This window comes from Pseudopipra pipra, chromosome 7 (assembly GCF_036250125.1).
Source record: "Pseudopipra pipra isolate bDixPip1 chromosome 7, bDixPip1.hap1, whole genome shotgun sequence".
NCBI classification, from domain to species: domain Eukaryota; kingdom Metazoa; phylum Chordata; class Aves; order Passeriformes; family Pipridae; genus Pseudopipra; species Pseudopipra pipra.
This window is the reverse complement of record NC_087555.1, coordinates 24,682,484-24,824,456: the sequence shown is the minus strand read 5'-3', so window position 1 is coordinate 24,824,456 and position 141,973 is coordinate 24,682,484. Positions and strand designations below refer to the sequence as shown.

Here is a 141,973-nt window from a genome sequence, read left to right as displayed (position 1 = left end):
ATCCAAGGCATTAGAAATGGTGGTAGAGCTTCCAGTTGTGTTACTTTTTTGCATCCAATGGGTAGAGATCGGCGATCAGAGTTGGTAGAGTGTAGGGATCAGGCTACTTCATTTGTCCTGTGTACTGTCCTGCCCATTCCCACTACTTCCTGTTTTCCTTTGGCATGTTCTTACCTTGCATGGACCCTCCTCGATGATATGAGGCCCCTCAGACATGGAATATCTTCTTGTTTTGCCCACTGGGGAGAGCTGAGCACAGAGGATCCTGCATGCTGCCTTTTACCTCTGTTGTTCATCTGCAGGATGGAGATCACCCAGGCCTTTGAGAATACATTTCAGGAGCATTCCCTGCCATCACTGCAGGAAGATGGTACCTTTGTCAAAGGCAAAACTTTCCATCACTTGTAGAAAAAGGGGTTGCATGGAAGTGAGAGAGACTCTGACTTGTGGTTTTGCTCTAAATCAGCTGCATTTTTAACATTCAGAAGCCAACAAAGATGAAAGACTCCTGGTAAACCTCTTAGTCCCTTGGGAAAAAAAGTAAAAAGACTTGATAAATATTTTGCATTAATAAATTCCATTTGTCTTATAAAACAAAGTTTGCCAGCTACCAAAGCAGGAAAAATATTTTACATAACTCCGAGTGCGACGTCTAAAAGGTTGCTATGAGCCTGGTTTGAACAACTCTTTCCACAACCCAGAATGTGAAGGAATGCTAAACTTCACCCAAGCTAGGACCGGGCTTTCTGCATGTGTCTGTGTGTTGGTCTGACCCTGGCTGGATGCCATGTCCCCACCAAAGCTGCTCAACTCATCTTGGGGAAATTAGTTTAATTTATTGCAATCAAATCAGTGAGGGGTTATGAGAAAATGAAAACCAAGTCCCAAAACATCTTTCCACCACCCCTCCCTTCTTCCAGGGACACAGCTTCACTCCTGATTTTCTCTCCCTCCTCCATGGCCTCAGGGATACCGCTGCCTCACCGTGGTCTTTACTGTGGGCTGCAGGGGAACCTCAGCTCTGGCGCCTGGAGCACCTCCTCCCCTCCTGCACTGACCTGGATGTCTGCACCATTGCTTCCCTCACATGTTCTCATTCTTCACCCTGGCTGCAATTGCTGTTTGCAGTAACTTCTTTCTCCTTCTTAAATCTGTTATCCCAGAGGTGCTACCACTGTCACTGATGGGCTTGGCCTTGGCCAGGGGTGGGTCCATCTTGGAGCCGGATGACATTGGCTCTGTTGGACACAGGGGAAGCTTCTGGCAGCTTCTCACAGAAGCCACCCCTGTAGCTCCCCTGCTACTGAAACCTTGCCATGCAAACCCAGTACTGTCTGTGTACTTTTCTGCCAGATGGTTGGTTTATAGTAGTGGAAATGGGAGGCTGGTTGCCTTCTTGCGAGTGGGGTCCAGCAGGTAAGAGGTGAGCCATGGAAAAAGAGATAAAGGCATGAACATGTCCCAGAAGCTGTTTGTGAACCCAAAACAATGTCCCTCACTCTGCTGTTGGGAATGTTGCTATAAAAGGCAGGAAAAACACATCTGTCTACTATTATTGTTTTGTTATTTGATTTTAAGTGCAATGTTGATTAATCAGTGGAGCAGATTCCCCAGGGATATTTCTTGGTCTGGACTACTGACACTTTCTGATTCTCAGGGCAGGGACGAGCACTGGCTGTTCCTGCTAACCCTGACAGGGTCTATGTGATGGTTTGCATCACCCTGCTCTGGTTTCGTGTCAGGCTGTGGAGTGTCAGAGATCAGCCACAGCATCCAGGGGAGCTGCAGGAGGCTGTTCCTGCCTTTTGCAAACCCACACCCTGGATCTTGGTTAGCACTTCCCGGCATACAGAAATATGAATTGTTATGAATAACAGAAGGAGGGGACACCCAAGCCTGAGATAAGCAGAGTGCAGCTGAGGTCTGCCTTCAAATGACAGTCTCAAGACCACTTCAGGCTTTGGCACTCAGAGCATTCCAAGCCAAGCATGCTTTTTTGGTTTTGTAGGATGCATGTCATTGCAGCTGACCAACCTCCCTCCACCCTTCCCATCAGTCTTCTCCTAGGTTGTCAGCTTGGCTTGCAGGAGCTGGGATTTTTTCTCTATGCAGTTGAAGTCCATCTCCTGGTCACCCCTACCTACCACCACAAAGATGAACTGGCCACAGCTTTTTATATGCTTACACTTCCCTTCGAGCCTCCCTTTGCCTTGGGCCATCTGGCACAAGACAATCTTTGGAAGGGAGAATGTGACCAAAGGCTCCCAAGTCTCTCTCAGTTGCAAGGCCAGGAAATGCTGTGAGTTAAAACACAAAGAAAATGAGGGATGCAGCAGCTCTGGGGACATAAGCATCATCTGGAGCTTGGCTCCTACAGGCACTGAAGCCCCCAGCCCTGCTGCATGAAATGCACATGCCAGGAAGATATGCCATGGTGAGCCACATGGGAAGTGACCATTCCCTCTTGAGAAGGTATCTGAAACAGTTGGCTAAGGATTTATCCTGAATTGGGGTGAAAATTTATTTGTGAATCCCAAACAGTGTCTCTTGTGGAGTTGTGGGAATGTTGCTATAAAAGGCACGAAAGGCCCAGCTGTCTACGATTATTGTTTTGTTGTTAATTTTTAACAATGAGGGCAATTACCCATTGGAACAGATCCCCCCTGGGATGTTTGTTGGTCTGGAGTATTTAAACTATGAGGTCCTGTGAGCAGAGACGTGTCTAGGGCAAAGTGTACGTACAGCACTGAAAATCTCAGCGCCTTCAGCCACAGCTTGTGCAAACCTGTTGTGCTGCAGCAGTTTGGGAGGGTGCATGGGGCCAGGCATGCTGTCTCAGCAGAGGGGTGTCCTCTTCTGCTGAGGTGGCAGTAAGTCTTAGGAAAACTGGAGAACTGGGTAGCCCTGAGCACCTGAAATCTTTCTCAGTTTTGTCAGATTGATATTTTACAGCAGAATATCTTTGTTCAGACTATTTGTAGCCAGCCCCTAGCTGAGAACAATTAGTATTTGTTTTAACAGCAACTGAAGCTCTTTGGAAAGAGTTTCAACAGCTAAAGGATCAGTCCTTGGTCACCAAGGGTGGGGTGTTTTTTTGGTTTTCTCCTCCCCCTCTCCCCCCTCCATAGACTCTGCAAGTGCCTTCTCTTTTAGGAATCAATTCTGGAGCAAATGGAGACTCACCACTAAATTATATCTCTGGGCAGAAAAGCAATGCCAAGCCATTCCGTTGATTTTGTAATGTAGGACACAGCCCCCCTTGCCCTGCGTGCAGTCATGCACAGACTCCTTGGCAGCTAATTAATAATTTGCAGTTAAGCAGCGGCTGCTTCCTTGCATCATTTCAACAAGGTTGCCAAGTGGAAAATTGAAAAGCGAGAGAGAGCCAAAGAAAGGACGACGACAACAACAACAACAACAACAACAAAGGTTTAAAGTTCTAGGAAATTTCACTATGTGAGGTCAAAATTCCTTGCGTGTTCAGGGGCTGGGCTGTTGGCTGGCAGGCGCCTCAAGCTAACATGGCAAGGCCCTTTCTTTTCAAAGTCCTGTTCTCCTAAAGCACCTCCTGTTTGACAGGAGTTTCTCAGCCTTAAAATGCCCATGTGTTTGGAGAAGGGGAGGATGTGGGGAGTATGCAGGGCTAGGGCAGGCTGAAGATAAATTGAGTGGGGGTTTTTCTGATGGTTGGGAAGGTGACAAATGCTCTGAGGGATGGGGACGGGCAAGGAAGGATGGTGAAGCAGACCTCCCAGGACAGGACTGGGAAGAGTGGTGGCATGACTAAGGGATTCACAGAGCAGACAATACCCAAGAGTAGGCTTACAGCCAAGAGAAACCTGGTCCTAGCTTTTCTGGATCCTGGGGAAGACATCTTGCCATATGCCTCTCCTCCCAGTCTGCTGGTAAAGAGCTGGACTGTGTTTGGCCTGTTCATGGCACAGAAGGGCTTTCCTCTGGGTGGAGGATTTTTAGCACATTCCAGTTCAAAAACAATAACAGTATTGTCTCGTGAGTTAGGTTTTCCACTCTTTTATGCTGCTAGCCCTGGGGAGAAGCTAGGGCACGCACAGCAAGTACAACAGCTGAACTGAGCTCTTGGGGGTTTTATACATCTTCATGCTTGAGGTTGTTGGAGATGTGAGGAGAAGAGGCCCAAGGGAAGGCTTTCTTCTGTCTTCTCCTCTCCATGGAGGAAGCCATGGAGGCATGTTCTTCTGACTCTTCCTATTTACAGTCACAGTAGTCTTCATGAGTTTGGCAGCTCCAGGATCTGTCTGGCTGGAGACTAGCAATTGTCTGTGGAAGGCAGACATAAAAGTTCATCAGTCTCAAAAACCTAACCTATGAGGAAAGGCTGAAGGATCTGAAGAAGGAAAACCTTTTTGAAAACATTTTTTTAAATACACAAAAGGTTTTGCTCCTCCACTTCTGCTTGGAGGAGACTGAGGCTTACAGATACCTGACATGAGAAAAGATGAGGGAATGTGGGAGGCTGAATGGTTTCATTAAAAAAAGTTTTTTTCCCATGTTCACCCTCCTGGTTTGGGGGTTTTCTGGAGAAGGAAGGAACCAATGGTGTGGATGACTCATGGCTCTTTTCTAAGAAGCCCAGTAATGGTGGGTTGAATCACTGGGTGAAAATGGGCAGAGCTGTAAATACCCAGAAGTCTTGGCCTCATTCTGCTGCTCACATTTCATGATTTTATGACTAGACCTAAACCTGGGGCTCACAGTCCTTTCCAGGGAGGTAAATTTAACAGCACACGTGTATCATCAGCCACATCTCTTCCTCTTTGCCCTGAGCCTTTGTACACAAAGCAATGATGGGGGGCTTGTAGCTTCTTGCAGTTTCTTGATCCTGTGGGATTCACGCGGGCTAAGCGTGACTGAATGGCTGCGGTCCTGTGGATGAGAAATGCCTCACACCCTGCTGGCATCCAGAAAGGATTACTGTTCCCCTGCTTAATGTGTTTGTTTAATGCCCATTCCATGAGGCTGTTTCTCAGGCTGTTTTCCTTGCAAGATATGTCTCTGTGTGTGCAATTAGCTAAGAGACATTAGTTTAATGACTTGTGTGTGTCTGAGTTAGGCCCGGCCCTATCTCGGATGGCTGCCTTTCTCCTGTCTGGAGACTTAATTCTCTGCAGCACAAACTGCTCTGTCATGCTCATCCCAGGCACTGGATGCAGACAGTGTCTCTTGCCGGTCCCCAGCCACAGGAACCCTGCTATCACACATAATTACCTCCTTGACTCATCACGACTTTTATTGCCCCCCCCTTCCTTTTTTTGTTTTGTTTTGTAAGTTTGATTTGTTCTTTCGAAGCTATTGTTTCCATCCCTGTATTCCCAGTGGCTCCAGAGGACTGCAGTGTATTCATGCAGGAATTACTGGGGCGGGCTCTGTGGTCTGTTTTGTGTAAGAGTTCAGACTGAGTGATTGTTTTGGTCTCTTCTGGCTGGTTTCTGAGCTTATGGGTTAGGCAGAGGGAGAGTTATATCTGAACAGCAAGCTGCATTGTTCAGTAGCCTGATGCTGAAGCAGAATCCTTTACCAAAATGTAGATCATCATTTCTTTTAATGAACTGATGAACTAATGAACTGTCTTGGTCATCTCAAGTGGTCCACAGCAGCTCACTGAGCAGTGGCTCAGGTAAGATGAAGGGAACACTGATCATCCAGTCTCCTGAATAGTTCTAGTGCTAGAAATTTTCAGGACCACCCTCCACCTTTTTTTTTCTCAGTCTTTTCTTTCCATGTACTTCAGCCCCAGCTTCAAAACTCAGCCCAACAAATGTGTCGGCAGAGGGCACTGGTAAAAGACAGGCTCTTCTTTTTCCATTCCTGGTTGGATTAAAATTTTGCTGGCTCAGCTGGATGGCTTCTCCTCTAGGCACAAATGGATTAAGTTTCCAGAGCCATCAGTGTGAAAACTATTTTCAGAGATTGGTCCTGCGCAACAACATTTATGGGAAGAAAGGCAAGCAGATATAGGTATCTCGTGGGCTTGATGATAGGTATAAGCATGGTCAGATAGTTTTTTTGAACCAGACATTGTCTGCCTAATGCAACCTCTGGCCCTTTCCTTAAAAGTGAGGGCAGGAGGAGTGCTGTACATTTTGGATAGCAATAAGACAGTTTATCTGCATGTCTGGCCTTGTGGAAAGTTTTATTGGGCCTGCAGAAGTGTCTGTATTCTTTTCAGTTCCTCCCTCCTTGTGCTAATATCCATAGGTAAGGTCTTTGAAGTCATGACCTGCAGCTCTCACTCAGGAGAGGCCTATACTTGCTCCCCTGATGGAAGCTGAGGAAAAAAAGAGGTGTTTGGGTGGACCATGTTGGAAGACTTCCTTCAAGGATTTCTCCTTGGGTACAATGTGTGTGCCACAGAGGCAGCTGTTCTGGAATAGGTTTTTTGAGATACTGTCTGGAGCAACAGGAAAGTAAGTGACAAGTTCATATCTTTCATTGCTTTTCCTCAACAATTTGCACTTCTATAGTAGATTTGGCAAGGCATCAGCTTCAGACTTGGCACCAGGAGGAACAACTGAATTAATTTACCTTATCTCTGCTTTAAAAATTCCAAGACCTATCAGTTTATTGTCATCCAGGAAAGCACTGTGACATTTCTCTTATTGCTGACTACATTGTTCATGTTAAAAAGTGTCATTCATGATGTTTTTTGGATACAGATGGATATAAATCAAATACATTCCTTTCATTGATGCAATTAATGAGCTGAAGGCATGGGGTAATTGTTAAGCTGGTGAATACTGAAAATTAAGGCCTTCAAGAATAACAACAAATCCATGTCTATAATAGAAAGAGCAAAGACATGTCAATCTTGTTTAGTTACCTGGTTATAGGATTCAAGTTCCTTCACTGACAGTTTCAAAAAGAGTGTGATGGGCTAAGAATAGAAGAATACCAGATCCAGTAGCTCCTATTGAACCAAACTCATATGAACTCTCTCATCAGACATGCTTTAATTTTCTTACAGAAATTGTTTTCCTACAATGAAAACCAGTCCTTTTTGTGAAGCTAAGTATTTCAACAGGGAACATCTCTCTCTGAGGATTTTTTTCCTAGATTTTTCATGGGAAACTGACCAAATAATCCCAACTATGAGATTATTGTCTTTTATATAAAATTTATGGGCCTTTGCTGAAAGACTCACAGGTTTTTTTTTCTTCATCCAAAACCTGAGAAACGAAGAGATCAAGGATAATGACATTTTTTAGCATGGAAAAGCAACAACATTTTAACAACCTTTCTTCTGACCAGCTTGGCTAATTGTTCATTCAAAGACTGTTAGAAGACTTGAAGAGGAACAAAACCTCCATGCTTAGGTGGTACCAAACCCAGCTACATGGAAGGCCCCTCTCAAACAGCCTGATAACAGTGACAAAACCTTGCCAGTCCCAGCTGGCCAGCCTGACTCATTTAGTTTCCAACTCCCATGACCCAAGGCTTGGGGTTTTGGCCCCATCAGGTTTCTTTTGCAAAGAGATGAGAACCTCCAGATTGCATATAAGCTCCATTATTTCCACACCTCCAAGGTGATTCCAAGGGAAAGGGGACAAAAGGACATCTGTCCTAGGGGATGAACAGGGAAGCCACCAGGAGTTCATGGTGCAGAGACTGGACTCTGGTCCTTGGCTGCTCTGTGCATCTTCCTCCCACAGAAGACATTAAAGGTCATCATAATGCCCACTTCTCAAGGCTTGGTTTTTGTTAAGCACATAGCTTTGGGTTTGCTATCTCTGGCTCTGTGTGCAGGCTCTTCCTGATCTCTGGACCAAGCTACTCCTGAGAAGAAAAATCCAGAAAAATCCTATGAAAAGGACTCTTGGGTCTTTCCCCATTTAGACCTTGAAGGCAAAGCCCCATTTGGGCCTGTGGCCATCTTTAAATAGAATTGTGTCAAAAGATGAGTTTATCCCTTCATTTATTGGAGAGAACAGCCTAGTCTCCCTGTCATTCAGGTCTTGCTAAAGCTTCACAAGTGTTGGATGTGGCTGGCTGAGCCAGCGTTCTGCCTGGCCTCAGTGCTGTCATGATGTTTTGGGGTGAGAAGTGAGAACCTTGGATACAGATGGATGCACTCATGCACAGGTAATTTCCACTCCCACAGACACCACAGGCCAAGCTCCCCTGCTGCCAACGGGATTTCTCTGTTGGGCTTAGAGGGATGGAAAGGGTAAAAGGGGTGCCCAGGCTGCAGCAAGCCAGGGATGGATGCCAGCTGTCCCATGCATAAGTCTCCAGGGTTTTAACCTCCAGACCACAGTGCTCAGCTTCTTCTGAAAAAGGACAAGGCTGTACAGCAAAACTGTGGAACTGGGAGGCTTTCAGGCTGAAACGAGTCCAAAAGACATATTAACAGGCATGAGGGGCCTGTGATGAAATAGCTAAGGTATTAATGCAGCCAGAGGCTGGTAATGAATACAAGAAATGCCCACATTTACCCAAGAGGTCCCCAAGGTCTCTTGCCCAGAACATTGTGATCCCTAAAGAAATCTCTTTAGAAAGTTAAACCACAGGGTTAGGGCTCCAGAACAAAATCTGGGCTATTGTGGTCTCTCAGCTGTTCTGACCCCTTGTCTGATGAAAATCTATTTAGCAGTTTTGTGGTTTTTAAAGAACATGGATATTATCCTCTGGGAATTGTCATCCAGAGTCCTGTCAGATGACCATACCCTCTTGCCCCTAGGGATGGCCTGAGCCTCCCACTGTGCCCCGTGGCTGTGACGCAGGTAGCAAAGCTTGGTTCTCATTTTTTCAGATGAGATTCTATCCCCTGGTGACAGGGGAAACCCTGAGCTCTCAAGTACTACCTGTGGTGTACAAAATGCTCTTCTAGTACTTTGCTCTCTCTCTCCATCTCTCAGCTGCTGAAGGAAACCTATGAGGCGCAGAGCACAGGTCAGCGAGGCTAAACTGCCATCATCACAATCTGAGCTTCACCTCTTCCTGTTGGCTTGTCCCATTACTTCTTCAATGCATGGAAAGCCTGGAGATGGTCTGTTGGTGCTGAACAGAGCTGAGCTGCAAGGAGAAGATGGGACCTGGAGGCTGATGTGAGCAGACAGTTGGATGGCTGAGCATCTCCAGTGCTGGATATGATACAAACACCATAGAAACAAGGAAACCAAAGCAAGTTTGATGGATCTTCCTCTAAAGTTAATTCCAACTTAGTGCTCATCTGACCTGCTTTTTGGAGGGGTGGACCCACCTTTTAGGACTCATGCACTGCAGTCAGGCACCTTTTTGACCCTTACAAGGGAGACAGTCCCACCGCTGGTGTGGGCAGGTCCTGCCCATCCCCACGGCTGTACCCACACTGCTTAACTGTTTATGTGTCTGTGTGTCCTTTAGCCTCTTTGTCCTTGAGAATTTGTTCTTCTTTTGTGTATGTGGTTTCCCATTCAGGGTGCCCCAATGAGGAAGGGCTGGTGAGTGGAGGTCTTGCTGTATGGTACTAGCATGGCCCTTGGCATGGAAACACAACTGATGCTGCAGTTATTTTGTGCACCTGATGTGAGAGTCCTTACAGCCATTCTTTGCTTCAACCATTTACAAGGCTGATTTTAGTCCAAAACAAGCTTTCTTGAAATAAAATAGTCATTTTCCAGTCTTCCTGTAGAAGCCAAAAGTATTTTAAGTTGGACTGGACTGGCCTAAACACAGGATGGAGAGGGAGTCAGTAGGTTGGGGACATTTTAATAATGAAGAGAAGAATGTGAAAGGAAGGATTAAACATGGTGTTTTATGTGTATTTATTGAGTCAATTTATAAGGTGCCTTTTGCAAAATTTCTTGAGCACTGCATGAAAAACCACAACGCAAAATATTTGAAAAATTTGCACATGAAGCCAGCGTGTCCCAGCATACAGCCAGGCAGCGGAAGAGAACCTGGCACGGGGAGCACCCCTCTAATCACCAGGCTCCAGCAAAAGGAGATCTGTGTCTGTAGGGCGAGGTGAGCTATCCAGGGAAGGATCTGTTCCCTGTGCACAAGCCAGCCACGGGTGTGTCTCTGTGAGCAGCCTGGAGGACAGGGTGGCTCAGCCCATCAGTCTGCAAGCAGAGAGTCCTGGGCCGACAGACCTCAGTGGAGACAGGGTGACCCTGGCTGATCTGGGAGGCCTGAAGGTGACCCATTGCAAGCCCAGCTGGTGAACACACAGTCCACAGGAGCAGGACTGCCTGGATGGGGAGCATGTTGGGGAATGCAACCACTGCTCCTTCTGTACTGCACAGTCCCCAGCACTGCTGCCCCTGGACCATTCTCAGGGAGAGGCCAATTAGCAGCCCACTGCTCAATTTCACCTGTAATTTCACCTGGCCAAGGCAAGAGCACAGATGTTTGTGGCATGGTTTCTGTTATGGGATTTTCTTGCTTGGAACTGAAGGCCAGCAGGATTCTTTACTTCGGCATGCTTCCATGCTGATGGCTTTTTCCTGTGAGATGTCCAGAGCTGCCCCTCCAGCTGTGGGGCTCTGCTCAACCCTGCCGAGGGGCCGTCAAGTCCTGCCACAGTGTGACTGCCTCCCTCAAACCTCTGGGAAGTCCGTGGCACACCCATGTGTTGAGGAATATTATAAAGAAAGCACTTAAAAAGAGTGCTTTGAAGTCACAGATAGCTTGGTAACCTCTTGACTTTTTTTGGACAGGTATGTGGAAAAATATTCTGTTGAGGATTTAACTGAATTAAAGAGCAAGTAGAGACCTCAGGGTAAAATTGCAGCACCTCTATTATACACCTTCCTCAATTGTTTTGAAGGGTGGCAAGGAACTGAAAATGGGTAAAGTAGAAAAATGACCATGATGATTGCTTTGAGCCATACAAAATGTATTTTTTAGCATCTGTAGCACAGTTAATTTCCTGATACAGTATTTTTCCTGAAAATAGGAAATATATATATTTATAATAAAAATGAAGGAACACCATGCCCACAGCACAGGAATTAATCTGTACACAAGGACATTTCTTCAGAGAAGGAAGCATACCTACAAGAGAAAGTTTCATTGCAGGAAATACTGCTCACCAAAATGCCGAATTAGGCATATTTGAAGAGATAACTTTGTCTTGCAAATCTAACTTGTGTGGTTTCTGCTGTGGTTTAGACTGAGGGAGATGAGTGAGGTCAATAAACATTGTGAGTGGGGTGGCCTTCATCAGGTTGACTTCTCTACAGTCAGCCACTTCCTTCTCTTCAAATGAGGAAGGAGGGTGAAACAAGTAACAAAAAACCCAAGAAAACCAGCTCATAAAACTATCTGGTTTTAGCTCTTGCCTTTGTCAACTGACTGAAGCGCAATCCACAAAGTAGATCTTAGGTTGGTTGGGACATTTACTACATATATTAAAGCTTTGGGTGATCTCTGTTGGGAAGGGGGTTGGGTGTCCCTTGAGAGTGGCCCAGGGTCTTTTGAATTGGCTTCCCAGTGGGATGAAGCCATGGTGAAGAGTCAGAAGTATTCTAAACGTGATTCATTTCACTGATATATGAGTTGGTTGTCCACCTCCCTGTCCCAGTTTTGGAAGAGAGGTGATAACAAGAATTATGAAGCCCAAGCCTTCCACTGGGATCCTTCTAGAAGCATGGACCGATACACCTGCATCTTGCTGTGAGAAAGGCAGCATCACCTGGCTTTCTGTCGCAGGGTTTTCAGGTATTATTTGGACACTGTCCTTACTTGGAGGACTTTACCAGCTAGGAACAGAGCTGATTTACAGTCCGATATTTTTCAGAAATAACCATGTGCCTAAAGCATAGAGGTGCTTGTGTGGAAGATCGTAGAATAGGGGCTGATACTTGGAACTGCTGTAAAGCATTGCTGGGGGAGCTGGTTTGCATGCAGAAGGATTTGACCTTGACCTTTCTCCTGCAGTTCAAGCCAACATCCTCTACCCCTAAGTCTGAAAAATGTCCCTCCCCCTTGTTTTAAAAATACATTTGTTATGTCTAATGTTGCTGGCCAGAGCAATGGCACAGACTTTTACCCGCAGAGCTATGTGGGTCAGGGGTGGGAGGTGATGTGACATGTGAGTGGCTTTAGCTTGGCTCACTGAAGTCCTCAGTGTAGTTACAACAGTAGAACTGTTCTCTTATGGGAACAGTTTATTGTCATCCCAGGGGGTGGTGGCTTTATTGTCCCAGTGGGAAGTACAGCCCTGTTACTCTTCCTGGGCTCACACTCAGCTGTGGCAGCCACAAGCTCGCTATGACATCCCTGCTGCACTTCTAGAGTTGGTTTGAAGGCAGATACACAAAGCTCTGACCTGCTCACATTCAAAGGACCTGCCGAAGGGCTCAGGCTCTAGGTATCTTGGAGCAGTGTCTCTGATCATCCACAGCATGTGAGCCAAGTCTTGGATCTTGGCTGCATAGCTCCAGGCCTTACATGGGGCATGTGTTGGTGTGTGAGTAATGTGGCTAGCAGAAGAGTCCCATTTCAGGGATAAGCTCAGGTAGAGTAGTCATGTCCCCTGTGATCCCTTGAGTTAGGTACAGAGCAGGGCATGGACAGAAGCAGCGATGGAACATGTTTGTCTGCCCCAAGCACAGAGGTAACAGCCAAGCTGCATGGTCCCCAGCCAGAGCACCAAAGCACCCAGGCCCAGCTCCAGAGTGGTTCTCCTAGGGATCACACACACAGCTTCCTCTGCCCCAGCTGCTGGGGAGAATGGAGGCCACTGCCATGCTGCCAGGTGCCTGTGTGAGTCACAGAGCACGTGTTCCCCCCTGCCCTCACCCCCAAGTCAGTCTAGACACAGGGAAGTCCAGCTGCCTGCAAACACCTCGTCCCATCAGCTTCCTGGCCAAGCAGCGGTCTCCTGGCTGGCTTGGGTAATTTGGAAGGACTCCAGTGGAGGATTTGGCAGACTTATCTCTCGCAATTCTTCCCAGTTCAGACCAATGTGGTAAACTGGTTTACCAAGCACTTCATACTGTTCACTGTGCTTTTGCCTTCTTCGAGTAATGACTGTGTTTATGGGCAAAATGTCAATGTGCATGAGGTGATACCCCTTGCCCTTATGTGAGAGGTTACTATCATGCTGGGGTGGGAGCATCTATTTGTTTTTACAGGAGAAAAGCAGGTCTAGAGGGCAACACAGTGATTTTACAAGCAGCACTGTTAGGTATAGGAAGCCGCATGGTTGAGTCCCACCTCTGCCACACCGGGGTGGATTTTCTAGAGAATTCCCAGAAGTGGGGGATCTTCAAGATTTCCTAAGACTCTACCTGCCTGGGAGGATGCACGCAATATCATGGTGGCATGTGGATCACACTGAGCTTGCTGTCAAACCTCTCCAGGTGCTTATCACTGCCACTGATTTTTTTGATGTGAATAGTTTGTGTAGAGAAGCTGCTGTTTTCCCACAGACCATGACTTAAAACCTCATGGCAGCTCATGTACAGTCTGCTGGCAGTGTAGGTATACAGGAATCCTGGCTGGCTTCCATGCAGCAACCTGCCCTGCCCTGTCCCTTGAAATTAAGAGATATAGAAGCTATCTCCTAGGAAATCTTCTGTGTTTATGCTCTGCTGGGTCAGACTGGCCCACAAAAGCTATCGGGCTGGGGTTCTTTATGCATCAGCTAAATGGCTGGAGGAGTTTGAAAGCTGGACATCTCCTTATAACCAGCTGTGGCCCCATTGCCTCTCCATGGAGCAGGGTAATCCTGCTTAGACAGAAGGATGGCAGTATACTCCTGACATCCTCTTCTAGGCACATTAATGCAGCACCAGAAAGCAGTGTTAATGTCCTTCAGGGAGACAGATCCACAAATCTTAAGAACCTGAGCTAGAAAAACCTTGTTTTATTGAGACATTGGGTAATTCAAAGAGGCACAAGTGGCCAGAGATATGTCTCCCTGTGATGTTTCCTTTTCTTTTTTTTTTTTTAAACTCACCCTCCTTCACTTTCTGTATCCATTGCAGTTTCTAGCTCTGTGTTCAGCTTTTCCCTGCCCACTCCCCTTGCATTCCCAGTGCATACAGCCCTGCAGAAATGCAGCACTGGGCTGTAAAGAGCTGACTTTTACCAAGGAGCTGGGCTCACCAAGCTCCTGGCATCCGGTAGAGGGCAAGCGAGCTAAAACAGCAATCCTGTCCCTGCAGTCCCTCCTACGCTGCGCACACCTTAGGGAAGATTTTTTGGGATTGTTCTGGGCTCTCTGCAGACAAGATCACATTATCCAACCTCTTTTTTCCCCATTTCACCTGGCTGCATCTTGCCATTTCTCCTGGCCAGCAATGTCATATTTTATTCTTTTCTAAATTAGTGTCCTGATTTGTACAGGCATGATCTTACATTCAAAACTTTTAGCTATTTTTCAGTCTGACTAGATACAGGAAGTTTTTTTGTTTTGGTTTGTGTTGGGTTTTGGGGGGGGAGTTGTATGTTTTTTGTTTCCCCTGCTTATTTCCTGCGGTTTTGGAAGACATCTTCCTCTTTTTTGGTCCACTTTGGAGCACAGGCCCTGGGATCTTGCAAGCTGATTCCCTGGAAGAGCTGCTGTTTCCCCACCCTGCCTGCTATAAGCAAGGAGCAGTTCTGCCCAAGGTGTGCACAAACATTACTCAAATAGTGCCTGCTGCTCTTTACAGCTATAGTACATCCATACATTCATGTTCTAACCTGTTACTGTTCCAGCTGGCAGCTATACAGTCCCATTTTCTTCAGGACAGAATCTTCCTAATCAAGTCCCCTTCCTTCTGGGACTGTGCACTGTTTGCCCTTACACCTGGCTGAGGTTTAAGATTTAATCAGATAATTAAAAAAATTAAAAAAGCAAGTTTGAAGTGAAGCAGATATTTCTGTCCTCTTTTTTTTTGGAATGCTCTGTCTTTGTTCTCAGGACAAATTAATGTGTGTGCATCACCAAAGTGAATTAAAGTGTGGTTCAACTCTCAAAAGACACTGCAGAAAACCAGCACCACTTGCTGTGCATTTGCTTCCTGTAAAATGTCAGCACTGGGCTGTACTTGCTGAAAGCTGGGAGAGTTAAAAATGCTGAGGGAAATCATGTACTCATTTCCCTTTGAATGCTTGGAGAGCACAGGCTCCTGGTTCTCTTAGCCTCCTCTGGAAAATCCCATCGATGAAGACAAGTAGGCTTTACTTCAGCTCACAGCTGTTCTGGAAGGTAAAAAAAGTGAGTAACTAGTTTATTGCCTTTTATAAGGGTGCATTTGCTCTTGCCTGCTCTCCATTCCCCCCTGCAGTCACACCAGCAGTGTCCAACAGGACAGAGTGACAGGAGGGAGAGGTGGATGCTGGAGAAGGATGGATCCAGCATGGAGCAAGAAAGCAGATTAGCAGGGTCTGGTTGGGTATATATCCCAAAAGCCAGGGTGTTGCACAGGATTTGGGGAGGTAGGTTTGGACCCTCTTTTTAGAGCTGGTAGGTGAGGGAGGAGAACCTTTGCTTGCAGAAGACTCATTAAAGAACAGCTCACTCTGGTGGGGTAGGTTTCATCTGGAGTCTGAAAGAGACAATAAACAGGATGTCCCATAATGACATTTTTATAGAGCTGCTTTTCAGAGTGGGGCTGCACTTAAAATCCAAATTTAGTTTATTTGAGTGGGAGCATCCTCAGCTTTAATGTCTGCTTGCTTTCAAAGCAACATGATAGAGCTTGGCTCATGCAGCTCTTCTGTCCAGGCAAATCTGTGATCTGGATCCCTCCTGCTGTCCCTGGACTTCCATTGGGCTATGCTGATGCTCATGCTTTGAGATCTTAGATGTAATGATTTTGTGAAGGGTTAATTAGCAAGCTGTGCTCTGCAACAGAGATTACTTCATTTTAAGGTTTAAGCATCTTTGTACATCAGGCCAGTAAAATATTCTTGGAAATAGACACAGAGCTATAAACCTAAAATCATGCTCTACTGCTGAGTGAGATACCAGAATCTTTAATAAAAGGTCTGGTTAATTACTAGCATGTGATGGCAAGTGATGAGGAGAGGCTGCGGGCTGTGTTTGTTCAACCTGGAGAAGAGAGGGCAAGAGCTAATTGCTGTATTTGACTTTCCAAAGGCAGAGTTCAGAGAGGATGAAGCAGGTCTCTTCTAAGAGAGGCACCACAAAAGGACAAGAAGCAACAGCGACAAGTTGCTATGAGGGAAGTTCTGTTTAGCCCAGAGAGGCTCCATCCCTGGAGATATTCAAAACTGGATCAGAACAAACCCTGAGCAACATTTTCCAACTCTGAAAGGGAACTCTGGAGATCTCTAGCTGAACCCTCTGCTTTGCACAGCATCTCTTTGCTTGAAGTGGGGGGCTCCAGGAGGTATTAGTTTGTGGGGTCACCAGGGGATCTTTTCTTTGGGTGAAAGGAATATACAGCCTTGGGCAGTGGTGCCTCATCCTTCTTACTTTTGTCATGCCTTTTCTTTGGCAGGGTGTCCATGTTAGCAAGGAAGAAAAGAGCCTGTTAGTCCAGCTCCTTCTCTGTCACAGTGAGGGTCCAGAGAAGCAAGCAAGAAACCAGCAGCAATGTGCTTGGACAGAAGGTCGCAGAAGGGATCTTGCTTGTGGGCTGCATGTCACTGCTTGTGTTCACAGGCTGGTACATATAAACATACTGAAGAAATGGAAAGACTCGCTGCTGTAGGAGTGTCCTGCAAGGGGAAACTCACCTGCCAGGGTGCCTGGCTGTCTCAGAAGGGCTACACCAGTGCAGGAAGGCTCACTGTATTACCTTGGAGTGAGATTATCCAAATCACCCCCTCCCACGCATGTCTTGACGGGTCATGTGCTTTAAAGCATATGATTAAACATTGTGAGTTGAGGCCCTGTGATTTTCTGTTGGCTCCTTGGTTAAGGACTGTTATTGGTTGAACAGCCATGATGCTTGTCAGAAATGTTCCTCTGTAGCTGAGAGCAGGAAAACACACTTTTATACAGAGTTGGTTCCTCAGTCTTTCTCCCGTGCTGTTGCTGAGAAGGGCAAGGGGTTTTGGCTGGAGGCAGAAGGGCAGAGTTGGTGTTGCTTCAAAGTGGCCTACAAGGGGTCTCTGCCTTTGCTACTGGGCAGGGTCAGAGGTGGGACAGAGCTTATCTGAGGCCAGGGGAGCTGTAGGATGAGGATCTGTTTCTGCAAGATGCTCTGTCCCCTCAGCTCTTGGCTCCATCTCCCTCTGCCTTGGCTGCATCTCCAGAAATGAGTCAGACCCAAGAGGGGTGCAGATACAAGGCCAGGGAAATGGTACTGGAAAAATTCTTGTTTTAGGAGTCAGTAGGGGGTCAAAGGGAGCACAGCCCTGCGTGCTCCCTAGTCCTGGACCATCTTCTGTTCATCAACAGCCAGGAGATTGTGAGAGTCTGGGGTTTCCTTTGTGCTAGAGGTAAATGTACCTTCAAATACTTCTCTTGCCCTAGGAGAGCTCTGTGCTCTGAGTTAAGATCTGAATGGCCTGTCTTGCCCCAGCCAAAACAAGACTGTTCCCTGTATTTCTTCCAGCACTTGTTTTATATTGTCCCATGAGACAAATAAAGTTACCTCCCTGAGGAGGCTTTGACATAGACATCTAGAGACCAGCAGTTGGATTCTTTTCATAATATGTAGTCACACCAAACTTTCCTTTTCTTCATCCTGTTCCATCCAAGCACTTTCCGTGGACTCGTGTAAGCAATCCCTGCTCCCCCTGGGGCTGCAGCCCCTTTCCACTCCATTCCCGCATGCAATGTTGTTACTCAAAGCAGTATCCCAGCATGGTGCCTTGAAAAGAACTGTTTTTTCTCCTGAGTAGATTCTCCAAAGCTGTTATTACTTTTCCAACAGCAAATACAAAGCAAGTGTAAATGTTGGCTGATGCTGCTAACAAAATTCTTAAGCATCTATGTGTGCTTTGAAATGCTTTCATCCCGCTGCCTTGCTCAAAGGGTACCAGGCACCGAGGGAATGCCTGTCAATGTAAATGTCAAAGGGATCTTTGGGTTCTCATATCTGTTAGGGGAATCCTGCCCAGTTGCTATTCCAGAGGCTGGGAGGCTGTCCCAGCCCTCTCCAAGAAGCTGGACCCACTAGCATCTGGACTCACTGAAACAAAGGGATTTTTAATCTAATTTTTACCTAGGGATCTAAATCCCCACAGAAACCAAGGAGCATATTGGAAGACTCAGTAGGTGTATGCAATGTGGTGGCTCTTATGCCACCATGAATTTGTGGGAGCACTCCTACCACTGAAGGGAAATCATTGTTGAGTGGCCTGGAGATGGAAGGTCTCTGAGGCCAAAAGAACAGGTCCTCAGGTAAGAAGCGTGGGCTGTTAGCCACCAAATATGGACAGTATTAATCCCCATTCCCTATAGGTTAGGGCTGGGATTTTGTGATGTCTGTAAAGCTTCTGAGGTTTTAGGGTCTTTGCAAACAAACCACCTTCTGCTGATATCCTGAGGATTGCAACTGGGAAACAGTAATAAAGAAGCTGTGGATACTACCAGGTCCTTAAGCCACCCAAGGCCCACTTCAAATAGAGATTTGTTTAAAGTAGGAATTTCTCTGCAAAGATGCGCTGCTACCTTGGCCTGAGATAAAGGTTCTCTGTTCCCCCCCCTCAGATACATCTCCTACATCTCCTTGCCAGGTCCTTTTTCGATAGAAATTAACCCTAGTACCTGCTGAAATCAAGGACAGTCTTCACAAAAATTCTCTCTGCTCTTGTTTTATCATCCCTATAACCAAGTCACTTTGCCTGACCAGCCTAGGTCAATATTGAAACCTTTTTTCATCGTCTCCTCCTTGTCAGCTGCTTGGTTTCAAACTGCTTTGTACACCTAAGACTAATGAAGGCATCTTTGAGGGATGCTTCAGAATGAGTGAGGAGTTTGACTACTGGGGTGTCCAAATCCACAAGCCTCTGCTATGTATGGCAACTGTAGACCAGACAAACTTGTGACATCCTGTCTCCCCTGCCCCTACCCCTTCCCCCTCCACTGGAAGGCAGCAGTGCCTGGGAGATGGGCAAATACGGAGCGCCTCGCCCCTGAGTCTGAGAACCACCACTGCTTTATGCCTTCCAGCTAATGGGTGGTTTTAGCTCTGCTAATCTCTAATCAGTGCTGGAGAAACCTAAACAAACCAGCCTGAACCACTCCAAAGCATTCGTAATTACTGGATCAGGCTCATAGATAATGCATTTAGGGCTGCTCTAAAAACATCTCAGATAGGGTAAATGTAAATAAAGTGGCCTATAATTGACCCTTCTGCTGACATCTGAACTCTGGCTGGGCTGATGCACCTGGGGAAAACAATATGAGAATGGAAAGGGGTGCCTGGGGCATCAGGCAGGTTCAGACCTACCTCTGAGTGTGACCTGTGGAGCAGCAGAGCTAAGGGTGCAGACCAGAGCTGCAGGAGCTTGCAGAGTATCTGTGCTCCTTGCACAGGAGCCAACCAAGCTCCAGAGAACAAGAGCTGTTGGAAGTGTGACACATGCTGACGAGTTTTGAGTGGGGGTAAGTGCAGGAGGCTGAGGTGTAACCACAGGTGTAACCCTGGCAGTGCAGGTAAGGTTTGCAGTGAACCTCTGGGCACCTAACCCTGAGGAAGAAGAAGACATGATGCTGGCAACTCATTTCTGGGCCGTTCTTTTATTTCCTGAAAAGCTTGCTGTTTTCAGTTTGATTGCCTTGATAAGCAGCTAGCACTTTGGGCAGGATGGAACAAGTAGACCTTGCAGTGCTTCCCTCCTCCCTGCAGTGCTCTGCTCAGCTCACTCCCACCATGCCAATTTGGTGGGCAAAGCTACTGAACTGGGGTGTCTGAAGTCAGGTTAAGTTTCATGGGGCAAGGCAGCATGGGGCTGGAGCATCGGGGACCTAAAGTCCTGAGGAGTATGCGGGGAGGGCCAGAGAACCAATTCCCTGGCATCCAATAGCCCGGATTTCAAGGCTATTTTGTTCCTTTTGGGGGGGAGTAGGGGTTCCTTGTTCAGAGGACAGGGATCAGGTCAGAGCTTCTTCTGCCCCTGATGCTGGCTCACCCTGGCCTTGGGCATGTCCCCTGCCGCCCCCTGGGAAGGGATGGGGGCAAGGGAGGGAAGACCATTTGTCATCCGACTCTGATGTGCTTCGCTGTGAATCAATGGCAATTCACAGGATCCAGCACCTTGACAAACCTTCTATTCATGGAAAAAGTTTGCTGAATCTCCAGGCAGAAAGTAGGATGCTGGCCACCAAGTACATCAGTCCCAGCCTTCCTCCTTGCAGCCTCCCCTTCCTCATCACCTGCCCCTCACCATGCCAGCTCTAGGACACGGGAGAGTTCCTCCAGCACTCACCATAAAGCACTTTGTGTCAGTTTATCGAAAAGAAGGACTTCAAAAATAATGACTGTTTTAATCTTCTTGACTCTTTTTTTTTCTTTCTTTCTCCTCCCTCCCCCCGTCCCCCATTAGCCCTGAAGCAAAATTAAGGGAAAGAAAAAGGCAGAAGGGCACTTTGTTTTCTCCCTCTACACACTCAGAGCTGTAAAATACTTCTTAATCATTGGGAGCAAGAGGATCTCCGTGCTGGGCCTCCACTTTTTGTTTGTGAGTTTATTTTTCCTAATTCATCCTTGACAAAGGACAGAGCCATAAAGGAATCAACCAGCACGTCTGTGGGAAAAAACTGCCCTGAAAAGGGTCGGAGGAATACTGTAGCATTTCCAAACAATTCCAAGGGCTAAAGCCTCTGTGAGATGCAGCTTCAGCTATAACTTGCCTTTCTAGGAACAAGCCTACATCTGTTTGGCAATGCCATATTTTGTAGGGTAAAATAAACCCTTGAGAACAAACAGGCCAGCTTATCCAGAGGGGTAAATGCCTGGGAACAGAGCTCACTTGTTAATCCTAAAACTGTCAGCAAAGACCCACTGGAGAAATTATAGCTGGCCACGGGCACTCAAGCTGTTTTCCCTCTGCCTCCCCACCTCCCCCCATCCCCACAACAGCTGTAAAATCTTCTTTATTGTTCTGCTGGAGTTGGAGAGCAGCACAGAGAGGTCTCCCAGCTCAAGGCTGCAGCAGCAGTGGCAGGAGGAACATCTGATCCATTGTATCTGCACCGATGGCTGACAAAGAAAATGACGGCGATAAAAGAAGGAGAACAGCCCAAGCACCTACTAAGGAGGCATATGAACAGGAAACCCTGGCTCGTTCCCACATCTGAGCTGCGTACGGTTTCTTTCCCTACAGGATCATTATGTTTAATGTCCTCCTGCAATTCAGGCAGCTGAGCCGACAGAGCCCCTTCCCTCCCCCTCCTCTCTACCTTCCTCTCATCAGATTTCGAGCCCTCCCTGTGGAAAAATGATTTGTGCACAAGCAGCCTACACAATGGTGCTTATAAGGAATTTGCCCCTGCCAGGAGTTATTACTGGCACCCCAGTAAATGCCCCCCAGCAAAATGGGCCACTGCAAGCATCAAGTGCGTGTTGAAAAATCGGGTTTAAATCGCCCCTTGGGGACTGACCTATTGGCCACCTAAAAAATGCAGGATTGGTTTGCTGTATAATTAAGTTCAGGCCATCTCTTGTGCTTACGCACGCAGAAACCCAGATGTCAGCTTGGTACGAGTCAAAGTGCTGGGCTGCTTTTAAAGCACCAGAAGACAGACCGTGAGGGCATAACATTTGTCACTGGAAGAAAACCTACTTCAAATACTTGGAATATTTAACTGACTGCAACAGATAATTAGCCAAACCCTCTTACGCCTCCAAATATAGATTCATTAGTCATATAAAAATATCTCATTGGAACCAAATGTGAGTCATTAGTGAAGTCAACAGCAGATCATAAAAAGGTACTGAGACTCCTTCCCGCTATCCCCGAGAAGTTGTGAGTGTGCACTGAAAACAATTTGCTCCATTATCCACTGAACATCCGCTAGCAAGTCTGTTTTAAAGGGAGGCTTTTGAGGGGCTGCTGGTGTGCAGGCCTGTGCATCCCATTTTCCACTGTGAGATTGCAAATTCTGTACTGAGCTTTTTTCTTTTTTTCTTTCTTATTTATTTATTTATTTATTTATTTATTTATTTTTGTCTTCTTGGAGACTTCCTTGAGTCACTCAGGCTAAAATTTGGGTTCTGTAACATAAAATAGATTTTTTAATGTGAAGGGGAATAAAAACTTCTTTGTTATTTCTTTGTAATTTCAAGGGAACATTTTTGTTGGCTTCGAGCAATGAGTGCCGCTGCCACGGGGACCCCAAAACTAACTGGATTCTTTCCAAAGTGAAATAGGCATGGTTAAAATCAGTGCCCAGCTTAAGCTAGGTGCAGAAAAGCAATACTGTGTTTTAAAAAGTAAAGCAAATGGGTAGCTCCTCTATGGTGATGTATCTGCAGCATGATGGGCAGCCAGAGAAAAGCACCATGCTTGATTAAACTCTTGTAAAACCTGAGTTATTGTTTGGAAGGACCCAGAGACCGGGATGGGACTGCATACTCGGTCCCAGGATGTATCACAGGGATTTCACAGAGCATGCTGAATGCTGCAGTCCGTTATCACATCCTGCACTCATGGATGCCACAAACAAACATGTTGTTGTATAACTCCAAAGCCGTGAGTAATCCTGTGCTGAAAGTTGTGTCGCATGAGGAGTCAACAGCTGCATTTTGCATTTTTCTTAACTTGAAAAAAAACCAAAACCAGAACAACAAAAAATTACAGCAGCAAATTTTAACTTTAATTGCCCCAAAGCTGACATTCCCGTGGCTGAGGGAACTCAGGCTGCTAAGCTCAGTGCCTGACTTTAACCATACACCCCACAAAGAGATTAACCAAATTTTCCAGCTTCATTAACATTCTCTTGGCTTTATTGTTAGTATTTTTTAATTAGGGAAAAAAGCCACCTCTATGTAATATCCCTTGTACTTAAAATCCTCGGCGTAGCTGTGATGGTCAGGCAGCAGGGAGAGGAGTGACAGGGTTTGAAATGGGTGTTCCACACCAAAATCCCAAAGCCTGGAGAGCTCTATCTCTGTGCCTCTGGTTGTACCGAAGCTTTTGGGCATCCTCATGGGGCAGTGCCACAGGAGAGGTGCTGAGTCGGCTGCAGGCAGCTTTGATCAGTGGGTGAAATGCCCTGTGGGCAGCCCTATGGACATGGAGCCCTGGATCTCCAAGGGGTCTTACCCAACCTCAGGGTCCTGCTCCCATGGAGCAGGCTCCTAGGCCCAACGTTTGGTGGGTGACTGGATGTCAGGACTGCCCCTGAGCCCAGGTTTTGGCCCCCATCCCTATGGTGGGACCTGGGCTGAAATGAGGCTGCTCATGCTAGGCCTGGCACTTCTGGGGCAGTGGGGTGAGAGTGGGACCTTGCCTACCCCCTGGTTACCCTCTCATGTCTCTCTGGGGATGTGGAGTTCCCCTCTCCCAGCACTGGGCACGACCCCAGCCCCCTTGTGGAGTGGGATCTCCATCCCCCCATGTACTCGATGTCTCTGTGGGGCATTTTTGATTCCCTCTGTGCTTGGCCCCACTGTATTCAGCGAGGCAGACCCCAACATCATTGCGAGGCAGATCCACACCCCCCGTGGGGAGACCTTGTCTCCACTGCCGCAGGCCCTCGCCTCGTGTTGGTCAGACTCCCCAACTCCCCATTTCCTCTTTGGGTCAACCCCAATCTGCTGTGTGGCAGCTCCCAGCCCACTGTGGGTCTGATCCCCCCTCCCCTCCGGGAGGGGCAGCCCCGACCCCCGCGGGGGAAGGGGGGCGGGCGCGGGGGCGGCTCTAGGACCCGGCGGCGCCGCGGCGCGCTCGGCCCCGTTCAGCCCCGCTCCGCGCCGAGCCGAGTCGAGCAGAGACGTGCCGAGCCGAGCCGAGCCCAGCCCAGCCGAGCCTAGCCGAGTCGAGCCTAGCCGAGCCGAGCCGTGCTGTGCCGTGCCCTGCTGTGCCGGGCCGTGCCGCCCGGTTCCGCTGCTCTCCGCCCCGCGCCGCCCCTCCGGGGGGCCGAGCGGCGCGTCCACCTGCCGGCCCCGCCACCCGTCAGTCCCGCCATGGCGCTCGGCGGGGTCGGTCGCGGCGCGGCGCGGGCCGCCTGGCCCCGGCTGCTGCTGGCGGCGGCGGCGGCGGCGCTGGCGCTGGCGGGGCCGGCGCTGCCCGAGGTGCTGTTCCGCTGCCCGCCCTGCACGGCGGAGCGCCTGGCCGCCTGCCCCCCGGCCGCCCGCCCGCCCTGCCCCGAGCTGGTGCGGGAGCCGGGCTGCGGCTGCTGCCCGGTGTGCGCCCGCCTGGAGGCCGAGGCGTGCGGCGTGTACACGCCGCGCTGCGCCGCCGGCTTGCGCTGCTACCCCGACCCCGGCGCCGAGCTGCCCCTGCAAGCCCTGGTGCAGGGACAGGGCACCTGCGCCCGCCGCCGCGACACGGCCGAGTACGGCGCCAGCGCCGAGCGCCCCGCAGGTGAGCAGTGCCCGGCCCCGGGCACCGCGGGTCCGGCACGGCGCGCCCAGAGCAGCGCACCGGGCACGGGGCACAGAGCGCTCGGCACTGCGCTCCGGCCACCGGGGACCTGGGGCTGGGTGGGGACCACCCTCCGAGCTTCAGGCACTGGGGACAGTGTATCGAGCACCGGGCTCCGGGCACTGGGAACAGTGCATCGGGAACCGGGCTCCGGGTGCTGGGGATAGTGCATCGTGCACCGAGTACCAGGCACTGGAGACAGTACATCGTGCACCGGGCACTGGGGACAGTGCATCGTGCATCGGGCTCCGGACACTGGGGACAGTGCACGGGGTACTGGGTACTGGGGACAGTGCACCGAGCACCGGGTATGGGGCGCTGGGCACCGCGCACTCGGGACCGAGTGCCGGGGGCAGCGCCGGGGCGGCGGGGCGCCGAAAGGTCCGGGGGACAAAGGAATCCTAAAGGGTGACCTAAAGGGGGTCCTCCTGGGGAAGAGAGACCCCGCACGAGGGCAGGGAAGGGGAATCCCTGCAGGAGAGGAGCGAGAGAGCCTAGAGAAGAACAAAGGGGGCAGGAATGAGAAGGGCGCTGAGGGGGGATGAAGCATGAGTGCGTTCCTGGGGGTGTGGGGAAAATGAGCTATTTGGGGGTGCAGTTACCCCGAGGGTTAGAGAGGTTTCCTTGTCAGGGGACCGGAACGCTAGGGGTCAGTTGTAACGGAGTGGGGATGCAGGGACTGCTCTGGGGGGCAGGCTGGATGTTGGGGTCTTCTAGTGAAAAAAAACCATGGGGACAGATAAGGGTGAAATCTGGGGAGATGCAACTGAGGGGCAGAGGAGTCCTTTGGAGAGCAGAGGAAAGTGGACGTTCAGATTTGAGTTTAGTGGAGGACTAAAATCCCCCTGAAGGGTGATGGATGCCCAAAGATGCGAGAAGAGGCAGAGTCGGAGGACCATGTGCTACCTGGTGGGAAGGGGGTGGCTGAGGGACTGCGGGAGCCCTGCTGTGTGAGAAACCCGTTCCTTATGGCTACCCTCCCAGCAGAGCCCACCTTGGAGCTGAGGTGTGCTCTGCCAGCTCCCATGGGGGTCCTGGTGCCCTCAGGCCCTCCCTGGTCCAGGCACTGGGTGCAGGGAGAAGAGAAGCGTCTTCCAAGGACACAGCCCTGGGGACAGGGCACCAACAGGCTCCTGACCTGTTGCTGTGATTGCTGTGGGAGGAAGCGCTCCTGGGGTTGCCGATACAGCAGAGCTTGGTTGTATTAATGCCTACTTCCCTTGCGATCAGCTGCAAGCTCTTTCCCTTTCCGTGAGATGTTGAAAATTGACAAATCAAGGCTGGAAATAGAAACCAGCACTTTCTCCTTTGTAATCACCCCTCTTTGACTTCTGCCTCCTTGCTGGTTTTGCTCCCCTAGCTATGACTGAGGCTCTGACCCTGTTTGCATAACTAGTTCAGCAGCACGACTTTAAATTCCCTCCCTCCCCTCTTGAGGCTTTATTTAAAAGTGCTCTGAACCGGGCTGTACCTCTTAGCTTCCCTTCCTGTGAGGATGGGATTGTAGCCGGGTACCTGTGCACACTACTTCGGGTACTTGCTCACACTGCTCTGCTCAAGGAGGAGAGATGGAGAGAGGCAAGTGAAAACAAACCAGCATCAGGGAAAACTTTGCACGTTGCAACCTGCTGCTTCATGCACCCAGGCTGTGACTGCTTCGGTCCTGACTCCTATCCCTGCTCCTTTGCCCAGCTGTGAAGGGCTGTGGAGAACCAGGAGTCTGGAGAACACGTTGATGTGAAATATTCCTTGACTATGGAATATGAGTGTCAAGGGAATGAATTTTACACTCTCGAAGAAGCCAAGGGCATTTCGATTTAAGGAATCTGGCACTGACTTCCAGGCTTATGCTTTTACAAGAAGTTGGGGGGGGTGGAGGGCATTGCACTGATGGGCTGAGAGGTGATTTTCTGAGTCAATGCTGCCTTTTTTTTTTAATGGACTTCACTGAAGAATTATGTTAACTTCACATGGTATTTTGCTTGATTTTATTATCTTTATTCCTTTACAATTGGTGTGATTTATTTGGCCGTATCTCTGTGTGTAATACACACAGACATAAACAGCACAGTTTAAGAACACTTTAATGTATGCAGTGCTCTGTAATATCCATAGGGGGTGACTAATAAAAATACTGGCACATCCCTAACCAGCGTGATGTGAAACATGCAGCTGGAATATTCACAGTTGAGCATGTCTTGGCAAAGGAGCTTGGACATCCAGAAAAGGTTTTGCTCTCTTCAGATTACAAAACTTTTAACAGGTTGTTGTAGCCATTAGGAAAAAAAAACAACCCAACCAAACCAAAATAACCAAACCCATAACAAAAACAAAATCAGAACCTGCCAGTTTCACTTGATACTCTTCAGACTCACATCGTTGCTCCCATCTGCATTGTGCTTGCTAAATGTATAGGTGGGACTGTGAGTTTGCTTTTCGTTTTAAGCAGTGACAGGGAAAGCACTCTGGCACCCAAAAGAGCAGGGACTGGAACTTGCTTTCAAATGCTGATGTTAAGCCACTTTCAAGAGTGCCCCAAGAGCAGGTTTTTGCCTGCAAAAGGCAGGTGTTGAGGTTTTTTTGGTGTGGTTTGTTTTGTGGTGCCCTTTTTTTTTTTTTTTAATATGCTTAAAGGTATTTACTCTTTTTCCCCTTTCCAGCTTGAAAAGGCTCCTTTGGCTGATTCAGGACTGGAATGCAGAGCTCGTGCTATTCCTAAATTAAGAGGTTGGCAAGTTTTTTTGTCTCTGATGAGAGGCAGAAGGATTGCCCAAATGAAACAAGGAATAAAACTCTGCAAATTCTCCTGCTATGGCTCCAGCATTGTTTAGTCTTCCACTTAGGTCTGTAAAGCCAATCCTGAAATGGTTGTAGGCGGAAAGTAACATAAACCACCATGTAGCTAGGAAGCTGGGGATGTTGTTCATTGCACAAGAGGCTTTGGGTATTTTGGAGATGTTGGGAATGTTGGAACAAAATAGCAGCAGTCTGTGGAAATCAGTCTGAGAACTTCTACCCCCTCCCCTGGGGAGGCGAGTGCATCCACTCCCACTAGTGGTGGGAGTGAGACAGAGGCTCAGCATCTCCTGGGATCAGGGCCTCTCAAATACTCTCATACGCCACTGCACCACACTCCTTCACAGTTTGTTTCAGGTCATGGTGTAACAAATTGACATACTGCTGCTGACTGGAACCGCCTGACCTGGGGACAGAGGGCTGTTACTGTGCACGCAAAGCTCGCAGAGATCGTGCCAGTCTTGAGTGTGTTTATTCTCCAGCACCTCAGCCAGATTATCAGGCTGTTTTGCAGATGAACTAAATGATGTGCCCGAGGTCCTTCAGGACACAGGGAGCAGCGTAACAGCTGTCTTTTCATCGTGTTAGCAGTCTGTGTCCTGACAGGTAACGTCCCAATCGCTATAGCCATCTTCTATTCAAACACGTCTAGGGTGACCTAGGACCAAATGGGTCCTGGAGACACCATGTGCTTTCAGAGTCATTTTAGGTACCATTAGGTCTTTCAGCCTCTCCAGTCTCAGCCGAAGAGTGGGGATGCTGCCTTCTGTTTTATCCATGATGAACTGGAATCAGGAGCTTGTGTGGTGTTTTCCAGCTCTCAGATGCCATGTCCTTCTGCTGGATTCAGCTCTCACCTTCTGTCAGAATAAGCTGGTTCAGAAGCTAGTCCTGCAGCAAGCCAGCTCCAGAAAACATCCAGAAAACATCCAGAAAACTGGCTCAAGGTGCAGCAGGGTGCCCAGCAGGGTGACAAGTGCTGCTCTAACATGGGAACTTATGCTAAGGGGTGAAGCAGGGCAGATCTTAATGATGTCAGCAGATGTCCTAAATATTCTTGCCCAAGTTATGAGAATAGCTGAAGAACATCTATCTTCTCCTAATGGAGAAAAGATCCTAGGAATAAAACTTGTTCCACTCTGAAAAAAAGCTTTTGAGCCACTGTTCAAAGCTGACCAGTTCAGGGAATTTTTTTCCCCTCTGACAGTGCAGTTCAGTTGTGTTTGTAGTACTGTTTATTTTGTTGTTGGGATACTTGTACTAATTCAGTGGGGTCTGCCTCAGAACTCACTGCTAGCTATTGAGTCCTGCTTTGGAATCTCACTTATTTATTGAAACAAATGTGTTTTTTTTAGTCCATGCCAGTGAAAAGTAACCTTTCCAAAGGGAAAGAGAGCTGTGCAAAGAATGTAACTGCAAGCAAACTTGAACTTGGAGGGCTGAGGTTGCCTTATTCACCTGATCAGGGACTCCACTTTGAAATCCCATGATACAAAAACAGTGTCAAAATAGTTAACTGTTAAAAGCACAGCTTCTTTTAGCATCTAACTAAAATCCTTATTTGGGTAGCTCCAAATGCCACACATCCTTCCTTACGGGTCAAATGTCAAAACCTTCATTTCCCCTTGGCATGCAGCTGCTAAAAGACAAGTTTAATGTATTGCTCCAAAACACAGAAGACTCTGAGGTTGAAGGTAGCATAATGTAAGTGGAATTTTAACAGCAACTTGAAAACCATGCCAGTAATGCTATGAATGCGTTTTTCATGTCCACTGAATTGCCAGGAAGACTTCTGCTTTTCTCCTGATTTAATAAAGAAATGAAGCCTCCGTCATGATCTGCATGTGCATGTGTGTATCTGTCCTTCTGCCCCCACAACTTCTGACCCTGTCAATCAAGTTGGTGGATCCAGTGCAGCAGTGGATGGCCCTGAAGGCACTGTGTTGCTAAAAAGTGGGCCAGGGGTAGAGGAGAGCCAGGCTGGGATTGTCCATCCCCCTCATCCTATGCTAGATGCCTTTTGAGACAGAAGCACAGGAGTAAGAGGGAGTTTAGTTACAAGTGCAGCAGCCAGGTGTTCAGTCTGGCTTATGCAAGCTTGGGCATTACCAGACACCAGAGAAGCCAACTGCAAGAACCAAATCCACAGCAGTTTGTTAATATGTCCATAGCCACTATAGTGTCTCTGCCCAGGATAAGCTGAATGCCTGCAGAGCTCCTTGCCTTGGAAGAAATTATTAAAAGTGAAATGCAATTAGTAACAGCTGTGAGGATGATAAGTGAATGAGAAAACCACACAACTCATCTGTCCTTGCTGTCTCTGGGGCTTTGCCAGTAGGTGGACCAGGTCTCCATGCTCCTTTGTGGTAGCTGTGTCTGGTCAAGAGCTAACCTGGTTGGGCCCTATCACCTTTTAAGACAATAAATAACACCTTTGTGAAGCAGCTTCTTGAAAATAATGCTACCCTCTGCCTCAGTCCCACTGGTGTTTGCCATGGTGGGAGTGATGCTGGTGTGAAAATGGTGTTTTGGAGGGAGAGGGAAGCCTGGGAAGATTTCAAGGCTCTGACCCAAAGCAGAAATGTGTTTTCGTGCTGTCCCTTGGCAAATGATCTGTTTCCTTCTTGCCCTTTGCAGTTGTTTCCTTTCCTCTGGATTTCAGGCTCATACTCACTGAGTATGGTATTTGTCAAGGGAACAGCAAGAAGCCCTGTCTGTGAGAAAGTCCATGTCGTTTGTTTTATCCACATCCAGGAATTGAGCCGAGATAAACAATTCAGAAGGCAAAACAGTGAAAACTGGAATGTGAGAGGTGTCTTTGTGTATGGCTCTGTACTAGACCTGGCTGCAGTATCAGCTGGGGCTAATTTATCTGCCCGATGGGCAGCTGTCGCTGTTACCCACAAACACAACTGGATTTGTGAAGGCAGGGTTTCATCCCAGCAGCCAGCAGCACTCCAGTACCTGCTTTTCCTGGTCACATGTTCTTCTCTAAGGAGCTAGGAGGAGGAGTAGTTTCCCTGGTGGATTTTTTGCATTTCTACTTGAATTGGACAATTCCAGCTTTCTGAGCATGGTCAAATCTGCCTTCCCTGCTGGGACTGCGATTCTTTCAGGGAGGATCGTTTGCTTTAGGCAGACAGAGTAAGAGGAAGGCCAAGGTAGAACGTAAAGATACTTTGTAAAGCATTTCTGTTCCAGAAGGAGGGCTGAGCTGGGGGGTGTACTGAGTTTCCAGGCATACATATTCCTGTTTTCTTTCACTGAATCAGGGTGAAATATGTTGCTGTGATCCTGTGACTGCTTAGCAGGCCCTTTCTGTTAGAGAGATGCAAAGCCATTGCCATTGCATATGCTCCCACTATCGCTTCCACCTGTCTTCATCCCAGCTGTCCCTTGGGGATGTGCTGCTTGAATCAGTGCCCATATGAGGGTGTCCTTTAGGAATAGACATTGAACACAGTGGGCTTGGCTTTCCAACTTGTCCTCGCTGTTTCCATCTGCCAAAAGGGGCAGGTTTTCCAGCGTTAGTTCCCCACGTCTTCCCGTGGGAGGGAGCTGTGTTACACATGTGCACCAGTGCACCAATGTGGTGCCTTGTGTGCCTCATATGTTGTGGGATTTGGAGGCTAACCATGGTGCATGGTCCTGGTGTGGACTCGTGAGAGAAGGAAAAATCCTTGCTGGTGGTCTTGACATACTGTGTAGATTATTCTTGGTTGCTGAGCTGATATCATGGCAGTCATGCCCCACTCCCTCCCTGTCCTGGTACACATCCTCATGCTCTGTTGTACAGGTCTTGGATTTTGTTTGGAACCCAGCTGAGCCATGACAGGGAGTTAACCCAACCAAGTCTTCACTTTTCTGGAAGGATGAGTTTTCTGCCAATTTATCAGATTGCAAATGTAGTATTATTATTTCCACAAACTACCTTCAGCAGACTGAGTCTGACTGAAACATCTTTGCCTACTTTCAGAAGTCACTGCCAGCAAGATGGGGGGTGTTTCTCATTCACAAACTGGCCAAGTGTGACCTCATTAAATGGCAAGTTGACACCTAATTACCAGAACAGGTGATGCAGTGGCTATCCTAGGCAAAGGCTTAAGAGATAGGGGTTAGTGCTCAGTTATTGAAACTTTGCTGCAGCCCAGCATTTACAGCTTTTTGTAACTGCATTATTGATTGATTTCTGCTCAGTGTTTTTCTCCACATGTCATTAACCATCATACCAGTGGGAAGATAAAGTCTCCTGCTACATCAGCTTATGGTAGAAATAAATTGTTTAATCACGTACCTTTCTTATGGACTGAAATACTGGGAAACATCAGGTCACTTATAAGCCTTAAACTATTCTTTGACATTGCAGCTTTTATTCTGAAGAAAGCTGCACTGTGCCTCTTGGCTGGTAAGGGAACAAGTTCACTGCCTGGTGCTCTCTGTAGTCAAAGATCCCATTAATTCTGCCGGCTGTGAGGAACGATTTCTTGGTATTTCATTCTGGACTGTAATTGAGAGTGACACAAAGCACTGGTGGGAATTGGGCTGTGTTGAAATCCCTGCTTTTTCTTACAATTTTCTGCAGATAAATCAGCTCAGGTAGGATGGGGGGATTTCTAATGCTCTGCCCTTGAAATTAATAACATTTTCAACACCTTACTGACTGGAGAATATTTTAGAGAGGAGTTTTTGTGCCTCCTTGCAGCTTGTCCTTGTAACTAGGTGATGCAGGATGCCTACAACAGTGACACACAGTGCATTGCAGTCACTTGCATGACAACATCTATGGGAGAGTCCTGTAGTCCTATAATGTCATGGAAATTCATGAAGCTTCACCCAGTATTTTTGATTGAAACTACAGCAAGATTTCCCTATAAGATATTGCTTTTCAGAGCAATCTGTTCTTAGCTCTTCTGACTAGTTGTAGAAGACACAGTCCAAGCTAATGAATTTCTCTTGGCTTGGTGAGGAGATTGTCTGAAACCCTTCCATGTTTTCTTCTTGCTGTTTTCTAAGTAGAAAAGGGTGGGTAGCTGACATCCATCTCTCAGCAGTGCTTGCTGGGATGAGGAGGGAAAGAGCAATGGTTGGCCATTGTTGGGTACCTCTTCCTTTGGCCACAGTGAACGGGACTGCCTCCATGGCTTGTGCCATGCTTGTTAGAAATCCAGGTTGTTATAGATGGTCCATTATAGAGAGCATTTGGGGCAGATCTGTGTTTCTGGCGGTGTTCAGGGAATATTGCCATTCCTGGGACTGGATGCTGGGTCAACAATAGAGATACTATTTAGAGGCTGGCCCACCAATCCATCACTGAATTTAAAGAGCACGCCAGAATTGGGAGAAAAAAGTGAGACTATGGCAAAATGGTGCCTTCTGGCACAACAGGTCATCTCCCTGTGGGAATTCTGAGTCATTTTGTTGTTGATTTTAGTAACTAAAATAAGTTTATTCTCTGCTTTTTTTCCTTGCCAGACCCCACAGACCCTGTCACCCTCAGCTTGCAGGGAGTGAGACAGATTCCATTAATTCTTGTGCATTATTGAGGGATTTGGTTGATTCTTGGTCTAGGGGCACTGGGAGGAATTTGGCATGGAGCCCTCTGAGGTAACTATCTTGTCTAGTAAAACTCGGGCTGTGGGAGTTGGTGTGAGGAAATAATAACATCCACTTTGGTTTCTGCAGCCTCTGTCCTGGGGGCCGGTTGGGTGTTGCAGGAGGCCACAGGAATCCTGCTTGTGACCACAGCCAGATTAATGGCCACATTGGCAGCTTTTCAGAAGTGAGGAATTTGTCCACTTTCACAATAATGGCTAGAAATTCCACATGAATTAATTAGTTTTATTATGGGACTTGTCCTTCCTGCTCCTCCAGGGCTGTCTGAAACACTGAACTCATTACATGAAGAAATGAAAATAGTACTAAAAATAAGAACTGGTATCCCAAGCCTTTGTGAGGAAACACACAGAGTATACCGACATCCTCCACCAGACATGCTTCCCAAGCTGTGGCTTTTGGCTAGATGAGATCGAAACTCAAGTTTTAGATCAATTGCAGCCACTTAAGCACCCCAGCCTGCCCCATGAGGGAGTCCTCTCTCAGCTTGTTGTTCCCTGCTCATCTCAAGCTGTTCATCTAGGCTTCTTAATTACTCCCACAGTTTCAGTTTGATGCAGTGTTCAAATCTGACCCCTGGATGTTGCACAGTGGAGGCTGCAGACCTTTAGTCTCCTCTACCCATTAGAATGGGTTTCTTACCTTGCAGGGACATTTGCTTTTATGGTAGTGAAGTGCTTGGAAATACCCTTGGGAAAAAGTGCTCTGCACTTGAATTTTGGTCAAGGGTATGCCATAAAAATGACAGCATAGGACTTTGGAAAGGTTTGATTGAGTGTACTCAGAGTAATGTTAGATTGAGTAAATATTTTGGGAGCCCAGAGCTGATAACTTTCCCTTGCTTACGTTTGTGGGGAGTCAGCCTGGAGAAATTTACCACCTCTCAGATGGCTTTTAAACAAAGGTTGTCCACGGACTCAGTGGGCTTTTATTTTAATCCCTTTTTAGAAGTGCTGATGTTGTCTTGAGGTTTGCCTGCTGATAAGGGGCAGGTGTGCAAAATGCACACTGCTTGCTGGTAGTTCCAGTGTTTGCTTTATGCGTATTGATTCAGATACTTGTGTTTGGACAGGGATTCTCTTTTTGAGTCTAACCCCTCCTTTCTGCTCAGCCCCACCTTTGTGAACTGGACTTGACTTTTTTTCCCCCCTTGTTTTGGGTTAAATGAGTTCAACCTGAGAAAGATGACCAGTGAGGAGGTAAAGTTCCTGCAGGTCCCATCACACAGAGTGGCTTGGTTGTTGCTCAGCTCTGTTGAGAATTGTGACCCTCGTCTTGCAGGGACTAAGGCCAGCTCAGCTGACAAAGGGCCGAAACACAGAGTTTTCAGCATTAACAAAATGTACCCTATAAAAAGAGTAAGAAATGAAAATGCAGACATAGATTCTTCTAATCTCAGATGGCTGGAAAGCTTTGGTCTTTCTAGTAATGTTTGTTACGGATTTCAGTTGCTGCTGTCCTCCATTTTTCTGTTTATTCTTTTTATCAGGCTGGTTTCAAGGATTTGTTATGTTAACTCCTGGCCATTAAGTTGCTCCTGCACATGCTGAAACTGACCTTTGCAAATTCAGAACACGCTGAAAATGCTTGGGCAGTGGAGATATGACTGGGCAGTAGACCAACCTGGCCAAAGGTCCATGACACCCGTAATCCTGCCTTAGGTGGTAGCCAGCAGTGCACAAATTGGGAATTTTGAAAAGAGTGTGGAATGAGCCTTGTGAGGTGGGAACAGTGCTATGGAAATCCATAATGCTGCCGATACCACTCAGCCCATGATTTAAGGGATTTCCAAAGCACAGCCTGGTTTGCCGGCTGCTGCTTCTATGTTGGGAGAGCTGAATTCCAGCAGTGGGGCTTCAAGTGCTGGGGAAGGCAAGCAAATCATTGCCTGTGTACATCACTGCTGTGTCTTGAGGCTTTGGGATAGGAAGAACTCCATGCACAAGACCAATCTGGGGTTGCTCCTACAAATCCAGTCAGCTACCTGTTCTGATTTCCTGCCACCTTGTGTGTCCTGGAGCAAGAGCCGTGGTGAGAAGGGAGGTCCCATCACTTCGGTTGTGCCCAGTGGAAGCACAGCCCTGCCCAGATGTGGTTTTATCTTGAGTTACATGCTAGGAGAGCTCAGCCTCCAGGTTGTCATTGTTGGAAGTATTGTGTCCCCTGGAGCTGATATGCCCTAGCAGAACTAAACCGTTTCAGCTGACCTCAAAACTGCTTGAGACTGAAATACAGTGGCCCCCATAAACATTTAACTGAGTCTGTGGTTTGTTGTAGTTTTTTTTTTTTTCCCAGTTCTTCTCTTTTGCTTTTCCCTGCCTATGTTCGGAATGCACATTCCTTCCATGGCATCCTGTGATGACATGGCATTTTTGGCAGTTAAATTATGCATCTTGTTTATCTCCTGTCATCATCAGCCATGTTAAAGACTGACATCAAGCTTAGTGTTGAGTGTGTGAATGCTCCTGTGGGAACATTTACACCCCACTATGGGCTGCCCACTGCCATACAAAGCACATTCTGAGAATCTTTGTACAGGCTGCATTAAGCTATTGCAACTCTTCTGTTGAAGCAGTGGACTTTCACTGAATTTATAAAACCTTTTAAATGGGGGAAGTTACCAAAATTTTGTCCAAGAAAGAGCTGTGGATGGGTGGGACTTCAGGCTATGTGGCAGAAAGAGCCTGCAATGCAAGACTGCAGTTAGTGCAGTCACAGAGTGACGAAGGTAACCTCTGTGAGCAGGGGCAGACTGGCTGAGCTTTGGAAATCCCTGAAGTCGCAGTCTGAGCGGTGTCCGCGGAATGTCTGCCGCCAGTACCTGGGGCTTGCTTGTGCGAGGTGCACAACCTGCCTTGTACTGGAGTAGCCTTCAGCTGGGCTGCTCTCCTTTCTCCAGCTGTGGAAGCATGCATGGTGCCTGGAGGGCATGTAGTCAAAGCCTGACAGGGATTAGGAGATTGCAGATCAGATACTGCGCCCGAGGTGGATCTGGGGAGCTCGGCTAGGTGCCAGCTCCGACGCCATCGGGTAGGGTCACCCACCATTGCATCTAAAAGTGGAGCAAATGGGACTTCCCCATCCTGGCGATGCTGAATAGCTGTATTTCAGAGCCAGAGAAGTGGCGTCGGTTCCCCTATGCCCTGAGCCCTGCCGGTGCAGGCCAGTTCTGCCATCCTGTCCTGGCTGCCGTGTCGTGGATAGAGTGGGGCTCTGCTATGTTCAGCTGGGTTGCAGGTTTGCCCTTTTCCCAGATAGAGACATGCATCTGATTTAAGGTAGCCAAGGCACAGAGTGAGCGAGGCTGAATCTCCCCAGTTTCCCCCCAGAGTCTCCCCCCAGTTTCCCAAGGAGCCAAAGCAGGGACCGCAGGAGTGGGTTTAGACACCGAAGTTTGAGCAAACGTGTTACAATGCTGTCTGGAGGTACTTTTGTCCAGGGGCTTTCCTGTGGAGAGACGTACTCGGGAAGAAGAAATAGTAAGTGACTAAATGTCACGGTTACACTCCTGCCATCTGAAAAGAACTCCCTATTTTCTTTTGGCTGTGAAAATTAACTTCCCTTTCTCTTCCCCGAGCGGGCGAGCTGGCTCCCGGTGGCCGTGCCCCCGTGGCGGATGCATAGGACGGTCCAGGTCAGGCTGAAAGGAAAACTCTCCAACTGGGGGCTTTTCACTGTTGTGCTCCTTTCTAAAGAAAATGCGCAGGGCTTTTCCTGGCCCTTGTGAAGGCCAAGATGCAGGTTTGTAGCTGGAATAGGGTAAGCCTGGCCTCATTTGGGAGCTCCTCTGGGTTTTGAGCTGCTCGCTTCCCTTCTCCATTCCCGCTGAGCTGTGTGGGGTGGGGGCTGGCATCCGGCTTTTTGTTATTCATGTAATTAATCCCATCCCTCCCCCCCACTGTGGTTCTGCTGCCCCCAGGCACAGACTGGCTGTTTGGCCTCTGCTGCACTGTAAAAGCTCCACCTGGAAGTCTGGGAAACTGAGGCAGGTTCTCTGGATGTGTTGTTCTTGGGCATGCTTATCTTTTGGTCCTGGAAGACTCAGTAATGGGACTGTGTCTTAGGAAAGTTTCTTAGACTGAATAGCTTGCTATTTCCTCCACTGATGAGCACTAAAAAAAAAACAATGATGCTATGTGTTGCCTAGTTTAAAGATGCCAGGGTGGGGAAAATACTAAAAAGGCTCCAGTGCAAAATTCCCCAGGATTTTTTGATTTTTTAAAAATACTCTTTGCAATAGAAGAAGTCTGGGTTTTTTTAGGATGAGAGCCTGATGGGTAAGGAATGATCCAGCAGCTGCTGCACCTGGGAGAAGTCAAGAGCTTGGTCTTAACTTGCAAAGGCTTTTGTGGGCCTTCTGGTATCTCCTTAGTGCTGAGAAGAAAATATGCATCGTTATACCCTTGCTGATCATGTGCATTCAGACTGGCATGTTCATCCCAGTCCCTCTTGCCTTCTTCCTTTGCTGCTGTTTTTTCCCTAGAGCCCTGTACATTTTTCCCATTGCTTTATTTTTTTGGTCAACAAGTTTATTATTTTCCTGCTATAAAGTTCTGCATTCTCTTTCTTCTTGTATTCTCTTGCTGCATTTCTGCCAGCCTCACCTTCTCTCCCCTTGCCTGCTCTCATATTTACTTTGCATATTTTTAGCAGGGTGCTAGAAGGATCATTTTGACCTGTCTGGCTCAGTGAAGACCTGCTGAAACTTGCCATTGATCCAGAGAGAGGAGCCGTCAGGGGATATCCTGCTGGGGTGGGAGGGTTAGGGCAGAGCTCTGCATGAGCATGTCTGGGAGCTGTGGAGGTGACACACTCTGGGTTTGGAGTATGATGGAGTGCACATGTTGGTTCCTGCTTGGGACTGATAATTTTGGTTTGGCTGCCAAACCACGAAAAAAAAAAAAAAGCCAAATCTAAGGTTTTATTCTGGTAACTTTGAAATACTGGCATTTCTCCATGGGAACACAAAGGAACCTCAGAACAATCTTGCAAAGATATTTAGGGAGACCAGCAGCTAAAAAAGTTCACCACTTGAGCACCTTTGAAGAAAGCAGAGGGAATGAACATCCACACTCTCAAGAGCAGTGCGAAAGAATGTGTCACCAGTTTACCCACTGACCCAGGATGTGTGAAAAGTCACCCCAAACTCTTCCTTTGCCTGACAGATGAACATAAGCTGTCTGGGCTCCTGCACTGTAACTCTTGGGCTCTGCCAAATGCTGACATTTCAGTTGGTGTACGCAGCTGATGGTGTTTGGGGGAGAGCCTGGAGGAGCACAGTGATCCCGCTTGGCTTGATGAACCTCCCGAGCAGCAACTGCAGGAGCTGAGCAGGATCTCTGGCTCAGTGGGTGTGGAAGACTTTAGTCCCAAATGGCCAGGCTCTTGGTGGCTTTCAGTTTTTGCTGAAATTGGACCATAAACATACCTCCTTGGTGGAGCTGCTGGCATGCAGGCTCCCCTCCACCCAACTGGCCCCAGTACTGACCGCAATCTTCTATTTCTTTTCCCTCTAAAAGAACCAAAAAGAACCCTTGGGTTTGAACATAAGCCAGCCTTTCTGACTTGGTTGCTGTTACTGCTGTGATTAAACCCAAACAAAACCAAAACCTGGAATGTTTTCTATATGTCCAGTTTTAGTTCCTTTTTTTCCAGGTCATCAGCCAAACCAAATGGCCCCAAACAGACCCCAGGTGTTTGCACTGTCCTGCTTTTCATGAAAACGCACCGTTGCTTTATAAAAACGTGCAAGACTTTGGAGTTTTCCTACTTTCCTACTTGCTCTCTTTCTCAAGGGAATTTGCAGAGAGATTGCCTTCTCTGTTGCAGCTGTACTGAGGTGTTTTTGTCCTGGCACTCTCCCTCCAAGGTGGGGCAAGGAGAGGCCATCAAGAAGCTGTGGAGAGAGCAGTGTGACTGTGGACCCAAGTGGACTTTGGAGCAAAGCTCTGTAATGAAGTTTTCCGGGGTTTTTGGCCTTCTGGATGGGTTAAATGTCTGCATCTGTAGCCACCCCCTTTCTTCCCTCCTGCAAGCTGATCAGGGCTTTCCTGCGAGCCCATCCCAAACCTGGGGCTGGTGCTTGCTGTCACGTAGCATGATGCAAATCCAGTGCCTGAACTGCACTTGGACCAGTGCCCATCCAGTTTCCAGTGGATGTGGGGCAAAATCCGCAGGAAAGTTTTCCCAAATTTTGGTGAATTGAGTGACCATCATGGCACGCAGGCTGAGACATATGTGGACCTTTCCCTCTTTTTCTCTGGTTACCTGGAGTGCTGTCTTTCTCCTCAGCATGCAAATTCCTCTCTGCTTTGCATTTCTCTTAATTCAGACCGGTGCAAATCGCTCTCCTCCTCTGCTGATATCCGTTTTCTGACTTAGCATTTCTGCTGCCGTTGAGTTCTGGCCTTCATCCTTTGGGGGCTGGCACCCACTGAACCCAGCTGAGAATGTGGCCCTTTGTGCTGGAGCTGCTTGCAGAAGCTGGGGAGCTTTGCCTTCCCTGCTGCGAGCCTTTTTGGCTGGAGAACGCTTGCCCTTTCCTGGTGGGGAGGGATTTAGGGGTGAGGGGGAGGTGAGAGCACTCCTTGTGCTGGAAGAAAAATGATGAATGACTCTCTTGTGCTTCTGAACAAAACCAGGAAATGGGGGGGGGGGAGCAAAAAAAGAGGAAATGAGAAACAGTAAAGAGGCCTCCCCCGCCTTCATATAAGCAATCACTCCACAGCATCTGGAGCCCAGTAAAAGGGCTGTTCCCAGGAGACCTCACACTTGCCAGCCACACAAATCTCCTTTATTGCAGGCTCCTGGGGCTTGCACCCCCACATACCTCCTTGTGCTGGCCCTGCACCCAAAACCAGCCTAGCAGGGTCAAAGTGAAGCTCGGTTTCCATGGCCATTGACACCAGGGATGTGCGTGTGGCTTGGTTGGCAGATCACAGTCTGGATCCATCCCGAGGATACGGCTGTGATGCTGTCAAAGCAGCTGGAGCACCTGCACGCTGTTTGTGCTGGCATGCTGCCTGGCAGCAGCAGGGCACAGACAATGCCATACTCTTATCTGGTGTGAAATCTGCTGCAGTAGAGTCACCTCTCCTACCCTCTCCTCCAAAATTGTTTTGGATGCAGTAGATGTAGCAGGGATGAGCATGGAGTGGGTCACTGGCCATCATGGTTTGCGTCTGATTTTAAGCACCCTCCTTTGCTGTTTGTTAAAAAATGTATCTGCTAGGGACATTAATAGGTTAAGCTCTTTCTTAGAATAACCTTGCTGCTGTTACTTATTTAGTCATTGTCGAGGGGCTTGTTGGCAGTGGGAAAGCTTTTCCTGAGCATAGCTTTAAAATCATAATGCAGGTTTCAGAAACACAGACCCTGTGAAGGGAGTGGTTCTCACCCATTTCCAGCTGAAGGTGATCACAGTTGATCACTGAGCATCTTCATCATCCCACCTAAAACACTGGCTACTAATTTTGTTGTAGTTCTTATTCCTCTATTGTCTTCATCAAGTCCCACCTGTATTAATGTGTTAGGTGAGAGTGGGTTTGCCTGTTCGTTTCTCCTTCCTGAGTTGAGAGGAGCTCTTCTTCCCCTGGATGTAAGTCAGTGTGGCTTTTCCAGCTGTTGTCCTCCAGTCTGGAGATGGTGAGTGTTTCTGATGTGGCATTTAGATCTTTCCTGGGAATTTTCAGTGTTCAGGGCTCTGTAGGAGAATTCTTAGTCACAGAAGTAACGCAGGTACTATGGAACCTCTGTGCTGATGGATGTTTTTGCTTCTTATATTCAGAGATTCTATTTTCATCCAGGCTTTAGCTCAGTGCTTGCTCACCTGCTCGTGACCCTGTTTTCATTCACACAAATCTGGAGGATCGAGTGCATTATCTGAAAAATACATTTGCTCTCCAGTGTGGGCATGGGAAGAGAAAGTGTTCTCTTGTGAAAAGGTAATTCATCACTTTGGATATTTGCAAGTGTTTTTGAAATCCCCTTTTATCCTCTTGTCAGCAGAAGGAAATCCTTATCCTTTTTCACAACTGCAAAATGCAAAGTAGTATCTTCAGGTTTTCCCTAAAGAGTCAGTGCTGGTGATGGTGGTGATGCTGGGGATTTGGGGCAGTCTCCATGTAAGTTGACCAGACAAGAGAGGAAAAGCAATATTGCTCTTGAGTTTAGAGCAGCTCCTGGGATTGCTCAGCATTTAGAGGGGTTTGCAGAGAGGGACAGTATTGTAAAAACCCTCAGTTCTTCTGCTTGCAACCCACAGGGCAGTGCCTTCCTGTCCTTACTCTACCTTTCCCCTTGTGTCGGGTGTTCTGGGTGCTTGAGGAGGCATGTGGGACTCTTTGTACTGCCTGTGTGAACCCTGGGGTTAGCCTTGGAGTGACCCCTGAATTGCACAAATTTGGAGGCACTGGTCAGAAGAGGCATAATAAGCCCTGTCTGCAAGGTCTGAGCTGTGCTGCTGTAGGCTTCTTAGCTGGAGAGCAATGTTGTGCATGGCAGGTAGCAAGGACAGACCTTGTGTTTGGGACACTAAATGGTGAGGGATGGGCTGGGAACTGGTTATTTTTTGCTCAGCAGTTATGTTAAAATATGTACTGGAGATGTAGTTCTTTCTCTTTGTGCCAGCAGTGCCCACGGGAGACTGGTGATGAGTGACCAGTCCCTAAAGCAGGGCAGCTTATGATTCACCCCATGCCTCCTTTTGGTTTTACACCAGTGATGCTTTTCAAGCAGGGTCCTTGATGGCCAGGGACGAGGTGTGCTGAGTCAGCACCTGTTGCTGCTGCTGTATCTGGGCAGGGGTATGAAGTTTTGGGGATGCCTCAGGGCATGACAGTCTCCTCCTCTGGCTGCCCCTGTGTGAGGCAGACCTTGTGCTCTCATTAGCACAAACCCATAGCATTTGACCCTCGTGAATTTAGTTTCTCTGGAAGTCACTTGATCAAAAACCCTGCATTGGTTGACTGGGTGACTGCTACATTTTGGTCCTGAGCCCTTCAAGTTAGAGGGGTCCACTCAAAGGGAGAGAAATCTTTGGACTCTGCTTCCATGGGAAAAACTCCTGAGGGAAGTCTGACTCCTCTGTGGTTTCCATAACACCATGCTGAGGTATCTGCGTGTTCTGATGTCTTACTAATTTGCCAGTGATGATTTTTTTTGAGTTATTTTTAACAGGCACATTGTGCAACTAATGGGCTTTTTATTGGTGGTAAACAAGCCGAGCTAGGCAGGAATGCTGCCGAGGCTGGAGTGGCAGGCTTGCCTCTGGGTGCTGGAGAAATAACTTGTTCACTTTTTTCCTTTACAAAAAAAAAAAAAGAGACAGAGAGAAAACCTGTGGCTCTCCTGCAGCCTGATGCTCCTACCAGCCTCTCCCATGGAAGCAGCGGCAGAGCAGCTGAGGTACATACTCTGCACCTCATGGCCTGATTTTTGGGTCTAAAACTGCTCTCTCCTCTGGTTTAAGGGACTGTAACCTTTGGTGGGAAGGCAATGGCTTTGCCCACCCACCAAGAGCTGGGTTGTGCAGGGCCAAGTCCTGCCTTGGCCCAGAGAGTTGCTTCCCGCCAGGCTGTGGCTGGGATGCTTGGGGCTGAGTGCATGGAGCTGGTGGGTCTTCGTGTAGGGGCTGTGGAAAACCTCCTGTCTCTTATGCTTCTTGTTTGATAAGCTGAGAACTATCTGTACACACACAGAATTTCAAAACACTCCTAGAACGGGAGTGAGGTTGGATAGCAAACCCGTGCAGGTACTGCCACAAAGTGTGTGCCCATTGCCCGGAGCAGGCATGGTGGTGCTCGGTGTGTGAGCCCCAGCCTGTCACTGCAGGGCTGTGCTTGGGCTCTGGGACTCACACCAAGCTCAGAGCTGCCTCTGTCCCTGCAGTGTGTGTGCCACCAATGTCCAGGATAACCTCAAGTGAAAAGTATCAGACTTCAGTGGCCAAGAAAAGAGTGCTGACCTATTTTGGACACTTATTTATATTCAAGTTGCTTCTCTCTGTCTCTGTGAAAAAGCTGTAGTGACTCCAATACTTTAAAAAAATTTTTCCCCTCCCATAGCTTTTGTTTTGAACAGGATATGATCTAGGACTAACATCTGTATTTTCCAGTAGTCAGAATAAATGTCTTATTATCTTTTCTTTTATTTTTCTTGCTGAAACACCATTTTACAGAGCAGAGCCCAGCTCTGTAATACAGCTAAGCATTTTGTTGCATTGTATCTCAATTTATACAGGTTCTCCTTTTATTAAAAGTCCTTGCTACAATTCATAGGTTTCAGACCAAAATGGAAAAAAAGATTGAAAATATGTTACTGCTGGTTTTGATCATGAGCCACAACAAGAAGTCATCTAATTTAGGGTCAGAAAAATTATGGAAAACTGTTTGGTTTTTGTTTTTCTTTGTTTATTTGTTTTTGTGGGGTGTTTGTTTTTTTAAGTACTGAAAAGATCTTACTGGTGAAAATGCTTTTGGGGTTTTTTGTCTTGTTTTGACAGTTAGCTATTCTCTATATGCTGCAGCTCACAGTTAATTTCTGATGTTTTGTAAATTGAAACTGTAGTGTCTCTGACAAAATTGTACCACTGGAATAATCATAAAATTTGAACAGCTCAGTCAGTGCAGCCATGTGCACTAACCCTAGCTGGATATTTGTCATCCTGTAGATTTTAGGACTTGCAATTCTTACTGTCAACAGTAGGAATCTAAGATACTTAATGAGCAAGAAAAACAAAGGCAAATAGGCAAATGCTATGAATATTGTCATCCATATGAGTGATGGTTGTATTAGTCCTCTGTATTCCATAATTTTTCCTACTTTGGGAGGTTTTTTTGTGTGCATCTGTGGTTTTGTTCCTGTTTTTTTTGTTTTGGTCTGTTTTTTTGGTTGGCCTTTTTTTTTTGTGTGTGTGTGTGTGGTTGGTTTTGGTTTTTTTGTTTGTTTTATTTTGTTTGGGGGTTTGGGGAGGTTTTTTTGTGTCTTTAAGACTCGACAGAGCAAGGGTGAAAAAACTGGGAGTGGTTTGCTTTATTGAAATTGGAAACCCTTTGGCTTCACTAGCCAAGCTTGCAAATTCACTGAAGAGCGCCAGCCCTGTGCTTAACTGGCTGTGCCCTGTGTGAGTGCATCTACATGAAGATCATATGCAACTCCCAGAAGGTCAGTGGGAGCCTTTCCCCATCATCCTTGCCTGCAGCTGGATTTGACCCAAAGTGTATCTGAGAAGGATTAGGGAACTTTCTTTGTTACACGGTCATGGTATGTGGGTTTTGTGCTTTTGTATCTGTGCTCCTGTCTTCAGAGTGTCTGATGTGAAATTACAAGTTCACATGCCCAGATAGACACACAGTACCCCCTGTGTGCACTGAAATGTCCCTGTGCATTGATGTGGCTGGATTTGAGACGATCTCATTGCACCATGGCAGAAAGGCTGTGCTCGCCCCAAGGCTGATGGCTCTGTGGTTGACATCAAGTATAGCTGCTCCCTGAGCATGGTCAGACTGCGACTTCCTGCTTGTGAGGACAAGGAGAGCAGGAGCAGAGCACTCATGATACAGCAAGGGAAAAGAGAAACATCAGCTGAAGTCTGAGGTCTCTGATCCAAGACCTTGTGCTGATGCAAAACTGTCCTAAGAAGCTCAGCATCACCCTTAGTAGGAGTGGGATATGGCATGGCCAACTGAATGACTCCATGCTGTATGCTAGGGTTTGAAGTGTAAAATGCTCTTCAACTTTGAGTGGATCATGTCTGTTTAAAGTTGTTTGTGACCCCTGTGTTAAAAACATTTGTAAAGCTCATCTGAAAGGAAGCAGGTCTGAAGGTGAAACTAGTTCCTACTGCTGCTGGGATCAGAGGAATGTAGCAGCTGTGTGTCCTGAGTGGTGGTGTGTGGCTTGGGTTTGGTTGTTCAGATCTGGATATGGAGAGACCAGACTTTGACCCCTGCAATGCAAAAGAAATATTTTTTAATATTTTTGTGATTGTATAAATGGTTTCAATGGACAGCCTTTCTTTGCTTTCAGAAGAGCTGTTCTAGGTGAGCAATCACCCTAACAAAGAACATAACTTAAAGAAATGATGGCCTCCACAACAGATGCTTATTTTGTCTCCTGAATACCCCCCACAGGCTGCTGCAGTGGAGCGATGCTGTTGGCGTTTCCTGATCAGATCTGTTGGGGTGTTTTCACATCGACAAGGAAACCAGAATTTACCAAACTCATCTAGGATTTGCTGGATTAGACACGATGAGAAGCTGCTGAGTCTGGATGCTCAGGGACTCTCAAGAATTAATGATGTGTATGTAGTCTGGATTAGTTTTATCTACAGAAGTTTTAATGGGAGACATTTATTGGGAATTGAAAAGTTACTAGTTCAAAGTGAGCAGCATTCTCCCTGCAAGTAAGAAGGCAAACTAGAAGGAGTGATGGTCTGTATTGAGTTGGCATGTTTAATATGATTTAGCTACTCTACTGTGAAAGTGAATTCAGAGGAAGCTTCCCCTGTCTAAAAAGGCAGGTGAGGGATTTTGTGAATTGATGCAGTAAAGCAGAAGCTGTAAAAGAGTGCCCTGAATACAGGGAATGTCCCTGGAGCTGGCAGTATTGGCAGAGCTGGGAATGGGGAACATTTTGGGCAGTGCATGAGAGTCTCCACTTCAGTGCTCAGCCCTCAAATATCCCCTACATGATATATCAGGTCTGAAACCACAAATTTGCTTTTCTGGAAGCACATGAAGGTGATTATTCCATTTTCCTTGAGTCCTTCAAAATTCAGTCCTTTGTACTTTGACTTAGTTGTCTTCATGATTGCTGGTGGTCTTGTGCACACATGGCTCCATGCCTTACACACCAGAATGTCAGCAGGGTGAATTTTTGATAAAGTTACTGGGAAAAACTTACGGTATTTTGTATTGTCAGTTTCTTGGAGACATTTGGATCCAAATCTGAGGCTTGAGTGTTCTTTTTTCCCTGTGTGGCTGCCTCCATATTTGTCTCTAAGCAGAAAGACTGATTAAATTACAGTGCACCTCTGCTAATGTGCACATATGGCAGCTCTCTAAAGTTTCATATTAATTTTTATTTTTCATGTGGTGAATAATCACCCATCCAGAGGGTTGAGGAAAGAGCAGTGTACAGTAATTGCTGGATATGCATTTCAAAATTCCCTGTGGAAGACTGTCTAATTAGATTTAATGAGCTGCCTGGTGAGCATGCGTGTGCATGTGTGCTTTCACCACCTCTCTTGAGCTAACAGGATCAGAAGTGTTAACGTGTGTCCGAGGTGAATTGGAGGAGTATGTGGGAGAGGTGTTTTTGCACTTGGAGAGCACAGGTTTGAAGCAGACTTTTACCTGTGTTTCTCATGTCTGTGTTGTAATGAGGGACTTCCACTGTGAAGGTGAAGCATTTGGTAATGCAGGTGATAAATTGGAAGTGGTTTTGCTGTGGTTTCAGCTGCTTAAGTAAGGAGGGTGGGAGCAGAATATCTTTGATAGTTGGAATCCCTTCCTCTGTAATGTATTCTGAAGAGCTGCTGGTGCAGGGGCTGTCAGAGCTACAGCAGGTCACAAGATATGTGCCACCAAGCTACCAGGGGAAGTGTTTAACTTAACTGGAAACAAGCTGTCAGAGGGGCTGGGATTTCTGTGAGTGAGGTGGATGACAGCCATCAGGTTTGCACATTGCTTTGTCTCTGATCTGCGACAACCCTGAGTTGGCTGTGTGTAATTTGGCTTTTTTGCAGGGGCATGGCCATGGGTCAGTGCTCTGTTTCCAAGAAGGATGAGTCTGGGTAGAAAGCCATGCTGAGAGGGTGGCCATTTTAATGAAGGGTTTCTCTGTGGTTTTTTTTTTTACTTTTTTTTTTTTTATTTATTAATTGGCCTTTGTTTTCTGTCAAGAAAGTTGTCCTGAAGCGTGACTTAGTGAGCCAAACATGCCTGGACAAAGGGAGTATTAAGCCTGCACAGAGGGAGGGGAGAGGGTTACACCTCTAATTACTTTGTGTGCATGTAATTTTTTTTCCCCTCTGGTGACTGATGGGTCTTGAAAGGACTTGCTGGGGTTAGTGTGTGATTCACCAGGGCAGAGTATGTTCTGGGCTGAGGCTGCAGGCTGTCTGGGCCCTGGATGCCAAGGGCAGGCGCTGCCCTTGTGCTAGTGTTGCTCATGCCTGAGTCAGCACTTGTGCAGAACAGCTGCTCCTCAGCTGGGGGTCAGGCTGTGGGGTCACTGCTCACACCCCAGCCAAGCTGGACAGAAGGATGGAGAGGCTTGGTTTTGCCACGTGAGCACTGTCTTGAGTGGGGTGGTGTGGGAGCATGTAGAGCAGCATCTCCTGGTAGCAGTGTGGGTCCTCAGAGCCATCCCAAGCAGATGTGAAGCACCAAGCAGCCAAAGTACTTCTGCTGACCAAGGGGCTGGAGAACGAGGCAGTCCTGAACCTCTTTCACACATCCCTATCCCCAAATAGGGACACAAGTAGGGAAAAAGGGATCAGTGCTCTCCCACCCTCCCAATAGGCAGCAGCCAACAAACTACCCCACCTGCCACTCTGTCTGGTCTTCCTGCCTGATCCTGGAGACCATGGTACATACCCAGGCTCTCCTGAAAAAATGGGACCTGGGTTTGCCTGGGTGGGGAGTTAGAGCTCATGTTGTTCATGTGGGAAGCAAGAAGAGGGAAGAAGGGGAACTGGGGTGAAGGAGGATAATGGGGAATAAACAGTTGTGGAGATGGTGCTCAGGGAAGAGGAGGAGAAGCTGGGGCTGCCTGGGAGAGAGGAGGAGGAGGAGGAATTTGTGGAGTGGGCTGCAGTCCTGGTCTCAAAGCTGATGGATTAGGAGGGCTTGGCAGGGAGTTGGGGATCTGGTTTTAGGCAAAGTGTAAAATATGTGGAATTCAGGCAGGGAGCTCCAAAGCCAGTGGGCTTGGCTTCTAAAGTTCCCATGGGAGGAATGCATTTTAGTCTGATTTCTATAAAGGCTTTCCCTTTCCCACTAGTTTTGGATCCATTGACCAACTCCTTGCTGATGGGGTGGTGCAGAAGTCTGACCAATGATTTTCTTCTTTAAAGTTTGGTTAAAATCACTGGCCAGATAGAGAGATAAAGGCCCTGTTAGTGCCCATTTGAAGAGGAAGGGTTCAGCATGGGTTCAAGTAGCATCAGGGCATCTAAGTTGGTGCCAGGGGCCAAGATGCTCTCATTGGTAACACTGCTCCTGAGATGGCTGGCTCTCTCTTTGGGAAACAATGCACTTTCTGCACCAAAATAAAGGAATAATTTAGGTTGGAAAAAACCCTTGAGATCATAGAGTTCAACTTTAAACCCAGCACTGCCAAGTCCACCACTAAACCATATCCCTAAGTGCCACATCTACATGTCTTTCAAATACCTCCATGGGTGGTGACTCCACCACTTTCCTGGGCAGTCCTTTCCAGTGCTTGATAACCCTTTCCATGAAGAAATTTTTCCTAATATCCAGTCTAAACCTCCCCTGCTGCAACCTGAGGGCACTTCCGCTTGTTACGAGAAGGGCCAGAAGAGATTATTGCAGAGTTAGATTTTGCATATGGAAAAAGCCTAACCTTGCCATGGGAGGTGGGAGATGCAGGGGAGGGGGCCCTTCCTCATGCTGAGTGGTTCTAGGTTTGCATCCTATAGTCTGAGAGATGGGTTTTCCCTGCTTTTGGGCATGTCTCTCAGTAACTTAAGTAGATCTTACTATTGGGACTTTTTTCTTTCCCTGTTTTTCCAGCCTTCTCTTCTTCATTTCACCAATTTCTTTTTCCTCCTGCTTTAATAAATCTCAGTGGTTGAGAGAAAATATTTATTATATCTTCCCCATCCCCCAAATGGATATTTCTTACACTGTTTTTATTAATGAAAAATTGTCTCTAGCAAAGGGAAATGGGAATCTTTCCCATTTTGAGCAAATTCTTGTCCTGCCAGGGTGTGTAAATCTATCTTCAGTGTCACCTGCTTGGTTGGTTCCACCAGCTCTTCTCTGCTGATGGAAGATCAGTTACATATTGCAACTGAGTTTGGTTTTGGTGTGTTTTATTTAAAAAAAAAAAAAAAAAGAGAGAGAGAAAACAAAACAAAAACAAACCACCAAAAACCAAACAAAAACCAACCAACCAACCAAAACCCCCCAACCGAAACAAATAAAAATACTCCCCCCAAAAAAACCCAACCAAACAAAAAACCCCCACAACCTAAAAACTCCAAACCTACCCAACTTTTTGTCAGTTATTCCATTAAATGGAGCTGAGGGACTGCAGCAAGCTACCTCTTTTGCAGGAATCCCCTTTGGCTTGAAAGGAATTATTAGTTGAATTTTCAATTTGTCACGGTTTACTCCTGCCTCCTTCCTTTTGTCCACTAGCCCAACTAGGCTCCTGCTGAGTCTCTTCATTGACTGACATGCTTTAGCAAGCATTCTAATGTGTAGGTGCAGTCCTGATGAAGCAGCCCTTCATGCTCTGAGATGCTTGGGGCGAGTGGCTGCAGTGCAGAAGGAGGGTCTAGAGTCTCTCGCAGTTTAAGATTACCCCTTCTAGGAGGAAAAGCCATCATTTTTCATCATGAATTCTTTTCTAAGAGCCTGCGGTTGCCTGGTGTCTCAGCTTTCCTCCCTTCATCTGTGGGGGAAAGCCAAGTGGTTCACATTCCTTTCAGGAAGAAATCTTGGAAGAAGAGGACTGCGTGATCCTCTGCAGCCATAACCTGAATGTGGTCCCAGTGCAAAGGTATTGGGAAAAGTTCAGGAGCCTTCACTTCAGGAGTATCTGCTCATATGGGTGATGGGTAGTAGCTGAGCTCAGTGTTTTATTTTTTCTCAAACAATTTCAGATGTGAGATGGAGGTGTTCACTGCTCATCCTGATGTAGGGAGCTCTGCCATCTGCAACAGGAACCTGAGCTGCTGCTGGCAGCTGTTAAATTTCAAATAGAAGCCTGTGGTGGGTTGGCGCTGTCTGGATGCCAGGTGCCCACCAAAGCTGTTCTATCACTCCCCTCCTCAGCTGGACATGAGAGAGAAAATATAACTAAAGGCTCCTGGGTTGAGACAAGGGTGAGAAGAGATCTTGCACTGCTGCTGCTCTCCGGTCAGGGTGATCCCAGGTGGGATGGCAGGGAAGACTCCTCCTGCCCCCTTGTTCTCACTGCAGAGCCCAATGTTTGCAGAGTATCTGCAACAGGAATATGGGGATGGTGTTGTGCTGAAAAAATGGTGACTGTGGCTGCTGATCTCTCACCTTCACTTGCATGAGTGGCCCCCCTCCACTCCCCATGGGAAAGTAGATCAGTCAGGTGGTCTTGTGCTGAAGGAGCTGTGCAGTGGATGATGCCTGGGCAGCACCAGCACATTTGGTGATGCAAATGGCCATGGCATGTGGGTTTTCATTCATTCAATACTCTGTTAGGATCACTGGAAGGGATTACAGCTGATAAAGCTATCTGTTGCTGTAAACAAAAGCATTTTCTTTCAACTCTCTAAATGCTCCAGCAGAGAAGATGATAAAAATTCACTTGCTGTTCATGTTTCCAGGGTGTTCATGCCTCGGAGATGCACCAAGATGGTGGAACAGGAAGACCTAAGGGAGGGTACACATCTCCTGGGACTGTGGTCAGAAGTATTAAGAACAGTTTACAATATTATAAACCAAAGCATAGTGAAGCCAACAAACCCTTCACTAAAACCCACTTTTGCTGCTTTCCCTTGGTGCAGCACAGGCCTTGAACCTGATCCCCACCATGTTTCCCTGTGCTGATTTCTGTTACTAATTTCTCTTGCTGCAACAAGTGTTAAAATCCCAGCTGCCAAGCAGCAGGTCTGGGCTATGTTTCAACAGTTCCCCCCCCCTTTCCCAGGAGCTGTTGACATGCCTGTGCTTGCACCCTTTCTGCTATGTCCTCCATCCTGACCCAGCTTTTTCCTTTCCTCTCCCTCTCTCACTTTTGATGGGTTCAGGCTGGGGATGTGATGTGTGTGGTGGGAGCATGTCTACTCTGACAATATTCCTTGAAAACTGTCCCAACCTGAGTAGAGCAGAAAACTAGTGAGAATATTTGAATTGCTGCCTAGTTCGAAGGCTTCTCAGGTGATATTGCACAGGGGCAAATGCTAGACAGACACTGGAACTGGGAGGTCTCTTCCCTGCAGAAGGTGCTCCTGAATTCCTCAGCTGCGGTGAGGCCAGCCCAGCCAGCCCACAGGGTCCCCTGGACCCCCTGTCTTTCATTTGGGTTCTAAAGGTGGTTTAATTCAAACTTTGTTCCTCCTGCTTGGAGCAGCTCTCTCCCTGGGTTTCCACTAAGTGCGATGTGCTGGAGTCATGGGAACACCTTCAGGCAAGGATGGTGTTTGGAGTAAAACACCCCACTCCTCCGAGTGGGGCTGCCGTGGGTGCTGTCCCGTTGGCACTGGGCACGCAGGGGCCTCGTCCCATGGCCGTGGCGGATGGGGGCAGGTGGTGAGCAAGCCTTGCCCGCAGGCTTTGCCAGGTGAGCAGCAACTGGCTTTCTGCTTCCCTGCAGGCTGCTCCCTAACATGTCTGTCCCTGCCTGTTTGTGCCACCGCCTGAGCCCCAGGGGTGGGGAGGGCGGACAGTATCCCCGGTGCTGCTCCAGGATCCGACTCCGAAGCTCTCGGCATCCCCGCTTAGTGCAGGCGAGTGCATGCATGTGTTTTACGAGGCTCAGTTCACCGTGCCCGCTCTTTGTCTCTCCCCACCCCTTAAAATTTCCAAATCTTACTTTTTTTTTTTTTTTAATCCCCATCATATGAATGCACATATCATGCATCCAGGGCATCTGATTACAGTCAAAGTGCAGATCTTTTCCCTTTAACACATCTACAGTGTGCTATGCCATATTAACTCTGTTGGGAGGTTATCTGGGCAATAAAGTGGAAACATGGTCCTGGATGTTTAGCTCTTGCACTGAGTAAAGACTTCTCTTTCTTGTTTTAAAGCAACGTACCGGCTGTCCCATTTTGAGCCTGGCTTTCTTCCAAATGAGCCTGTGTGTGGGCACGTGTGGATTATCTTTGTCTCTATGGCTACCCTGGAAACTTTTGAACCAGAAAATTCAGTGGAGGGATTGAGCTCTAAGATACTGGTTTCCTACAGCTTCTATGGAAATAGTTGCTGGGTGGTAGGACTGTACCTTGTTCATGTCTCCCGAGGGGCTGAAGCAGAAACTCAGTGTTAAACATCAGAGAACCAACAAAGAGCTCACACTCACAGTCTGAGGAAAGAGATACATAAAAAAATCCCCCATAAAAATTAAGCTTTGTTAGTTCTATCACTCAAGTGTATTAATATTAATTAGGTCATTTTACTAATTACCTGTTCATCTGTATGTAAGGGGCAATTGATAGCTTGCTGATGAGTCCCAGCTGGAAACTACAGAGCATGAGAAACAGACCTTGAGAGTCACGTGTGTGCAAGAAGGGGTTGATTATTATCTCCAGGAGCTCTTGTTTGCTAGGGCTTTAAGTCATTTTGGCAATTCCTGAGGTTTCATGTGGGATGGAGAAGTGCTCTCTCTGATGAGGGTTAAACATGTGCTTTTTAAAAGAATTAGTGCATGTAAGCTATTCACTGGTGTGTGCTTGCTAAGAGCTGCTGTCAACATTTTGAGAATAACAGCAGTTACAATATCATCATCATCATCCTTATTATATTTTGTCTCTTTTCAGGTACCTCCCCAGTTGGGGATTTAAAGATGTTTCTAATTAGCCAGTGTTTCAGGCTCTGGGAGATGACTTGCTGAGACTCTGTTGCAGAGATATCTGTATTCTCTCCCTCTCTGGAGCTTATTCTGGGGTGAGCATCATCTCTGCTCCCCTCATGTAGGTCACACACTCTGTAGTGAGCGTAGGGAGCTAAAGCAAGAGATTGGAAGGGGAACCTTGTGTTTCGCATTTCCTGTGGGCTTTAGGTCTCCTAGAGGGGAGACATTCACTGGAGATGGCTTGTCTTGCACCAGCAGTTGGATGTGCCAAGTCCTTTTTCTTTCTCTGCCCTGTCCAGCTGCAGTGGCACACAGCTACTGTCTGGCACAAGCAGGTTTTCAAGTCTTACCATGTCTCTGGGTATTTCCATGCCAGGCTGGACTCTGGGGTTAGGTAAAGCTTGGGAAGGAAAGATTTGGTGGTAAGCAAATGTATAGTCTGTATAGTCTCTTGACAGTCTCTCTAGACTAAGTATGGGAGTCAGGTCCTATGGGTGATTTTTTCCAGCATGTTTTTAAACGTAAGTGGTGACATTTCCCATGTTTCAGTCATTTCATGCCTGATGCAATAATCTTCGGAGCCACTCAAACTATTTTTTACTCATTTAGTGAAAATTGGCAGAGATTGGCTTTTAATTTTTGTACTTAAAATACTATGAATTTGATGTCAGAGAACTGAATGGAAAGTATTCTTCTGTGTCAGTCCCCTGGACAGACCTCCTTGGTTCTGGTCCCTGCAGAACCCACCAGCTCATTGTCATTTTGGGCAGAAGAGATGCCAAAACTGGCCTCATCCTCCCCCAGCCTAAGAGTATTTTGGCAGAAATTTGGCCATTTTAAGGCAATTGTCTTTTTCTGGCTTGTCAAGTCTTTTCTTTCCTATTATTTGCTTTCTCCTGAAAGCTACTGCTGTTTACACCCCTGCTGATAGCAGGTTGTCTGTCAGACTTTCCTAATTCCTTCCTCAGCTCCCTGAACTCAATTCCCTTTTTCCAAGTGTTTCTTGTTCATGCAGCACAACACAGCCCTCAAGTTCAGACTAAGCTGCCAGAGAAAATGCTGTAGTTCCCAGATGTTCATCAGGTGGGAATTATGATTGTGGAATAGGTCTGAACTAGTGCTCCTTTGGCATCAGAGCAGAAGGAAGGACAAGGTCACAAGCTAATGTCGCTTTCAGAGAAGAGACACTGAAGGCTTGGTCTGAGATGTGGAAACATGGAGGGGAAACAAAGAGGAGAGGGAGAAGTGTCCTTCCCTGAAACAAGAGCTGCTGTTGCTCAAAGCAAGGAGTGAAATAACATTAAATGTAATTGATGATGTGGCAAAAGTGGTGGAGACAAGGCATGGAGGTAGCTGCCTCTGGACATCTGCACATGAACAAACAGCTGTCTCAGGAAGAAATTCATTTGCCCTGGGAAGAAATTACTCTGGATGGGAACGGGTTAGGGCACGTTTACTTCAGCACAAGGCTTCATCATGCAGGATTTTTCCCTCCCCTTAGGCCATCTGGGGATTTCCTGGCTGATCCTGTTCATGCTGCTTTCTCTGGATGCTTGAGAGATCTCTAATAGGTGCTTGTGAGCAGCTGTGATGGAAAAGCATAGAGCTGGCCTAGCTCATTAAGGGAAAATGGGTTCAGACCAACTAAGGTGATCTGGGGGCATTAATTGGTGGAAGATAAGGACTAGGTTTTTTCTTTTCATTGCAGCAGCCTTCTGAATGCATGATGGGATCTGGTGAGATAGGTAAATGGATGCTGTGTTCATGGAAGCAATGAAATAAGATTCTCTCTGCTTTTGGCAAGGGTCCTTTGCCCTGCTGCTTTGCCTCAGCAAGGCGTGTTCATCTTCCAGTCATTACTCATTCACTTGTTATTTCATTTTGTGGAAGAGATTATAACCAGCTGAGGAGATAGGGCAATGTGAGAGCCCAGGCTGCTGTCTTAAACCGCTGTATTGTCCCTTTGTCTTTGCTTTGTCCTCCTTCCAAACCCATGGCTATCCAGACCATACAATGGAGAGCAGGCAAGAGCATTCTTTAGGAGCAGACAGTTTGGATTTGTGTGAGTTGAGTTGCCTAACACTGGAGTTATGTTGTTCATTGTGGAAAAATCAAGGGCTGGAGTCTGGAGCCTGGAACTTTATTCCCAGCTCTGCCACTGATGCCTGCACAATCTTGAGCAGATGACCTTCAGTTGCTCCAGCTGTCTGATGTATGTAAGCATTGTGATGGTGCAGTGTTGATTTCAGAGAACTTATAAACTGTGATGCATTTTAAGGAGAGTGAAGGCTCGGGGCTGCAGGACTTCTTCATCAGGTAGCTGGTTACTGCAACCTTTGAATCAGCCAGGCCCCAGCAGGTGGATTGGAGGGAGCTCAGCATCAAGATCTGAACCTGAAGACTCACAGTAGCTAATTCAGTCATGAAACAATGAGATTAGGGGTGCTCACACTTTCCCTTAGAACCTGACTGTTCTTTGATGAAAAAGTCTTTAGGAGACAAGACTATCTCTAAACGAGTCTGTTCAGCAAATTGTATGCTGGGACTGTTGTCCTGGGGGGACCTCAGATCAACACATTTGTTTTAAGTGATAATAGCATTTGATCAAGTAGCTCAGGTGTAGAGTTAGATTTATCACTTCTGAGAGACAGTCTGACCTTTGCTCCCAGGGTCTTACAGTTTGGGACCAAACCTTGGTTGCCCTGAAGCTGTTCACCTAACTGGGAGAAACATTCTCCCCATGAATAATAGGTTATTACTGCCTGACTTTTCTCAAGGGCAAGTTGGAGACTAATGTTGCCTCTTATGTGCCTAGGCTCATGTGTGTTTTGGCACGTACACCTCTTTGATATGAAAAATCACTGGGTTGAGAAAATGCAAATCACTTCTGCAAAATTGCTGATTCTTGTTGTATGAGGAAAAAAAAAAACCACACCCAAATCTTTCCTGAAAGTCTCAAGTTTGAGGAGTGTACAACCTCTGCCATGCTTGGTAATCACAGTGCCTGCTGCCAAGCAAGAATAGAAGTTTTTCAGCAGGTAAGAAGGTGATGGTGATGTGGATTGTGTTTGGTGCTGTGGGGAAACATCTGTGTTTCCCCCCACGCCACCGGGTGGTTTGTAGTGGGAGCCACGTCAGGGTGAGGAGCATCAAAAGCACCTGTGTCTCCTGGGCTTCTGCATGGGGTCAGTTTTGCTTAATCTGCATAGCCTGAGTTAAAAATCAGGTCAGATGCACAGCTCAGGGTTATTGCCTGGGGTTATCTTAGTTTGGGCAGCTGCAGTGCATGAGGTTTTTTGTGAAGAGGCAATTTTTGAAGCAGGAAATTTTTGAAGCAAGGTAGGTGAGGTAATTACCACAATCGTTTTCTTGGATTTTGCTAAATCCCTCCAGCCTTTGCAGGGCTGAAAAGAGAAAGAAATCAGACTTTCTCCCCACACCCTGCCCCGTCTTACTTTAACTTGTATGTTCAGAGATAATAGCATGCCAAAATAAAGGGGAATTATTTATTTGGTACTAAAAGCACAGTCAGTGTCAGAGCAAGGGACTTGCACCTAAATATCTATTCAGTGTGACTTATATGGCTGTCCTTGCCATAGATACAAGGACTTTCTTCTGTCTGCTGGCTTGATGCTAACAGTCATTCTGTCAAGGATGGGATTTTTATGATCCCTTTTTCATAGATGTGTACTGCTGGACAGAGTGATGAATTTACTTCTTCAAGGTCTCTTAAGGATGGAGAAGCAGGGTAGGAGGGTCTGAATCCAATTCTCTTGAATCCTCGTGCACAAACTTGGCCCTGAGACTGTTTATGGGACCTTCCTGGTGTCAGGATTGACTTTCCTGAAGTCAACTTTATTGTACCAGCACAAATTACTTTAAGCAGATTATGGCCAGGGCCACATTAGCTTCTTTCAAGGACTTTACTGTGAAACAGAGTGTACAAGAATTGGAGTGGGATCAGGAATAAAGAAAGTACCGAAAACAAAGCTCTTTGGCCTCACAGACAGTAAGGTAATAGGCGCTGAGACTTTCTTAGTCTACCAGAATCCATTTTTAGTCTTTGTTTAATTAATCCTCTTTCATTTGCATTTCCCCTTTTTTGGCTAACGCTGTTTTGATGAAGAAACATGCCAGACCCTGTGACTTCCATGACAAGTCCATTCGCAGGCTCTCATGTTGAGCCAACACTACTGACTCTATCTCAGACAGACCAAAGATGAGGACACCAGTAGCAAAGATTTAAAAAGTGAAAATTAAGGAAATTACCTTCTATGGGAAAAAGAGAGAGAGAGGGAATTCGCCATCTTTTGAACATGGGATTAGCTGGGAGGAGGCCAGACAGAACTACAATAGGCAATAAAGTCAATCTCCCTGTTGAAACCAGGATTTCTAGTACCTAGCAGAGTTATAAATTCTTGTTTTCAAGCTTGCCTTTTGAAGATGTTTTATGGGTCTCTTTTGAGAACCAGGGCTGAGAGGTCAGAGGCTGCCCAAATAAAGGTATGTACTCTTTCATAGCATCATCTGAGTTGTGGGACTTTCGAGAGGATGCTGTAAATGCTCAAAATTTCCAAGTGCTCAAGGAGAAACTGGGAAAGTTAGTGGGGGTTAAAATCTCATGGAACAGTCTTTGATCTCCACCCACTTTTGTCTACTGTAGGAGATGAGGCTATGTGGACCTGTGGTCTGAGCTGATACAGCTGCTCCTGTGATGGGCTGCTTGTTTTGAGACATCCCAGTGATAGGGCCACTTGAACGTCTTCATGAAGTGCCTTAGAAGATTGCAGTTCATCCAAGTACCTTTGGATAGATAGAACGGCAAACTGTGAAATGAGGGGTGGCAGGGGTGGGTGGCAGAGGATAAATCTCTCTGTAATGTTATTGGAAAGATAAATGTTTCCAAAATAATATTGTTGTGGGAACTTAGGAATGTATCTTAATATCTAGGAATACACATTGGCAAACATATTGTATTAATAAGGTAAAACAGATATTCCTGGATGTGATAGCCCAGATTTTTTCATTAAATAGAGCACCAGCAAGTGGAGGTGCTATTTTAGGTTTTGTTTTGGTAACTAGTGTTGATATTAAGAAGGCCTGGTTGTACAGAGGAATCTTGGACTTAGTGCTCGTAAAATGGATTCCTTTTAAATTAAATGGAAGCCTAAACAAAAGTAGATCTGGAACTAGGATACTTGTCTTTGAAAGGGCAGACTTTGGAAAATGAAAAAACCTGGTGTGTGAAGTCATCTGGGCAGAGAATCATGAGAACTTGAATGCAGAGCTTCTCTCTAATTCAGAGGTGCAGAAACTATCTGGATCAGGGATCCTAAGCAAAGGAGAAAAACAAGGCAGGAAAGGGCTCCTTGCTGGAGCTGGTGAATAGCCACCTTAAAAAGGATAGTTGGGATTAAACACAGAGTCTGTAAGGAATGGAAAAAAAAGATGAATTGGCAAAAAAGCAATGTCTTAGAGGTCAGGAAGGGTAGGGATAAAATGAGAATTGCCAAAAGTCAAGCTGCGTTAGGCCTGGCAAAAGAAATTAAAACAAATAGCAACAGGTTTCTCAGCTACATAAATAAAAAGAGACTTGAAGCTGCTGTGCAGTGAGAACCAACTGGAAGATCAAAGATGATCTAGGTATGGCTCCAGTATTAACCAAACTTTGCTTCAGTGTTCAGTACAGTTGGAGGGGATGAAGACATGGAAACCTTGGACTCTAGGGAAAAACTAAAAGTCAAATAATTAAATTGATTGAAATCAGTCAGAGGGCAGGAGCACCAGCCCTGGTGGAAACTGTACGTGTGAAGGTGTTGAGTACCTGTGATTGTCCTGAGTTCATTGCTACGAAGAGAAAAAGCCCAGGAAAATTTTAGGATAAATGATGTGGATGGTTGAGAGGGTCTGGCATGGAATAAAAATTAATAGCATAGAGTGCTGGGATGGGCAGTGAAAGATCAGGCTGGAGACTTTGATGAACGGGACTTTTGCTAGAGAAATGTGCCAGTGGACAGCTAAGCCCTGTATGTTTTAATCGATCCCAGAGTGAGGTTGGACTGCCATTCCAGCCTTGCTTTGCAAAAACCACCCAGGCTCACCCTATATCCAGAGAGAAGTGTCCCATGGGGAAGGAAGTGTTAACCCCTCTGAAAGCAGCTGGCAAGCCCTCAGCAGCAATCATGAGCTAGAAAAAAATGGATGTGGGCAGGCACAGGTGCAGGGAAGAGCTCCAGGGGAGTGGGAACATGTGCCACGCGGAGGGCTTGGCAGGAGAGGGCTTGGCTGCTCCCACAAGTTTCAGGAGGAAAACAAAGACAGGGAGGGGAAAGAGCACTGTGAGCTAGAGAAGAGTGCTGGCATGAGGACAGCATACCATAACTCAGCCCTAATAATATCCTGTCTAGAAAATACAGCATCTTCTGCTGGCTGGAGCACTGTCCTTCTAGGACATCTCCAGGTGATACCACAAGGTCAGGGCAGATACTTTCTGCTCCCAATGAGGGTTGTGTGATGTGGTTGATGGCAAGCCTCATGTCCAGTGGCTCATGAGGCCCTTGCATTAATCCCAGGGAGGATTTCATTTTTTCCTTAAACCAAGAATTTTCTAAAATGTTTTAGTTCTCTTCATGAGCCCAGCAGGTTTTGTCAACACACAAGGAAACATAGTGCTGACCCTGCCGTGCTAATGCTCCTTCAGCTTGGCAGAAGGCAAGTTTTGTCATGGGAAGGTGATTGTTAAAGATCAATATTGATCCACCAAATTACAAATAAAATTGTGCTCTCGGAATTTGGGGTCTCAGTCAAATTGGAGTTGGGTTGAGGCTAAAGCAGTATTGCTGCTTCGCAATATGTTTTCCTGAATTTTCAAAGGGAATGAAGATGTGTTTTTTCTGTTGCTGTTAATACTGTTTTCTAGGTATGGATCCTTGGTCTGCCTGTTTTTTTAAAAATTGGTTTGTTTGTTTGTTTGTTTTTAAATTGTAGCAAACCAAGCGGCATGATGTGCTCTGACTTAAAACAAGTTTCCACGTACTTATTTATTTACTGAGATTTTATTGCTCAGCATTTCAGGGTAGCAGAAGTGTCCTATGTGTTTGTTTTCTTTAGGCTCTAGAGTTTGGCCTGCAGCCAAACTAAATTACTCCAGCTTTGGAGGGGGGGAGCTGAAATGAGAAAATCTGTACTTTGTGACCTTAAACTTTCAATGAAAGGGGATTTTGCAAATGGAGAAGTGGGAAGTGATCAGAAGGTGATTATTTGCAATGGGGAAATGGGGGAAGACTTTAAAACAAAGCCCTTATACAATGCCAATAACTAGGTAATGTGGTAAAGTTAGGAACAGAGAGAATCAGTTGCTCAAGAGGAGGTATCAGGTACATTGTCTGAGCCCCAACAGAAACAGGGAGAAGGATTAGCTGGCATCTCTAATACTTTAATTACGAATGAAACAAAAGCTGGCAGGAGAGGAATTGAGAAGTGTCACATGCCTTTAAGGTCTCCAGAAGGCTCTTCCCCATATTACAGTGGGCCTTTCTAGAGTGATTTATTGCTGTCACTCAGTGAGGGTTGGATTTTAAGCATTTGCTTCTCTCCACCTCCAAGCTCCCCCATCATGGCTGTGCTGCCTTTGGGGCAAAAGAGAAAGATGCACTTCGGATTGCTTATGGCTCATTCTACAGTTTCATTCTAGGAACATCCCAGGGAGGCTGATGGCTGTTTTGATGCCAAATATTCATCAGCCTTCTGCCATTTTCCAGTTAATTTGTCTGGATGACTCCTCTGATGACTTCTCACATTTTCTACCATCTGATGCTCTATTAAGAGTTTGTTCCTTTGTCCATCTCTGGGGCTGTTTTACTGTATAGATGCTGCTTCATTTTCTGTCCTGTTTAAGGATTTATGCTAACCCTGTCAGTCATGGCAACTGATCAGGGCCACTTTTGTATGGAATCATCATGTGGAGACCTCCATCCCAGCTCCACCTCAGTAGGTGTGATCTGAGCACTGCCCTTTTCATTGGTGGAGGTTCTTGGTTTAGGAATCAGTGCATACAGTGTCAGCTCTTCTGTGTGCATCCATCTCTGATGCTCCTAGGTTAATTTTTCACAGCGTAAAGTCCAGAAGGACAGTGTCCCATCCTCGAGCCTGCCTCCTCATCCAGTTCAGACCACAGATTTTTGCTGTGTGAACTGCTGTTTTGACTAGGATACTACAAAAACCATTTGGTTTTGACTTTAAAATCACTGAAAACACGAGACACTATCACAACCCTTTTATAAACTATACCAGTGGCTAATTATTTGGATTGTCCATGTTTGTCTAATGCAGCAGTCTTCATCTCAGTAAAAGTTGTGTATTTATAAAAGTCTTATAAAAATTTTGGTCTTTCTAGACTTCACTTTCTAGGTGAATTCAGATTTTCCCCGGTTGCTCTTTTTGCCTTCTAATATCTTATCTGACCAATATGTCCAGCTTTCTTCTGTGGTGCTCCATTATATATTTTAGGAAAGAGAAAGAAGCTTGTGTGGAATTTGCTCTACAGGTTTTATTCACTTTTGGTTTTCATTATTGATAAGCAGTTTCCATTCTCCTCTTTTCTTACACTTCATTAATAGCAAGCATTTATGCTGCCCCACCAAAGGGGCAAAGCCCTGCCCCACCGATTTCTAGTCTTTCCATACATCTCCCATTCTGCTGTGGGGACACTGGGAGCAGAGATGATACATCTTTGTAGGGAAGGATCCAAACACTGCAGACATTGGGTGTATTTTGCTCCTTTGGAGCAAATGGGAATGGAAGACCTTTCTAATTCTCTTTCAAATAGGGGAGGACATACCAGCTGGTGATCTTTTGTGGAGAGAGAGTGGAAGTGCTCTGAAACTGGACATGCCCATTCTGCCTTCTCTGGTGCTATAACAAATCCTATCTTTGAATGCAGAATTTGCATTACCACTCCTGTGAGGTGTTAAATGTATCTGTTAACTCTTCCCTGCTGACTACAAAACCTTCCCTTCTGGGCTACCTGTTTGCTGCTCCTGCAGGCATGCTTTCTAAGTGATGTAGCAGAGAGTCGTAGCGAGATGAGTTGTTAACTCAGCTCTTGCAGCTTCAGAGATGTCTCTGGTCTGGAGGAACTTGATGTGTAGGGATCAGCCCAGGGAAGGTGGTAGAAATGAGATCAGTCCAAGGATTTTCTTACCCTGGTATTCAATAGGAAGAGTCAAATGCAAATATGATGATTGCAAGCATATGTGGCTGTGGCTGTCCATCTTGAGACCTGTTTCAGTGAAAACTGGATTTATCTGTTTGCCAAGAGCAACATGCTTTTCCCTTTAACCCTCAGGAAGCCTTTCAGCTTTAGTCTGGCTGACACCAACATGGTTTATTTAGCAAGGCAAAGCATGGTGAGGCTGAGGGTGTGGTGTGAGAGGCCACAGCTGGGCTTTGTGAAAGGCAAGGAGAAAACAATTAGGAAAAAGCAAGTGTTTTGGTGCAGAGTTTTAGAGTGGGACTTGTAATGTTCAGTGGTAAATAGCTGGTTAATCAATGCCAGATTGTCTCTTGGAAGGTCTCTTAATTACTTCAGCCTATGCCAGACACTGATATCCTTGAAACCTGAAAAATCCCATTAGAAGGTGCTTTCCTTGAGGCTGAGCCAGCATGTTTTGCTGTGTGACAAGAGTGAGTGCCGATGGGCTGGGGCCATCAGGACAGCAACAGGGGTCTCTCCCTGCATCAGGGCATCCTGTGCAGCTTGTCAGGAGCTTAGAGTGAATCCCTCACTCTAGGGTGGTGTCCTGGCTCTTCAGTTAGACAGGCAGTGGTAAGAACTGCTGCTGCTGTTTTCCATGTGCTTTGGCTTTGTTCCTGTGCCCCCAGCCTGTGCCAAAGCCTTCTGTAGTTCTGAAAAGGCCGGGCATTTTTCTTTCTTTTCAAAGAAGAGGTGTCCTGGCTCCCAGCCCCTCACAAGGGCTGCGGTTGATTTTGGAGGCATGATGGAGGTGTGCATGGCACACAGCAGGTGCACATTGCTTTCTGAAGGTCACCTGTTGGCTAAGGGATCTTCAAAACCTGTCTCAATGGGGCATAAAAACCTGCACTATGGTGTTTAGGTCTTTCTGCTGACTTGTTCCTATGGGCTGAGAGGGAGAACTATGAAATTGTGAATAGGGGGAGGAACAAGAAGATCACTATTTTTCAGTTTCATTCAGCATCCCATTAACAGATCAAGCAGGGCAGAGAACTGAACCATGACGATCATAGCTGTAGTAAGTTTGAAATGTCCTTGATATAAATGGCTTCTAAAAGGAAGCATAGAAATTCATAGTGTATGACTGGCTAAGAAACATGTGCAGCCTCTGGCTTGGAAAGTCCCTGTGCCATTGGTTTCCAGAAGCAGAGGAGATGATCAGTCCTAACACTCCTCCTAACATCAGCTGCTGACCATAGCTGTAGCTGCTTGTGGATCACAGAGATCAGTCCAGTGCTTGAAAAGCACACTGGTGCCTTGGCAGGGAGACATAAGGATGTCTTACGTGCTGGGGCCTCAAACAAGTTGCCTGCAGCTGGACAGGTCTGCTCTGCTCATCCTTCAGTCTCTCTATGGATGAGTCTCTGTGTCATGGACTCATGGCTGGTTTAGTGTCTGCATAAGGAACTGCCACAGCTCACTCCCTTCTGCTCCCTGTCTCACTGGGAACTGTTTTCATCTCCAGTGAAACAAGGGTGCCTGAGTAACTATCAAACCCACAGCAACACCCACTAACAGTTTGGGTTAGGAAGTGCAGAGTTTAATTACATTTTGACTCTCTTTCACTTCACTATTCAGATATTTCTTTTCCTGGGCTTGAAGTCTTGTTGGGCTGGGACAGGAAGGACCAGGGGAGCTCATTCGGCTGCTGCTAATATGCCTTGCTTTTTTCTTGCTTCAAGGGTGGCTTTTGTGTTTAGACATCTGAGAAAAGATACCAGGCAGCAGGGACAAAAGATAGTTGGACTCGGCACTGCAGCATGAAATCAAACTGGAACACAGCACTGGGAGAGCTGACAGTGCTTTGAATATCTTATTCTTGTAGGAAGAGGGACAGGCAGGACATTGACGCCTGCTTCCATTGGAAGAGTTGAAACTCAGAGTTTACAAGGTGTGACACTGGCTGAACAGGACTCCCTTGTACGTGGTGGGCAGGAGAACAAGTAGCTGATGGTCAGGGCAGAACAGCTGGGGAGATGACTGGTGAGAGTTCAGGAATGTACCTGATGGGCATGAAAAGCAAGCGGTATAACTGAGGAGCTTGATTCTGAGTGTCTGAAACAGATGGTGGGGATTGCTGCATCACAGCTGTGACGTGTGGTGGTGTGATGAGGCATCACTTGATCTAGCCAGTCTACCCTGAAGCTGCAATAGTCCTGTTTTCAGCAGGTTACCCTGCTTTTAGCAGGTATAGAGCTCCTGGGCTGCACGTGTGAGTTGTATCCTGTGTTAGCATTAAGTAGCATAATGTATTTGTGTGCATTTGGTGCTCCACAAAAGCCAGGCTGCCTGCTGAGCACTCCCACCCTCAGTCTGCAGTGAGAGAAATGTGTCTGGGGCAGTGCCCATGCCATATCATGGCCTGAAAGCTGTGGAAGGATGCTGGGCACGGGACCCTGGGAGGATGCTGCAGACCATCGATTGTGCCCTAACTCCTTCCCCCAGGTGGCACCAGTTCTGTTGTTCCTCCAGAGGCTGGGAAGTACTTGGGGTGACTTAGTGGGAAAACAGCCAACTTCACAGCCAGTGCTCCTCTCTGTTCCCAACTACTTTGTGCCTGGCTTCTCGTTTCACAGGGAAACAGGCGTCTTCCAGCACAGGAGCTTGCAAAGGGGCTTTCAGGTAACCTCTCCTTAGTCTGGGGGCATTAAGGACCTTTGTACTTTCTGGAAGGGATTTCAGGCACACCATGCATCGAATGCAGGCTTCCTGAGCTGGCTTTTCTGTTGTTTAGGCCACCTGGAAGGATGTGCCAGAGGAGTCTCGCAGCGTGATTGTTTGTGAGCAGTAGCTGGCACAGGCTGCACTGGGTGGATGGAGGGGGACACGGGGGCTGTGTTTTGATTCTGCTTTTCCTGTTTGTTGTAACTTGGCAGATGCAAAGTTTCACAGACTGCAGGGGCAGCAAGATTCTTTTTCTTTTCTCTCTTTTTGCCCTGGCATGTACTGCAACATCTTCCACCACTAACTCTGATTTTTAGTTTTTTTAGTTGTTTGGGGGTTTTGTTTGTTTGTTTGTTTGCTTGATTTTTTTGTGGAGGACAGAATGGGACAGGAGGATTGGTGTTGTTGAGGCTCTGCAGCTTTGAAGCACATAAACCAGAATATTTAGAGTGGGTTTATTGTCTAGAGAGGAGACTTTCCTCCAAGCAGCCCCAAAGCATGTGAGTAGCTGTCACAGGGCTTTTGTTCCTGCTTCAGGTGGGATTTCAGTGGAAAAAAAAAATTAAAAAAGGAAGAAGGAAAAAAGAAGCAAATTTCAGCCACACAAAACCCTCTCCTCAAGAACTGTTCAGAAAATGGAGATAAAGCAGCAATAGTCAAGTGCTCAATTAAGCCAGATGTACGTGTTTTAAAGCACTGAGATGTAGCAACAGTGGGTCTAATGAAGTGGAGTTTTATGGACCCAGTGAAATGGAGATGGGTTGGGTGCCTGTTGCTTCCCGATGGGGAATAGCACAGCAGCACTTTTGTTCTGGGGACTGATGAAAGGAGGGTATGTGGCTGCTTGGGGCTGCTGTTTCCCACCGTCTCCTTGGCTTCTGCCCCCTTGCCTCTGGGATGGCTGTGGTTACAGGGCTTTTCAGTTGCGGTGGTCTATCTGAGAGCAGTGTGAGTGGGTTAATTATAGCACTCCAGGGCAATTTATCTAATGACAGCCTCCCACCTTGGTGCTTCTGGGAGGTTGTGGTGGCCCCCTTGATGTGCTCCTTCCCCCAGACCCTATGCCTGGGGAGTAACCTGCCCTCAGATGACTGCTGCATTTTGCTTTGCAAATTTGGGGGTTCAAGAGTACAATAGATAAAGGCCAGGTAAAACCTGTTATTCACATGTTGTACAACACTGGCAGTGTAGTGTGAGTACCACTTGCTGCAGAGCAGCTGGTTGGGCTGTGGCTGGGGAGGCTCACTTGTGCAGGCTCATACCATGTGCAGGGTTGGCTTGGAGAAGGACATAAACATCTCTATACCACAAAACAGCTGCTGTCTGGCATTTTGGGGTGAATTCCATGAGAATGCCAGTCCTTCCTGAAGCTAGGGGATCCCCTGCATTTCCTTGCAGAAGCGCAGTGTTAACTATTTGGCTTGTTTATAAAGGCATGGGTCTCTGACTTGGGGACCATCCCACCACCTTTCAGCAGCTCCCACTTTTCAAGGCCTCTTTGGCACAAGCCTGGGTATCTTCCAAGCCTGTAAATGGTGTCCGGATCCTTCCACCAGGAAAGGGGTGCTGTGTAGATCAGGTGCACAGCAAACACACTAGGGCACTTGATGTTGAGTGTGCTGGTTGGCTGTACATAAAACGCTTCCTGAAGCTGTTTGAGTGGAAAGCTGACTGTTGCACATGCCAGCTTCCCTTCCAGTGGTTCAGCTGGCTTATCACATCTGTCTCCATCACTGTTTTGTGGTGGTCTGTTTTTTAAGCTTTGCAATGCCTCCCTCCTCTTTGGGAATGCAGCTGACTGGTGTTCCCCTTTCTTTTCTTCCTTCCTCTACCACAGTTTTATGGCTCTCTTTTCCTGCCTTTTGCTCAGCAGGAGTCTCCATACTCCTGAGGTTGGAGTTTGGGCAACTTCATGGGTGGCCCAAAATAGACAGTCATTTGCAAACAAAGTGAGATCCAGCCCCTTTTTCTATAAAGTCAAGAGACCAAAGCAATGATATCAGAGCGAAGCAGCAGGCTGCCTGGCACTGTTTCCCTTCCACCTGTGGGAAGAAAACTTCCCCTTCAGAAGGCCAAGTGACATTGATGTGGTCATGCTGTAGGCTCTGGAGGTTGGAAGTCACTGAGGGACTGTAAAGGTAACTTGCATTACTTGCATGTGCATGGCCCTTGTATGCCACAAACTGTTATTACGGATCAGCTTATCTGCAATAAATTGCTGCCTTCTGGTAGTCTGTCCATGAGTCTGAGCCCTTCGTGGTGTTACTGCACATGTGCACGTGCCAGTCAGCAGTGGGATGAATCCACAAAGTCTTAATTTTGGCAAAGCTCTTGTTTATTTCAGTAGCAGTGTTGTATCAATGAAGACTTCATGCTTAGAGAGTGGCAGTTGCCTTTTTTCAGTAAATGAACATACTAAGATAAATAGTAAATGTGCATAATAAATACACATGCAAGACCAGGTTCAGTCCCTTCATGGAGTACTCTAACATGAGGGTTCAAATTCAGTCTCTGCTCCTAGCTGGGAGAAGGATAAAACAAGGCTTAAAGAAATTGAGCAAAGTGACTGCAAAACTGAGTGAAATACTGCCCCAAGAACAAACGAACAAAATGTTTTGACATAACCTGAAGCAATTGCAATGTTACTTAGCTCGAACATTAGATGAAGAAAAAACCTCAAACAATCTGGGAACAGCTCAACTTGTGGCTTAAATGTGGGATATGGCAACTCAGTAGTAGCCCTCATGAGGAGGGAAGGATAATGGCTGTAAGTGCTGGAGGCAGCTGGATGATTCTGGTGGGCAGAAAAAACTCAATTTACAGCAGATACTGCCTCTTTTCACCTACAGTTCAGTGTTCCGGTTTTATTTGGAGGCACTTGTGCTTTGTCCCTGGGAAATGCAGGTTTCGAGAAAAAGCAAACACAGAGTTGGTTTTGAGGGTTGGTGCATGGCTCAGGGGCTGCACGGGGACAGTGGGTCCAGCAGACCTCGAGGTGATACTGGTGGTAATTGCTGTTGGGCTCTGGCAGGGCTTCTGAGAAGATAGGAAGGAATTACCGTAATAATAGTGTGTTTTGAAAAAAGCAGACTTTGAGGAAATGTGCAGTGAGATTTGGGTGGGTGGTTAGGGGAGCCTTGGACTGAGCTGCCGTCTGGAAAATTGACTGTGGAAAAGTGAGATGTTATTTAAAAACTAGTAATATAAATTACTGAAGTTCATTCCATTTGTGTGCATAATAACTGGAGAAGCCAATGTGGCTGAGAAGGGAGTGGAGCAATACCAGAGGTAGATGAGAGATGGCTCTCACTGGCAGAGTGGGGCACTGCTCTGACCTTTTAGGGATTTTAAGTATTTTCTTATTTTATGTTTGTGTTGTTGTGTTATGGTTTGGTTTGGTCTTTTTCTTTCCTTCCTGATTTTGAGGCTTTTTGACCTTTCTGCAGGGTGAAAGGTCAGACTTTTGGCTGTGCTTTGTGCGGCCTTCCCAGGCGGTGCACTACTCTACCACAGGCTCCTCTGGTCATGGTGTGTCCAGAGCCATTTCCCCACCAGCCACTGATCTTGATGGGGGTTGTGAACAGGCATCAAAGGGCACAGCTGGGCTTCCAGAGCCAGAGAACACCTTTTTGGTGAGCTAAACCATCCTTGAGGAGCCAGAACAGACAGAGAGCATTGCCAGAAAAAAACACAGACTATCTCCCTTTACTTCTGATGTGAAAGAACTTACAAAATTTCTCAGCCCAACTCTCCTTGGAGCAAGATGTCTTCTATTTGGCTAAAGCACCCTATCCAAGAGACATGTGGGTCTGAAGACCCAGATGGACAGATGTGAGCACTTCCTCTAGTATCCCATCTTTCCTTTGTGCAGGTTCAAACTGATTTTTGACAGTCTGTCTTCAGCTAACATGGTGTTTGCTTGTTGCTGCCTGCACCTAGAAAAGTAATAATTTTAAAATAGGAGAATAGTCTGAAAAAGTCCTGTATATTCTGATTTTTCCAAAATGTGCTAGAGAGGCAGAAATGTTTAGTGTGAATTTAGAGGAGTGTTTCTTGCTTGTGATTGTGTGTCCATCAGATCATAAGTCCTTCACCAGCCCTTCCTGGCAGGCTGCAGAGCATCATATCTGGGAATCAACCTTGTTGAGATTCACAGCTCCTGTAATTCTGCCAGCCTCTGGCTCTCTTGCAGGAAAGAGAGGTGCAGCAGCTCAATGCCAAACAGAGATCATCTAGATAATAGTTAACATGCAGGCACCTTCATGAAGGCTGTGGTCAGGAAACCTCTTCTGTGATTGCATGGTCTAGACTGTGGGATGCAAAAGCCCCAGTGAATTTGGGCTTGGGGTCAGAGATGAGCCCATGTTTCCACTGGGAAAATAAAGGTAATTCAAATAGCAGTAAAACCTGTAGGAAATGAATGAGGTGGTTTTGTGGCCTGGTTTCATTCTGGAGATTCATAGGAGCTGTGGATTTAGGAGCCGAGCTTATACTAGAAGTTGGTGTAGGCATTTTGGGGTGCTTGGGGCACTGAAGACCACACAAATGCATGTGAGTGACTGGGGAAGAAGAGCAGAGACTTGGCCTGGTAAGATTAATGGTTTATTTCATTCAGGAAGAAGCCCCTAATGACTAAGTAGTAGTTACTCTGGGAAATTTACAGATGGGGTCAATGTCGAACTGGGAAGCTGCAGTGCAATTAATTTAAGCTTTGAAAGTGTTTTCAAGTTAGTTCATTTGGTTCTGCTGGGAAGGTTGCAGCTTTGCAGAGGGCTAATCAGAGGAGTGTGTTGAAAGGGCTGAGATATGGTTCACTAGCAAGGGGGAATGCTTTTATGGTGGCAGGGAGCTTGGAGAGCCTCCCTCAGCAAAACCTTCCAAACATGTTAAGGTATTTCCCCTAAGTAAGCTGCCTTCACATGTGTTGAGGTTAAGCACAGGCACAAAACCACTGTCATCAGCTGTGAGATGAGACCCTTTGGCTCCTCAGCTTCAGCATTTAGGTGAGTCTGGAGAGCCTCTACTGTAGGTGCACACTGGGATGCTCAGCAGCCCCATGCTCAGGAGAAGTGGTGAAAGAAAAGCAGGATTGCAAATGGAAGTTCAGTAAATGAGGGGACTTGAAACATTCCCCCGCATTTTTGAGGGTCCTGAACAGCATTTTCACTTACCATTCTTGGCACACAGTGAACAGCTGGTGCAGGAGGGAGCAGGATGTTGCAAGCAACACGTGCAGGCTTACTGCTGCCAGGAGGAGGACTGGAGCAGACCTTCCCCAGTGGTGGTTTGTGCTTCACCGTGTCTGCACAGAGTGGGCTGATAATGTGCTACACGGCCCATCAGTCAAATTGTTTGGAAAGAAAGCTAACAAAACAAACCCTGCTGTTTTATCTCTCTTCAGCTTGGTTGCACATTTTCATGAAATGGTGGAAACTTACTATTTTTGAGAATTGTGTTCCTCTTTGAGATGCAGTTGGCATTTGCTGACGTGTTTGTAGATATATTGAGAGGTGGAGGGGGAAGAGAACTAATAGGGAGACAGGCAGTCATGCAAACATACGCACATGCAGAAACACATAGAGGCAAGCTGTGTAATTGCACAAGTTCTGTATCCTTGGGAAACCGGTCTACAAATATGGTTTAAAAAAAAAAAAAGGCTGTTTGAAATAAAGCCTGGTGGAAGGGACATTTCAGTTCCTCTCTTTTCCTCATCTGACATCAGCTCCATGTCAATATTGCTTCTGTGGTTGCTCAGTGCCAGAGGAGTTTGTGTGCAGAGGGGCACAGGTGTGCTAAAGGGTACTGGGCAGTGGTAAGAGGTTTTTCTCTGACTTTGGACCTACGTGGATGAAGGAGGGAAAGCTGAGCTCTCCAGCCACCAGGAATAGGCAGAGAAAAGAGAGCAAAGCAGACTGCTGAAAGCTGTGCTGCCCTGAGTCAGTGTCCCTGGCACTTTGGAAGAGCATAAAGCATTTCCTGCAGGATGACTGAGTCAAAGGGAAGCACTGGGTGCCCCTTGGATCACCCCTCCGTGCCAGCTGCTCAGGGCAGGGACAGGAGCTTGCTAAGCAACCCCTGGCCAGAACATGCCGTTCCTCCCCAGTCCTGCCCTCCCTGCTGGTGGAGATGGGCTGAAAAGATCTCATGACAAAAAAAAAGGGTGTTTGCAGAGCCCTAGGGCTCTTGGCCCCAGGGGATCTCAGAGTGCTTTGTGGACAGCTTATCACAGAGGTAAAACAAGCTCTTGGAGACCAATGCAGGAATTTTCTGGCTGTGGTGTGCAATTCCTCGCTGTTACTGAGCAAGTTGGCATGAGGAAATAACCCTGGGAATGCAGGCAGGCAGAGGGTCCCGGGAACTGACCTGAGGAGTGCTTCAGCAGGCAGAGATTCTCTGAGCTGATCTGTGCCTCATGGAAGCCTGTGTTTCAGAGAGATTTGAAACACTAGCCTTCCTGCGAGTCCTCCCGAAAGCTGGATGGCACAGACACCTCTGGGCTACCCAGTAATGCTGGTTGTATGCCTTTGCTACCTAATCAATGGTTTTAAACAGCCACATGTTGCTGGTGCAGAACTGGATGAGACTTATGCAGAACAGACTTCTGGCTGAGGAAAGGGGAGCTGGAGGTAGTATGAGGGCTCCCTGTAGTTGAATCCAGAAGGGATTGTGCATGGGATTTCCCTGTTTAGGACTGTTAATGGCTATTAAACCCAATCTAGATGAAATACCTTTGGTTCCTGAACTGCTGATGGGCAGGAGGAGAGACGGAGAAGAATTTCTCTATAATTGTGTCCTTTCTTCTGGTCCTCCCCTGAGCATCGATGGTTGGCCTCTGTGAGAGATGATGTTCCAGGGTGGAGGTGATTCTTCTCTGTTTTGTGTCCCGTCTCCCACCGCCCCCTCTCTAACAGAGCCCATTACTCATGCTCCCTCTGTGGCATTCCCAGTTACACCTTTGTGCAAAGGGAAGAGTGAAACTTGAGTGGGTGTTTGGTTTCATCTGCCTCTGTAGCTGCATCCAGAGTGGCTTGATTATGCTTGTGGCCAGAGCACCTACCACTTTTTCCCTCTGCCACCAGCTGAGCAGTGATGGATGCTGTGCTATGGCTCAGTGCTTTGCAGTTTGCCAGTGGTTATTGGCAAACCCTGGGTCCTTTTTGGGCTAGAATGGGCCAGAGGGCTTTGGGGGGGACTTTGTTCTTGGCAACTCCTGCTGTGATGAAATTGCAATGCCAGTAAAAAGTTTACTTTTTACTGGTATTTAAAAAATTATTATTATTTATTTTTTATTGTTTATTAGTTTTTATTATTATATTATTATTATTTTTTATATTTTTTAAACAGTAAAGCAAACTTTTTTTGAGGTATCTGAGCTCCAGGCCAACAGCATATATACTAGAGCTGTTGCACAAGAACCTTTGCACAGGGTTCTTCTAGAAGTACTTTGCAGACTGATGAAGCAGAGGTCACCGGGGCTGTGGTCAGGGTTTGTCTGTTCCTTCCCCACCTTTCCTACATATGAAAGGTCAGGTTTAAAGGCTCAGTTTGCTCTCTGGCTGCAGAGGACAAGTGCTGGATTCCTGTCAGCCCGGGACAGGCAGCTCTGCTCCTTATAATAAAAGCAAAGCAAAACCCAGAACAGGCACTTAAATTATCCTGAAATGGTAGAACTCGTGGACGCAAGAAGCTAAAAGTGTTGGGGGGGGGAAGAGACAAAACCAAACCTAGATAACACTGACAGCCCTGCTCAGGGTGAGAAATCTCTCCATGGAGGGATGCTTCATTCCCACAGCCCCAGCTGTGCTCATTCCTGTGTATGGTGCAGTGCCAGTCCAGGACTTGGGCTCCTGGATTTGCCCATTTGCTCCTCACATGGTTTTGGGCAGCACTCTCAAGTTTTTCAGAAGGAAAGTGCTGGCCAGTGGAGGCTGTGGTTGCTGCCAGAGGGAGATGTAAGCCCTGTCCAGCCCAGGACACAGTTGGAACCCTCAGTTAGTGGGGCTTCAGTCAGAGGTGTTGAAGGCCACTTGGTGGGGCTTTTTGTGGGTTTGGGACCTTGATCAGCACTTAAACGCTATGCAAACACCCTGGGCAGATAAGCAAATGCACGTGAAACCCTTCGGGCAAGCTGTCGATAAGGAAAGCAAGTGCAGAGAGAGAGCAGTGTTGGGGAGGGCGCCTGTGGTCCTTGGCATGGTGCGTGCTCCCCGTGATACAGGCTGGCCCTCCCGTGCTAAGTGAGTGCTACTGGCTTGATCCTGTCCCACAGGCCAGATACGCTCCAGGGCCTTTCAAAGGGATAAAGATATATTTTTAACCTGAGGCAGCTGTCGGGTTTCTTTGTATGGTACTTTTTTTTTCTTGGAGCTCTGGAAGTGGCAGGTTGTTTTTCAGCCCTTCTGTTTCTCAGCTGTCTCGTCAGAGGTGTCTGGAGGTCTCAAACCTGATTCCCGAAAATTTCAGAAGTGGAAATTGGTAGCCGCTTTTGAAAATGTTGGCGAGACTGTGCAGCTTCCTACAGACATAAGCTGATGGCCATTTGAACACGCTTTTTCCTCAGCCAAGTCCTCGCCCCATTGAAGCCAATGGGAATTTTCCTTGAAAAAGGCCATAAAGAAATCATTTTCTTGGCAAGGAGAGAGGTGTTTCATGGGCTCAGCATCAGTGTTCAGGAGAACTTCAGCTATCTGCTTAGATTCCTGCCACACTTATCCCACCCTGCACAAAGCTCTCTACCTTTTGATCCAAAATAGCACAGGAGATGTTTTCCACATGCCATAGGAAAATGGAAGAACTATAAAACATAATTGTTTTGGAGTTTGGCACCACTCCCTTACAGATATATTTAGTGTGAACTGAAATGGGTCAGCAAAAAGGCATTAGCCAGGATGACAAACAGATTAGGGTTGTGTATCTTGAGGCAATTGCATACCTGCCCATCCCATGCCGGTAGGATTGGCGGGTGTCTTCATTATTTCATGGGTAGTCATAAGCAAGCATGCATGAGTTGCAGCTTTTGGGCACCATTAAAAGGCATTATCTGGCTGTAAGAGATGTTTGGTTTGCAGCCTGCTCAGTGTTCTCCTGACCTTGAATCTTGATCTCTCTGCTACCTGGCCCATTTGCTCTTTGAAATGTGGTCCATCACACCTGATTCTCAGACTCATCCTGTGCATGCAGTTTGTCCTGAAGGAAATGCTGGTGCTTTGCACATGGGGGCCAACCTCTTCTGTCTCAGCTCCCTTCCCCTGTGATTGAGCCACCCCTGGAAGCCTCAGATCAGGAGAGCTTCTCCTAAGAGCAGCACTGGATTTGGGAGAGGAAAAAGCTGTGATGGGTCTCTGGCATCAGCCCCAGGTGAACCGGTCCAGCTTGGCAGCAGGGGGAGGGCAGGGCTCACCATGGCTGACTTGGAGAGGAGAGCTTGCAGTCAATAGCAGCTAGACCTTCCTGGCCTCTGATCCAGTCTTGCTCCTATGATGGTGCCTGGGGAGCCAAGAGCAATCTCTGCCGTCCCTGGGTGTGTTCATGCACATCGGCTTGCACACTCCACTCCCATCGGTGGTTTTCTTTGGGCTGGTATTTGTTAGCATTGGAAAGTGAGAAAAATGAACAAAAATATTATCAGAAGCAGGTTTTGTGAATGAATCAGCTGACAAGAGGCTTACCAGCTCGCCTGCATTTACTAGCACAGTGCTTATTTGGGCAGATGTCTATATATTTTAGTTGGAGGCAGGAAGGAGCAAGAATCAATGGGGGAAGGCACCACTTCCAGTTTGCTGCTCTTCTGTCAGTTTGTACCATCATTTTTCTGAATGAAGCAGGGGACTTAAATGTGTCTGAGAAGCTGCCCTGCTGCTGTGCTTATTGTGCTGTTGCTGACAACTTGGTGAGACACCAAGAGGAGCACAAAAGATGTCAGAAGGCTAAAACTCGCTTAAGCAGCTCATTGAGGATCAGGGCCTGGCCAGCCTTGCCCATCTCTTCATGGTGCTTTTTTTATTTGATCCTCTCTAAAGGCGGCCTCACGGCCTTCTCTCTTCTCACTATGTGTTTCTAATTAGCAGGGAGACTGGTGTATAAACAGAAGATTCCTGCTCAAAATATTGCCTGTCTGTCTCCTAGGATGATGGCCAGATGGCAATCATCAGGCAGCAGCCTAGACTTTGAGCTCGCCCATCTGGCTATCAAACCTGGTCTCGGTTCTCATCTGGAACCAATACTGAGGAAAGTAATGGGCTTTGCCAGATTGGTTTTGCCCCATGTTTGCTTTTCAGTTGCTACCTAAGCAGCTAAAAACCTGCAGACCAAATATATTTAGTATTTCTGGAAGTGGGATGATCCTAGTATTGGGATATCTGAGGCCAAAATGGTGAAGAAGTTGAAGAAGATATTGGACAAATCCATTGAGGGATGGGTCAGTTGGTGGCTTTTAAATCCTGTGCGTCAGATGCAGTCTCCAACCATGAAAGTGCTTTTACTGCTGGTCTGCAGCACAAATTGGGAATGGTCCTTCTGTTGTGTCCCCTAGCAGCTGCTGATGGTCTCTCATGAATGGCATGCTAGGCTGGAGGGGCTCTTCGATCCAGCTCACTTGGGCCATCTTGCCATCAAGCAGCTGAGTAAGTTCAGACAAAACTCTTCTTGCAGTTTCTCCTTTATGAGCTTGGGGTTGTAATATCTGAAAAGAGCTTAAAAAGCTGTGGCAGAAATAAAACACTTGCTATTATGATTTTTCACTCTCTGTCATGACAGTACAGCTATGCCCTGACAAAACATCCTGATGCAGATTCTGAAAAAAGGAAATGTTAACATCTGTAAATGCTCTGCATGCTTGGTCTTCTGAAAAGCAGAAATCCAGAAATTAAGCATTATTATGTATGCTAAAGCATTGCTTGCCCTGCATCATGCACAGTTTGATGTGATTTCTTTACCTCTATGTGTCTGAGTTCCATAATGCTGGAAAGCTGAAATTGGGGGTGCTGGAAAGAATGCTGATGTTGGGAGGTTGGGTGCTACAGTTCTTGCTTGGAAGATGCTAAAAGACACTTGATGTTTATCATCACCACCAGAACGACCTGGTCTGTCCCCTCGTGTGGTTACCTACGGAGCTGCTGAAGAAGTCTTATATAGAGAGATATGTACAGAGACATATATAGCCTGGGTTAGTGCAGTGACAGGTGATGTACAATGTGTGGGTTGAACGATAACTTGGGTTCAAAAGGACCTCTCGAGGTCTTGGTCCAAGGCCCAGCCTAACATAGGACCAGCTTCAATATCAGATTCAGTTACAGTGTTCGATGTGCTTGCTTAGCCAGATCAAAGCAGGCAACAAGGAGGGATCAGCTGTCACCTTCTGGGCTTTTGGAGCAAGCAGGAGCAATTGAGATCTGTCCTCATTGCCACTGCAAAGTCTAAAGGGACTGTTGTCTGCAGCATTGTGACCATTGTGTCCTGCTTTGCCAAGGTTTGCTCTCAGAAATTCCCAGTGAATTGGGAAAATAAGTAAAGTAGAGAGCAGAGGAGATGGAAAAAGTCCAGTGTTTATCCCCAGATTTCTGCTAACCAATTTTGAAATGGCTGAACTAGCTGGGGATCTTGTGGCTTGCAACAGTGGCAAAGATGGGACTGTTCCACTGTCAGCAGAAATGACCAAATGCAGAAGTAGGTAGAAGCTAAATGAGTAACACTAACTGTATGACACACAGTGGGAAAAATGGTATGGCAAGGACAATCACTGAAATGGCAGGATCTCCAAGGGAAATTAAGGTGGCCATAGAACAGAAGGAAGGTATTTTTGAAAGCAGCGTTGAGAATTTATTTTAGCACTTGAATATTGGGTAAGTATTCCTGGAGATACTCTGGGGGATGATAGATGGACTCAAGGTAATGTTAATAATCACTGTGGTTTTAAGTTTTGGAGCTGAAGTACACTTGGCATCCCTAACCCAACTGGACTTGTGATGGGAAAATTACATTCTCGGGAAGTAATTTAGAAGGTCAAAGAAAAACCAGAAAGAACTTCTACAGCAGCGATTTCCTCTGCTTTCTAAACTGTCTTTTAGAGTGGCAATAACTCCAGAATGAAAGGATCTATTCTCACCTTCCAGATGAAAGGGCTAATGCAATTTAAAAGGTTTGCATGCAAAGGTTTTATGGCTTGGTAACCAGCCACATTTGAAAATGATCCAGGGTGGGATGAACACGTGAGAGAGCACCAGACTGATCTGGACCCTTTCCTTGCCTGCCCTTCTCCTGCAGATAATGGTGATGACCGGTCCGAGAGCATTCTTGCCGAGAACCACGTGGATGGCACTGTGGGGATACTGAGCGGAGCTGGTGGGAGGAAGCCCATGAAGACAGGCATGAAGGAGCTGGCAGTTATGAGGGAGAAGGTGAATGAGCAGCAGCGGCAGATGGGCAAAGTCAGCAAGGCCCATCACAACCATGAAGACTCCAAAAAGTCACGGCTGTCGACGGGCAGGGTGAGAGGGCAGGGGCTGTGGGGGCTGAGGGGTGCAGCTGTGGGCTCACTAGGAAATGCTGAATGCAAAGCCTTAGTGACATCTGCAGTAAACTGTCTTAAAAAGATTAAAAAAAAAATTGAAAGAAAAAAGCGGGGCAAGGAAAATAAGGAAAAGCAAACATTGGTTTTGGCCTGAAGCTGGGGCTGAACACACCATCTGATGAACTTTGATGTGCTGGTGAGGAGGCATTATTTTCATTGCAGCTTTACCTCCTGATGGCAGAGCTGGGAAAGGGGGGCTCCTGCTGGCTCGATACCTATCTCTGCAGGGGTGCGGCATGCCCTTTGCCGGTGGACTGCCTTTCTCACACCCGTTTTCCCCTAAGCAAATGCCAGAGATGGCCCAAGGGGATTTGGGGAGTGGTGGTAAAGGGGTACTGCTTGCCTGCTGCAGAACAGCCCCAGTCCAGGTTAGGGGGGCCACAAGCCCCGAGGATGGGCTGTGCGACTGTCTCATAGCAGTGGGAGTGCTCAAAGTCCGTCCCCTTCTTGCCTTCCCTGTCTCTATGCCCTCCAGTCCTTGGCCGTGGTTTCCCTCTAGTGGGCAGTTTGGTCAAGGCAACTAAATGGGATGGAGATGGAAACCCACCCCAAAAGGTCCTTGTAAACATATAGAGTATTAATATCTGGTGAGCACAGGGACAGAAAGGGACTTTAAAAGAGAGTCCTCAATGCCTTCCAAGGAATAGGCAAAACAGAGGTTCAAAATAAGGTGTAAGCACCATCAGCTTTGAGAGCTCCCACACTGCTGCTGCTCCTTTGAGGGGAAAAAAAACCAACACCATCCACTGCAAAAACAGAGGTGTGGACTCACTTTGGCTCACATCAGGTGTAATTCAACCAGACCGCCTTGGTGGGGAGCCCTGTGTGGAAGCTGCTGTGGAGCAAGAGGGATGCCTCCAGAGGCTAGCTTTGGATACTCTCATTTCCAGGGCTTCCCCTCCACTCCCATGGGGTCTCACATGCTTTGAATTTCACTTCTGGGCCAAAACTGTGCCACAGGTGTGGGAACTCATGAAACCATCCTGGTCTGTCTGGTCTAGCCCTGCTTTGTGTCATTCATCATCACCCGTGGGACCCACGGTAGCATCTCTAAGGTTTCTCCTTCTCTGTGTATGCAGGGCTTGGGACCTGGTATTATGTAGGCTCTTGGCCATGTAAGGCACATGGGAGACACATTCATGTCCACATGTGGCCATGCAGCACTCTGATTTTGGGTGTCTGCAGGTGAAGTCTGTAGCAGGACCCAGTGGCAAACCTGTGTCATGAGGAGGTGCACACAAGCGTTCATCCCTACTGGTGTTTCCACTGTCCAAAGTGTTGACCTTGAATGGTGCCATTGCCCTAATTTTTTTTTTTTTAAAAATTTTTTTTTATTTTTTTTTTCTGCTTTCTGGTCTCTTTTCAGACCCCTTGTCAGCAGGAGCTGGATCAGGTCCTGGAACGCATATCCACTATGCGGCTGCCAGATGAGCGAGGTCCCCTGGAGCACCTCTACTCCCTTCACATCCCCAACTGTGACAAGCATGGCCTGTACAATCTCAAGCAGGTAAGTGGGGAGAGTGGCAGCTCTGGGGCTGACTGTACTCCCAGCAACAGCCCTTGGCTCTCTGTCTGTCCCCATCGTGTGCAGCCACAAAGCACAGGCACAGATCAGGGCTGGGCTGAGACTGCACACACGATATGAGGTGTGGGGTAAACAGCAAATACTGCACATGGCATGAACAGATTTAGTAGCACCTAGGTGCTGCTGCAGCCATAGGTGCTTAGGTGCATCTGCAGCCACGGGTTCACAAGTGGAGATGAGATCCACATCCACATGTGGCTCTGGGCAGCCAAGAATCTGTTTAATTCAGAGCCCCTTCTTCCCCACAAGAGCTGCTTATCTGTCCAGGTCTATTTTAATGTACTTTGAGCCACGTTTTGTCCTGACTGGGCCCTGCTGCAGGAGAAAAGCAGAGAGAGACTGAATGTTTGCCAGTCTTGCAGACAAAGCAGAAAGGACTTCTCCTTGGGTCAGGAAGTTTTATAGTGCACTTTACTGGTTTTCCTCCACAAATCAAGGCTGGTCCCACAGCTGTAGGAGGGATTCCCTCCAGGTGAGGTGGGGCTTGGGGTGCAGTGTGCTTCTGAAGGTATTTATGGGATCCAGAAGGACTCACAGAACTTGTGTGTCTGAATTCTGACTTCTTGGCTTTGTCTGTGCAAAACTACCAGGTGCTGGAAAGCAGATGGCAACAAAAGCATTCCCAGTTGCTCACACCCCCTATGGGCCAGTACTCAGGTGGAGGATGCACTCTCCTGCTGGGGAGGCTTTTTCTTCCTCTCTTTTTGTACTTTTTTATTCCCATGAACAAGGCTGCATTTTGACCTCAGTCCAGCTGCAGAAAATGGCTTAAATTCAGCTTTACAGAGTGCCCACAGAGGTTGGCCTGCTTGGAGTAACCTCTGCATCTCCCACTACACCCTGTCCAGAAATGTATATGCTGGGGATGGAGGGGTGAGTGTCAGATTCAAAGTGCCTGCAGCCCTGCAGGGCAGGAGGTGGATGATAACAATTAGGGCAAGAAACCTTTGTCTAACAGGACTGGGAGGACACAGTCCAGGTCCAGATGCACCATGGTCCCTACCTCCATTCTGGAACAGAGTGAATCCCTGTTTGGAAGTATGTTTAGGTCTGGCTGAGGGGGCCTTGATCTGATGTTTCAGTTTGTTTAGCCTAATCTACAGGTGAGAAGAAGCTCATACAACTCCTCTGTCAGTCTATCCCATCCCTCTTTCCCCTCGGACTCTTGACTCTCTGGGTGCTTTTATCCACAATTGGCAGAAGGTGATGCATTTCAGGGACAGTTGTCCTTGTGGTTCATTAAAATTGGCTTCTTGGTCCTTGGATCAGCCACTGGGGAAAGAGGTTCAGCCCTCAGCCTGGACTGATGGAGTAACACTGCTGGTGCAGTACAGACCCTGGGCTGTTTGAGTATGGCATCTGTGGATCTTGCCTAAGTCCAGACTAGTGCCAGATCACTGGAGAAACCCCATCTCGGCCTGTGTTTGGGCTTTGGGCTGGTGGACCTGGGAAGGGGGTTGTTTTGTCCCTGTCTTTACTCTGATGCCTGCCCTGTCCCTCTTCATGCAGTGCAAGATGTCTGTGAACGGGCAGCGCGGCGAGTGCTGGTGTGTGGACCCAATCCACGGGAAGGTGATCCAGGGTGCACCCACCATCCGCGGGGACCCCGAGTGCCACCTCTTCTACTCAGCGCATGAGCAGGAGGACCGGGGAGCACATGCCCTGCGGAGCCAGTAGACAGACATGATCCTGCTGGCTGGAGGTGGCTCACTGTGGCCCCAGTGCTGGATTTTACATGGTTTTCAGCGTGTCTCTTTAGGCTCTGGAAGAGACTGGGGTTGGGTCCTGCGTGCTGCCCTCCTTCCTCAGCTGCCTGATTCCTGGGGAAGGGAGGGATTACGGGAGGGGAAAGGCGGTGGGGGGTTTGCAAGGAGAAGGGACTGCTTTCTTAGTCTTTCACCCAACATAAACCAGAGAACCGGTCTTTTTTGCTCCTCGCCCTGCAGCCCTGCCGTCCCTGCTGCTTCGTGGCATCTTCCTCTACCCTCCAGCACAGAGTGCCATGTGCTCCCTGACCCCTCCCAGGGGGCAAAACCCTTTGCCATGGGTGGGAGTGAGTGAAAAAAACAAAAGAAAAAGCCCAGCCTTTGCTCCTCTTTTTCTCCCTTCCCCAATACCAAAGACTGTAAATACTGTCGTCTGCCTCTTGTGTCCTGCTGTCCCCCTGTCCCCCAGCCCAGCCATCTGTCCTGGCATGGGATGTGGGGTGGGAACATACCACCGCAGTTGGGACGTGTTCCCTAAGGAAGCCTTGGTGAGGGAAAGGGCTAAAGATGAGACAGCTGCTCACCTCACCCCCTAAAAACACTCCTGGGTGCTTCCTTTCCTGGTGCTGGGGAACAGCCAACTCCATAGGGACTGGCTTCAGCCACTGGTCCAAGAGCATGGGGCCTTTAGGTGACGACAAAGCTAAATGCTTGTTTTTCAAGGGGATTTGAAGGGCTTTTGCTGAGTATTTCTTAAGATCAGCTTATACTGAGGGAGCTAAAATGAACTTGCTGAGGCTGGGTGGAAGGATGCCTGTGTAGATTTAGGATAACAAGCCAGGGAATGTCTCTCTCTTTCTCTCATTCATTTTTTCTTTGTTTCTAGATAGGAAAAAAACAAAACACATCTAAAACCTGCGCTCCCAAGCAGCTGCCCTTGTCCCTCCATTTTTGCTTGGGACTGGAGTGAGCATCTGCTATTCAGCATATAACTTTTTCTTTTTGTAAGTAAATTACAGTATGTATCTTGCTTCATAAAGGCCCTGACATACACACACACTCCTCTGCCCACATACACATTTGTATTGATGAAATCCAAGTGATTCCAGGTGCTCTGAGAGGTTTTGCGCTGGACATGCTGTTCTGAGGAGAGATGTGTCTCTGCTGTTAATTCACCTGTTGATTTCTTTCTGTACAGAACACACCGATGCTGAGAATAAATAACTTCCCCATTGCCTAAGCAAGGAGATTTTATTATTTTCTTCCTTCTCTTTTTTTTTCTTTTTTTTAAAATATGGATACCCTTTGTAGAGCAATTGCAAAAATCCTCTCCTAAGAGTAATAATATTGGGCTTTCTTTAAATGGTTTATTGCTTTTTGCCCTGCTTCTTGGACCCACATTTCAGATCCCAAGTGTGAAGGGCACAGGTGGGCTCTGTAACTTAAAGCCTTTGTGACTTTTTAGAGGTTTGGACATGGCAGTGGAGGAGACAGGGGAAGGACCCCCTTTGGAAAGTCATGGGGGGCATATGTGGATGTCTACGACTGGGAGCATGAGAGAAGAAGAAAACACCTCCATGCGAAACCAAGTAACTGTAAAACTGATGCTACCTGTTTTCTGTTAACATCTGAGGGTGTTCTGCTTTTTCATATAAACCTTGCACATGCTGGCTCTCATCTGAAGTTTATACTTTTTGTTTTGTTTAGGAATAGGGAAGTTTTCTTATGTGTTTGTCTTTTTCTCTTTTGAAAAAGTTGAGCTGCAGAAAGTTGGAATAAATTAAATGGGATGCCAGAAAACTGTCATCTTCCCTCTCCCCACTGTTCACAGGACATTTCCTTGCCTGATGCATCACACACAAACTTGGCCCTGTTCATCCTTTGTCCAGGTGGTGTTGCAAACCCCAGGCCTGACAGGCAGCAATGGGAGTTTAGCTTTTCATCGTTACTGTCCCAAGTTGTATGAGCAGGGAGGAACTGGTGTCACTCATCCTTTGGCCAGCTGTATTCCTGCTACACACGTGGGACCTTGTGAATCTACAAAATGCAACTAGGCCCTTGAATCAGTATCTGGCCAGTATTTGTGTGGAGACTCTCTCCCTGCCTGACAGCAGCTAGATTTGGTGGAAAGAGGTGGTTGTGTTCCACTTTGCTGGGTGGAGAGGATGGCAGTGTGAATGTCCTGTCCAACATGATGTTCATGGAGCTTCCTGAGCTGCTGGGTGGCTATGTGAGAGTGGTGATTTCCTGCTCCTTGAGCAGGGAAGCAGCTTTCCAAGGCAAGCTCCCTCCTACCCAGTGCAGGGACCTTGGCAGATGCTTGGGCAAAGGCTGTAAGGACAACTCCCTTGTTGTCTCTCTGCTCTCTCCAGCTTCCCAGCCTTGATACTTCAGGGGCTTCTTGAGCTGATAGTTGCATCCACTCATGCTGTTTCTGAGCTGGAAGATGGGCCTGTCCTCCGTGAATCATCCAGGTTCCTTTAGGTGTCTTGCTACAGTTTTGGCCTCCACTACACCCCATGCAAAGAGTTCCTCAGCTAAGCAGGATGATTCAGGGAGAAACTGCATGTGGTTTCCATGGAGGACACTCCCAAGGACTCTCCCCTTTGCTAGCACAAGGAGAGCAAAATCTGAGCTGGCCAGAAAGCTGACTATAGTGTTTCCAAGTGAAGCCTTTTCCCAGAACAGGCTGTTGGGAAGGTGCAGGGAGGTTTGAGCTGTGTGTGGGACCAGAGTTTGGTTGAGCTGCTTCACCCATGGGGCTGTAGAGACAGGTCCCTTGAAGGTTCTGCACCTTCTCCCAGGGTGAGAAGTGCTGCCAAAGGGAGTGTGACAGCACAGCTTGGTGCTTGGGCCACCACAGGGAGGCAAAGAATAACTAATAATAATAATAAAACTCCACACTACATTCAATTAAAATTGCAGCATTGAAGGAGAGGCCCCATGTGGCCCTGACATCTAGCATCCAGGTGGCTGTGGTTTCCCTTTGGCCTCCACAAAGGGAGGCAAAACTACTGGGCTGTTTCCCCTTCTGTTTATTTTCCATCCCCTGCCAGGAGGTTGAGTGGGACTGACACATGCTGAGAGGCTGGGCAATTGTGGGGAGCACAAGGAAAATGCCTGGGGGCAGTAGGTTGCAGGGGAGGGGAAGAGGACAGGCAGGATGTGGGGTAGCTGAAGGTGGATCAGGTGATGCTGGGAGTGGGGGGGATGCCAAGTGCACTGTAGGGCACAAGGGACCTCCTGGCCAGGTGCTTCCCAGAGAGGTCTGAAGGTGACAGAGGTGCCTGAGCCCAGCCATGCCAAGGGCCACCCTCCAGTTCAGGGGCTGGAGGTGAACAAACGGAAGCCCGCAATCCAGCAAAGGGTGCTTGCAACTGGCCAGGGACCTTACAGAGGGGCAGAGGGAGACAACAGTAAGGCAAAAGGAGCAAAAAGCTTCTGGTTAGGCTTCCCTAGGGTTGTGATATGACCTTAATGTCTGGATATGTCTGTGCATGGGTTAGATGGTTGTCGTTGCTTTGGGGTTTCATCTGGGCCGGATTTGTGCCATCTGCCTGATGGGGCACGAGGTCAGGCATTAGGACTGTGCCAGCTGCAAGCAGGACTCTAGCTGAAACCCCAGCAGCTGTGGTGTACGCACACAGAGGTATTTACACTGGCAAGTGAATATTTTCTTAAGAGTGGGTTGGGTTGGAAGGGACCTTAAAGATCATACAGTTCCAACCCCCACCCCGCTAGACCAGGGTGCGCGAATGGCACGGGCAGCGGCGGCACCTCGTGGCAGCTGCGGCGCCGCGTGGCTCCTGCCCCGTGAGGTGCAGGCTCAGCCTTGTGGGGTGTCCATCAGGGATGGGGGGGCTGTGTCAGCACCAGGTGGTGCAGATAGGATGGGGGATGCATGTTAGTGCAGCCCTGACAACCCACGGTCTCCCCAGTGCAGGGGCAAAGGGGATAGTTTTGCCTCCCACCCTGCTCTGGGCACGAGAGGATGATGCTGGGCAGTTGAATGGAAGGGAAGAGGGGCACAGAAGGAGGGGGAGATGAGGGGGTGAGTGGGCTGTGTGGGCAGTGGGGGAGGGTCAGATCTGACACTGGGGAGGGCACAGGGCAGTAGGAAGAGCCACCAAGGGCTACCACAAGGTGATGACTATAGCCTGGCTGGGCTGCCCCAGGGATGCTCCTGCACACTGGGATAAATCTTCCAGCGGCCCAGTGAGGTCTGAGGCTCAAACATCGCATCTGATCCGAAGCTGTGGGGCTCAGTTTGCGATAGCATTTAGGAGCTTAACATCACTGGTTGCCAGGTACTTTCTCCTGGTAAGCTTGCTGAATGTGCACGCTGTGCCCCACCGCCACATTCATGCAAAGAAAATTCTGAAAAAAATAGGGTAGCTCTGCTTTTATGATACTCTAAACTCAAACCTGCAATTTTACTGCTCATCTAGCTTTTGATACTGGTATCAAAAGCTCTTCTAAACCATTGTGTCCATTTTGCCCCATGCCTTGTACCTCCCCAGGCACCCCCATGGAGCTGGATGAGCCCTTCAGAGGGCCCAACACCACCAGCTGTGGAATGCTCGGGGCTGGAGCAGCTCACTGGCAGGCCCCAGCACACAGATGCTCCACAAGGGTCAGGCAGAAGCTAACTGAATGCATAACTTTATTAAATAAATGCTTTGTCATGAGAAAAGACAAAGATCAAAGAGTAACATAAATTATAAGTTGAATAAATAGTATACAGCAATCTTCACTTTTTAATAAAATGTGAGATTTTTTTTTTAAGTACAAAATGCTAAACAGAGCATTAAGCTCTTCTTCCATTGTCAGTTTTTCACAAACTGCTTTTTTTTTTCCCACCAGTAAGATTATGAGTATTTCTTGTTTACTGGAAAAAAAACCAAAACAACAAAAACAAAACAAAAACGAAACAACAGAGCTACCGTATGTATGTAAAGCTATAAAAAGCTACCGTAAAATGTGTAGTGAGTATTGCTTAAAGATAAAAACCAGGCAGGAAACTCGGAATCTGGTGTGTTTTTAACAAGTGTGTTACAACGGTGGGTAACGTGAGCGGTGACGTCTGTCCCGGTGGCAGTGGCAGGGGGCTGGTGGGGCTGGGGAGGGGGGCACAGTAGGCAGGGCTCCTAGCCAGGGCCAGGACAGGGGTCTGGAAGCGAGGTGAACTGTTGGTCGTTAAATATACAATGCTCCATTGGGGGGGGGGGGGGGGGGGATCAACAACAACAAAAAACCCAAACCAACAGCAAAAAAGTTTTCATGGGGAAGTCGGAGAAAAAGGGAAGGGGGGAGAGAGCGGAGAAATAGTGCAAAATGCTCTTGTACTAGTGGTTTTCGAAGTCCACTGCAGTACAGACAAGGGGTAGCCCAGCTGCTGAGCGCCGCTTCATGGGCAGACGTGGTGGAAGGGCTGTCCTGACCCCTGTGCCATCCTTGTCCTCTCCTTCTCAGCTTGCATCCTAGATACTGGCGTGGGCTTGGCTCAGATACTGTAGCTGGAGACCCCTGAGCCTCACACCTCCCCCTGATGCACGAATTGCCAACATCTCCCCATGTGCCTCAACTCCCCACACTCCCCAGCCCCCAAATCTACCCCTTTTGGTTTTCTCACCCTCAATGCCAAAGGGTGCTGCTGGGTGCTGAGAATGGGAGCACCTCGTCACTGCCAACCCAGGGGGTGACCAACCCCTTCTGAAGTCACTTGTATCCCCAGCCTGACCCAGACTCCAACCCCAGTCCTAAATATTAGTGCAGCCTACAAACAGCCTCGTCCTGCTGGGGATCCTTGAGGGAGCGGGCAGCCAGGGGAGTCGCTTGGTGCCCCATCCCAGGAGCCAAGGTGATTTGGGGAGGCAGGAGTGGTGCAGCCCAGACTTCCATCCTCCTCCCTCCAGGTTGGTGTGGACAGGACAGGCAGTGCTGTCCCAGCATGGGATGCACAGGGGTGAGGGAGGCTGCGTGGGATAGATTTTGGTGCTGTGGGCTCCTGGGGCCATGTAGACTTGCTTTGTAGGGAGAGGTCGGGGAATCATCCTGTGTCCCCCTCCCAGTGTCATTGTAGTGGCCTTCTCATGACACCACCATGAGGCCCTGTGAGCTGACCCTTGCCCTGCAAAAGCATCTTCCCCAAAAGACAAGGTCCATGGGAAACGGCATCCCTCTGCCTGTTCCCATCCCACCCTGGTGGCACATCTCCTTTCTCTGCAGCCAAAGGCTTTCAAGTTTTGGGAAATTAAACAACAAAACAAACAAAAAAGCAAGAAAGAGGAAGAGAGAAGAAAAGAAGGGTCCTGCGAAGGTGGTACTGGCCTGTAACAGTCAGGAAGTTTTGCGCGGGGATCAGCAAGCAAACAGGGGCCCTTGTGGTTGGCACAAGCTCCTCCTCCTCCTCCTCCTCCTGTCTTCACCCCACTTTCACCCCACCATTAACCCACCATCCTCGTTAAATCAACCTTACTCCATCAGCCCTGCAGAGCCCAGAGAGGTCCCTCCCTGCCTCGGCCACAACACTCGCCATTCTCCCCTCCAGCAACACGGCGGTTACCCCGCTCCAGCAGGCTTTTCTGGGGGGCAGATCTGCATTTGGTGACACACTTTGTTCTTTTAAGCAAGGGAAAGACCTTTGTCCCCAGGTCCAAACATGCTCCGTTGGGTCTCTGTGGAAGTCCATCGGCAAAATTCTCCCCCATTGTAACTTTGAGGGAAATAACCACAGGTGTCCAGTTCTGCCCTTGATTGGGGCAAGTGTCCTGGTGGGGGGCTCCGGGGCTGCTTAGGGGAATGATGACATGTCATGGGAGGCTATGAGGGCTCCCAACCTGTGGTGGTAAGAAGCCTTCACCAGAACCCCTTGGCACTGAATCCCCCTTGTCCATCCCCACTGGTGGGAACCCGGTGGTGCTGTGGACCTCCTTTTTTCTCTGCCCAGGTTCAGGAACCTCAAAGGGGCTTTGGGGGTGCAGGAACCTTCCCCCTGAGATCAGTTGTGTCCTTTGGCCAGCTCCAGCTGTGGCAGTGGGATGTGGTTCCTGGTGGGTGTGTGTTTGCCCACTGGGACCACAGCACCCAGACCCCACCTTTCCTTCCTTCCTTCCCTTCGCTGCAGAATCTCCTCCCAGCACCAGCATCGTGGAGACCCTTGTCATGGAGAAGCAAGAGGCAACAGTTCCAAAACTGAACGTAAAAGTTAAAAACACCAAATAAGTCGGGAAGGCAGATGAGGGCTGTCCCACCATGCCTGAGGCAGTGGGTCTCCGTGGTGTGGTGGCTGCTGTCACTCAACAAGGAGCTGGGTCCCAGATTAAAGACAAGGGCCCATCATAGGATCTTACTGCAGGGTGGTGGGAATCAACCATGGCAACATGAGCAGTATCCTCAAAGTGAAAGGATGTAGACTGGCATTTTCCTACCCATAGGGAAAGGTATAAACCAGCCTTAACAAAATACCATGATCAAATAAAATGGAGGTTTGGTTGTTTTTTTCCCCTGGAGCAAACCACATTTTTGGCTGTGGGAAAAAAAAAAAGTCTCCATAGTCATCTTTGTGGTGGCAAAGCGTGGTGAAGAGTTTTAGCCCAGATCTCCCTGTCCCCATGTAGGGATACTTCAGTCTGGACAGCGACAGAGTAACAGCAGGGTCGGCTGGGATGCAGCCCTCAATGTTGATGGGGCCCTGATCCCACAGGCACTGATAGTCCTCCGTAACTCTGCTCCTGTGCTTAGTCCAGCAGGTTATTATTAGTTTTTGGGAGGGGCAGCATTTCTCCCCCTGATTACATATTACATTGAAACCTCCAGATTGCAGGTTTCAAGGTGAAGTTTTGCAAGGAGGAAAAGCCATGTCAATGCACACACACACTCATACACATGCACGCAGGTGACAAACGCTTCCACACCTAGATGGACAACGGTCAGAGTCCTGCTTGTCCAAAATGATTTCTGACCTTCCATTCGAGAAGAACAGAATATATTTCCTTTTTGGATGATTTTTTTTGAAGTCCACAAATACTTTTTGGGGGTATTTGTGCCGTTGCAGGACCTGTGTTTCCCTCCCCAGCTCATCTCCAGACACGAAGCCAGCAATCTCATGCCTCCTCCTGATGTGTTGAAATCTGCCTGGATTGGGGGGCAGTCATTTGAGATGGAAATCAAATCGACTTGAGTGAAGCCCAACAGTGTGGGGAGGACACTCCGGAGGACTGCAAGAGGAGTGCTGGTGGCCACAAGGTTTTCTCTCAAGACCCTTTAGAAATCAACTAGCTAAGATGAAAAAAAATAAAAATTAAAAATGAACCTGCCCAAAACCCATACTGGAAATTCACCAACTCGGAGAGCTTCCTACATCAGGGTGACCTCTGCTTGTGGCAGAGGGGCACAGGCGGCATTAGGGAGAGGTGAGGAACGGCAGAGAGGCTGCGGCTGGTTTGTCTCTGGCTCTATCCTTTCCTTATTGAGTCCTTGTCAAGAGGCTGCAATAGATTCCGAGTCCTCAGTTTCTTCAGGGTTTTCTCTTTTTTCTTTTCTTTTCTTTTCTTTTCTTTTCTTTTCTTTTCTTTTCTTTTCTTTTCTTTTCTTTTCTTTTCTTTTCTTTTCTTTTCTTTTCTTTTCTTTTCTTTTCTTTTCTTTTCTTTTCTTTTCTTTTCTTTTCTTTTCTTTTCTTTTCTTTTCTCTTTTCTTTTCGTTTTTCGTTTTTCGTTTTCTGTTTTCTTTTCACTTTCTTGTCTCTCTTTTTGTTTTTCCTTTCTTCTCTTCTTTCTTTCTGTCCCTTTCTCTTTTTTTCATTTTCCTTTCTTTCTCTTTTTTCGTTTCCTTTCTTTTTTCTTCTTACATGAGATGAAAGGAATCGGAGTCCTGGGGAGTGGGGAGGTGCGGAGGGGAGGATGGAAGGGAGCCTGGGTAGGTAGTGACGGGGTGGAGGGAGGGGATGCGACTTCACTCCACATTGCTGCTGTCGAAGGCGTGGCACTGAAGGTCTCCGCTCAGGTAGTCAGTCCCCGGCAGCTTCATGCCGTATTTGTCCACACACCAACACAACCCACGCTTCCGGCCTCGGGAGGGCTTGCACTGGGGAGACACCCAAGGGCAGAGATCAGGAGCTGGCTCCCTCACACTGGGGATCAGGATCAACCCTGGCCTTGCCCCTTTAACCCCAGCGATGAAATTCCCAGGGCAGGACCTAGTCCCTGCTCTCTGCTTTCAGCACATCCCCATCTCTGCTGCCATCCCAGCCCAGGGTTCTCTGACTTTTCCTCCTCCCTCACTAGCTCCTTCAGGATGCTTACTTCAGGCCAGATGGCACTTGGAGCCATCAGCAAGGCCACCCACTACCAAACGTGCCTGGTGATGCTCACAGCAACATCCCCACCAACCCAGCAGAGGAAAAACCTCCATCCTTCCCATCCAAGGGAGAGGCAGAGAAAAGCCTTGCTGGGTGGGGAGCATCCCTCCTTCGTGGGGCTCTTACCTGCTTCCTCTTGTAGAAGCCCTTGCGGTCGCAGTTGGGGAGGTGGACAGCGCGGGGGACCATCCGCTGGCTGCTCTTTAGCTCCTGCAGAGATGCCTCCATGTGCCTGCGGCAGGGGCCCTGCAAGCAGGAGAAGATGGAGTGTGAGAAGGGGAGCACCCTCACAGCAAGCCTCCAGCTGCAAAAGCCCCCAGGTCCCCTCTCCTCTGCCACTGGCACCCACTCTCCAAGGGTAAAAGCCATCCTGCAGTCACCTGCCCATGGGAACCCCATGGAGGGAAGGTGAAGGCACCCACCAGCTCAAACTCTTGCCGGAGCTCAGGGATGACGACACGTGGGTGTGCCGTGTTCTCGGCCATGCCCACAAACTTGGCCAGTGTCAGCTTCTTCCGGCGGTCCTTCTTCAAGGCTTCAGCCTTGAGCTCAGAGAGGCGCCCGTGCTTGGGCCGGTAGGCCTTGGGCGGGTAAGTCTCCTCTGTCATCTCTGATGTGGTCGGCTCCTCATGCTCTCGGGACTCTCGTTCTGGAAGAGACAGGTACCAAACTGTCAGGTCTCCATGGGCTGACTGGGGCTTGCTTTTGCACAGAGAGCCTTCTGCCCAACCGCAGAGGACATCTTTGCACCAGGCAGACAGGATGAGGACAAATAACCAAAGAAATCCCTTTCCCTTTTCCTGTCTACAGCTCTGGCTTTATCTCACTGTGTGGGACTTTGTGATGCTTTTGTATGACCTCTGAACTCAGGACAGGAAGGTGTCTAAGGACATGGAGGAGTTGGAGGTCTAGGATGGGCTTCGATATACAAGGGCCGTTACCATTTGTGTGTGTCAGTGGAAAAAGACTGGTGTGAGGGTCATCCCACACCCAGAAAGGGCCAGATGACACACAAATGAGGCAGAGAAGTCCCTCTTTATCTGTGGTGGGAGGATTAAGTGACAAATTCACACTCCACCCAGCCTTTCAGATGCAAGAGCAAAAGCCAGGAATGCTCGAAGATGAGACAACTCCAAAGTCAAGGTCAACAACACAGCAAAGCCACCACGTGACAAGGCAGGTACTTCAGCAGTGATACCAAAGATTCAGCTAACAAGTGCTGGGATCTCCAGGGTCCTCAGCTCACAGCCCCACACTCATGGGAAACCAGCCTCCATCTGGTGGCATGCACCAAGCAGAGAGCAAAGCCAAGGATAATGCTCCCAAGCAATGCTGCCTGACTGTAGTTACCATTGATGGTAGTATTAGCAAAGGGGGAGCATGTTTAGGTTCTGTCCATGGCAGTTGTCTTCCTGTAGACCCCCCAGATCACCTCAGCGTAACCTCTGCCAGCAGGATGCAGTCAGGAGCCCCGTGCGGTTTATATTTAGGAGCAAGCTGGTGACAGTCTAAACTTAGATGACTTGTGACATTTAGTACAGCCACCAGAGTGAAAAAGGGCTATTTCTGTACTAAATTTGAATAGAGTTTAAAGCTCCTGAGGTTCCCTAGTCTCCTGACCCCTGGTTCCCAGCAGTCTGGTGCTGATGCCAAGTCTGCTGGGACCAGCAAGTGACCATGAGGAAACTCATTGCAGTAGAAGGAAAAGCATCAGAGTGGCTGAAATCCCTTCCTGAACAGCATCTCCTGCAACTTTGATACCAGTGAACCCAGCTCATCCCCTCCTACAGGATGGAAAAAGCCTCAGGATTAAAATAAAAGCAGTTAGACCCCCTCCCAACCAGGCAAACAGGAATCTCCTTGCAGATGGACTGCTCCCTTGAGCTTGAGCCCAGATGCAGCCCCAAGGGGGAGGAGGATGAAGAAGATGCCTCTGCCCTATTAGATTGCTCAGGGGTGGCCAGTGAGGGGGACAGAGATGCTCAGTGGCAGATGGCAGCACCAGCCTGTCACACACACCCCAGCTGGGGGGTTTGGAGGTGACCAAGGGGAGAGGTCGCTGGGTCCCCAAGTCTGCCACAGATACCAGTCTCCTATTCTTCCTTGCTAAGGCGAACTTGCACTCTCCCATCAAAAACTGGAAAGTTTTTCATGGCCACTTATTCGTTAAAGCAGTCCTTTTTTTTTCTGGTTCCACAAGAACAGTGCTGGATCAGCATCCCAGACTCAGCACCCTCCTAACTGCCCACAGCAACATAAGTGACCCCCTGCACCACCCCTGGGACTCACATGGCTCCCCAGCATGGGATCATTTTGCCATTTTCCCCCATGATGCTCATATGCTTGGTGTTTTATTCCCTGTTGCAGGACTCAACTGCTTCCACAGGTCAGAGCTCCTTTATTCTAAGAGGGTGACAGACAAGGGATAGGGAAGAGATTGAGTAAATTTGGAATGACCCCCCAGGAAATGAAACTCTACAAGGTGCAGTTGAAGTCCATCCTTTGCCTCAAAGATATTGTGGCAACTCAAGGTCCAAAAGAAGACCAAAGACATCCACAGTGACTAAGTCCTTCCACAGCAGTGAAACACACCGTGTCCCATCCCAGGAATCCCTTCTGGCACCCAGTGCCAGGGCGGGAGAAGGCAAATCCAGGGCATCTCCCTGGGCTGCCCTACGATAATAAGGGGAGGGGGGGTTTCACATTGGTGCTGGCAACCCTGAAGTAGCACAAGAGGGGCACAGCTTATTACCTCTGCAAATAAATGAGGAACAGTTACCTGGGCAATCCTAGCAAATAAAAACAAATAACAAATGAAGGGTACCACGCAGTGAGAATTCAGTCAGAAAAACAGTATGGGGTGTCCAGTCCCCAGGACTCACTCTGCAATGGGTGTGAGTCCTTTGCAGCAGTTCAGCCTGCTCATTTGGTCAGCAGCTTTAGCAGCAAACAAAATAAGGTAAAGGTGCAAACACCTTCTCTCTCCTCTCCCTGCAAGCTGTCAGCAAGCCAGAGTGAGCTGTGGAGCCCTTTCAGCAAGGGGAGATGGCAGCCACAGGAGCTCTGCAAGGGAGCTGAGGACTGGTGTGCACTGAAAGCTGCCCAGCTCCCAGCCCGAGTCCAGTGCTTCCCCCTTCACTCTCCCTGGCATGCACATGTGCCCCTCAAGCAGTGATATGACAAGGGATGGCTGTGGTGGGACTCCTCCATCTGTCACTCAGCAGTGGTGTCTGGTTTGGGTCTTTATATCCCAGTGAGTACCCCATATATGCCTTGAAGGGATCCCTTTCCTCCACCCTCTAATGTTTTTTATAGCCTAATTTCCTTCAGGAACAAGGCTGACGCAACCCCTTCTCATGCACCCAATGATCTGTTCCCTAATTTGATACTAACAAGCCAATTTTGACAAACTGAAGGGCAGAAGTCTCTGACACAGAAACTCCTGACAAGCTCTAGGCAGCTGGTGAGAGACCTTCCTGGTGCCAAGAGGAGAGGGAAAGGCAGAGCTGGGACATGCATCACCCATGCAACTCCCCTGCTTCTCTTCCTGGCTGGCTCATCGACCTGAACCTGCAGCTGCCCACCACAGCCAGGACCAGACACTCACATCAGCATCTCCAGAGCTCCTGTCTCCGCCGGCCCATCCTCACCCACCAGCTCATTCACTGACCCCTGACTGCCCCTGGGCTGGCTCATGGCAGGCAGCATTGGCACTGCTGTGCCTCCGCGCCTGAGGAGATGCCGGCAGGAGCAATGCCCAGTTTCCCCAAATGAGCCTTACTTGTGTCTGTCTGAGACTCGGAAAGGAGGCTGGAGTTCCTCCTCCCTCGCTGTCAGGTTCTGGCCTGCCACACAACCCTTTCCCGCCTACTACCATCCGCCTTGCCAGCCTGGTGGCTGGGTTTCAGGCAGTCAGCTGTCTGCAGAGGCAGAGCACACTGCACAACCATGGGCACAAGGCACAGGCAGCAAGGCCCTACTCATGGTGTCCCCAGATGAGGGACAGTGGGAACCAGGAGGTGGGTGGCTCACACATCTCCACCCCTTCTCCCCACAACTCAGTAGAAGCTCACCTCTCAGCAGAGGTCCCAGGCTCGCTGGCCACACAGAAGAGTGACACTGCTGGCCAAACTGAGGATGCCTGGCTAGCATGGAGGTGACAGCTAGGCTGTACGGAATAAGGCCTACTCCTACAGCCAAGGCATGAGACTGAACTCAACTCAGAGCTACCCCATGGTTTCATGTCTGGTCTGATGCTGTGGTGCCCAGGGAAAGAGATGCAAACATCTGGAAAGGCTCCTGACCCTGGCCAGGCCAAAAGGACTGTGCTGTTGATGTCCTAATCCAGAGTCCTGACAGGCAGAAAATACCCATAACAGAGCATGTGGGCTGTCCTCTGCCCTGGGCTGAGTGCATGGTGTTTTCTCCCCACTCCAGGCTAGCCAGAGGGAGCTATTTGCAACTCTTCTACTCTGCCCTCCAGAAGGGACAGGGAGTAGCAAAATACCAGGCACTGTTTCTCGGAAGCCGCAAATTACTCCTGTCTGGCAGCCTGCTGTTCCCACCAGATACCGTCCTGCCCCTGGACAAAAACCCAGCCTGGGTGCTTCTGGGCTTCAGATGCTTTGGACCCATGTGAGGTCCCCATAAGATGGTGGGTGCATTCACATGGGGGAGAGGATTGTGTGGGAACACTGCCTTCCTGCCTGCTGACGTTACAGAGTGGAGCAGGAAACTTTTACCAAATGGCTGAGAGGCTTGAATTTTTGTAATGCATTTTCATCGGTTCCTGGCAGAAGGGTAGGAAAAGGATCTATTGACCACTGCTGCTAACGATCCTTGTTTGCTACAGCCACAGTCCACTGCTAGAGGACTTGCTGTCCTGTTCAACACCCCCCCACCAAAATCCACATCCACCTAAGAAGGACATGCACAACCACAGCACAACTCTGCTAAACAGCCTTATTGATTATTATCATGATCATTATTATTTACAGCATAGGCACTAACATACACCACTTAATAAGGAAAGTGTTGGAGAAAGACTTAATGGGGATCTCAGTTAAATCTCTAGCATAGGAACGACACAAATGTGAAGTTGTCCAGTCCTCCCTCTGCCCCCAAACAGCCATCTCTGTTCAGAGCTGCTCATTGCATATGGGTCTTATACAGGAAATCTGTGCTCAGGTACCTGGCTGGTAAAAACCCTCACTAAGTATTTCCCCCAGCTGCCCTCCCCACTTGTCCCCATTCCAGAGGAAGGGATATGTTTGACCTACACCAGAACTTCCTGGGATGGGCAGGCAAGTTCCTACTTGTCCTGGACTTGCACCTGTGACCATGACGGGAAGACAAAAATTCCTCCTTCCTGGTCATCGCAGAAGGACAGCCACTGTGTTTGCATTCTCAAAATATAGGCAGGGAAGGGATAACGCAGACAGGGAAGGGATGTAAAGCAAGGAGTGTCATCTCATCTCTCGCCCTTTGGCAGCTGGAAAGCACATCTGAGCAAAAGCATTCCTGAACTCCCCAGAGGCCACCAGTCAGCCCAGGCAAAAGGGAGCTTCCACCCGCCTAATGAAGCACAGCTCGTTTACATTCCGGTCGCAGGCACAACCCTCAGCCCCACACACAACTCCGCAGGGTGGGCAGCAGAGCCGACTCGGGCACTGTGCCTTGGGCTGGGGTCACTGCTCCAGACCCCCGCCCTGGTGAAGTCAGGCAGTGATCTCAGACGGCCGCCCAGCCTGAGGCCATCTGGCACCCACTGGGGGAGGAGCAGCCAGGGCTGGGGATGCAGGCTCCAGCCAGTCCCTCTGCTAGCCCAGGGCGTTGGCTGCCGGAGAGCCAGCTGCAATGTGCCTTGGACTTTCGACGAACTTTTGTGCTCTGGTTGGGACTTGGCATCAGGCCGGTGCAGCCTCTCTGGTAGCGACTGGTGAGGGAGCATGCTGGTGAGGCTTGCAGGTGAGGAGAGACTGGGAGGAGACACCACACACCAAGGACAGAAAAACAGCAGCCCTGCTGGGACTGTCACCCCACCTCCCACAAGTCTCAGCAATGTGCCACAGCCACTTAAAACAAATCTGTGTCATATAACACCTGTCTGCTAACAGAGGTGTTCTGGATGGCTAAACTCCATGTCTAAGTCATTGCAGAGATGCTGCACCCTCCAAATTGTGACCAGCCACGTAATTTGGCTTGGGTGCTGATTTTAGGGTGGAACAACATATCTTCAGAAATTCCAGTCTCTTCTCCTGTGGCTCCAAAGGTCACACTTAGGCCTCCAACGGTCTGAAGTGAAGAAAAGTAACTCCCACCATCTCTTCACTGTTGCTCCCCTTGCAACCTGTGATGTAATTCTCATGGGTGACAATGCCAAGCTGTTTTGCAGGCACAGGTGCAGTAATAAGAAAACACAGACCCTATATCCTTCCCTGGGAATTAGGCACCTCAACAGCTGCCACAGGCAGCAAATCACCTTTGTGATTTGCAGAGTGTGGAGGGAAGCCTTTAGCACTCAAGGCATTGTGAAGTGCTCACAGAAACACCCGCTCTGCCCCACCACGCCCAGTCACCTACCAAAGATGTATGATCAGAGTCCAAATAGTGCATGGCTCAAAAGCCACACAAGCTTTGGAAGAGAGGCTCTGGGGTTTCCAAAGCCTTATATCCCAGTACCTTATATTCCTGTGACAATATGTTAAAAGTTAATGGGACCTCACTACCTTGTTCCACAGAGACACCTTTTAAGTGAAGAATATGGATCAGTAAGACCAAATTCAGAGATGGAAAAACAGCCCTAAGGGTTACAAAGATTCAACTCTAGGTTAGGAATTATCTCCATTTTATTAAACCAAGAGCCAGAAGGATGCTTGGGAACAGCTCAGGAATATCTAAGAGTCTCAGAGAGCAGGCACTGATGGCAGACGGATATGCTATACTGTGGCCTTTTTTTTTTAAGTTACTGTTTGGGCTTTGCTGAACTAGCCTGGAAGACCAGCTCTTTCTCAGGTGATTAATGTCTCCTCAGCAGAAACCTGTGGATGCAGATTCTGCTGTATCAGCCAGGGCTCACCTGCAGAGCGTGAATATCAGGTGCTTGGGCTGCCCCCAGGTTCACACAGGATTCATGGGAAAGGGAGATCATCATCCTGATGACCTCAGTGCCCTCATACAGAGCTGGAAGGTGGAGAAATGCAGCTCAGCATGTGGGAAAGGAGCTCTTAGGGGAACCAGCTGGTTTGCTGGTTGTCTTGGTCTGCTCTGGAAGTACAGGGCCTATCTGTAGGAATGGATCTCTGGGTCAGCACTACTTCTCCACAGTGCCAGCAAATGCCACAAAGGTGGGTGTCGAGGCAGGTGGGAGAGGTACAGCTATGAGAATTGGAAGCATAAAGATCTGTGTTGCTATGTGCCAAATAGTACTTTCTGAGCTGCCCTTCCTTGCTGCAGCCACAAAATAAAACTCTCTGGGAGCAACTCTCTAGAGCAAGGAGAAAAGCAGGTTTAGATATGGGGAGCTCTATGACATAAGCTCCTTCTCTACATGTTGCTAGTTGTTAGTTCAGCAGTCTTCAAGCATCCATGCTGTGCTGGAAGAGACAAGCTTGGGCACCAGCTGGCGCACTGATCTGGTGCTGCCTTGAAATGCGCAAGCAAGGACTAGGGCTCACCAAGAGATATTGTCTTTGTCTGTCTCTTCCTCTCCAAGGAGTTCTCCAATCTGTCTACAATCAGTTCTCCATGCAAGTGTGGGAGTTTGCAATGTATATACAAGACACACCAAGACCAGGTGAAGGTCTGGGTCAACAGGCAGCATGGCCAGAGAACTTTAGGTTCCCAGTGACAATGGTTTCTGGCCGAAGGAGAACTCAAAATGTCTAATCAGTAAAAGAATTGAGAAACTTCCCAGAGTTTCTCCCTTCAGTAAGATGAAGAACAAACATCCGTTCATTTCAATTAAATGATGCTGATGTGCACCACCTTGCAAAATTGCAGGCACTCATTGCTAGATAGCTGCTTGTATCGGCCTGACATTTCCTGAACAAAGTTATCTTTCAGGGAACTGAATTGGCAAGTGGAGAGGAAGGAAGTATTGCAGGATTAGATTTACATCAAGAAGCTCCTGTTGCTGATGCACTGATGATAGGAAGATAAAACGTATTTCCTTCACATCATCTGGAGACTGCAGATGTTCCCCTTTCCATATGCTGAAACTGGAGAAGAAGCTAGAGCTAAGTTATGACCCAGAGAAATCTAAATAAATCATAGTGACCAAGACATATTCTTCTTTCCTGAGAGGTATGAAATAATTCAGCCTTTCTTAGTCGTGCATCTTTTCCAATAAATCCACCCTAGTGGCAGATTTCATTGGTTATAATAAAGGAGGCAAAATTCCCATCAAGCTGCCAAGGAATTAAGAGTAGAAAAGAGCAAAGAAGGAAAACTCAGAGAAGATTGCATGGCAGTTTTTGCCTAACTGACAATACAGGTGAGGAAAATCTGGATTAGCTCCTGACAAGCATCGTTGAATTGTTTACCAGCAATTTCTCCCTGGGGCTTATCAGTGGTAAAAAGATGAAAACACACATACTTTAAGGTTTTCTGAATGAAAACAATGTTTGGTTTCGTCATCTGGCCACCGGAGATGACTTGGAAAAAATCTCACTGCGTCCTTAGAAATGAAATAGGTGTGATGAGTGGAAGAGAACCCTAATAATGTCTATCAACTATCATTACAGTTTGAGAAAGAAGTGGGAAGGGGGACCTTTTTGGCTGCATGTAGCTCAACATCAGCAATGGAGGAAGCGTAACTAGGGAGGAGGAGTAGGTACCTGTTCTCTCTTGGACTATATGGGGCCTGTCTCTAAAACTCAGATGAACATTGGTGTCAATATACATGAGATGTCAAGAAACCTGGACTTGAAGGCAGGTGCTGACAGGATGCTGATGCTATTTTGATCTCTGAAACCCAAATATTAAAAATCATAGTAGAGTCAGGTGCTAAGAAGGCCTTAGAAGCTGAGCCATAACCAAGAGTGCTGCTGGTGGCTATCAAAAGCTGGGCTGTTACTGGGAATATTGTAGCGTTTTACTCTAAGAACAGTATGAAATTAAGAGGAAACCCCTGTATTAAAGGAGATGATCTTGGGAAGAGCATGTCCTACCAAAGATATAGTCACTATAGGTTACACTAAGATCTCTGATCTGCTTATGAATGAAGGTGCCTTTTGCCTTTTGGACAGGGTTTTGAATCTGATTTAGTTTTATATTGAGCAGAAGCTTTTAACAAATGCCCTGTTGAAACTGAATCTGGTAGATGCTGCTCCCACTAGAGGCTGGTGGTCTCCATCAAAAGATCTGTTCCCACAGATGGTTATTGAGGGTCTCTGTTAGTCTCAAAAACAGTCAGGAACTGGCAGAGCCAAGAAAGCCAAACCCTTTGTTTGCCCCCAAAGAGAGGTAAAGGAACATCGAGTGGAGAATGGAGATGCACCTGTGTCAGGCGCTAGACCAAAACTGGTCCAACGCCAAAAATATTTCAGGTGTGCAGCTGTAACTGCAAACTCCAGCCCAGCCTGGATTAATTTCAAGGCCTTCAGCCTGACTTTCAGAGTTTTGCCTTAAACCAGATGGAAAAGCTGTGTGAGATCATCCGTTGCTCATCTCTGTGTCAACACCAGATGACACATCATCACATGTACCGTCCATTACAAGCTCTCAGGGTTCCAACCCCTGCCCTCAGGACTCCCTTCCATCTTAATGGCTCCTTCTCTCAAAAAGCCTTTGCCTGGAGTAGGCCATGCTGTTTTTCAATCATTCAGTCCACTTAAGTAGGACCACAAAAAAGTACCAGAAGTTTGACATTCACACTCTGACAATATTAATATGCAGGAACCTGCCCAAGCTTGATCCTAATGGATGACTCTTACCTCTCTTAGCCATTTTCCTCCCTGAGTTGTACTATTACATACACTAATCCATTCTCTTTGGTCCAACATAATGCAAAGATGCTTTTCAATGTTAAAAAAATATCACGGGTCTCTTGACAGAGAAAAGGGTACAGACCTCCATTTTGGGGTCTGAAACTCTAAGAAAGACAACTGATCATCCCTTGCCTTTCTGGAGCCTTTCTGGAATGATAAAATCCTTGTTGCACTTCGTTGTTCTCCTGCAACCTCAAGCCACCTCTGCTACTAAAAAACCAAATAACTGAACACTGAAATGGTTATGAAATGATGCAGTAAAATTTCACCCATATCTGCTATTTCTTCAGGAAAGCAGGAGTCACAAGTGAAAGCAATGTGACTGCATGTCATTTTCTGTTTAGATGTTGTTAAAATATATCAGGATATACATGTAGCTGTGACTGCTGGACACGAAGTTCCAGCCTAATAAAACTTTCCTTCTTTTCCAGAATCTCCTTTAAAGTAAAAAGTGAAAGCCAGGTTCCATAGTTTTCACTGGCTTATTTAATTACTAGTCTAACATCATTAGTCTAACACATAACATCTGATTTCTCTAAGCACGAATAATAAATGGCTCCGTTGATTAAATTGTCTTCTCAGGATGAATCCCATCTGTATTTGGAAAAATTAAATATCTTTACAGTTTTTCTACAAAAAAGAATTATGAATATTGGCCAACTTTGCCCCTAAAGTTACCTTTAAGAAACATTCCTTCTCCCATTTAGCTATGGGATCATTTCCTTAAGTATCTGTCAGGATTACCTTCTTGCCCTTAAATAGCAACCAGAGAAGTTATCTCCATCAGCATAACAATTATCTCCATCAGCCAGCCAGCAGTGTCCATCCAACAAGCAAACAAACCAAACTGCAACAACAGCCCTGGAGGCTAGAAGCTGGTAAGAGCTCTCCAATCCTACCAAACATAACAGCACACAGTCCTTGGAGGAAAGAGGTAGCTGATTCCCATAGAGGGGGTAGGTGTCCAAAAGCTTATGATTCTCTGGGCCTGGAGGAAAGATGCTCAGCATCTTGCAGGCTCAAGGCCTACCGGGCTAATAAGGAACAATGTGCCAGTTTGCTGTGGGGGATATTAATGCCCTATTTTCACATTCTGCGTGAAAGAGATGGAACTACTGGGGTGGAGTTATGATGAAAAATAACGGAAATATCAGAGGGGTCTGGAGAATGAGGGCAGTAAGTGAGAGCAAGGCTTTATGCATACACACACAAGAAATGCCCACTGACTTCACAGGCATAAATTTAACATGCCTTCTCAAAGTTTAACATGAGTCTCTCTCTCACACTTGTCCTGGAAACATCAAAAACAGACAGAAGACTTACCAAAACATGCTGAGAAATTGATTCCTTGAGAGTAAATTTGCCCATATCAAATCACCAAGAGTTCCAAATTTCTGCAAACAGCTGTGTCCTGCTGGTATTAACTTCAAGCAGTAGATTGACATAAACACTAAGGGGTCTGCTCAGATCATTGGCAGCAAAGAGCCACCTCAAAAACAACATCTAGCTGAGAGTTGCCTTGGCTACACAGCTGAAGGAACAGAGTGTGTCCTGTGGGGGTAGAGTGGTGAGGGGATGGGGGATGTCACTTCTTCATCACTAGATGTGCTGGGACCCTTCCAGGATGAGCTGAGGCATGAACCATGACCCATACCCAGTGATCTTAAACAGGCAGCCCCAGGACCCAGGAGCACTGGCACAACTGACACCCTGCTCTGTGACTTACAGAGCACATCACCCTGGGGAGACCAAGTGTGGAGGCTCCTGCTAAATGGACTCAGTGGGTCCAGGTTTTAGGGGATTCCAGCATGGGGTGTCAGGTATCCCTCTCTTCCTCTCCAGCAAAGCCTCCTCCTACTTTTGTTGAAACCTGTCCTGAGGATGGGCAGATAATATCTAATTTTTGCCTGTAAAAAATCTCCTTATAAATGATGAAGTGGTTATCAAACTGGCTGCCAGTGAGTTCACACAGGCCAAAGATGATCTTTGGATCATCTCTGACCTCTTCATGCATCATGTCTTCAGGTGCTGTTGCTTCCTCCCCTCAATGCTAGAGGTTGTTTCTCCTGCCCTCAGTTTGCCACATCTCAGAAAATTTTTCATATTTTCTCAATTCAGTTCTTCTTGCACACCTTCCCAAAGGCCAGTTTTTGCTGCCTGGGCATAGAGAAGTTTGCAGGATTCCAGTGACCTCAGTGCCCCTGGCACCATCCCCTCCACTGATGCCACCAGGCACTATTGCGCCCCACATTTCCCCCAGCCCTGGCATGGGGTAGGAGGTGGACTGGCTGCCCTCTGCAAGTCACAGCTTCTCCACATCTTCAATGGGATATATCTCAGTGTATTATCTCAGTCTAGCCAGAAAACACAACCCACCTCCAAGCACAGGGGGTGAGCCTGGATCCACACAGCTGGCTAATCTATCTCCTTTCTCACTTCTCATTGTTTCATATGCTCACCTGCTGCATCTCATTTCTCAGCCCTCAGTGGGAGGATAGGGTAGGCTGATCTGTATGCCAATATCTGTTCTTGATGGCAAAATACCGATGTGCCAGACATAACCAGAACCACTGCACCTAAGAGAAGTTTGTGTGTGCTGCCTGGAAACCACTCTGCCTCCAGAGACAAAAATGCTCCGTGTGTGTGCTTGCACACATTAAATGTTTATGCAGGCGTGCGTGGGCGTGTGAACACGGGTACATGTGTGTGTATGCTCACATGCATATCTTTCCTGTGCATATTAATCCTGCTGCTCTGCAACCCACATAGAGGGGCAGGTGTGTTCCAGCCAAATTCCCCACTTATGTCTAGCCTTGAATTTGCACTACTAAGTGCTTGGTAAAAAAGAAACAAAACAAAAAGGCAGGATTTGCTGTACCATGGACCCTTTTATCTGCCCTGGGACTTTGCACAGGGGAAACGAGCTGCAACTGTTCTTAGCAGCTCACCCTGCTGAGCAGAGGACGGCAAGCCTCGAAAGGGCTGAGGTTCCCGCCCCCCTTCCCAGGCTGCTCCCAGGCTTTTCAGTTTGCATGAAGAGTTCTGGGAAGTGCTACTGCTATAACAGCTCCTGCAGCTGCTCCTACATCTGCGATGTCTTTCGACTCAGAGCGAGTAGAACTTCCAGCGGACGTTAGGAGGAAGCAGAGCACCACGCTCCATGTGAGGCAGCGCCCGTGTGCTGCTTCTCCTCCTCTGCTTCCTCCCCCTCTGCTGTGACACGTGTGCCAAACTAAGCGACAAAACACACAGAGGGATGTCTTGAAGCTGGCACAGAAGGTACCCAAGCTCTCCTGTCCCCTTCTGTCAAGGCTGAGGGGACACCTCACCCTGCAGTAAGGCAAATGCTTCCAGTCGCACATGACTCTGCTCATGCCACTGACGGGACAAAGTCTGGGCACAGGATGCACAATATCGACACAAGGAGGCACAATGTCTTCCTTCAGCATCCCTCAGGTTTGCAGAGGTTCCCGTTTGAGACCAGCCCCTGTTCTCTTCTTGTCAGACACTGAAATGGTTAATGATTTATGCATTCTAGGAGACTCTTGCAGAATTTTGACCTTTGCATTATACCTCTGATGGGTAGTTGGGCCCGTCCCTCCCTCCAGTGAAGAGCCAAGTTTGCAGGCTTTTGACTGTTGCATTATACCTCTGATGGGCAATTGAAGGTGTCAAGCCCTGAAAAGGCAGGACCTCTAATGGCCCATAAAAGCCCATCCCCCCCTCTGCCAATCAAAAAAGGCGGGAACCAGGACAGACACAAAAAACTCTTGCCCAGGGAGAGTTTGGAGGCTTGAGGCATGGCCCGTGACACTGACCATGGATATAACAACTCATAACTTCTTGGGGTGTGGGGGCTTCCCTCCTTCACCCCCAGCAGATCAAGGCCACCACTTCAACTGACAGACATGGAAGTGGCAACTACCAAGTGTCATCGCTGGATCCCATGGGCGGTGACTATATACATCTGTCCACTCTCAGCTTTTCTTTCTCCTTACTCTCCCTTACTCTTATCTCGTCTTTCTCTCCCCTATGCATTTTCTCCCCCCCCCAAAGGTTATCTCTATGCCATGTTGTTATATGACAACACCCAAAATGCTAGCATACCTGGTGATACCAAATTGTTAAAATAAACCTTACCAATATGTTTTCAGACACCGATTATTCAGTGTCGTTTCACTCTAATCCACCCCAAGGGAATTATTGATAAGAACCTGGGTTACCCTCCTCCCCTTTTTCTGGGGCGGGTCGTAACACTTCTGCAGTGGTGCAAGCTCTGGAGGGGCTCCCTTCACTCACCTGGAGCGAGTCCAGGGCTGTGTGAAAGCTTGGGGCCAGCTCTATCTCTCAGGCACGCACGCGTGCATGCACGCAAGCACAGAGCCACGTCTTTTCCCGGTGAACTCTGCTGGCACTCGGCAGGAATTTCATTTGGATCAACTACTTAATATTCTCCCTCCTTCCTTAGAAACCAGGCTGCTGAAAAATCCTTCCAGCCAAGGCCCCTCCTTTCCTGTTTGAACCACCCCATTCCTCCCTCCCCCATACACACACACACCGCAGAAACCTGACTCACTTGCTGGCACCTGATGGATTTCACCTATTTTTTTTTTTAATATATTGTTGTTGGAACTCCAGATCAAAAGAAAAATGGAGATTTTCCTGTTTCGTATCTGAGGTTTTGCAGGCCTGTTGATACTAGCTTTCACCTTGACATTTCGGGAGCTGCTTCACACAAAGGACCTGCTGCTCACACCAGCCAGGTCCCTCCCCAAGTGACACATGTGCACAAGCCAACGGGTCCCATGGCCTGTTCCAATGACTGCTGCCCTAACCCTCACCCTCACCCTGGATGTGAGGAGTGTGTGGAGCTGCCCATCTGCCTCACCACATCCCCATCACTCACCGCTGAAGCCACACATCCCCAAATGTAGAGCAGAAGAGCATGGGAAGGAGGAATGGGGTGGGGAGGGAATATTTTGGGGAGCAATAAAGGACTGCACCGAACACAAGCCGCAGGAAATTTGGGCTCGGCAGCGCTCCTTCTCCGCCTACTTCCAGCTGACACAGCAAAGATGATTTTCTTAGGGCCAATTCTGCAAACCCCCCCCCCCTTTCCCCTCCTGGTTATCGTTGGCTCATGGTTTCGTGAGGAAACTTGCCAAGTCTTGCTCACTTTCTAGAAAGAGAGCAGGAATGAGAGAGGAGAAGGAAATATTTGACAACCTTTGTTTTTCCACGAGCCTTTTTAGGGCAGCAGGCTTCAGTCTGTGCCCTCCACTCCCCGATGCTCGGCCTGACCTTGCTGTCTCAGCAGGAGGAAGTCTGGCGGGAGCACAGGGGAGAAAAATGGAAAGACGTGGTATATTTCAAAGGAAAACTAAACAAAACAGAGAAAACCCAGAATCCTGTAGCCTGTGCCATAAATGAAGCTCATTCATGTTTTTTTACCAGGAACAGTCAATTACAGCCGTGATGTTTGGCTTTCAGTACAGGACAGTGTCTGACTTGTGGCAGGAAGCACTACAGGGACCGTCCTGTCCGTACCTACATATCCATCTACTTAAAATTAACCTTACCAAAGCCCTCTAATTCCACACCTGCTTTCATTCCAGACCTCTCAATAAACCAGGAGCACATTCTGCTCAGTACCTCCAGCATTTCTCAGTGGCACTGTGCTCAGCATATGTATGAGGAAACTGAGGCACGGTACCTGCGAGCATCTTATCCCCAGGCAAGACATCTGCTCTAGAGGAGAGCCAAGCCCAGCCTCCCAGACTTGGGCTCTTGCAGTACTGCTCGATGCATCTCCACCTCCGTAAGGAGGAAAGCATCTGCAATTTTAAACTTGGCCAGCGTAAGGGCACAAATAGATAGAAATGCAGTTTGATCTAGTCCTCGCCACTGTCACATAGTTTATTTTGCAGAGTGCTGATTCTTTCTCAGCAGTTCACAGCTCAGGGCCAATTTTGGTCATTGATAGATGGGAGGGCCAGGCCAGCATCCCCAGCACACAGTCCCTAAGCTGCTGGCCAAACTGGCAGAGGCCAGAAAGTTCAAGTTAAACTTCATTTCTTTTCTTGCCCTGTTGCTTAGAAACACGCCTATGAAAATATACTTTGTTCTCACACGCTACCAGTCGAATGCCAAATGACTTTTTTCCCCTCTCCCGTCCTCAGGAATTCCTGATTTATTTTTTATTTCTTTTTTGCAATCGCACAAATCTCAAGAGGAGCCTGCTGGTCTCCTGTGGCTTCTTGCAGCAGCCTTTCCAATCCAGGCTCATCTCCTGCCTGCGAACAAAACCTGCCGAAAAGAGGCCCCTGCAGCGCTTGGGGAGTCCAAACTGGAAGTGCAGGTAGTGCCAGGGGGTTGGTTTTGCAAAACAAACCTGCAACCACTTTCCTATCCCTCTCCTTGTTCACTGAATGGGTGCTCCCCATCGCAAGAAAATCAAAAGCAGTGGTATTACAAGGGAATTGGCTAAAGTTTTCACGCAGAGCACCTTTGAGAAGTGCGAGGCAGGTGGAATGAAAGGAGATTCATGTTGAGAGCCAAGCACCAAAGCTTTCTCAGGTGCCTTGGTCTGTGTGGGGCACCCTTGCATAGGTGCAAGGATGGGCCCTGCTCTCCCAGCCACTGCTGGATTTCAGTGGCATGGCTTTGCCTTCCCCACCACATTGCCTGCCCCTGGCCACGCACATACACATGAAGAGTAAATAAACACTGGGATGACGTGCTCCGGGATACTTCACATATCTCCGCTACCAGCGGTTATTGCCCAGCTTCCTGGGCTCCACGGCAGGAACATGGCTCCTGGCTTTACCCTCTGCTCCCTGTGCAGGTCTGCTCCCAACCCCCATCCCTTCCAGCTCCCTTCAAAAAACCAAGCTCAGCTTTGCTGTTTCTGGCTGATTTAAGGGAGTTTGGACATCTGATGTCATTCAAAGGAGGGGGGAAGTTATACACACAGAATTTAGTTTTGCTCTGAAGGATGGAGTGTAGCAACCCAACTACTGCCTGCAAGCAGCAAAGGGGAAAAATAATAAAAGCATCAAGATTTACTAGGTGCTAGAAAGGAGAAACGGAATCCCATTGCGTGGGTATAAGCAGAAGCTTGCTAACAAGTAGAAATTACTTTTTCATGCTCCAAAAAAAGTGAGGGGTTTGCTTCTGGGAGTTTTTTGCCAAGTGGTCTCCCAGACGCACAGACACCCTCTCTGCCTCTCTTTTACACTGTGGCAAATACAGATGTATTTGGAGGAATATAGGGAATGTGTCCTCCTCACATGAGCTAGAAGATCCAGAAATTGGAGTGAAATGAGAGCCAAAGTGAAGAAGTGCTTTCTTTCATGCTTTTGTCACGTGCAAGAGGCAAACACTTCAGAAGCCTGGCCTTGCACTCATGCTGCCGTGCCTGCCTTCATGCTTGCTTTTAACCTGTTCTTTTGGGTTATCAGCCACACCATCATTATTTTTTGCAATCACATACCCTGCCCCTAATGCACCTGCTCTCTTCACCTCCCTGGGCTAAAACCCATCACCCAACAAAGACGTCCAGCAGCAGGCAGCCAGGAAGAGCAGGCTGCAATGATCCCAAGGAGAAAGTGGGAGGCTGAGCAACAAACCCACAGGTGGCTGAGGACTTTGGGAATGGGGCAGTTGGTTGCAAGGAGGTGCCCTGCCCTCTCCTATACTTCAAGTTGCAGAGGTCAACTCGGACTCTAGAGCAAGGTGGAAGATATGGTGAGAGAAAGGGGTCAGGAAGAGGGTGAAGACAGGGATTCAGGAAAGATGTAAAGGATGTCACTAAGGAAGGACTGGGATGCAGCTGTGACTAAGAGGGTGCATCTGGGAAGTGGGGGAAGAAAAGCTTTCCATTGGGATGGGACAACTCAGAGGTGATGATAGAAGACAGAGTGGGGGAGGCTGTGAGATGATGCAACAGGAGGTTTGACCAGAGCAAGGATGGAAAGAAGGATAGGAAAAGTGGCAAGGGACATGGAAGAACAGTTGGGGGGATGGATGGAAGAGTACCTACAAAGATGGAAAAGCAACTGCATGTGTGTGTGTTTAAGAACAACTAGAAAGATGTAAAAGTAGCTGAAAAAATGGAAAAGCAATAGGGGGGGTGGAAAGTGGTGGTGGTGGTGGAGAAGCAGATGGAAAAGATGGAAAAGCAACCGGGGGCTTGGAAGAGCTGCTGGTGGAGGGGATAGGGAGGGGAAGGAATGGGAAAATAGCTAGAAAGATGGAACAGCAGCCAGGGTGTGTAAATGTGTGTGTGAAAGAGAAAACTCAGGCAGAAAGACAGAAAAGTAGCCAGAAAGATGGAAAAGCAGCTGGTGGTGGTGGAGGGGAATGGAGGAGCCGGGAAGGCAGAAAAGCACACGACGGGGGAGGGGGCTGGAAGCGCAGGGGGGGAGGGCGTGGATGGAGAAGCGGGAGAAAAGATGAAAAAGTAACCCGGAAGGCAGAAAAGCAAGCGGGGGCATTGAAGAGCACCTGGGAAGATGGAAAAGCAGCCGGCGGGATGAGAAAGCAACCGCGGGGGCAGGGAAGAGCAGCCAGTGGGAGGGAGCAGAAAAGCAAGCGGAAAGATGGAAAGGGAGCCGGAAAGACGGAAAGGCAAGCGGAGGGTCATGGAAGAGCACCCGGAACGAGGGAAAACGCAGCCAGGAGCTGGCGGTGGGGTGCAAAAACCCGGTGGAGAGATGGAAAAGGGGCCGGCAAGGCGGAGAAGCATCCAGGAAGGCTGCGAATGGAGGAGCGGGGTCACTCACCAGCCTTGGCTTGCTCGCGGTAGCTCTTCTCGCTGAGGCAGACGGCGGTGCCGTGGAGGAGGGCGTGCAGCGGCTTCTCCTCGCCCTGGCGCGGGAGGCAGCGCAGCCCGCGGGCGCAGCGCTCGGTGTAGACGCCGCAGGGCTGCCCGGCGGGCAGGGCGCAGGTGAGGCAGCAGCCGCAGCCCGGCTCCTTCACCAGCTCGCAGCCCAGCGGCGGCGGCGGGCAGAGCGACAGCGCCTTGGCATCGCAGGGCTCGCACTGCACGAAGGAGCCCAGGCACCGCGACAGCCCCGGGCAGGCGCCCAGCAGCACCAGGAGCCGCAGCAGCATCGCGGCGGGGATGCTGCGGGACGGGGCGCGGGGAGCTGCCGGGGGTGGGCGGCGCTGGCTTTCCGCTTGCCCCTTCTGGGGCAAGAAAACAAAAAAAAAAAAAAAGGGAAAAAAGAAAGAAAAATTAAAAAATAAAATTCAAAAAGGAAAGCGCAGCCCCTGCTTGCAGGCGTCCCACTCTGAGGTTAATTCTCGGGGTGCGAGACCTTCCCGATTTTCTTTTGGCGTTAGAAGGGGGGGGCGTCTAGGTTTGCTTTTTTGTCTTTTTTTTTTTCTTTTTCTCCTTCTTTCAGCTTTTTCTCTCCTCGAAAGGGGGAATTCGCACCGCGATCCGCGGGAGCGCAAAAAGAGAGGGGGAGGGAAAGAAGGGGGAAAGGGAGCGAAGCCTGCAGGGGTTGCACAGCCTACAGGTTGCAGGGGGAGGAGTGGGGGAGCAGGGGGGTTTGGGGAGGTGGGACCGCGATTTCACACACGCGCACACACACACACACACTCTTCCCAAAGGACTGGAAGAAGGCAGGTTGAGAAGGGAGCAAAGTTCCTTGAAAACCAGTGTCCTGCTATTATTGCATCAAAGCAGTCAAGAGGGGAAAAAAGAAAAACCAACAACGCAGGAGAAGGAAGAGGGGATGCAAAGCTCCCCTTCCCTCTCTCTTCTTCTGCAGGAGGAGAAAAAGTCTCTCCCGACGCAGCGAGCTGCTGGGAAGCTTGGTATGAAGCAAAGTTGTGTTTCGATCGGCTCTGTTCAACTCTCCCGCTTTCCTCTTCCAGGATTTGCAAAGGAAAAAGAAAAAAAAAAAAGACCAAAAGAGTAAAAAAAAAAAGTTTTCTGCAAAGTTGGAGTGTTTTGTTGCAAAGTCTGCAGAGGAGCGGTAAAAAATCAGGGGGAAGGGGAAAAAAAAGAAAAGAGAGGAAAAAAATCCACTTTGTAGATCTCCCAACACTTTTCCCCTGGAGAAGTTTCTAAAGAGACTGAATACTGCAGAACAGGCTGTCTTTTAAATAGACTGCCTCTGGCTGCCTGCCAGCCCCTCGCTGCAATTTGAGATCCCAATGACACCTCAGCTTGACTAGGTGCCAGCAGCGAGGGCCCTATCAGTGCGCTCTCGGGCCGTGGGGGTGGGGTGCGCAGCTCCTGACTTCTGGGCTTCAAACCCCGGGCAGTGATCAAGGATAATATTATGAGGAGAGACAAGGGGAGGGGGAGGGGTAAGGGGGAAGCCGCGGATCGGGGTGGGGGGAAAGTTCAGACCTTCACGGGTTAAAGGGAAAAAAAAAAAAAAAAAAAGCAAAGTGGTTGCCATTGGGTTGCAGGGCAGTCTGGGCTGCAGGGAGTCTGGATGGAAGAGGTCAGGGCTCTGAGTTTGGGGAGGAAGTAGAGAATTGAGTTAGCAGGGCCTGATCCTGTGTGCTGTCCCCTGGGCTGCTGGGGCAAGGACCCCGATCTGCTGCCTGGGTAGCTGGAAGGCTGGGGACCCTCGGAGGAGGAGCCGATGTGCCCAGCACTCACCAGCTCCAAAGGTGAGCGCAAGAGGAGATGGCTGAGTGCCTGCCAGGGTGCTACTCTCGGGTCCAGGAAGAAGCCTTTGTGTGTGCAGGGTGCCCGGCTCTCCTCTCCTGTCCCTCTGCCCCTGGGCTAGGTTTAAAAACGCAGTGAGGCTTTGCCCAGTGCTAGGGTGCGCCCCTGACACCCCCAATCAGCAAGGGTTAATGCGGCCGGACAGTGAGCAACAGGGAGGGCTGGGTTGCTTATAAGAACTGTGTTAGATTCCTCTTTGGAAAAGTTCGCTGTTGCTTAGGGCATGCCAGAAAACAAGGGGAATTTTGCCATGTGAAGTCCAATTTGCACGTTTTAGCTCATTCTTCTTCTGCCTCTTGCCCTGCACAAAATGGGGAGGAAGAAGAAAGAAAGAAACGACAACAACAAAAAAAGCACTTTGCAGTGCTCATCCCCTATCCTGGGCAGCTTGGGGTTTGTTGTCTTTTGTTCCACCACCGCTGCATTCCTCAGGGTTACAGTTCTCTCGGCCCTAGTCCCTCTCACTTGCCTCTCGGTTGTCATTCATCGCTAGGAGTGGGGAAGCTGGAAGCGTGGGGAAGGGAATCTCCAGCACCGGGGTGTGCAGCCCCGCGGCTGCCCTGGCAGCTGTGCTCAGGGGTTACACCTGGAGCAGGGGTATGAGCTGAACCTAGCTGAGCCAAGGGTGGGAGTCTGCTCAGAAGCACAAGCACAGGGGCATCTACCAGGGCAGTGGCAAATTCAGAGGGATCAGCCTGTTCTGGGTGAGGTTTACGTGTGATTCAAGTCAAGCCCCCTTCCACATAGGCACACACTCCTCCAAAGCTTCATATTCCCCAGGTTTCTTTTTAGATCAGTCATCTGTGCAGCTGCATTGCATGGATTTTGCCACTAGAATGCACCCTTATCTATGGTAAGAGAACGGATGGTTGCTTAAAAGCATTAACTCCTTCTTCTCCAAAATTTCCATGCTTAAGGCTTTTGTTGCACCTCTCAGGTGTTCCTTGTTTTACCATGCAGACGCAGTAGTAAAGATCAAATTCTTCCTGTTCTTACCCCTTGCCCTTCTAAAAGGAAGGCCACATTTCTAAGCTTGCTTGTGTGTTTTTTTGTTTTTCTTTCTACCAAGAGTTTTTCCAGAGATTTTATTTAATACTAACTGAATCTCTGCTTAGATCACAGTTAACTGCAAAAAAATAGGCACCTTTAACGTAAGAAAAGCACCCCCCAGGGATTTTATCTGTAAGTGTTTTAAAATGGTTTCTCTAGTTGACACTTAGGACTTTTACAGCATATTAATTGCATCCTGCCTCTGGTTTTTATGAGAATCTGCCACTGGTCTGAATGGGTGCTTTGCAGAAAATAGCACCAGGCAGAGAATGAGTGATCACTGTTCACCTGGAGGTCTGGATGCATTTTGTGCGAGAGCTTAGGGCAGGAGAGAATTTGCTTTCCTCATTCTCTCCACCACCCTGTAAGAAACAGTGTGCCCCGGATTAATACCTGGTACAGAGACAGCAAGAGTATCAGAGGGGTGGAGGAGAGGTTTCACTCCCACTCCAACCTGTGAGACGCAAAATGGTGAGGCATGTAGAGAACTGCCTCCATCAAGCCCAGCTGCAAGCCCTGGCATGGAAGGCTTGGGCACGGCTGGATTGCCATGGGGCAGAGATCCTGTGAGGGATCCCGGGGAAAGCTGCTCTAATTTAGGGCTGTCCGGGAACTTTCTCTCCAGCTTTCAGGCCAAGATCTGGGTTGTGTGAAGTTGTCTTGCAGCCACCCTCATTTTATTCCTAGGCTGTGCTGTGAGGACATTCATCCACAAAAGCTTACCTGGAAAATGAGTCATATCCTCAGCCAGAAGAGTACAAGATTTTAGCCATGAGATGTGCCTCGATGGAAGATTTTCTCCCATTTTATGAAAGTAGTTTCAGCTGTGGCATCTTTGGGCATCACCTGTGTTGAACCACTGAGCCCAGCACTGGGCTCAACTGGGCTCAACTGCAGGTGACCCCTGGTGTGTGCTGTTCATGCTCCCTATTTTTGTGGCATTTTTTGCTGACGCCAAAAAACCCCCCCACTACCCTGGGAACATAAGACAGCCACGGAACAGTGTGCAGCGTATGGCTGATCGTGAGCTGTAGGAGAGCCTGCCGCTAACAAAGATCACATTTCTCCTGACTTGTGCTCTTCCAATGGAGATCACAATCATGTTTTATGTTTATAAGACATGCCTTCTTGTTTCGAGGGAGTGAACAGAGAGCGTTCAGAGGAAACCAAGGTTTTTATTAGTGTCTTCTAGTGTATTTCATTGCTGTAGGCTCTATGTGTTACATATGGCTCTACTGCAAAAGAGAAATAATTATTTGGAAAGCAGTTACTGTTCTTAACATCTCAGATATGTCACACTTCATTATGATACTCTCTATAATGTGCAAAAGCACTGACTTTCCTGGGTACGATAAAGAGGATGGAATACATACTTTTATCAGTTTGGGCTAATCTGTGTTTTGGAGGCACTTAGAACATCAAAAAAGTCCAGTCAATCTAAAAAGATTAGGAGCTGAATCACAGATACAAGAGTGAGATTTTTTTTTTCTTCTCTCTTCAAAACCACGGTCCGGTTTTTGTACATCTGAAACACATTAGCAAAATAATGCATTTACAGGAGAATGTATAATTTTTTTTCATGAGCAAGTATTAAAACCCACCAAACAGTTGTGAAATCAGGTGCCTGAAGCATTGTTCAGAAAAAAAAGCCAATACTTCAATTCTTAGAGGGGAAAATGACAAGCAACAAAAGCGGAACTGATGGGACAAGTCTGAGACAGAAGTGCAGAGAGGAGAGATGAGCAACAGCAGGAGGTGCAGATATCAACACAATATTTCACTTTGCATGGAGGCTGCGTTGAGTGTCAAAAGTAAAACGTGATTTCTTCCCAAGATATTTGTTCTTCCTTTGGACAGTGCCTTCTTGCTTGCAATGATAACCCCAACAAGTGTTTGGAGCTTCATGCTGTGAGCCCCTTTCCAGCAGGATCCATCAGCCCATTCTGCAGCAGTGGATGTAGTAGAGCTAGCGAGGGCTAGGTGGCATACTGGATACATTGGAGTCACCTCCAAGGACTTCCTTCCACATCCAGCAAGGGCTAGGCTGAATGAAATTATCTCTTTGCAAGCAGCTTTCTTGTGTCATTAAAAAAACAAAGCAACCGATGCTTCCAGAGAAGACAGCATCAATGTTTTGCTTTCTAACATGCCTCATGGGGGTATCAATTTTAAACCACATGTAGAAATGAAGTCTCCCCCCATCAGATCAGCGCCTGGGTGTTCTGCAGGGCTGTGTTGGCTCTGTTTCATATTATCAGGGCTCAGCTGCCAAGATTTCCAGTGGTGAGTGGCGCTGGGGTGCCTCCATCTCCCCGCGGAGGCACGAATCAGCTTGGGGTGCAAAGTGGGGGGATTCATTAAGTGAAGGACATCAGATCCTGGGCATCAGGAAGTATGTTGGAGTCTTTTACAAGAACTGAAGCATAAAGGCTATGCTGGATGTTTAACTGATAGAGGCAGAAATAGCTCAGGGGACAAATTCCTCTTGCCTGAGCACAGATGAAATTAGTTTTTTCTGCTAACGGGGAAAAGACAGATGTTTCATCATGAGCAGACCACAGAGGTTCCCCTTTGCACCTTTCTGACAAGAGTGGAGAGCAGAGGTCATTGTATTGCTGGTGGCTCTGAAAGGACCGGAGTGCGGGGCAAACAGTTCAGTGTCCCTCCCTCCCTTGTGTGTGGCCCAGCAATGAGCAGGTGCTGTGACTCTCCTGCTCCACTGGCCATGCATGCCACAGTCACGGGCCTGTGTATGTTCCTGCTTCCCTGGGGTATCGGGAAAGTGCAGTCTGGCTCCAGGGAGAGATGCTGGATGACTGGACGTGAGTTGCAAAAGAAGCGTCAGTTTCCCCCCTGTCTGCGGAACAGCGCTGATGAGGCTTCTGTGTCTTGGAGGGGACCGGGTGGGCTCAAAGGGCTGTCTTTGTAAGTGGCTGGAGATCTTGTCAAGGTGTTCTGCAAGCTGGAAATAACCCTGTGAATTGCTCACTTTCCACCTCACCTTCCCCCGCTCCGTGCTGCCCACATTGTTTTTTTGTTATTAATTGTTTTAGATTCAGACAATGCCTCTCCTTTGGCCTCAGGCAGACGCACTGGCTGAATCACTAAAACACTTTAACACACATCTGCTGAGGCAGCAAAACCCAGTCTCTCTCTCCTTCTCTCTCTCTTTCACTGCCTCACCAGTATCACAGTCAAAAGGTGACTGAGACACAAAGTAGATCTGAAATTGGCTGAAAAGGGAAAGTGCTCCCAGCTGAAGTGCAGAAAACACCTGCATCTAATAAAAACAAATGAGAAACATCATCAATAACCAGGAGAAAAAATAGTGTAAATAAAAGGAAGAGTATAAATTCAGATGGTCTCTAGGGAACTTGAACAGATGCCTTAGCCTGCTGTCTTTTGGAGGTATTGTCTAATTATTTACCTTGTAGTGCAATAAAATACAGGGGGTTGCTATATGTCTCTGGCATAGACTGAGGTGCTTTAGAAACCCTTCTGTGCATGTGGGTGCCATGGTGATGGATGACACAGAAATACGATAGATTGTTGCTGTGTCAGGAGAGGGGCATCTCTTAGAAGAAAGAGTTATCCTAAGAAGGATACTCCTTTCTGCCCTTGTAAGGTTTTGCATGTTCAGTTGTGAGCATTGGGATAATGAGTTAGGGTAGAAAATATGCTCAGAGTTGATCAAGAATCCAGAATTCCCTTACAGGATATTCTGGGTGAAGATGGGATGCCCTTTGCCTCTGTGATCACGTATGTGCTGCCTGGCCCCATGAACCAGCAGTAAGCAGTATTTTACATAGAGAAGATAACTTCTGACTGTGACCATCACTTTCCTCCAAGCCTGCTCTGTGCATGTTCATTCCTGAACCTTTGCATATCGCCTGAGGAGTTGGCATGAAAATAACCTCTTGGAGCCCTGCTGATTATATTTTTTCTTTTTTCATCTTTCAGCCACTCTGGATTCCCTTCTGCTCTGTGCATGAGCCAAGATGGATTTGAGCTTTTTATCTCTTTTTGCATTGCCACGTACCTGGAAATGTTCTTGTCTGAATCAATATCACCACCAGGAGCACACTAAAACCCCTGTCCAAAGGGCAGGGAGGTGTAATTTTCATAGAGAGTCTTATATGTGGGTGTCTGTCTGCAGCATTAATGGGAATGTGTATGGATGGTTTGGAGGCTTTCTAGGGATGAGGAGACATGACCTCTATAACCTGATTCCGAAGAGCTCTCGGAAACCAGTCTGTCTCTTCTGTTGAGGTGCTGCAGAGGGACATTCTAAACTATTCTGGGATCTGGGGATAACAAGTACTGGCTGTTACCGTTTATAGTCCTTTTAAATAGGGAAAACTCTCTCCTGCCTGTGACTATCACACCTCGATTTCTTGCAGAGCTTTCTGCTAGTGGGATGCCTGTATGCAGCTGTCTTCATTAAATACCCACAATGAGCAGTCGTATCGTTCAAAGGACAATTAAGGTCCTCACCAAACTAATCCAGGCTGCAACTTAGAGCCTCAGTTTCCCTGATGTGAAAGGAAAATATCCTGTCTAGATCCAATCTGAGACACATGCATGGAGCCTCATCCCTGAAGGTCTGCAGAGTTCTGTAAGGTCAGAAATGCGTGTAGCATTTCTGGGTCCTGCTGAGACACCAGGGACAACAGGTTCTGTGATGGTGACGCAGGCTCATGCAAGACTGGATGGAGACAGACCCAAACCAGAGGGGCCTTCAAACCCTGCTTGGATAAATCCTCTTCTTAGCCGCCAGTAACTGGCCTGGATGTGGGCTCATGATTATATCTCTAAAGTAATTCCCTGGACTTCTCCTTACCCCCACTCTATAATTATTCATAGTTATTTTCTAATGGCTGTCCTACCACTTGTTTTCTTTCTGGCTTTCTTCTTCTTCCGAGTAATGAAAACACATCAGTGGCCTTTCTCCAAGAACAGTTATTAAAGCCATCACCCCTGCCTATCCCCCCTCCCCTCATTTAAAGCCTATCAAGCTCCATTGGATTTGTGGCCAGAGTTTGCATCAAATTACTATTTTAGGCTTGCCAAAATAAGCACAACTAGAAAGTTTGGAAGTGGGGGGGTGGGAGGGGGGAGAGGAAAGAAGAATAGACAGAGAAAGTTATAATCTTCCCAGATCACTATTAATTACATTTATAATAATTATACTTTTCCAGACGGTTACACTGCTGACAAGCGGGAGGATCAGCACTTGCAGGGCAACCTGTGTGTGTATTTTGGCCTTTGCTTTTCCTCTACAACAAGTCCTTTGTGACTTGCAGCTGCTGCTGGGACACCTCTGTCCCCAGTGGGATGGAGAGGACAATGTGCCTGTACAGGGAGGATGGATGGCTTCACTCCCTCACTCCCTTGCTTGCTCCCACAAACAAGTCCCAGCTTGGCTTGTCAATTTGCCACGTCTTCTGAGGCCAAATTTGGTTAACCCAGTCCCCTAACAGTCTGGAGCACAGAAGAGGTGGGGTGCAGGATGCAGGACTGTGGGTGACTGTCAAAAGCTGTTGCTCAAGGCGTAGAAGTATTAAGGGGTCCTGTCTCATGTCTCTGTGCTGAGCTGTGCCTCATTCTGATCTCCTAGGAACATGCTCTTGCATGGGTGAATCTAGTGGATGAACACAGCAATTTGGAGTAGCTCCTGTAAGTCAGACTGTTCCTGATTTGTCAGAGGATATTTATTTATTTAGAGGGGTGTAGCAATTAGGGAAGAGAACAGAGATATCAAAAGGCGTTTGGCTTTTGTCTAACCAGCCACTTCTTCTGGTGCCTTTTCTGAGGCCACTGTCCTCCTCAATCTCCTGCAGTGCTGAAATTGTTCACAAGTCTCTCCCTTGCATAGCAGCTGAAGTTATTATCTCCTCTCATTGCCTTTGCTTGACATTTCCCGCTTGACACCCCCTTTCCTATCCTAAGTCAGAGGTGTGAGGTCCCAAATACTCATCAGAAGCAAAACCTCAAAAGCATTAAAATAACACATTTTGTTATTGACCCAGTTATCTGCATTTTCAGAGCTATCTCACTTCAGACCCATCAAAAGCTTTGGATCCTACATATTCTCACCTGTAATGTGATATATTTTATGTCTTAAACAAAATGCCCTCCCTAAAACTGCATATCACACAGGCCCCTCAGTGAAGAACAGAACCACCCACTTACCAGTGGGAAAACATTTTTATACAACATCCACTTTATCTCCAGCCTGTGAATCCTGATCCTCAAGGGTAAGCTAAAATAATACTGACTCTTGAACTAAAATTCATAACTCTCCTGCCTGTGACAAATCACAGCATCAATAAGAGATATTAATTTTATGGCATATTACAGCTTCCCCTACAATTTACCTGTCCCCCAGGATCCTAAAGGCAATAATTATCTCTCTGTCTGTCCATCTGAGACCAACAGCCTTCTTACCTCCCCTTTTCCGTCATCCTCTGCTTTTCAGTTGCTGGTTCCCTTAAGACAGACAGGCATAGCCATCACAACAGAGAGACACAGGTGGTGTTTGTAGGCCAGGGACAGATCTCCCTGGCACTCCTGACAAATGGTTTGCAGTCATGGTCCTCTTATTCTCTCCCTTGTACAGTAGTAGCAAAAGTACATAGAGCAAGGGCTGTAAGGCCCCGCTACCAGTCTGCTACTCCTACCTCCTTGGTGAGGGGAGGCATTTACACCCTGTGAACAAGACATTCTTCCCCTTGGTTTCCCTGGGAAGCATCCCAACTCCCTTTTCTGCCCTGCTGGCCCCCTGGCAGAGCAGAGCATTGCTCGTGGATGCCCCAGCAAGAGTGTTTGATGAACGGTCCATAGGGTTGAGACTGGCCCATAAAACTTATCCTTGTTTCACTCAATATTAAAAGAAATAATAAAAAAGTGGTATAAAAGTAGATGCATAAAAAGTGGTATTAAAGCATATGCCTAAAAAAGGTAGTTGAAATAAGAACAGATGCAACAATCCAGGAAGGCTGTGAGGGAAAACAGTCTGTGCCCAGTACAGAAATAGTGAGGCATTCAACGTGCAACTGTCTCTTGGGCTCCCAGACTCAGAGCACACATCAACGGCCTGAACTTGGTCCAAACAATCATTTCTCCCCCTCCCCCACTTTATTTGAGAAGAGAATCTCCACAGCCTCCTATGAACCAAGTTTCACAACCTAGGGCAGGCATGTGGCTTTCTCTGGACTCTTCATATTTTCCTTCCACAGCCATGCCGTGGTAGGGTAAGAGAGAGGGAGATGGCAAGTCAGACCCACTTATGCCTCGGAAAAGTCACTGGCAGGTCGAGCAAAGCACATGGGTCTCACAGCAAGAGCCAGCACCCTCGTGGATCTGTGCTGGGAAACAGCATATGAGCATATGAGTCTTGTGCTTTTGCAGCCTGGGGAAATGTAATGACTCAACACACCCATGCCAGTAGGTGACATGTTTGTGTTGGGATGCATGTGTCGGCATCAGGAATTAATTCAGTATTCCCCCTGCCTGTCAGGCTGACAGGAACTCACTCAGACCAAAGGCGTGTTCCAGCACATGTGATGTCACATCTTTGAAGGCATTGCTTGCAATGGTCTTGGGAAAATGCCAGCCAATTCTGTGCTGCTTGACAAGAGGAAGGAAATGGCAATAGGGCAAGAAAGCAGAACCCTCTTAAAAAGAAAATTCCAAGAGAGCTTCTACATAGCTGTGGGTCTCACGTTCCACTGGGATCCATAGACCTTTGGTCACCATCACTCTGTCTGGAACAAGCCTGGTATAAATGATGCCTTAAAACATTTGGCTTCCACTAGAGCAGTTAATTTTTACATTTCAGGTAGGATCCTGAGATTGAACCCAAAATGGGTGAGAGAGGGTTGAGGGCTCAAGCGAAATGTGGACCAACTTGACAGGGTAGACTGAGAGGACAGTGCCAAGAAGAGCAGGCAATTACAATGGAAGAGGAACAGGGACCTCCCTCTCCTACAGCATAAGAAAGTCAGAGAGGCCTTTCTTGGGGTTGAAATGTCACATTAGGAAGGAGCACAATCAACAAGCATTCTGGCAGTGATGCCAACTCTGCCAGCATTCATATACCAGAGTGATGGATTCTTCCTCAGGACAAGACCTTCATCTCTGGACAAAAGCCTATGCACAAATTTAGACCAAAGGAAAAAACCCATGCCTCCCATGTGCCTTCATTTTTATGGCCCATTTGGACTTTTTTCCTGGAGTTTTCAGCAGCCTCTTCAATCTTCCTACAGAAATCTCTGAGGACAGACTAATCCAATATAAACTTTACTATAGCAGCTTTCCCAGGTGACTGGCTCCTGTAGCTATTCTCTGTGCTCTAGCTCTGCCTGAAGTCACTACTTGTTGCCAGATTCTTGATGCTTTTCTGAGGTCTCCACGTCTGTGAATAGCACATTGCCTGATTTCCCATCTCTTCCGTGATGGCCTTCCTATCTGCTCTTAAAATTTCATCTTTTCAAAGCATGGCGAGAGTTTTCATATCTTGTATTTTATGTCTCACTGGCAACTGAAAGTTGTGATGGATGTTGAGAAATCCTGTCCTTTCCAGGGCCAGTTAACTGAGTAGTGAGTGCTTCAGTGCGTGCAAGGCTAATGCCTTCCTCCAAAACAGCCTGGCTTTTGCATATTGGACTCCACTACTTTTCCAGTAGGCTTAGGAGCCCTTTGGCTGATTGCTGCTCAGCTTCCAGGACCAGGCAGGGGTGAGTGGCTGCAGTCCCCCTGGTAGAGCTGCAGCCTGCGTGGGATGTCTTAGGCTCAGTCATACCTTCATCTGTTCCAGCTGGTGGACAAGCCAGAAAGGCCACTCTTTTAGCTGAAGGGGTAGCTGGAGAGTGACCTTAGACAGTTTGGACTTGGGACTCCTATTCCTGGAGCTGCCTGGCTGCTGTTTTAACCAAGCATGATGTGTGTGGCTGCTGAGTTACCATCACTAATCTTTTTTCTCTCTACCATAACCAGTTTCCATAAGCGTTGTGAGGCCAGCTCTGAAAAAACCCAACCAACCAAAAAACAAGCCAGAAAAACTGCTCTGTTGAGGGAAAAGATTAGTTAAGCAACTACATTTCCTGTACATCAAATGGCTGAAGACATACGGGTTTCCAGATTTCTAGGGTACTGTAAAATGAAACACAATAGGAAGGGGGAATGAGATTAATGGGAAAAACGTCACGGTCTGCTCTTGGCCAGAGCAGTCTCACCAGAAATGATGAGACCTTGCCAGTGAAGGCATGAGCAGGATTTGGCATTGAATCTGTTAAATGAGGACATTACCAGAGTACCAGATTTCACAGCCTAGTTCTCTGAAACCAATTCTTCTAAAGTAGAAAGGATTTGTTAGGAGGCTGCAAGGTCAGGAAAGCAAGATTATTGGTTTAGCAGCCTTCTGCTGTGCTGGGGACCCCAGGCGATGGCGAGCACATCTCTGTCCAGCATTTTACATCTTTTGCTTTGTCATTTAAAGACTTGTAAAAAGGACGACAAGACATTCTCCTTTCTTTCTCTTCAATATTTGCACAGTTGGAGTAATTCTAACTCTGTGCTTTTTTTTTTCTCCTCAGAAAACAAGTGCTTCAATGCCCTTATTTTCTAAATAAACCGAACGTGCCCACACAAGTGCACCCACGAATATTAGCAACCCAAAGCGCATGACCACAACAACGAACCATTTTGTAGTGCAGTCTTCATGAATATCCTGTTCAGACCAGCCAAGCCCCCTGTTCATAAACAGCTCTATAGTTCCTATTAACCAGCAGCCCTCCAGTAATGATCTGTTCTGTTCAGCCCTGTACCCTTTGGTGACCTCCCAATAAAAGACCCCACTATTGCTGCACAGCTTGGCCACAATTAATCAACGTAGCTCAGGACTTGCAAATTACTTTCACCCTTGCCAGCCATTACTGTCGAATGACCCTACAATAACAAATCAAGATCCAGTACTGGCAAAATAGTCAGGGTTGGTTTGGGTTTTTTTTCCAAATAGCTCAAAACAGCTCTCTAAATAAATTTTTTTCCTATCCATTTCAGAAGTTAAAAGGTACAGCCAGAACTTTGATTAACCTAAGCACAGAGAAATAGTAATTTGGGGGAAAAGACAGAGATCACTTTTAATAGGTTAATTGTCCAATCAGGAAAAAGAAGGAATTCCCACTGTCAGTCTGGGCGATCCAAGTCACAGGTCACATCAGTGGGACTTCAGTGTGTTTGTGTCCCCACCCCCAAAGAAGAGGATGTCACCCATCTTGTGCCTGGGCATGTCTCTTGCCTGAGTGATCCCCATCTGAAGGCTTGGAAGATGCTATGACAGCTGTGATGAGGAGAGTGCTAGTGGTTACATAGCACAGTCACATGCTGGTGTTTGAGTCCCTGCCCTCTTTAACTTGCTTGTGCAAGTGCAGTCACAACCTCTGGTTTGTGTACCCCCTGCTCTCCCCCCCCCCCCCATTTCTTGGATGGTTTTGCTAGTGCCTAATGCTGCAAATGAGTCACTTTTTCCTATAGCAGGTAGTTAATTTCCAGTTCTCTCCTTTATCTGGTTGTCAGTTTTCAGGAAAATGGTAGAGCTGTTGCATCTTGGAGTACCCTGCAGCGCTGTCAGATTGGGCTGAAATGGGCCGGTGGGTTGAAAAGCTATTGTAATGTCATGGGGGCACAGAAATGCCCATACCCTTAAGCATAAATATGACTGAGCACCAATCAGTCTGGTGTCACAGCATTGTGGTGGCATTTTCACTGTGTCCTTCATAAGCCTCTGCCAAAGTCAGAGTCTGGAATTTGTCCTGTTTCACCTTGTTTTAGCACCTGGGGTTGAAATGAATTTTAAAACCAGAGGGAAGCACAAAGAGCTGGCACACAGTGGGGTCCTGGCTCTGATCTCTCCAGAGCCACTGACTCACTCTGTGATCTTCGGCGAAGCTGTTGACCTGCTCGTGCTTTGTGCTACACAGCTGGAAAATGGAGTAAAAAAAAAAAAAAAGCAATGGGAACTTTACCCAAAAGAACAGATGCAAAGATTTTCTAAATAAACAAATCATCCAAGCCCTGCCACTCAGTCTCCCCAGTCCTCCTCTCTTCTTTGCACCTTATAGTTCAGGCAAGAAGCAGTTTAAAGTGAAAAGTCTGAGGCTGTGTTTTCTTACACATTCTGGATCCTCCTATAACTGTGAAAATGTTCAAAGTGAAAACTTGACCTGGCAACAGTTTCTGAATGACCTCGCTTTGGCTGTGAAATCCACTTCAGCTTTGCAGGAGCAAATTTTTATAGTCTTCTCTGGTGGAGGAACAAAAAGATTTTTATTATTATTATTATTTTTCTTCAAGAGGAAACTTTATACAGACTGCATGTTATGCTTTCTCCCAGTGCTCAAGGTCAAATCAGCAGTTCTGTTCTCAGTGTTCCCCACTCACTTCATATCACCCAAAAAAATAAATCCCTTCCCTGCTCTGACTGCAGATACTCTCATCAGCAGAGGGGAAGGACAGAAGCACAAGCAAACAACGTGACATTTCTGCCATTGCAGCCATGCACAGTAAAGCACACATCTAAGCAATGTGATCATGTAGCTGAAAGTTGCTAATTATAATTGCTACCTCCTAGTTCAAAGGAGTAGTAATTCACAGCAACCCTGAGTTATCCAGGACTCCCAGATCCAAGTTCCTTATACTACAAGCCATGGCACTGGAGATACAGACCTCTAGTGGATTAACTTCAAACCGTAACTCAAAAGTGGCCAAAGACACCACTGGTGAAGATTTGATATCAACTTCTCTCCAGCTCAGTAGTGAGTGCAGGATCAGAAGCTGTGGCTGAACATCTGGGGCTCAGCTGGAGCTAACTTGATCCTCCTCAAGCACCCAATTCCAGAAGCCCTCTACTGAACACCGCAATGACTTGCTGCTGATCATTTTTGCCAGGGCACTGTATGGAGCACCAGCCACACACTGGTTGAGAACGAGCATTTATGTTTGTTGAAAAAGCTTCCCTGTGCGTGACAGTGGTTGTTTGCATGTGCAGCCAGTACGCCTCACACCTCGTCAAGGCTTACAAGTGCATGCAGCACAGGACATTATTATATATGTGCCTGCACACTCTTACAAAGCTGAACCTTAGGCGACAACTAATTCTGAATGATGTGTTAAAAAAAGGAACAGGTATGCAATAAGGACTAATCCTAACCTGGAAAAAGTACTTCTTTTTATCTCCTGGTGTAACCCTTAAACAGGAAAGCCTGGCTTCTGACACTGACTTTTCCCATGGCCATAGACAAGTTCTTAGCTTCAACTTCTTAGCCTTAGACACTGGGCTTAATAAATATTTCCTTTTAGTTAGCCAGCTTATACCTGTGTTTCATAGGCTTGGCCTGGGGAATAGCATGTCCCATGGCCATTCCCAATAAGGATCATGGAGGTGACTACCACAGTGTCAAGAAGGGAATTTAATTATGAGCCAAGCTGAACTGATTTGTGCCAGGCAGACTCCAGAGTATGGTCCTTGATCTCTTAGTTACAAAGATATATATGGCCTGCATTTCCAGAATTGTAAATGAGATATCACATCATCAGGGCTGAGAGAATAACACACTGAAGGAAGGGAGAAAAGCCAAGGACATATTACAGTATTATCTTATTATTCTTTCACACTCTCAATCAAACTGCGTTCCCCATCCAGTATTTTACACTTTATTATGGGCTCTCTGGGGGCAGAGGCCATCTTCTAGCTGCATTTATGCAGCCGCTGAAACAATGAGGTCATGTCCTTGATGAGGAAGAATTTCTGCACACTAGGGGTGCTGATGATGCCAGGATGCTCACGGGGAGGGTGAAGGAACACTCCCCTGCTGAGATGCTACTCAACAGCAGAGTTGAAGATCTGTTTACTTGTCTCACTCATTCAAAGTTGGCAGGGGTTTGGTCATGGCCAAAAGGAATATGTGCATGCGATTTTGCAACCAGACAGTTCATTCCTCTGCCCAGAGAGATGTTTCCACATTGGAAAATGCCTCACCTACATAAGAATTGCCCCTGTCACCAGAAATAACTAAATGTATAACTAAAATGTGAGGTCTAGGGAATATTGTCAGAAGTCTCCTTAAGGTAATTTTTATTAGGTGTTAGATGTCCTAGTTGAGGGTTATTTTCCCTCTTAAAGGCTAACGTAGGAAAGAATCACACCATCAGCTCAGCCCTCCCGTAAAGTGCCAGCAGATTGTGTTCACAAGGGAAATGGAGGTAGTGGGATGAGCCACGCTAGATTAAGGAGTGTGGCCAGATGTGCTGAGGAGTTTGTGAAGCCTGTTCTTGGCTATGTGTTTAATGTGCATGAGGGTACTGCTGTAGCTGATCCTCCTGAGGAGCTGGAGCTTGATGTTGCTTTGAAATTGTCTCCTCCTCCTGTCTGCCTTGCTGTGGGAGACACTGCTCCTTCACTGTGACATTGATGGCTTTTGGGGCATCCTCTTTGGTCTCCTCACAATTCCAAGAAAACTTTTCTTCTGCAACATCTCTGGTGTCCACACTTGGCTTTCTGTCCATCTAGAAGGTGTCCTGTAGCTTTTCCTTCTACCCACTGTTTGCCCCATCACTGTGGCCCAGGCTACCTCAACCAGAGAGGCTAAGTGGGTTAGGGAGGGAGAGAGGAAAGCAGAGCAGGGAGACAGAAGTTGTGGTGCATTGGAAAGGCTGTTCAAAGGCACACAGGAGTCACTTCACTGTGTGCACCATTCTGGCCCATGCTCTACAACCACAGGCAGGCAGTGATGGCGAAAAGTGTCTATATGGAGGCATAAACTGCTCTGAGCTAAAGTTTTCCCATATATCAACCCCAGCAGAGCACAGGAGAAGCGAGTGGTGCATGGATGTTATGTACCTCTGAGAAGTGGGTGATAAAAATGGCTCATTATACACTGGCATGTGTTACATGCTGATCTTACTCACCTCTGGTACTCAGGGACTTGACAGAGGGCGTGAGCTGGTAGGACAAACATAGCCGTCCCTACTCTAAATCCACTTTCATGCTTGTCCTGGGGATTGGAGACTTGGGTCACATTTCTGTACATTCTGCTTAACCCTGATGTCTGGTGCAGATAGGCTAAGATCCTCGAGGAGTGGCTGGTGTGTTTGCACAGGTACAGATTGCCCTGCAGGCCATGCAAATTGAGGCATTTATGAAAACCTCGTCCACCAGCCCTTCAGTTCTGGCTGGTAACTTCTTACAAAACCCTCTGAAATCAAAGAGGAAGGAGTCAGGCAGCCCCTGCCCAGGGCAAGCCCTAGTGACTAGATAAAAAGGAACAATCCCCAATTAGCAGCCTGTGCTTATACATAATCCGCAAGATGTGGACCACGTGAGGAGAGGAGAGCCTGGTGTCAGCTTCTTGTGAAACTTACTGTGATGGCAGGACAGCAGGATAAACTTTTGGGATGCTTATGGCAGGATGAGAGTGGCCAGTTCCATATGGGCAACATCATGTCAGACGAAACAAGTGGGGAAGGAGGCGGTAGGGAAATTTAGAAGATGTACTGGTGTGATCATGGTTGTGTCTGGGATATTTGTTCAGCTGAGACCTGGAGAAGGTGTCACAGTTGTTACATCACAGGTGACAATTATGGGAGAGAGGAGAATGGGAAGTCCATTGAAAGTGTAGAAGACAGTAATTCTCAGGGTTATATCCAGGAGGGAGTAAGTGGAGGTAATCTCCGTTGGTAGCAGTCCCACAGCTCAGTGTTTCTCTTTTCCTTCCCCTGGGGAAAGGAAAACATAGTTGAAGGGGACTTTGGCTTCTGTTTTGGACAGAGTTGGACATTTCACCTGCTTTATCTAAACCAGTCCACATTCTGCAGGGTCTTATCCTGTGGCAGCATTTCCATATCACTAATCACAGTTTTGTTTTGGTTTTTATTGTTGTTGCACAAATCTGAACTGTTTTTGCTTTTCCCAGAGAGAGAAATAAATGATGAGGCAGTGAGGTTTACACTGTATCCAGATGTGCCTGGTAGGCAGTTGTGCAGTGTGTTATGTTTCTGTCTTGCATTATCTCTCAGGTTTTGACCCCAGTGATGAAGAGCAGAGCACCTCGGCAAGCAGTACGCTCAGACAGAGGGACAGTGAGAGAACAGCAGCCTTGGAGAATCGTGCTTTGTCCATCAGGTGCTGGGTGATTGCATGAGACAAGCCCAGATTTTGATACTTTTTGTTTCCAGTAGTGCCTGGGGTTTTAGCCCATTGCAGCCATCTGCACTCACACAGATTTTGGTGCTGGCTCCCAGGTCTTCCTTCTAGCAATCAGATTTCCCTCTGCCTGAGGTCATGCTCAAGCCTGAGTGATAATACCACATTCAGATGTTTTTCAAGGTCTGGGTCAAACTGTAGAGGTGACTGAACCTAGGAACAAATGTCCTGTTGTGCACAGGAACACTGTTGAGCTGATTTTTGATACACCCACTTAGTGCAGCCGGGATGCTGGCAGGCAGTCCATGTTTCGTTGGTCCTTTATGGGACTGAAGCAGGGAATGCAAAGCTGTGGGAGGTTGGGTTCTCTTGCTGAGAGCACCGTTTGTGATTAAAGCCCATAAAGTGACCAGGGGTTGTCACCTCTCTTTAGCATGAGATACACAACCAGCCAGGAAAAGGTAGTAACTGCTGACTTTGCCATTTTACTAGTCTGTTTGCAGTCTTCCAGCTGGCTGTTAACTCTCACAGTCATATTGTTTTCCAGGCTGTGTTGTATTAATTGTCTCAAGAGACCCAGCATCAGCTGCTTTATTATAGCCCAAACTTGCGACAAGTAATTCATTTTCTCTCACTGTAATTGCTAGTAGTAAAACATTATTTCCACCCATCAGAAGGTCTCAGTGCAAGAGACAGGCACTCTTTGGAGCAGTTGTGGCAGCCCATCAGAGAAGAACCTAGTGTTTGAGACTTGAAGTGCACGTGGATTTGTAGGTGCCAAACCCAGCACATAATACCATGGAAAGATGGGAGCTGACATCTCTCTAGCAAAAATTTGTAAGGCAAGGGGTCACAGATCCTACCTGAGGCAGTTTTGAATAGACTTCTAGCTGTACAGGGGTCAATACCCCCCAGACTGTCAGTCCTCTTCATACCCTACCTGATGTCCGTTTTCCTGTTGGGTTCCTGTGTTGTGCTTAGGTTTGGTGGGTTCCCTCAAACACGTGGACCTGGGTGATTTTGCAGCATGTTCATGTGGTTTACAGTTTCTGAGATGCAAGATTTGCAAGCTATTATAAACAGGAAGGCCCAGCCAAATCTTGCTGCTTGACTGAGCTATCAGCATCTCTAGATGTGTGGGAGAGGCCATCCTTCCCTCATGTATTTGCAACACAAGGGAAAAGAAGGAAGCATAGTAAAGCTTAGTACCACATAATTTACTGAAGAGTGACAGCTAATTTGCATTTTAGCTAAGACATCCAACAGCAAAATGCAATTGCTTTCACACACACTCCAGGATTCCTACTACGTAGTCTTGGACATATGGATTTGATGGACAATAAGTTTTGGTGAAGCCCATTACAAACAGGGAAGAAATGTGAAGAGGCTCCAAGGAAGTTTTGGGTGTCTGTGTGAGAAGCTTTGCATTACAAAAGATTCCTGTGGAAGGTATCCCCATGTGAGCTCAGTATTCCTCCACCAAAAGCTTTGTCTGTGCCTCTCCTGTGAGATGGCCAGTTGAACAGTTCTGTAGGTGGATGCTGAGGGATGGACAGAAGGAAGCTGTCTGAGAAAAAGACTCCTGAAGAAAGGACTTGACTGTGGCATGAAGGATCAGGCAATTGAGACTGTGCTCATTTTACTCTGGCATCCTCATTTAGAAATCCTCCACTTGCTGGTCATTTTAAATCTTTTGAGTCAAAAATGAGGTTTTTGAAATTTGACTTTCCATACTATCTAGAGAAGCTGGTGTAGTACTGTCTGCCTTTTTATTTTTCCCCCTGAGGACAAAAAAATATCCTGACAGGGAGACCTAATTTTGATGTGTTATCAGCCAAGCATGACTGTGGAAATCTCTATGTTTCATTATCTTCCTTAGGTCTTGCTACAAGGAGCAGTCTGTGATCCGAGTGTGCTCCTGCCAGACCAGGGGGCTCGATGCCTCTGGTCACTGGTAGCCAGTGTGACACCCAGCCATTACTCATGATAGATCCTTGGGCTGAGGTTCAGACTCAAAATCCTTCTGCTGGAAAAGAGCCCTGCATCTCACTCCAAAGAGCGACACTTTATTTTCCTTACCATCAGCTAACTCAAAAAAATCCTCATATTTTGTCCCTCCAGGCTCTTGTGAGTGCTGGGTGTGTAGCTCTGTGCCACCCCTCTGAAATGACTCCAACAGGGACACAGCTAAGTCCAAAAACCGAACCCTGCTCCTTCTCTTTCACCAGTTAATATAGAGCAAAATCAGAATTCACACACCTCATGCAGCGCCATAATGTCTACTTTCAGTTGCTGTTCCTGGGGGTCGTGTGTGTCCAGTGTGTCTGTCCTGGCTGGAGGTGGAGACACACCCTGTGGAAGACATGATAGGACCGTCCGACTGCACCTGGGACTGTAACTAGTCACAGTTGGATGGGTTTCTGCTTTCAGACCAGCCTGCTCCAGCCAGCTACATGCATCCTCCAGGCAATTTTAATGTTCCTGGAAAGTCCTCCCAAAAACAATCACATCATCCAGATCAGCCGAACATGTGGCCCACTGAACAGCTGCCAAAATCAAATCCATGCGCCTTTGAGAGGTGCTAGGGGAATTGCAGAGACCAGAAGGCGTCACGTTAAACTCAGAGAGTGAGACACGCTGTCTTTGGACAAGTTTCTCGGTGAGTCTGCCCTTGGCAGAAGCCTGCAAGCCCATTTGGAGAGGAGCACCGCTCTGTGGTGCAGGCAACTGCCTTGGGCAGCTCCTTTGCCTGCTTATTTTTCTTTCTGCCTTCACTTTTAGTGCTTAGCCACTCTGAGGAATGTTGATCCCTCAAGTTTAGTCTCCCTAGAAGAGCACAAGCTCTGCTGAGACCACCCAGCGGAGGGGCTGGGTGCATGGGAGCCCCTCTCCTGCTGGGTTTGGTTACCAGAGCCTGTCTTGTCCTTGTTCTGTTAATACAGTGCTGAGAACAATGGGACTTCAGTCCCTGCTTTGGTCTTGAAGTAATGAATAACAGCATCATCAGCTGAGGCGGTCAGGCCATATTTGGGGAGGATGCGCTGTTTTCTTCCAGGAAATGAGTCTGTGGAGCAGGTCAGCCCCTGTCAGCACTCTGATTGTGCAACCTGTGTGACAGTAATGTGTTGAAGACCTTCATCCCCCTTTCTGCCTTCTCTCCGCACTACACCCTCTGCATTGCCCTTGGCACTCATGAGAAGTTTTTTAATAACCAGGAGTATCAGTGGCCCTCAAGAATATTTTGGAGGATGTGGCATTCCTACCTTCTTATGAACAAAAAACCTAACCCCAGAGTTTTCCCTAGTTGCTTTGCCAGTCAGACTTTTCCTTGCTGGTTCTTGAGAAAGGTGTTTGTATGTTGCCATTGAAGTCTTAAAAGAAAGGGATGAAAAACACATGACCCTGTGTCCTTGCAAAGAACTTATCTGATAACAATCTTCTCCTGTCACTCGTTTGTCAGACTTACAAGCCAAAGGAATGTTAGCAAAGAGGAGAAGGGACAAGATGTCAAATCTCCCGTCTCCCCCTTTCCAACCTCCCTTTCCACCTAACATCTGCCAACACAGGGCTGTATGAAGAAAAAATAAAGGCTACGCCTGCCAGATGGCTGATGGATAATGGTACCATTGTAAAAATTGGCCAGAGCAGCTCAGACAGCATCCCTGCCACCCATCACAGCGTGGGACAAGGGCTCAGATGGCTGTCATTCATCTCCAGCCATAAAGCAGGATCTTCCCTCCAAGACCCGAAAGACTTCATCCTGCCAGGTGCAAAGCTGTCTGCAGTGTCCTGATTTAAGTAGGAGTGGAGGGTTCCTTGGCATCTCTCTGGAACAAGCATTAATCCTTTTGGATTTGTTGTTGTGGGGGTGTCAGGAAAGAGATGGCTCTGACTGTGTGCTGGGGCAGGCTGATGCAGAGAGAAGGTGCTGAGATACCTTTTGTAGGACGTTCTCTGTCAGTTCTGATACATTCCTATCTTTCTTTTTTCCTTCCGTCTCTTCAGCTCATTTGTGCTTTCTTGTATTGCTGCCATTGAGGAAGGTTTTTATATTTGTTAAATTTATACTTCAGTGACTCAGCACTGGGCTTAACCATAAACTCGGTTGCCCCGAGGAGATATGGATGGAAGAAACGATTGTGCGTGTGAGTATGTGTTGGCAGGGGGCAACTTTTTCCCCAACCTCAGTTATTCAAGCACTTTGATTTAGGAAAGCCTGAAGAAAGCTTTCTTACTTCCTCCTTACTCCTGCTGAGCAGAAGTAGGACGAGACGTCATGTTCCGACATGCTGAGCCATCTCCTTCCTTCGTGCTCAGCGGCTTTTCTCCGGGTGCACTCGAGGAGATCTGGGAGAACAGGACTCCCAGCCAGTTTGTAACTCCAAAATACGTCAGCTGATCAGTATCTTGTCTCAAATACCTGTCTGGTACAGACCATGAGTGGAGTATTAACTCTGCAAAAGAGGGGCTTGAGCACTGGAGCAGGATGGACAAGGAGCTGATCTTTAACTCTTTCACTGCAAAGGTCTGGGCTCGCTGGTTACAGCTACCATATGTTAGCAGTACCTGCACAGGGGGATGCAGAGTCATTCGTGAGGATGCACGAGGACAGAGGGGGACACCTATGAGGTGGGCACCATGGAGCTGGGGGGGTCTTGTCAGAATCAGACGAAGTAGGCAGTTCTTCCTGCCGCCTGCAGTCGGTCTGTCGGTTGTATAGCCAGAGGATATCATGGATGGAGAAAAGCTTCCAGGGAACTCTGGATGAGTTCCTGAAGAGGAAATTCACTAGGGATTAATAAATTTGCAGAGATTAACATGCTTAGGTAGACCTGGGGGGAACAGCATATTTACTTGTCCTGTTCTTACTTTCCCTGGGTTGCAGGGCCAGATGCAAATGTGGTCAGACCCAGTTCAGCTGCCTAATGTTCTTATACAATCTTTTAGCTTCTTGGCAGCTGCCTTCAGCTGAACATTGCCTGGGATAGGCCACAGACATAAGTATGCCCTTCCTGGAACTGCCATGAGTTTTCATGAAGAATACCAAATATTTCCCTCTTGGTTGTCATTAACAGAATGAGGGGGAGAAATGTTGCTCGATGACAAGCCAAGATGTTGCCCACAAAACGATGTTGCTTAAACACACTGGGGGAAGTTTCCACACTAACCATGAGAGCTAAACGCACTCCCTTGGTTCCTCATGTGCAAAGTGTGTACAGTTAAGCCTGTTTCCTGCTATAGGCTGTATGGCACTGGATGACTGTAGAGCCTCACTACCTTCTTGGCACTTTGCTCCCACCAAACTAGATGTGGGCAGTGTCCAAACAGCTGTGTCTAATCCAGAGCCTCCTGCTCCACAGTAAGTGTGGAGCAAAACACAAATTAATAAGCTTACCCTGGCTCATTTATTGGACCTGGCACTGCCATGCAGAGGCACTGCAGGAGTTGCCAGAGGTACAGTCAGGGGACACAGCAGGGATTTTAGGTGTTGTATGGTGGGAAACATGACCTGCCCCAAGCAAGCGTCCGGAGCCACTCATCTGTGATGTTATTGGAGTGGCAGGTAGAAGATACTGCTGGCAGTATCCCCAGGCATACCCTGGCTATTAACTCAGGACTTAGTACTAAAATGGTCTCCTTTTGGAACTTTCAGGCGTTTCTGAACACTTTCCTCCTGTTCTGTAATCCTGGTTAAGTTTAAACTCTGTAATCACTTGGAAATGAAGAGGCCAAAGCTCACTTCTAATGCACCCTGAGAGAGCAACTGATGTTTCTGCTACCACAGAAGATCTTTGTATTCTCCTTGTTCCAAAGGAAACCCACAAAGCCAAACCTTATGCAACACATTTGGCAAACAAGGCTGTGGCAGGGCTGTGGCTTCGTGACCAGATGAAGTGACACAGGGAGGGAAAGTCCCCAGAACCCAACCCAAGTGCAAAAGGGACAGATGTAGAAAGGAGAGAAGACCGCTGTTGTGGGGACAAGATCTACCAACAGAGAGGGAGGCCATGAGGGAGAAAATATCACATCAGGGAACAGCAAAATCACTCTACTGTCCCATAGGCATCTGACACATTTTTACCAGAGAGGGAATAACCCAGCAGGTTAGAGAAACAGGATAAAATGAATGAGTTCATCCAGTCAGTGGTGTAGTTAATGTTACATTAGAGGGCAGTCTCAAAATGTAGTTGATGTCTAAATTTAAATTGCCTAGTATTTAGATATTTGCTACAGCAGACTGTATAGATCCCAGTTTAGGTAGCAGGGAAAGATGTGTATCTCTAAGGAACATTTATCTCAGCCTATCCCAAAGATGGAGGGTATTCCTGATTGAAAATGCCTATTTTTCTTCCTGAACAGAATAATCTAGACAGCTACTTAATTTAGGCACCTAATTTACAAATGGCTAAAGTTGGTAGGATGAACATTAGTGTAGATAAGAATGAATCCTTCCAGCCTTCTCCATCTGATTCATTACATAAATATTCTCCCGCACCACATTTAAGACGGTACAAAAGTTGTTTTCACCATGTGAGTAACAATAAGTACTTGACAAGACTGCAGAGGACCCCAAGGCCTTTGTGCTGTATTGTTGACAAAAGAATTACCAATGTGGACTATTTTCTTCTTTCCTTTGCAGCTAACAGAAGACAAAACAGTTTTCCAAGAATTCTGTTTTTAATGTAAATGTGTCAGTAATTTTTTTTTTTTGGAGATGACAAAGCCTTTTATGAACTAAGATTTTTAAAGGCAGCTTCAATATACAAATATCTCATGACAAACGACTTTTGTATAACTTCTACAGCATGTATCAGCCTCTTCTGAATACAAATCCCCATTTTCTCTGTGGAAATGTTCCTCACGTTAGTGATGGGGACCACTGTGTGTTGTGGAGCAACTGAGGGTTGTTAGTTTGCCTAATGCAGCACAACTAGATAGAACTTTATTCTTTGGTCTAAAATGCTCTCGAGGGAAGGGCAGAGAGGCACCCCCAGTGTACACAGGCTGGGTCAAGTGTCATAGAGATTGAATTCATCTGAAGGAATACCAGTCTCTGTTTTGAAGAAACTAAGGCTCCAGGGATGGAGATAGGATGAGTCAGTTGTTGGTCTGGGGTAGGATATCACAACTGTTGCTTGGCTCTCCACAGGGCCCCACTGCGGTGAACGGGTCAGTCCTGTTCACTTGCTGTTCTTCACACTGGGGCATTGACTCAGCAGCATCCTGAGGCAGGTGCCAAAATTTCAACCTTATGAGTAATCCATGGGGTTCACATGAAGATGTGACAAGAACAGCTCGTATATTTCAAGCTAGACATGTGCTTCAGAAAGAGGTGAAAATTCCTCATTCTGGGAGTGTGATGAGGGCATTAGGTGCCTTTCAGTCATAGTTTTATATTCCTCTCTTGTATTGTATTTGTCAATTATCTACATCAGAGGGCTCCTTCCTATGTGGAAGAAGTCTTTTCTATGTGGAAATCCTTTCATGTTTCTGCTCTAGATCTTTCTTGTTTATGTTATATGTCCCATGAGAGCTGGTGATTCAAACTATATTTGAGGACAGGGAGTGATGCTGTGTACACAAAGGCATTTTAGCACTTTCAGTCATGTTTTCTAGCCTCTTCCTAAGAGTGATGTAGTCTCTGTTGGACACGAAGACCTTGAGGCTACAAAGGAATTTGGCACAAGACTCAGGGAACAACTCTCCGAATTTCCCTTTGGAGGTGTTCTTTTCTCAGCACACCTAATTTCTGTCTCACTGAGAAGGCAGTTTGCTTTCACTGAGGTCTGGGGAACTTTTTACAGTTTCCTTAGGGATTTACGTATATAATATACAAAAAAACATGACTATAGCTAGGACAGAAGGTGGCACAGAACAACATCGGTTAAGTATTTCTGGTCTGGAAAGAAGGATGCTCTGTCAACCTCAAACTACAAAAGGGATTCAGGAAGAAGAATGCAATTTCTCTGCAGTAACTCAGCCAGAAAACCAAGGCTAATGAGATTTTTCCTACTAAATACAGGCTGGAATCCTTCACTGTCACAGACTGATGTGGTCTTCATTTAAGTCCTCAGTCCTCGGGGTGCCATTGGACAGAGACAGGGTGTTCAATTCCTAGCACTTCATGAAAAAATTGAGAAAGTAAAGGAGTATTTTTTCTTGTTCACTGCTCCTTATAGCACCTGATCATTATTTGACCATATCCATTTCAGGTTAGCCAAATGAATTGAAGGAGACTGATTCTTCCAGTAAGATACTTGAACACTTTTAGGCCTCACACAGGGAAGAATCTCCTGGGACTTTCCTTTCAGATGTGGATGTCCTAAGCTCAAACTTGGAATTTCACAGGGAAAAGGGATACTCCTAATTATCTCGTACTCCAGGACACTCTGGCTTCAAAGAGGTCCATTGCTCTATGCAGGATGGAGTAGCATTCTGGAGGTATGGAACAGCCTCCTTTTCCCATTTGGTGTTTGCAGGGATATGTGCAACTCTCAGAAACTCTGTTTTCTGATTCAGGCAGATTGAGTGGTGATGTCTCTGAGGAGTTCTGATGAGGTATCATCAGGGACAGAAGATCCTGATGAAGAATATTTTAAATGCAATCAATCTGTATGACTTAAGACAAAAAGCATCATTCACACTCACACACATCCAATTGACAAGGCCTGCCAATACCCACACAACAGCTCATACAGATGGATGCTTTTGCAACAACTGAAAACATTCTAAGAAGAAAAGAATTACAGTTCTTCTGTTAGTCTGAAAACACATGAGTTTTTAGAGGAACTATTAGTATTCCAAACATATGCAACTCCTTGCATTGCCTGGGGAAGCTCTTGGCTTTCCAGTAGAAAAGCTGTTAAACCAGTAATGGGGGACTGGGTGTATCAAGTGTTTATGAGTCTCCCATCTGTAGGCCAGACAGAAACATCTCATACTGACTGTTTTGCAGTATCATCAACCCATCTGCAGAACTGTCTGTTTGACCCCGGGTATGTGATGGACTTGGCAAGAAGCAAGAAAGAAACAAGGACGTTGGGGGGAGTGAGAGGTGAAGAAAGGAAGATGGGTGCAAGAGGAAAAGATATAAGGTGAGTAATGTAAATAAGCCTGTTCAAATATCACAGAACTGACATCATTACATTTCTTCACCAAAGTCCTTCACTCTCAAACCGATAAACTAATTAGAGAACTGCATTTTACAATTCCCTCACCCTACTCCATTAAAATCCATTTTTTCAGCTGGTCTGGCCAAATTCTGAGGAGGAGTCCCACCACATGTTTGCAAGGGAAAGTGTTAGTGCATAGGATGGTCAACTATGTAACTGGAGGGACCCAGCTTTTACTGGTAAAGGAAATAAACAGCAAAGTCATTTTAGTTTTAATTTTTTTAAATTTTCTTTTTTTTGGCTTTGGGCAGTGCTGAACTTCCCACCCTCTGCAATGCTGTCAGCCTGAACTATACAGACATCTGGCATGCAAACAAACTATAGCCCAGGCAAAGGCTGTCTTGTAGTTAAGTTTATCAGTCTCCCCATCTTGTTCTTTCTTTGTTTTCTTTCTTTCTTTCTTTCTTTCTTTCTGCTCTCTCTTTCTTTCTTTTCTGCTCCTCAAACACCTGTGTTTGTAATAAATTAGAGGTCCAGTCGCCTTCAATTCATCCCAGAGAGAAAGAACTGGAAGGTTACAGTGTGATGACACCCCCATGGCTAACAGCTAGACTCATAAAACATGTTCTCATTAAAGCATTTCAGTTTTTATGATGAAAACCAATCTATCACAGTCAGCCATGAAGTCTTAAATACAATTTCATTTCTACTAAAAAGGCACTGACCTTGACAGTATATGGTCAATATATTCTGAACACGCTTCATGATCTTTTAAGTGACAGGGATGTTTACAACAGCTCGTGAAATCACTGACAGCTGTTAATACCACACAACCATCCTTACTTTTTTCTGATCACTGAAACAATGATTCTGGGAAGGAGATCCAATGGGTTTTAATCAGTCTGGACAGAACTGGCCTGAAGTTATACAGCAGGAGAAGGACAGCTCAGAGTCCTCCTTTAATTTTCATTTTCTTTCACACTTTATCTGTGTGATACAATTGTACTAAAAAGAGGGGTGATATGGGCAATCAAAGTCCTCCTTTTATTGAACTGTAACTCTAGTGCCAACACTAGTGCCTTTTAAAGGCTGTTTCCAGGAAATAGGGAATCACTGTTTCCCAGCCTGATCTGCCCCATCTTATTCTTTAGAGGACATTTTATCAACCTTAGCTTTTCCACGGAACTGTGGATTTTCTGTCTTTGAAAGTGAGGCAGAGGATAAATGCATCCCATTTAAAATGGATGTTATGAATGGGGTTTATTTATAGTCATTGGTGTTCATGAAGTTCTTCATAAGCCAACATTATTCGATAAACTTCATAATCAAAAAGATAACCCTCTTAAAGAGAGGAGACAGAAAAATGAATAGAGCTACTGAACAATGAGAACTATGAAATGTAATGATCAGGTGCCTCAGGATTTCAGAGATCGAACAAGAGACTGCCTTCCATGTAATAAAGAAGGGAAGTTTTAAAGGTGGGTTTCAAGGAAGAAAACATTGCAACTGCACTCCTTATTGCAACTGCACTCCTTAAAGGGATGTGGGAACAAAATATGAAAGATGTCTGAAAACGTAGAAAAGCTTTATATAGTAGTTGATCCTCTTTCATAATTTATATTTAACTTTTTTTTTTTTTTAATTTTATTAATTTGAGGCCATGATTACTGCCAGGATCACTGCTGGCCCTCTCAGGTGCCCAATGCATCCTAGCAGCTGTGCATTCCAGCTGAGCTGGGGAATGGCAAGAATGGAGTTGTATGCACAAGGCAACCAAGAGAAATATGGATTCATATCAGCCTTCCAGATCTTCAAAGTACTGCATGAACTGGGGCTGATACTGGTTATTGGTTTGGAAGCAAATCTGACTCATTGCTGCCAGGGTTTCTGTCTGGAACCAAGGAAAGCTAGTGAAATGTGAGTGTTTGGAACTGATTGTCAGTGGAAGAGGAAGAACTGGTGATATCAAGAGTGACTTTGACATCTTGGGACGACTGGTTAAAAGATCAGGAGCACAACTAGTGTTATTCTTTGTCCTTCCAGTTTCAGGGAATAATCAGGGAAGAAACAGGAAGGGCCAACAGTTCAATACCTGGCTCTGAGCCTGGTGTCACCAGCAGAATGTTGGGTTTTTTGATCAGGGGTTGGTTTACATGCCTGCTGGCAACAGCCAGGGTACACCTGTCTCACAGGGGTAAAAGGATCTTTGCATAGGAGTCAGCAGGGATCTAAATGTCTTTTCTAACCTAAACAATTCTATGGTTCTATGATCTAATCCAAAGAGGGTAAGCAAGACTTGCCCAGATCTGCCTTTTCTTTGAAACTGCTGCTTTTTTTTATTGCAACAGCATAAGAGCTGTTTTGGTCATGGAGAATGAACTTTATTTGTTTCTTTTTGCTGAGATTCCAAGCTGAAGTCTCATTTCCAGTGGGTGGAGTGGTGAAACACATATTGCATCTACTATGTTTAAGCAGAGAACCTCCATTTCCAGGGCTGTCAATTGAACCTTCTTCACACTATGGAGAGCACTTCATAAACACACAAAAAAAAAGTGAAACGTGATCTTGCTGGAATGGGGATGTATCCAAAAGAACTGTACTTTGGGTTGTACAGCCTTCACAAGGAGTCAGAATAAATATCCACACTTCAACAAGAGACCAAACAGAATTGCTCAGTCCCTATGGAGATGAGATGTAGAACTGGAGAATGTAAACAGATGTAGAGATATTTTGATGCATTTTTGAAAAGACAAATTACTTTCGTGCTGCTATATTTTAGAGTTCACTCCATCTCCTTATCAAAAATATGATGCAAAAAACAATAGTCACTTCATTTACATTTCTCAATCTGTCTGGATAGCAAAAGGCACAGTCATCTAGTAGATGAGGTAACGACAGTGCCTAACACTGTTGGGAAAGACTTGGAGAGATTAAGACACTGAAGAAAAAGGAAAGAACTATCAAGAAAGTAAGAGTCCAAAGGAAAGCACTATGATAGACTGAGATCTTGAAATAGCATGTATTTATATATTCTTGCAGGTGGGTTAATCAGTACATGAGAGATTCCAGCACAGTCTCATCCATCGGGAAAAGAGAATGCAAATCAAGATTATCCAACTAACCCCACATGGATATAAAGATTCCATTGAAACAAGAAACTATAGCATACAAAATAGGTGGAACTTCAGCTTCATAATCTCATCACCTTTTTTGTGCAGGGGAGACTCACTCCATGAAAAAGTTAAGTCTGACACAGTAAAAGTCTGGAATATTCTGAGCATCTGTGGAGCTGACTTGTGAGGGTGGAAGGGGATGTGCCAACAGCGTCTCTGTAACTAAGGGTGCAATGGCAAGACCCGTTGTTCAAGGATATCTCAACCAATTTCAACTAACCAATGTGGTCTGTTCAGGCCAATATTATGAACAGCAATAAACAAGAGGACACTGTGTCTCATCAGTCTCATGGATATAACTTTCTGCTTACAGCTGTATTTGGCAAAGGCCTGTAGGTGGTTATGGACTTTGAGTCAGTGGCTGGGCTTGGATGGGAGCCTTCTGGCTTACAGTCCTGCACTCTAAACATCTAATCTCTCAGCCCAAAGGAAATTGCGGTGTCCCTTTGGGCCCTTGGTAAGACACCACAGCTTGCTTTGTTGAGTGCTTAGCTTTTGATGGGGATATTTGAAGGTTTCACAGATGGCAGTCAGTGACTCTGCCCTTTTTCTACCTGGAGGCTGCCAATGGATGGCAGCAAGGAGGCAGGTGTTAGAGGGACATTGGGATACAAATAGAGGGGGTATGTGCAGTAGAGGAAGTGCTGGAATTGCTTTTTCTGTGAAAGAAAGGCATACCATTCTGGCAAACAAACTATCTGGAATACAATATTTTCTGCAGTTTGGTGCTGCTAAAAAATGCTGCACTGGCATCTCTGCAACACGATACTCCAAAGCAAGAATATGGTTTGTTATTACATCTGTGGCCAGGAGGACTTCATGGTGGTGGAGGAGACGTTCTCAGCTAGGGCTGAGTGTTTAGTTTCCATGTCCCTTCTGTCCTAGGGTAGCAGTCAGCAGTAATTACTTCAGTGGTTTGTACCCTGCAATTCATAACCTCTAGGGACTATACTCAGCTCCACAAATTCGTTCCATGCAAGGCCCTTGTAGCAGGATGATGACTTCTAGTCTCTGCTGAACTTGAGGCAGATTCACGTGGGAAAGCTAGAGAAGAAATGCCAGTTCACTGGGGTGGCCAGTGCCAGGCCAGCTTTCTGTAATGAGCCTTCCACATTTGGAAACAATCCTGAAGAGACAGAGTAACAAACCTAATGATTAATCTGAGACATACAATTTAATGAACTACCAGCCACCAGATCGAGAGAGGAGAGGAAAACTGATCACTGATAAGAACTGCTATGCACATGAACGTTAAGAATATGACACAGGAAGATGGGCCTGTGTCCTTTAAATCTGTTGCAAATTCCTGTTATCTAAGTGTGCTTTTCTTTAGAACAAGAGAAGAGGCACTTTATTTTTGTTTTCTTGTTTAACAGAGCTCCTGTGCCTGACATAATCTTTACACTTGCCTCCCCAGTTAAGCATCTTTTTTCTTTTTCTTCCCTGGTGTTTGCATGAACTTGGTGAACCCTCATCACGTGTGGCAGTGTTTATATTTGTACAGCCTGTTCTGAGTGTCTCTGTTTGTGTTGCCACCACATCTATATGGCTGTGTTTCAGCTGCATATAAATCAGCTTCCCACCATGCCCCCGTGTTTCCATCTGTCTGTCCTCTCTGATTGCTCTGAAATGTTGCAGGGCATCGAGGTTAGCCCATGGCTGAACCCTTCAAATAGAGGTGGCACAAAATAAAAGCCGAGCTTCTCCTCCACAAACTCAACTCATCAAGATATGAAGGTGTGGGATGTTTATGTTTTTGAAGGAAGAGGAGGCGCCTTAAAACAGGGACTAGCATCTGCTAATGTAGTGTAGTTTTAAAGTCTGCTATTTCCAAAAAATATGTTGGTGCAGAAGCTCTGAAGTTACCTCTGGCCTGTAGAGCTGATAATCCCTTAGACCTTCCTTACATGAGGATCACCCCTTCCTCACACAGAGGGAGGTTAGGTTGTTGGTACTTTCTTCTTTCTAGAGCTAGGGTATCCATGCAAAGACCTCCTAGAACTTACATGGAAAAGGGAAGACCCTGATTTCAGTTTTATGCTCCGAAGCAAGGATCTAATGCTTAATTTTAATAGATTCTGGAGAATCATGGGTAATGCCTGTTTTGCTACACAGATAAATCCTTACTAATAGAATTTATCTTATTACTACATCTGTCTAGCAGTGCTTTGTTACTAAACCTTTGCTGAAGAGTGGGGGTGGCTGTGATTTAATTTTTGATGGGAGTAACTGATTTAGAAATTCAGAAAAGACAGATATCCCTGTGACATGAATGTCCCCTCTTGCTGCACTCCTAGCTGGAAGAGAGAATCCTGGATTATTTTCAATATTGCTAATGTCCCAGATGCATGTCTGAGTACATAACATTAAAAATCAGACTTGCAAGAAACCTTGGACAGTATCTATCCACAGAAATTTCATAGAACCAGAGTGGTGTTGATGTTCACCAGAATATTTCCATGAAAGTTCCTAGGATGCCACAGAAAGCATTTACTGACCACAGAAAACATATATGAGACAAGTGTATGACAGCATTTATATTTTTTTTTTAATGGAAAAAGTATTAAGGAACCAACTGAGAACTATCCTGACATATCTGGATTTATTATTTTATTTTATTTTATTTTTTGAATGCTGGATCATAAATTTTAATTCAGTGTTGTCCAGTCTGTAAAACAGTACAAGAACAGGGCATGACTAGCAGCACAGAGCTTCATTCAACATTTAGAGAGTGGAAGAGAAGCAATCAGGTGTCAAAAGACAACATAGGTTAGATCACAATGAGGAGACATCCTTCCCACCCACTGGGGACTTCTCTGCTCCTTAGAATGAGATGCAGCTGTTCAGGCCTTAGGACAGAAAAAAAAAAAAGGGCAAGAAAAGATTGATCTGGACACAAATCCCTGTCAGGGACTAGTGAGGATAGAAATCTGGAGAGTAAGAGTGCTGTGTTATAGCCAAGTTGGGGGTTGGGGGAAACATCCCCTACAGAAGGGATC

The 141,973-nt window shown here is 47.2% G+C and overlaps 3 protein-coding genes across 4 annotated transcripts; 2 read left to right on the top strand and 1 right to left on the bottom strand.

Moving 5' to 3' along the window:
• Window positions 1–23,824: 23,824 nt before the first annotated feature.
• On the top strand, window positions 23,825–85,621 carry IGFBP2 (insulin like growth factor binding protein 2). 2 transcript variants are annotated; one of them, XM_064661261.1, is made up of 4 exons: window positions 23,825–24,405; window positions 76,799–77,022; window positions 78,472–78,612; window positions 80,200–85,621. In XM_064661261.1, the coding sequence occupies exons 1-4, from the start codon at window positions 24,006–24,008 to the stop codon at window positions 80,365–80,367; spliced, it is 933 nt and encodes a 310-aa protein (XP_064517331.1). In that variant the 5' UTR covers window positions 23,825–24,005; the 3' UTR covers window positions 80,368–85,621. The 2 variants fall into 2 exon arrangements, with proteins under 2 accessions (XP_064517331.1, XP_064517332.1); XM_064661262.1 differs by lacking the exon at window positions 23,825–24,405 and adding an exon at window positions 44,007–44,037.
• On the bottom strand, window positions 85,043–108,974 carry IGFBP5 (insulin like growth factor binding protein 5). Its single transcript, XM_064661263.1, has 4 exons — window positions 108,527–108,974; window positions 90,177–90,403; window positions 89,881–90,000; window positions 85,043–89,480 (listed from the first exon to the last, which is right to left on the bottom strand). The coding sequence occupies exons 1-4, from the start codon at window positions 108,855–108,857 to the stop codon at window positions 89,349–89,351; spliced, it is 810 nt and encodes a 269-aa protein (XP_064517333.1). The 5' UTR covers window positions 108,858–108,974; the 3' UTR covers window positions 85,043–89,348.
• On the top strand, window positions 108,868–110,044 carry LOC135417313 (uncharacterized). The gene has a single exon (XM_064661259.1). The coding sequence runs from the start codon at window positions 108,868–108,870 to the stop codon at window positions 109,822–109,824; it is 957 nt and encodes a 318-aa protein (XP_064517329.1). The 3' UTR covers window positions 109,825–110,044.
• The last annotated feature ends 31,929 nt before the right edge of the window (window positions 110,045–141,973 follow it).

Excerpts from the sequence above, each read along its gene's own strand:
- IGFBP2 (XM_064661261.1), top strand. The coding sequence starts at position 24,006 with ATGGCGCTCGGCGGGGTCGGTCGCGGCGCGGCGCGGGCCGCCTGGCCC. Across the intron at positions 24,406-76,798 it reads CAGCGCCGAGCGCCCCGCAG|ATAATGGTGATGACCGGTCC; the intron begins GTGAGCAGTGCC and ends CTTCTCCTGCAG. Across the intron at positions 78,613-80,199 it reads GCCTGTACAATCTCAAGCAG|TGCAAGATGTCTGTGAACGG; the intron begins GTAAGTGGGGAG and ends CTCTTCATGCAG.
- IGFBP5 (XM_064661263.1), bottom strand. The coding sequence starts at position 108,857 with ATGCTGCTGCGGCTCCTGGTGCTGCTGGGCGCCTGCCCGGGGCTGTCG. Across the intron at positions 90,404-108,526 it reads CCGCGAGCAAGCCAAGGCTG|AACGAGAGTCCCGAGAGCAT; the intron begins GTGAGTGACCCC and ends TGTCTCTTCCAG. Across the intron at positions 89,481-89,880 it reads GCTTCTACAAGAGGAAGCAG|TGCAAGCCCTCCCGAGGCCG; the intron begins GTAAGAGCCCCA and ends GTGTCTCCCCAG.
- LOC135417313 (XM_064661259.1), top strand. The coding sequence starts at position 108,868 with ATGCTGCGGGACGGGGCGCGGGGAGCTGCCGGGGGTGGGCGGCGCTGG.